This window comes from Oryzias latipes, chromosome 1 (genome assembly GCF_053564925.1).
Source record: "Oryzias latipes strain Hd-rR chromosome 1, Olatipes_Hd-rR_3.1".
Lineage (NCBI taxonomy): Eukaryota > Metazoa > Chordata > Actinopteri > Beloniformes > Adrianichthyidae > Oryzias > Oryzias latipes.
This window is the reverse complement of record NC_136237.1, coordinates 9,914,882-10,016,282: the sequence shown is the minus strand read 5'-3', so window position 1 is coordinate 10,016,282 and position 101,401 is coordinate 9,914,882. Positions and strand designations below refer to the sequence as shown.

Sequence of the window (101,401 nt, the reverse complement as noted above, 5' to 3'; positions counted from 1 at the left end):
GAAGAGTCAAAAATGTTTTTTTGTTTTTACAATAAAAAATGTTTTTGTGGAAATCCTCGTGTTTTGTAAATCATCTGAACTATAAACGTCTAAAACAGTTGAACTTTCAGATAAATCTTTAAACCAAACATAAACAGAACCAGAAACAAACCCAAGAACTGTAGCTGGAACTGCGGTCATGACCGGACCTTCTCCGGTCTGTGTGCAGAACCACAGTGGAGGTCCTGAACCTCCTTGGAGATCAGTGTCCCTCCATCGTCTCAGAAATGATCCAGAGTCTCTGCCGTGTTCGAGTCTGGAAGACTCCCAGGAGAACCACAAAGACGTCCATCATCCACACATGGAGGGCACCATGTAGAACCTCTCCAGGACGCAAAATGGGCCCATCCAAGAGTTCAAAGAGAGCAGGCGTCCCCTGACCACTTTAATTTATTTTAATTTAAAATCTGAGTTTGAGATCAACTTTGAGATATATTTATGTGTTTGATCTGAGATAGGATGAAATTGGAGTTCTGTGGCAGCTCCTGGATCTCCTGAAAAAGCTTTTTTTCCCCCTAAAAGTCTGACTGCTCTCTATAGCGAGCCGAGCCGGGCCGGGCTTACACATTCTATCAGTATCCGGGCCAGGGCAACATTCTGACCTCCTCCCAAACTCCCGCTTTTCTCCTCATCCACATCTGCATCAGGATTACCTGGACTTTGGCTCCACAGACCGCACGCTATGCGCGTGCGTCACATGCGCGCGCTCTCCTCTCTAAAGCGGGACGCAACCAGAGGATGACGCGCAGAGAAGCCGCCTCTCCGTGACGCGCAGAGCGAGCCGGTTCGGCGCGCCCAGGAGCTACGATGAAGTCCAGCAGCCAGGACCAGAGTCTGTCGGAGTCCAGGGAGCTAGACCGGTCCTACGACCCGCTCACAGGTACGAGTCTGACGGGCTTTGACCGGCTTCTGCGCGCGCGCTCGGTCCGGGCAGATGGATGGACCGTCCGTCCACTGGGTCTCCTGTGGCGCAGGCGCGTTCGACGTTGACGTGAAACTTGATCAATTTTCACTTCAACTTCATTGAAAGAAAACCGAGACGTGGGTGTGAAGAAGCGTCAGGACCCACGTAGTTTAGATCAGCGGCTTGTTTATAGAAACTTGAGATGGGAGTGGGTGGGTGGGGGGGTCAGTTTGGAGGGGGATCCAACATGTTTCCATATTTGAGTTTGGACACAGAGGTCTGTGGGAGACGTCAACCTCCGCACGCGTTGAAAAGCATGGTGGCAGGAGCATCATGGTCTTTTGTGTTGAAATAATGTAGGACAATGTTGTGTGTGTGTGTGTGTGAGTGTGCGGGGGGGGGGGGGGGCAGTCTGTTAAAAATTTTTGAACTCTAATGCTTCAAAATGTTCTGGATCAGCTTTAAACCTCCGACTTCCTCCCATCAGGAGCTCATTCCTGTTTTGTACCCTCCAGCCCCAGTTCTCCTCATTTTAATCTGTTGGAAGGTAAATTCTGAATACAGTAACTTCCACTCTGAAGTGTTATTTTTCATTGGTGCGAGACTTGATAAAGATTAGACCAGATTTGGTCTTCATGATCTTTTTGTTCTTGGTTAGCTGTAGATACAGTTGTTTTCTGAGCAGATCAGAGGATGTTTGATTTTCTCTGGGTGGGTTTGCTCTGCCGCTCTTCCAAAAGCTTCCAGAAATAGTTTTTTTCTTCTTAAAATAGCTCATGGCTGATGCTAAAAATAACCAGTTTCTCACGTCACGTTTTCTAGTCAAGCCCTGAGTTTCTGTGAAGGATGACGTTCGGCGACGGTCTCCATGCAGCAGCTGGGTAAAACCGAACGGCGCGTCCCAAGCTGGGGGAGGCAGCTGTTGGGATTCTGCTCTTTTCCAAGACCATCACCAGAGCTCACAGAAACCTCATCTTCGCCACCTACAAGCCTGAAGAAGACGTGGAAGAAATCACAAAGCTTCTCAGATCTTCCATCTGAGTGTTTTTTATCCTCGGATGACTGAATCAAGTTTCTGTCACCTTTTTTTTTTCCTCCTGAGTAAATTCTTTCAATGCAGTCAGGTTTGAATCAACGGTATAATTGTTGTGAGGGTTTTTCTGCAGGCTCTACCTGGATTTCTGTTCCTCTTCCTTCCACATACTCTGCCTTAGTTGAACTCTGCAATAACCTGCTGGCTAGAGGTGAGCAGTGACCTCCAGTAAATCTGCTTTTCATAGATTTACTCCAGTGGCGGATCATAATGCCTGCACTCACAGATTCAGTCATTGGGCTCGCTTTGTGTCTGCAGATGAGTTCTGTTTGGAGTCAAAAAGAAGCTGAAGCTTCAATCCAATCCTTCAATCATTTTGCATCTGCGTTGAAGAAAAGATTTGGCTGATTTCCTGAAAATTGATTAAACAAAGATGTTGACTGAAAAGATAAAAACAGGATGGAGGAGGTTGAAATGTGATTGTGTCCATGCCTTTTCCATAATCGGAGTCACGTCCTTCTCAGGGATTACAGTAAACATAGAGGCTGTTTCCATAGCAACATCTGCAGAATGACCCTGCTTAAGCCGTCATGACCTCTTCACTGAACACCAATTCAAGCAGGCTGAGCATGGGAGGGGGCTTTGCTCTTCCCAAACACTCCTCGGATTTTGTTGGATGGTCGGGAAACGTTCCCGTCAGGATCGCCTCTTTCTTTCTAAAAACTCAAAACGTCTCAAAAGAAGCAGCAAAGCAACATTTGGTCCAGATTATCATAAAGCTTCATTTTTAAATGAGGGTTTTCTTAAATTCTTTCAAAGAAGTCAGGGAAATCCTCCAAGTTTGATAGAACCCAGATGATTCAGAAGCTTTACAGAAGTAATAAAAAAAAAGCCATAAAAAACAGTCCCACAGAGAAAAGCTGCACAAACATTGGAGAATTTAAAGTATAGACTTCTGCTGAAGAACTTTGAATTCTGCTTTTAATGGCAGCAAAATCCAAACAGAGCAAATGAAGACACTGCATCTGTAGCTTTAGGTCTCATCGGCTGTGTTGGCTGTGCTCACAAACTAAAGTAGAACAGTTATTTACACAGTTCTGCTCATCAGAACTTTGCAGCGTTCAAGAGAAACCTTCAGAGAATCTCAGGAACAGCTGATAATCTGCACAAACCTGGCAACAAAAATCTTCCACAACCTCTGAAAGAAGCAGCTTTTTTGCCGGACGACCACTGAACGTCTGATCTACTTTTGGTCAAACCTCTTCAGGTGTGTCTTCAGTCTGTTCATGCTCTGCAGCTTCCTCCTGGGGGGTCTGAGGGTCTGCAGAGCCAGATCCGCTGGGGTTCAGCCAGGAATCGAGGAAATGTGCAGGAACACGAGGAGCTCATCACCTGCATTTGCTTGTTACGCAACAGAGAAAGCAGTCGAACAATCCCGAAAGAGTCAGAATTATTCCTACAGGGTTCATTTTTTAAAAATAGATTTTTTTCTGGAGCTCAAACTCTCCTCTTTTTTCCTCCTTCCTTCTCTGGTTTCCCTCTGTGTCCTCTCAGGATAGTACAGTTTAAATGTGTTAATAACGATGAGGGGGTGTTATTGATCGCTCTCAGAAAGCTCTTTAAATGGATGATCAAAGTCACCCTGAGAGCCTTCAGTAGTGAGAAATCCCAGCTCTGAAATGGGACTGTGGTAAAACCTCAGAGTCCATCAGAGATACACACGCACGCGCACACACACACACACACACACACACACACAGTACATCAGCTGCAGGCTGTGGTGGTTTCACTCTGTGAAGTGAGAGCTCTGGAAACTGGGGTTAGATCAGTTAAACAAAAGCTTCACATTTTATTCTGCATAAAACTATTAGTCAAAATCATCAAAAAGCTTTAGGTCTGTCGCACGACATGCACCGTGGAGATTCATGAAGGTTCATGAACATCCACATAAAATTCATAAAGATATAAGTGTCACAGGAACAGGCAGACGGCTGGTTCCAGGTGCAGCAGGTTTCTTATCTGAGCTGAAAGTCCACCACGCTAAATCAGGGTCAGGCAGGCAGGAGTCAATAACGAGCCTGAGAGCGTCAGAGAAGTAAATGGGGTAGTAAGGATCCAGGCAAGATTTGGGTGTGCAGCATCCAGGAAGTGTGCGCTGGGGTTGCTGGGAGATGTAGTGCGTCTAGAACTCTGGGGACGGCTCCCGCCGGTGACCAGAAGGGGAGACAGAGCTCTGACCTCTGACCCACTCCACTGAGAATCATGTTTTTGGTGTTTTTAACTTGTTATTGTAGCATCTTTCTCATGATGGGTGATTAAGATAACATTTATAGTTCTGAGTATTTCTCTATTCAAATAATTTTGAGTCAAAAGCAGATGAAAAAATTATGTTGGGAAAACTTGTACTTGTTTCGTACAAACTACAATGGGGGGGCCATAAGCTCCTTGTTTCGTTCCATGATGACGCCTCCAATTGCAGACAAATAGATCCGTGTTTGTCTTTGTTTTCCTCGTCTGGATTAATTCTGTAAGGCTGGATAGCTCCAGTATCGATCGCAGCTTTTGCTGCACCGCTACTGTTAGGTTGGGGAAGTCAGGGGCTGTAAGACAGCCGTAGACCATGTAAACAAAGGGATTATGGGAAATTGATACCTGCCAGCAGTCCCGCCTACAACTGAGAGGTGAATTTCTGATCAAGTCCTGCCGCTCTGCAGAAATGTTGTCTTTGAAAACGACACCGTATTTGTATGATATATATATATTTTATAATTTACTCTAAAAAATGACACAATCATAATTAAAAGACTACTGGAAGCACTTTGAAAATAGACCAAAAGATGACTGCAGTGGGTCTTTAAACAACCAAAAGGATTCCCAAAGATTCAAAAAGATCTCTAAATATCAACAAGATCCACAAATGTTCACAGATATTCATAGTGAGCCAGAAAACAATGATCAACAAAGTTTATTAAAAAGCCATAATCCAGAAAGATCCATAAAATAATTTTGTTAGAAACAAAAAAATTCCCCAAAGATCCATAATTAATTATAAAGATTCTTACAGATTCATGAAGGTCAAATAAAAAAACATCTATAAAGATCCATTAATGTCCAGAAATAATCATTAAAAAAAAAGAAAATCAAAAAGATACATAAAAATCAACAAAAACTTCCCCATACATCCACCGAGATTCACAAAGAGCCATACTGATCGGTAAAGATCTAAAAAGACTCATAATGATTCAAAAAGGTCCATAAAGATTAATAAAGATCCATCAATAGCCATAAATAAAGTAAATAAGTTAAGTAAAGTAAATTCACAAAGATCCAAAATGTTTTAAAATGATCAGACCCAAAATGTTCCCGATGATCCAAAAAAATCAATGAATATCCATGAGGAGATAAAGAAAAAAATCCACAAAGAGCCATAAGGATTCATTTAGAGCCACAGAAATGTATAACTCTTGTGCTATCCTAGGCACTCCATGTTGCCGCTTTCTGCAGGAATGTCCGAGCGGCATTGTGGATGAGGAGACCTTTAAAATAATCTACTCCCAGTTCTTCCCTCAGGGGGGTCAGTCTCTCTCTTTCTGTGATCCAAAAGCAGGAAAGTTCTTGTTCCAAAGCTGGCATACCTGAACTCACCACCAGAGGGCGCAGCTCCCATCTTCTGATGAACTCAAGTTTGCTCAGGATTTCTTTTTGTTGGTTTATTCTCCTTAACCCTTGTGCTATCCTAGGCACTTTAACATTGGGAGTTGGGTCATCTAGACCCACTAGACAGTGCTCTGAACCTTTTTTCTTCAATGATTTGTGATCTTCACTGATGTCCATGGATTACATGAAATCTTTCCACCTTTATCCACCTTTGTCATGGTAGGGAGAACACGTCAATGTAAGGGGGGGGGGGGGGGTCATCTAAGATAGCACAAGGGTTAAAGATCCTTGATGATCCTTGAAGGTCTTCAAATGCTTTCTGGATGTTATGATGCACACATGTAGAGGCTCCTCTGCCTCCTTCACGGATCTGGTATAAACTATGGGATCCAGAAATCACGACGGGTTCTCAAAGTATAAATGTGACGACTCTAGAAGAGTCTGAACTTTTTCACATTTGGATTTGTAGAAAAACTGGGAACTACTCAAAGCTGAATAGTAATTGACTGAAATACTGAAGAGCCGTGTTGGTTCAAAGCTGCTGCTGCTGAAAGAGATAAAACAAAAGAATCAAACAATGTTACGGCAGAAAGACTTAAAGATCAGAGAAAGATGGTCTGCTCTTCAGCCCCGTTGTCTTCGTCAGCGTCTGGCAGCACGGCTGCCATTTGTGAGGTCTGTCCGAGACCTGTCTCTGCGGTCGGTGTGTGTCCGACACACACATGCAGCCACCGCCGCACACAGGTGATGGGTCAGATCAGACGCAGTGGAAGCCACCATCCTTCACTGAGCTGAAGAAGAAGAGGGCGGGATCGTTGGATGTTCTGTGGGATGAACATGGAACAATGAATAAATGAGGAGGGAGATGCTGTAAAACCATGTTTCACTCTGGAGTCACATCACAGTAAGGCAGAGTGACGTCACAGCGAGCAGAGCATGAAGGAAGCCAAAAGACGTGATGGAGTTCTCTTCATGTCTTCAGGCTGATGATCTTCTATGAATGAGACGTTTCCCTCTTGTCCTGAATCGTTCTCATGAAGGTTTCCCTCTTCTTCTGGAAGAACCTCATTTCATGTTCCTGCAGCTTCGTTATCTCTGACGGCCATGAACGTTTGGGTTTCTTTTGGCCCCCTGTCATCTGGCTGTGACTCAGCGGCCCCCTCTACTGGTAACGGATCGACCCACACATGAAAATCATTCTGTTTTTTAAAAAAAATTCATTTGTTTTTTCAAAATAAAAGACTCAGACCAAGAAAGCGGTGCAGCCCAGCGCGACCCTTACTTTGAATAATGTGGTGAGTCTGTTGTCAAGGGAACCTTCTGGCAGCTGGAGTGTGAGTTCTCCTCCAACACGCTGCTCTGCCACAGACTGACAGTCATGAGTGGGAATCAGTCCTGTGATCAGTCCGTCCACCAGCTTCAAGAACATCTTTCCAGAAACACAGAAGCTTCAAAGCCTGTGTGCTCTTTGCCTGTTTGAACTCCAGCCAATGTTGAAGGATCCTGATGTTCAACAGATGAGCAGACTCAGCTCTTCCTTTTGAAAATGCTTATTGTTTCCAGACAAATGTAATACAGTTATTCGAATGGTTAAATATGGGGTGAGATTCCTGACCTGACAGCTGAAAATGGGGAGTTCCTCACAGGAAAAGATCTTGGAGGTGAAGACCTCAGGCAGGAAGTTGGACCCGCCAGAAATCCGTAATCTGCTTGGCAACAGAATCCTTTCTGTTTTTAGATTAAGGCCATTTCCGGCAGCACTGAATTCACCTGTTTCAGCTCCACACCTCTGCCTTGTTGAAGCTTTTCCAGAGTGTACAGGTGGAGGTTGTTCAGCTTGGTGGAGGTGGTGGAGTTCTCTTTCTCTGTGATCTGCGGGAGTTTTTCTTTGAATTAAAAGACTACTAAACTGTATTCAGCGAATCCAGCATTTCTGTGGTTCCTGTAGCCTTTGAGCTTCTGTTTAACATCGTTTTGTCCTTTTTAATCAGACAGTTAACTTGGCAGCTTCTTCGGAGAACGTCGGGTTCTGGCTGCCGTCATCTTCATGAGCTAATTTACCATTTATCAAATCACGTCCCAGTAATGATCTCAGACTTTTGAAAATGTCTTTTAAGTTTTAAAACATGTTCTTTAGCGCTAAAACCAATGGCAGCATCTTCAGTTCCGACTGCTTTTTGTGTGAAGCTCTGGTTTTCCTGCTCAACATCTGCTGGAGGTCCCACTGCTGTATGTCGTCTACGCAGGACGGCGGTGCTCCCAAACTCGCCGAGTTCTGGATCGTCACTCTTCAAAGACGCACCGGAGGTGTGTTCTTCTGAAGTTCAGCCAGAGCAGCAGGTGGTTGATGGTCTGAGATGAAGACTGTAGACCACATTTGCTCAGGAGTTGATGTTTTTGTTTTGAAAGAACAGCTCTGTTGTTTTTTGGGGTGGGTGTGCAGACATGAAGCAAAGATGTAGATAGAATTTCTGAGCTGCTCGCCTTTAAGCAAACAGACAGAACAAACTTCATCAGAGCTCCATCTGACCCTAAACTCTGCTGTTGTTTCCAGGTAACCCTCCATCCAAACCCCAGAAGAAGAGCTTTAAGCAGCGATTCCTCAAACTGCTTCCCTGCTGTCCCTCCGACTCCAGTACTTCAGTAAACCAAAGCAAGTTGGAGCAAAAACAGACAGTGGAATTCTTCTGTCCAGTTTTCAGTATTGTCCTTTCTGGGAAAGAGGTTCGCCTGACGCTTGAACGTTTTTGTCTGTTGCAGGAAGCATCAGCGACGAGGCGGAGCTGTCCGCCGTGTGCTTCAGGCCACAGGGCCTCGATCTCCTCGTTCAGCAGACCAGGTTCAGCAAGAAGGAGCTGCAGGTTCTCTACAGAGGATTCAAAAACGTCAGTCTCCCTCCTGCAGCTCAGCGGCTGATGGAATGACCTTATGCACCATGAAAAACCCCACACTAAGTTTTCCATGTTGCCGCTTTCTGCAGGAATGTCCGAGCGGCATTGTGGATGAGGACACCTTTAAACGAATCTACTCCCAGTTCTTCCCTCAGGGGGGTCAGTCTCTCTCTTTCTGTGATCCAAAAGCAGGAAAGTTCTTGTTCTAAAGCTGGCATACCTGAACTCACCACCAGAGGGCGCAGCTCCCATCTTCTGATGAACTCAAGTTTGCTCAGGATTTCTTTTTGTTGATTTATTCTCCTTAAAGAAGAAATAAGTTGTGTTCATGATAGACTGATGTATCTTTGGAGTCAAAGTGAGGCATAAAGTTTCTAAATGTAAATGTTGTTTTCATCTTTGAGGATGAGAAAAGGTCAAAGAAAAGCACCAAAGGCCCAAACATATGAGTTTGTGCAGAAATATTTGTGATGTACGATGAAAATGAGAGCGGCTCATAACTACGTTTCTATCGTTTTCAGATTCCAGCATGTACGCTCACTTCCTGTTTGAAGCTTTCGACACACACAACAACGGATCGGTCAGCTTTGAGGTGGGACTCAGACTTGTTCAGCTCCTCTTCTTCTGATGAATGTTTCTGAAATGCTCAAAGGAACTCCGACCTGGAGCAAGAGGCCTTGCTGTGATGAAGCTCGCTCTGTTACTTTTGCAGGACTTTGCTGTGAGTCTGTCCATCCTCCTGAGAGGCTCCATCACTGACAAACTCCATTGGGCCTTTAACCTGTATGACCTCAACAAGGACGGCTGCATCACCAAAGAGGTAACCCCCCCCCCCATCGATTGGAACTGCCACTTTGGATTCCTCTCATCGTTTGCTTCTGTCTTCCAGGAGATGACAGACATAATGTTCTCCATTTACGACATGATGGGGAGGTGCACGTACCCCAGCATGAAGGTCAACGCTCCCAAGGAGCACGTGGACAGCTTCTTCCAGGTGATCAGCATCTCCTCCTGTGCAGCCCGTGTTCCCTGGTATCTACTCTGAACGACCGTTTGTGTTGTTGTTAAAGTGCAAACATGTTTCATATCAAACCCATCATGATAGATGTTTATGTTTAGAATTCTGATTTCTCTTGAGGAAAACCAGGTTAACCCAGGAAGTAACACACCCGGTTTATTCTTAGTGCCCTTATTGTTAAAATCCACACAGGAAGTAGAATTTTTTTAAACTAAATTTACAGAAAAAGCAACAGGAAATTCTTTGCTTTTTTGAGACCTTATGTCGTTCCGTGTGGCTTCTCTTCCTCCAGAAAATGGACAGCAACAGCGATGGCGTGGTGACCATCGAGGAGTTCTTGGACACGTGTCAAAAGGTCCGGTCAAGAACATCATCGGAACTTCCTCACAGCTGCTGAGATAACAGGTTTGGTTGCTTTGCTCCCCATCCAGGATGAGAACATCATGCGCTCCATGCACATGTTTGACGATGTTATCTGAGCTCCGTCGGAGGACCACGCCCTTCCACCTGCAGCAGACCGGAACGTCTCGGAGGTGCAGGGACTCCCACGGCAACGACACCAGACGTCGACCCCGCTTCTCCAAAACCCCGTTTCTGCAAAGACTGAGCTGCTGGCGTGAAACGTGAAGGTTTTCCATCTGCTGATGCATGAAGATTCTAGGATCTGCTTTTGTGTTTGCATGACTGATACAGACGAGATGGTGCTGAAGACTCACTCACACCGGTTCCTACAGTTCTCCTCACGTCCCAAAGTTCACTTTTACTAGAATTAAATGTGCTGCTCAGTGAATGCCGGCTGATCTCTGAGCTGTTTTTGATCAACAAGATCCAGAATTTCTTAGACAGAAGTGTGAACTCAAACTGAACAGTTTCCACCAAGACGTTCAGCAGATGTTTCCACACTGAAATATCTGCTCATCCGCTTCCCGTTGAGTGTGAAATACTCCAACATAGAATAGAATACAAACAATTCCAGAAAGTGCCATCCAATCACATTTCCAGAAAAATAAACAACACAACATATTACAATCTACACTAGAAATGAAAAAACAAAGTAATTGGAATCAGTTACGGCAAATTAACCTAATTAAACTCATACTAGTCCACTTAGAACCGCTTCTCCTCCACATCGAGAGGAGCCAGTTGAGGTGGCTCGGGCATCTGGTCCGGATGCCTCCTGGACGCCCCCCCCAGAGAGGTGTTCCGGGCATCATGTCCCACTGGGCGGAGGCCCCAGGGAAGACCCAGGGCATCCAAACGTAGCTCCACTCCTGCTCCAGGTGGGATAGAGCAGCATGAAGGGCTGTGGCTACGGCGTCCACTGTGGATCCGTTTCCTCTCAAAGCGAACTGACAGGTCAAAGCTTTGGGTCAGGAGTGATGTGATAAGACTCCAAGTTATTTTAAATACATTTTTCCACTACTGGTGTGAGCGCCACTGGTCGGTAGTCACTTAAGGTGGAAATGCGTCTTCCTGGGCACGAGGACTGTGATGGAGGATTGGAGACATTGCAGGATCCAGAGCTGGAATGAAGAGAAGCTCGAGATCCTTTCCAACGTTTTCTGCAGCTTGAGGTGAAGAAGGATCTAAAACAAGTTTAGTCTTTGTAGGTTATAAGGAATAAAAATGTATTTGAAATGACGCAAAGTCAAGAATCAAAGAGACACCAAAGCAGTTTGATATAATCTTTATTTTATAAACAGATTTTCAGTAAAAACTCTGAAGTACAAAGACTAAGTTCCCTGTCAGTAGTTCGCTCCAGACTAACGTCTCATGAGTTCACGCATCCATCGGCTGCCCTTCTTCTGAAGCAGTGGCCACGCCCCCCAGAGCCACGCGAATGGCGGCGGCGTGGAGCATGCAGAGTTTTTAACTGTTATTTTTTTGTTTCTCATAAAAAAGGAAGCTACATGATTATCATAACAAAATAAAATCTCTTTGGCGTCGAACACCCACCCAGAAGCAGAAACACACACACAGCTGAAGCCTCAGCGCCTGAACTAGAATCAGTAAAATTAGTCTATAAAACACAAGTTCAGCCCTGTTAAGATTATGAGTCCCATATTCTGTAATAATTGCATATTTTACATCATGTGGGGGGGCACAGGGAACACTCCACTCCTTCCTGTTCTCCTCCTGGTCTCAGCTCCTCCTCCATCCTCTGAAACGACACAAAAACACTTGTTAGTTGGCTTCTTCTTCCTGGATGCCTCACGTCTCCATGGAAACAAGGATGCGGGTGGAGTCCGACTTTTTCTTTCCACAGCCTCATTTTTTTTCTGTTCAGTACCCTTTTATTTAATCTGTTGGTCACATTTCTGCACCCCTGAAGCTGGATTATTGAAATAATCTGGCTCGAGTTATTTTGCCCTTCCAGACGTCCTCAGCTGTGAGCTGGACTCACTCATCAGACTCCAGGACTCCACCTGCTGCTCTGTCCTCCTTTGTTGGGAGAAACGCTTTGGTTTCTTGGGTTCTGGGGGGGTGGGGGGTGGTTGGTCGCTTTATCTTGGATCACAAAGTGCTGCCGCTGAAAAAAAGAGAGCTGTGCAGCAACGGCTCGTCAACTCGCATCAGGTTCAACAGCCAGAGAGCCCCGTTACGTAACAGAAGGAAACGGAGCAGTGCTCCCCCTAGAGGACGGCAGTGGGATTACCGTCCACCACGGAGTGAAGAATGTTCTGCTCCTCTTCCTCCTGCATGCTGTGAAGCTTTTCTTTCTTGCATTTAGACTTTTTGAGTTTTCAGGATGGTTGATGTTCAGAGGAAAAGCTTTGAGGTGAAGAACGACGGCAAAAAACCAGCAGTGACTGTGAATCGATCACACTTTTTGAGCACTTTTAAAATGTTTTTCAGCTCATTTGTTTGTTTTTTTAAGCCCATCTTGAAATGAATTTGTCGGCTCTAGGGTTTTTCCACCATCTTTTGGAAAAGAGCTGCAGAAAAGGACACAGCCTCCGAGTGTCCTTAACCTTTCTCTGTCCTTCAGGTTCAGGATTAAAAATTCGTCTTTTTATGAATCTCAAAGCCAATAAACAGCTGTGGTGCAGAGGTAGAGCGGTCGACCTCTGATTAGAAGATCGCAGGTCTGGTTACTTCCCCGTGCACCCGTGTGTGGAAGTGTCCTTGAAAACAAGACGCTGAAGCCCTCCTGTCTCCTGGTGGACATAGCTTGGCGCCAGTGTTCAGCATCCGTGTGGGAAGAAGCACTTTGGGCCTTCTGAGCATGTTTGTATGTTACAAACGTGGACGAGGAGCCTGTGAGCACAGGGCTGTTACCATAGGAACACAAAGAGGGGCAAAGCAGTACAATGAGATTTGTTGGTGGGGCCCTCCAGCCCCCCCCCTTTTTTGTGCAGATGTGAAAGACTGAAGCGGATCTTCTGCTCAGAGTCGCTGCTGATGAAACAAATCAGGGAATGTAAAGTTTTATAGAACGTTAGAACCCCCCCCCCCCCGTTGGTCGGATCGTTTTAATTTACTGACTGCTGTGAGCGCTCAGGTCAAGAGAAAGCGCTCCATCAGCAGCAACAGGCTTTCACAGCTGCGACTGCATTCACCCGTCGCCATGGCGACCCCTTCTGCCACAGAGGCTTTTTTTTTTTTTTTTAGAGCCTCAGACCTCAAACCCAGGAAACTTTTTCTGTTCTAAAGAATCCATAAAACAACTGTTCGGGTCCTCTGAAGTGGGCGGAGCTTTACCAAAACCACCTTCAAGATTTAGATTCACCAGAAGAGAGACGCTCAGGATGCTCCTTTATTACGGGACAAATAAAGGGGAAGTCCTCCACCCCGACAGTCAAACATGGTGGTGGGAACATCCTGCTTTAGGGTTGTTGTTTTTTTCAGCCAAGAACCTCATCACAACATGATCAGGATTCTGTGGAGAAGCTAAGGATCAGGGTGAGGAGACCCTCCAACCCAAACCTACAGACGAGAGACAGCGAGCGGATCAGAGTTCAGGAAGACTTTGATCTCTGGACTTTTTTTTTTGTGGAGGGTTTTAATAACTCTGGACAATGATTCCTCTGGGGCTTCAAATTCTGACATTGCCAGTTGAGAAAACACTTGGTAGAAAAAACATAACCGAGGTGAAACCTAAATATCCATCTTTGTTGAACCTTCATGTTCCTCTTAGAGAGTCGATCCATCAACCACACTTCCTGTGGACGTCCATCTGTGAGGCTCACGGCTGGTTTTGGTTTCCACTGATAAGAAGAGGAAAACGTTTGACAGACCTGCCCGGTATAAACCAAACAGACCGTCACGGATGCTCTAAGCTACTGTTCTGTAGGCATGACAACGAGGAACTCAGGGGTTGTGCAGTGGTGGGAGTAGCTTAGTAAGGGATTACCATAATCAGCAAATCAGAATCATCTGTAAAGTATTACAGCTCAAACGAAGAACCTGAAGATCTGGAACCACAATGTTCTGCAAGAACAAACCCGTCTGAACGTTTCCAAAAGTCAGTGACTGTTAATAACCCCCCCAAAACAAGTGGAACAGCTCTGACCATTAATATTGATCTGGGTATTGTCCCTCGTAGTAGCCTGGTTGGTATTCGTCGGGCATCATGCCATTCATGATTTCCACGCCCATGCCCATGCCCATGTCGTCCATGCCGTCCTGGTCAGCCGGGTATCCAGCAAACCCCCCCTGGAAGCCGGCGTCGAGCTCTGGAACACAAACAGGGTAAAAGCACCGATGAGCAGAGCGTGATGAAGGTCGCTGCAAACGTTTCAGGAAAACGGACTTTTGTTTAGCGCCAGTGTTGGTGTTCCTGGATAGGGATGGGTACCAAACTCTGTACCGACCTGGTACAGATGTATACGGAACCACCAATACCATATAAAAGCGTACCGATCTTCACTTCAGTACTTTGTTTTGGACATAATCACTCCACTCAGTTGTGCTTTACAATTCCAGCCAATCCTTTCACCTTTCCAGCGATTGTAGTCAGGCTCCTATAAGATGGGTAAGCTGTGATGGTGGGCGGAGCTTCAAGCTTTAGCTGTACTTCACAATAAAAGATTCTAACTCAGCGACTTGATGAGGTAGAGAGCTGTGTACAATGTTCCCTGCCCCCCCCCCCCAAAAAAAAACAAAAAAAGACGTTGTCATGGCGATGAGCGGTAAAATACGTGTTTACCTATACATGCATGTGTAAAAACAGATTCATTAAGCATCTTAGGCCTTCAGCCTTCCATGCTGCTTCATCAAACTTTTTATTTTAAACTTTATTTTTGTTACATTAAAAAACAAACCACAATCAGAACAGAGGTCAATCCTAGATGCTTCCTTCTTGTGTGTATTTGTTGTAAAGTGTCCATTCTTCTGCTGCAGACGCTTTTTTTTCCCTTTGTAATAATTGAACTGAAACTGAACTTGATTGCTTTTGGACAAATGTGGGATTCAAAAATGAATGGTCATGCTTTTTTTTCTTTTTTTGCCCCCCCCTCCCTCCAGCTGTGTGGCAGCGGGCTGTTGACCCCCCCCCCCCTTGCTAAGGTATGTGCTGTGTGTGCACATTTGGCTGCTCACCATCTTGGTATGGAGGCTCCATGGAGATGTTGTTGCGGGCCTGCGGACAGTCACAGAGGAACATTAGTGCTTCAACGTTCATCTTCGCACTCCTCTGAGTGACACGTCTTCTTTCACATCATGGCTTCCTGACAGCAGGGGGCGCCGCACACTCACCATCTCCCAGGCGACTGGGTCGTGTTTGAACAGGGAGTGGGTGAGCTCCATGGACACGCGCTTCTTGTGTTCCAGGCTTTTGTCCTCGGAGATGCGGAAAAGCACGGCAGCGGCATACGTGGCTGCAGGGAGAAGATCAGAGAACAATCAGAGAAAGAAAAAAAGACAAACATCTCAAACATCCGCAGAGATCTGGAGCAGCCCCGACCACCGCAGGCTGACAGGGTCTCCTGTAAGACGTCCACGTGACTAACAGAAAGACTCCGCCTGACCTTGGGCCTCATTCCTGAAGCTGACGTGCTCATCCTGCATAGTTCTGACTCATCCGTCGTCTCTCACATCATTAGTCCAGATCCTGACCTCCACCTCCTTCTGGAGAATCAGCTGTGAGCACATCTGTGCGCGAGCTGTCTGCGGCTGTTAGTGCTTTTATGCTGCTCGGAAAGTACGCTCAGTTCCTGCAGCGCAGAGAGTTCATGCAGGAGGCACGGCTCCTTCATCCAGCAGGACAAGGCAGATGCACCAAAAAAACAGAAAGACAACTTCTTCCTCGAGACAGAAAGTGTCTCCGTGTTTTATGTGAGCGCCTGTGTCAAAATCACATCTTTGTCCTTTTTGACATCGGCAAGCGTAAACCGTCCTCTGACAGACGGAGGGAAGCATTTGAGTCCAGTTCATCCTGTTTACTCCTGATCCAAATCATGGATGCTGAATCTCACATAGATGAGATTCTCTGCAATGTCAGAGGAAGATGCCACTGCTGACATCAGCATCAGGAACATTGGGAACAAGACTCTGGACGAAGTACATCTTTAGGAATATTTCCTTGACTGAAGACAAACAATGATGTGATCAGTGGCTGGATGAGCTCAAGGTTAGCCTTTAGAGCAGGGGTCGGGAACCTATGGCTCGCGAGCCATATATGGCTCTTTTGATGGTCACGTGTGGCTCGCAGACAAATCTTTAATTATAGTTTTTTATTCATTAGACCATTCCTTCTCGGGCGCGATGCGATGCCAGAGGCGCGCAGTAGTATTGATGCTTGGAGAACAAAATCTCTGCCAGAACTATCACTTTACTATTATCTATTATTTCACAGAGTTTGTACCAGCCGGAAACCTGTGAATTGCCGTGCCTAAAACTGCGCGCTCCCGTCTCTGAGAAAGAGCGTGCAGTTGCGGAGACGGGATGTGTGAGGGAGAAAACAGAGGGTGGGGCTGAGGTGTTGTGGGGACAGGCAGCAGGTGAATCGCGCTGGGATTGTAAAAACGTAAAACCCGCTGCCCGTCACTCACTGCGGCGTGTGAGTGTGTGTTTGGCTCCCCGTCTGCATGTGAGCAGTCTTTCTCACATCTACAGAACATTCAGACCAACCTAAGATCACGTTTAAAGTCTCAACACCTGCATGAAGCAGAAACTCACCACGTATCAACCAGACTAGACCATCAGCAAAACTAATACGAGAAATACTCATCATTTATTAGCAACAGCATAACAATGTTATTAAAAAGAATCCACAGACTTATTGTACTTTAAAAATGTTGAAATTAAATCAAATGCACACATTCACTTGTATATTTAGTTTTAAACATATTGTTGCGGTCTGAGTTGGACTGGGTGGCTGTTGGGCCGCGTTAAAAGTTCTGGAGTTCATTGAACGCGTCAAGCAGAGATCTGATTGGCCCTCAGTTCTGTCGCTCAGCCTGTTGTTAGGTAGTTTGGACCAATGGGGTTCAGCTATGGGCCGAATAAGGGAAATGGGAGGGCTGGAGCGGGAGCAGGGGAATATAAAGTTGGGAGAAGCGCTCTCGTCTCGGCGGGAGAGATTCAGGAGTTGCTGAATTAATTGAACGGCGTTTGTTGCGGTCTGCAATAACAAGAACAAAGAACCTTAAATGAGGTTAAGTCTCCGTGCCTCAGTGTGGGAAAGAGACACTACATTATTGTATGGCTCTTTCAAAATTACATTTAAAAATATGTGGCGTTTATGGCTCTCTTGGCCAAAAAGGTTCCCGACCCCTGCTTTAGAGCTTCGGGGTCTGCTTTTATTTTGAAAATATCAAAGCACAGTAACAACCGTTGGTATGTTTCAAAGATTTTTTCGAAGTTCCACCAAATAAAAAGATACATTTGGATATTTTTCGGTCTCTTTCCTGTCATTTCAAGCTCATTAATGCTTTTGTTGAAGAGATTTGGGGAGAGTTTGAATAAGTGCTTTGGTTTTTACCTTCTTAAGCAGACCAGCTGTTCTCCCTGACCCCAGAGGAAACAAAGATTTCAGACACTAACTTTCCCCTTTTGCTAAATTCGAGAAGACGTTTAGGATTTCTTTGCAGATGAAAGACGCACAACGAGCTCTGGAAATGAAAGAAACATGGAGTTTCGGGGGAAGGCAGCAGGATCCAGCCTTCACACATCAGCAGAAACATGTGCTCTCTCATAATGGACCACAGAGGGAGAGCGTGAAAACGGCACTTAAACGACGCACAGCTGCACGTCCAACTGGCTTCCGTCTATGACTAAGTGCTGCATTAGTGCAGCCTTATCGCAGCAGTCCTACCGATGCCCTCGTTGTTGGAGTGCAGCAGCTCCATCAGAGGAGGCGAGGCGCCCTCGGCTTCAATCTTAATAGCTGACTGTTTGTCAATCGCCAGCTCGCAGAGAACGCCGGCGGCCACGCGCTTCACGTTGTCCACTGATGAGTAGAGAAGCTGCGGAGAAGAAGGGCGGTCAAAGAAATCGTGCAATGGTGTGATGTTACCAGCTGAGGTGGAATGAGTCCGTTTGGCTACAAATGACAGGAATACCGAGACTTTCAGCTTCCTGGTTGGTTACCTGGACAAAGAGAGGAATGATGTTCAGGAGGGCGATTTCCGCTCTGTTGGTGGGATCTCTGGCCAGGATGTGCAGCGCTCCGGTGCATCCCTCCACGATCTCCTCCATCCTCACTCCAGCCTGAGGTCACAGGGACAAGCGTTACTCTGCTACTTTCTGATGTCAACAAAGCCCTGCAGCTGCACCCCGAGACACGCACCTGGAACGTCTGCTGGTTGGACGAGTCGTGTTTCTGCGTGTCCTGGTGTGCTTTGATGAGCAGGTTGACCAGGCGGGGCAGGACTCCCGCCGCTCTCAGGGCGTCCTGGTTTTCCTGGCACAGGGCCAGGTTCCGGATCAGACCCACCGCAGCCTACAGGAGGGGAAGCCACAGGACGCTGTCATGCAACACTGCCCCACACTCCTTTTCCCTGCTAATGACCCCCCCTCCCCCTCCCCACTGTCTCCACTCCCCCCACCTTCACGACAGGCCAGTAGTAGGGCTGGTCCACCAGCTTGATGATGGCGGGAATGCCGTAGTGATTCCTCACTGCGTTTTGCGCCAGCTCGGCCTGCGGGTGGCGGGAGGTCAGATGCCGCAGAGCGCAGACCGCAGGCTCGATGATATCCTCCCTTTGCGCGGCGCGCAGAATGGCGTGGATCAGCGCCTCGATGCCGTTGTTCTGGGTGACCAGAGACTTGTTGTGGCCGTTGTTGCAGGTGAGGTTGGACAGGATGCCGGTGGCACAGGTGAGCATGTTGATGTCGTCGGAGCTGAGCAGACGCACCAGCATCTGCAGCAGGCTGTCCAATCCATCCTGGAGGAGAAGACATCTCTGAGCAGGCCGCAGCAGAACAACACATTTCTGACGTTTCACGGTGAGGACAAACCTCCTTGGTGGCAGCATCAGACAGGTTTCGAAGAGTCCACAGGCAGTTCTGCATCAGACGCTGGCTGGAGCTGTTCAGGTGTTTCCCCAGAGCCTGCATCCCACCTGCAGGGACAGAAGCAAACATGTCAGAGACCAGAGCCCGCCTTGCTGCAGCGCTTTAACGCGAGAGGCGGAGACGCCAGCAGGAAAGGCGTACCGGCTGCCACGATGGCCGGTTTGTTGCTGGGGCACACGGACAGCACTTTGAGCACGCGGCTCGTGGTCCACAGCAGCTTCTCGTAGGTGTAGTTTCTCATGATGTGAACCAGACCCTCGGGGCCGCCGTTGGCGAGGATGATCAGCTGGGAAACACACGGCAAGAATGTTTGAGCGGCTTTAACAATCACATCAAACATTTACATGAACTCAAGTAGTCAGATTACTGTAATAATCAGATGGACCTGGTTGAACCTGAGAGACGGGATTCTAAAAGCCTTCATCACATTTCGGCCTCTACATGTTGTGATTTAGGACTTTTAAGGATGATCAGGATTTATCTTGCAACTAAGTCATAAAAAAATGTCAGAGTCTGGTTGACGGGCCTGCTGTGGATGTCGGACAGGCGAGTTCTGATCGTGGTTCCACACACCTTGCTCTCCTGGTTTCCAAATGACAGCAGCTGCAGACAGTCTGTGGTGATGGCCAGGAACTTGGGGTTGCTCTTTTTCAGCAGAGGAACCATCCTCTGCAGGCCGTCGGCCAAACGCACGGCCATCTTGGCGCCGTCCTGGTGAAGCAGGAGGTTGTGGAGTGTGGTGATGGCGTAGAAGAGCACGGACTCCATGGGTGAGCTGAAGACAAAGCGCTTCGTTTAATGCCAGCTTCGATGATCACAGCTTCTGAAGATTGTGACTATTTCAGATGCGCATCAAAGGAAGCGTTGGACCCCTGACAGAAGATGAAGCTGCCGTTGTACCTGAGCATGCGCACAAGTGCAGGAATCCCGCTGGATTTGAAGATGGCGAGCAGCCCCTCCCTCTTGTGGGACAAGTTGTGCATGATGCTGGCGGTGGCTCTGGTCGTCTCCATGTCACTTGTGTTCTGCATGGCTCGCACCACCGCCGCCACCATCTGTGGCGACTGCATGAGCGCTTGCCGCGACGCCTCCTTCCGGCTCAGCTGGTTGACGATCTGTGCGGCCCTGCTGACCACGAACTGAGGAGGGGGGAGGGGGGGGGGGGTACATTTTAGGGTCTAACTGATGCAGAATCAGAGCCCCTCAGGCTGCTCCTGCTGCGTGCAGCAGCCAGAGCATCTTTCTCCTCATCACCTGGTCTTCGTCGTTGAGCAGCTTTGTGAGCTCGGGTACGGCTCGAGTGGCGAGCTCGGCGTCGTCCTGGTAGTTGATCAGGTGGACGATGGCCGCCTTGAGCATCTGAGACGGCTCGGCCAGCCGCTGGACGTTGGTCATCTGGGAGGCGTCCGTCTGAGTGGACAGGATGGCGGTGCCGGACTCCAAGGTCTCAGGGAACATAGCCGCACGCACACGCTGGGCTCTGGTCATGGAGTACTGAGCGTCCAGGTCTGGAAGGAGGAGACGGAGGTGAGGGGGACTGACGGCACACCCCCAGTTTGAGTCCTGGGTGAAGCTGCCTTACCAGGCTCCCCATGGGTGACGGTGGCGGTCATGGTGTGATGCCTGATGAACTCGCCGTCGTCTTCTCTGACCGTGGTGGCTCCAGACTGGATTCCTGAGTCCATGTGATACATCGTCTGCTGCCACTCTGTCACCTTCCTCGCGCCGCTTTCCATTTCCCCCACTGCCGGGCAGACAGACAGCAGTTAGCTCCAACAAAACCACAGACGGAGGCCTTTCTGGGACCGCTCTGCATGATAACCGGAGCTTCCTTTTTCACGTTCAGGAAGTGACATCAACATGGTAACAAAAGCAGGAAGTCAGAAAGCTCAGCATCGCTTTCAGAAGAGCAGATCCTTTCCCTGTAATCCCACATCTCCACAGATGTGGGATTACAGAAACACAACTGTTTTAGGCAGTACGCTCTGATCAATAGTTCTGTGAAAAGTCCCTTCTTACCAAACAGAATCATTTCTCACATGGAATTAGGAAAATGACTGACTTGAATCAAACAAAGACTCTGAATGTGAAGTAAGTGAGATGGACCGCGGCTGTAACACCAAATATGTTTCTGGAACATTGCTTTGGACCACTGAATGTTTAATGAGATCTCTGCAGAACCTAATGGCGTTTGAAGACGCCGACACTAAAACAACATTCAAATTGCTTCCTTCCATCTCCTCGACTTCCTTCCCTCTCCAGCGTGCGTCAGGATTTGCATACAGAATTGCACATGATAGAAATGTTTGGGGGGGGGGGGGGGGGGGGGGGACACTTGAATGCGAACCGTTTCAAGCAAGTTCATGCTTTTATACGTTTTTATTAAAGCCATCAAGCATCAAAAACGGGTTGAAAACTGAATTAATGACATCTGGAAATCCAGAGCAACGATCAGACGGGACTTACTCATCGCCATCTTTGACGTCTGCGGTCAAAGGAACGGCGCCGGAGCAAACCTGGAGCAGAAGAGAACATGTCAGCTTCACTGTCAAACATACGGCTTTCCATGAACTACTGAACTTATTAACCCCCCCCCCCACACACACACACACATAAAACCCTGCAGCCACTCCACCTCTGCCAACAGAGGCAGCAGAGGGGGTGGGGGTCAGACAGCTGCTAGGCCCATGGGAGCTGCCCGGTGCTGATAAACAGCCATCAGGAGCCAGCCTGTCAGTTTGGATTCCAGTGGGGGGTGGGGGGTCTCAGTCATGACGCAAGGCCTGAGCAGACGCCTGCTCCCACTGCACTCCGCTGGACTTTTGCTGAAGCAGCACCTCCTCTGAAACCTCCTCATGACATGACGGTGCATGTTTGCCGTCAAATCACCCGACCGGTTTAACACGCCGCCGCACAGAAAATTTGTTTTTACGCGCACGCAAAGATCAAGCACAAACCGTTCTCAGCTTTAAGGAGACCCCACAAACCCACAGAAAGCCCCCCCCCCCAAAAAAAAAAAAAAAAAAAAACAGAATCTGCAATGTTGACCAAAATCTGCCCCCTGAGGAATCTGAACGACAGAAGCTGAATCTCTGCTGAAACTGCAGAAACGCAGACGTCTATCAAAGTTCTGGCGGAATGAACCTAAAAGCACTTCTGCAACATATCACTGATAACCTCCACAACCGGCATGTAACCTGTTCCACCGTGAGAAAAAAGAACTTTAATCTGCCAACCGAACATCCAATTAATAAAAACACACCTGTTGTAACACAGTACTTTGTATGTGTGAAGGTGAAATAGACGTCTGCGGTTAATTTCATGCACATCATCAAATACACGCCTTCATGCACACACACACACACACACACACACGCATGTTTGGGTGCGCATGCACGAGCATTGTGTGTGGGCATGCGTGTAGACGTGCATAGGAGCATTTGCACGTGTGTGTGTGCGTTAAACAATTACACACTGGTGCCAACCTATAACCACCAGGATTTATAGGGGGGGGGGGGGTCGCCCACTCTACCTCTGCACCACGACTGAAGTTTTTTGTATTTATATATTTCTGTACTAAAGATTCTCTGCTTGATCCAGAATAAGGGAGAAAATGAATCAATGATGGATGTTTGGATTTTTTTACTTCATTATTGAGGGATCAGCTGATCCCTCAATAATGAATAATGACTTTAATGCATTCAGCTAACACTAGGATCCAGATGTTGCTCTGCAGCTATAAATATCAGCCGTTAAACCTTAGAGAAAATTTAAAAACCTCAAATATTCGTCGTTACGTTTTGTTTTTCTGCTGTGGTGGCTGCTTAAAGCACCGGGTCTGGTAGGAAGGAGTGACTGACTTTGTCCTTTTTTACCTTCGTCTGTACATGCCCACTTCTGTTCCTTTGTCAGATCAGTACCTTTTAAATCTCTCACCTTTCCTCGACATCCCATAATGTTTGAACACACCCCTTTGCCTCATCTCATGAATGTGAGCTGTGGAAAGCTTGCAGAGCGTTCCTGCGGGCCCCACAGGACTGTCTGTACCTGCAGCTGCATGTTTTCCTCACACCTGTACACCGTCAGGTCTGTGAAAAATGCAACCAGGTGAATCACGGCGCAAACACACGTTCTACAGCAGACAACCGTAAATCTGGTTTCTAGGGCGCGGCGGCCTCAGTTAACTGCTGCGTCACGCCCTACTCATCACCAGGCGGTGCTCAGCTTCTACCGATCAGAAGGTGAAACCACAAACATGAGCTTGTTGCCGTCACTGATGAGATCACGCAAAACCAGAGAATGGGGCAAAACTTGAAGCCATTTCTGGAGAACCTGAAGCCTCTTGAGCTTCAGAAGGTCCTGCTTGTTGTTCAGATGGGACTTTGCTCTCTTCCAGTTAATGAGTGACTCCTCTTCCTCCTCCTCCTCCTCTCGCTCTGTCACCACCACTCATCCTCCCACACACATTAACTGTAAAGCTGAGGCCACGGTTTGGAAAAACAGTTCACACCCCTCCCTCCCTCCCTCACACAGTCTTGTTAGGCAACAGTTTCTCTGGATGACTTCAGGAGGCGTCTTCAACAGAGCAGCCAGCGCAGTAAACGCAGGAATGCGTGTCAGTAGAAGCTGCCAGAGAGCAAGCTGCAACAAAAAGCAGCGGTGGAAGCGTTCCAGCTCCTCCTGAAGGTGGAGTTCAACCCGACCTGCTGCTGAAGGCGGCGCTGAGCTCCAAGCTCACGTTAACCGCAGCACCGATGGTCCAAACTAAGGTCAGAGGGGTCAGCGAGGAGAAGAGGAATGGCTCGGCCCCACCCCACACCACAGGCACGCCTGACGGCGAGCGCCTCCCCAGCAGTGAAGGGCTCTCAGGGAGGGAGCGGCAGAAGAGTCCTGGAGGAGATCCAGTTCAGAATTCTCCAATCATTAATAAGTTTGGCCGGAACAAACGGAGCTGCGGGCCTGAGCTGTTCTCGGTGTCACAGCAGGAATGAGTCCAGTCAGGGAGGGGCCCCTGGGGTCAAAGTATGGCCACAGACTCCTAACACGCAGAGCCCCCAGTGATGTTCGTTATGGAGGACGTTCCTGTTTGGCAGCTTGAAAGTAACAGATTTGCTCCTCGCCTTGTTAGACTTTAACACGCTTGTTGGAGGGTATTAAGCAAAATCTCAGCTGTTTTCAGGCTGGGGGGGGGGGGGGGGGGGGGGGGCAATTTATCATGGCTCCAAACCACCATGGTGAATGTCTGCAGATCCATAATGGGACAATAACACACAAATCCAGTAATCCAACGGTTTTCTTCTTTATGGACACAGTATCACACCTCTATTTCAGATGATGTGTTCATGGTCATCATGGAAAATGGGAATAATCTCCTCCAGTAATTAAGTGCCAGCAGCAGCACGGTGTGGAGGCGTTAGAAAACATCCAAACATCACGACCAGCCGAGCGTCACCAAAGCGAGAGCTCCCTCAGCAGGAAGCCCCCCAGGTCAGCCAGGACGCTGTCGCACATGCTCATGTGCGTCCTGGAGGAGACCTCTTCACATGCAGGGGGGGCTCCTCCGACTCCCAGCAGCCTCGCTGCTCTCATATGGAGGCTGACAAGCAAATAAAGCAGATTATGCTTGTCCACATCTGTAAAGCTTCTTGTACCATCTGGATGAGGAATCGTTTGACATTTAGGTCAGCCCCCCCCTCCCAGCACAACCGCTCTGGTGGGGAGACACTCTCTGTGAGCCCCCCCCGACTGAAGCTTGTCTGGCTGTGCGCTGGCGGGGGGGACAACTGGATTGCAGTTTGCTATAAATCAATAAGGGAGGATGTGAAGTGATGCACAGCTGATGAGTTTATGCTAACGGATGACGGGAAGTGCTGCTCACCGCCGCCGATCACCCAACAGCTGAGAGCGGCCCGCGGACCACGGCACCAACCCACGGGAGGCCCGGGTCCACCAGGAATCGCTTGAGAAATGCCAGATGACCAAAGTGACGTCACTACAAGGAGAGGCAGCTAACGAGAGCGCGTTACCAGAGTGCTTTTGTGCAACGCTGCACCTGTCTGGACCCGACGGGTCCAGGTCCTGGATCTGGATCCGGTCCAGACTCCAGTGAATAAAGCGAGCAGCAGAAAGGCCGGAAGCTCCTGTCCTGTCAGCTGAGTCACAGCCGTGACTTTCACGAGTGGAAGTAGGCCAGCGGCTGCAAACTGCAGCGCAGTGGAGATCCCCCTCTGGGCCCTCGCTGTGAATTAAAGGAAACGTGAGCCGTCTCAGAGGAGGCGCCCGGGAGCAGCCAGGGATCGCATTACACACAACTGATAAAAGAGGAGGAGGAGGAGGAGGAGGCGTGGAGCGGGGTGCAGCCAAGCAGCAATAACCGCTCATTTGCCAGGAGTACTGCACAAAGTTCACCAAACACGCCGGCATAAATATGACACAGCCGGAGGGGGGAGGAGTCACAGACTCCCTGATTCTAGCCGAGGTCATGCCCGCCTTCACGCTGACGAGCTCCTTTTTGGACTCTCCAGAAGACCGAGGAGCCCGTTGGGTAAATGTTGGGATCTCTGAACCCCAAAGAGGACGAAGCGCGGCTAGATGGGACGGCACGCCGATGAGCCTAAGTTGGTGTAAGAGGCTGAAAACGGCGTGGGGGGTGGGGGTGGCGAGCTGCTATGCATCAGTGTGCGCTGTGACACAAGATTAATTTTTTAAGGAGAGGGCACGGGGGGGGGGGCTGCTGACACCCCACAGGAAGGTTGAGCTGCTGTCTGCAGGCTGTGTAGGAACCGGTCCAGAGATGCTGCCAGAACCAGAACCGGGTCATGAGAATGTGTTGTTATCCACAGCAGCGCTCCTCTAAACAGCAGCGGAGACGGATCGAAATCTTTAAAAAAAAAACACCTCCTGCTTATTTGCTTTCTGTTTCAACCCCCCACCCCCCACCCCACTCCTCAGATCGCAACTCTGGCCGATCATCCAAGTGTGAAAAGTTTCTCTTTTGACTCAGACTCTGAATGCAGTGGTAACATGTGGTAATGAAGGACATTCTTCCCCAACAGGAATGGGGTGGGGGGGCTCAAACAGGTCTGACATGGTTTCTAAAGAGAGGGTGTCATCTGACCTCGTCTTAGTCTCGGGGGTCACTGATCAACCTTGGGGTAACTGTACTTCCCTAGCATAAAGGCCCGTACACACCGGGACGAATATTCGCCAGCGTTTTTCGCCACGTTTTTTGTGTTCACACCCAGGCGATTTTCGCTGACGATGAGCCGAGTGAACATGCAATTTCATTCCCTGACATTAGATGGCGCTTAATGTAAACAGAAATACTCCTGTACATAAGGTGGCGCTGCGCATCTTTACGATTCTTAAAGTCGCTTTTCACTCAGAAGAAGAGAGCAAGTATTTACGCGCTTGTCAGAATAATACAAAGAAAACATGAATATTTTAAGCATCAGTAGCTCCAACTGGTACTTGGTAAGGGGATATTTTAGAATGTCCGTCATTATTTCTTGGCGGCAGTGTAGACGCTACTTGGCGTCTATCTTCTTCGCTGGTATGTGTGCTCAGCAAGGCAGTTTTGTGTTTGAGCGCCCCCAAGTTGTGTTTTACTGTAACTTCAGAAGCTCCAGACACGTGAGCAAAAGCGCCATTCTCATTGGTCGAATAGATTGACGCGATGCGTCGAAAAAAAAAACGAACCCGAGGCGTTTTTTGACGCTTTGGCGCGTGGCGTTTTCTTCGCGTCGGTGTGCACACTCACATTGGTGCCCTTTGTTTAGTCACGAGGCGTTAAACGTCGGCGAAAATCGCCGGCGAAATTCGTCCCGGTGTGAACAGGCCTTGAGGCCCTGACAGCAGGAATGCGACCTGACGGTGGGATTTGTTTGCTGCTCTTGTAGTACATCAGTCCGACTCTTTGCATTCTAAACAGAAATGACAGCGTCGACTTCCTGCTGCTTTGATGTGATGAAAACAAACTTCAAGTGGAATAAATCGGATCTTGTCTGCTGGATCGGAGGCTGTCGCATAGCCTCAGCGAGGCGCAGATCCCAGAGAGGCTGATGGGAACTCTTATCTCTCTGCATTCCCTTCACATGAGAAAAAAGGAAAACAAAGACGAGCGCAGAGAAAACAAAGAGAACGGAGAGTTCCTCCTGGAGCCGCGGCGCCTCGAGGACCAGGAGAAAGATGAGGGCCGGAGTTTAATCCAGGGAGGAAAAGATGAGGCTGGGGTCTGTAATCCCTCGGAAGCAAGCAAACCTGTAAACCGAGGGGCCTCCTGGGTCCTGCTTCTGCTAATGTAGGCCAGTATCAGAGAATTTGGGGGTTGGATTAGTCATGTCACCACAGCTGTGGAATCAACTGTAATTCCTCCAACCCACCCGCCCTCCCCAGGAGCGGTTTCCAGTGTGTGCGTGAGTGGGAGGGGCCTCAACAACCACAGAAACCTTTTTGAACAGGTTTCCCTGTCATGTAAACAGGAACCTTTTGTTTTTGTTTTTTTTAATCTATGCTGGAGCTCTATCACACCTGCCAAAGAAAGTGAACTACCAGAGGTCTGACTTAACCCTGGTACGGATTAAACCAGACCAAAGTTGATCCGGGAAAAGGCTCTGGAGTCCATAAACTGACTTTAATATCAAGGATCGAAGCATTCTGTCAGTGGTGAGGCTTCAATGACACCACGGAATTTTCTTTCTGAGGCCTCTTTGATATTCGCGCCGCAGGGAAACACAGACCCACTTTCCTTTTTACCTGCCGCACGCGCGCGCGCACGGCGCCATGGAAACAGGGTCTTACGACAGAACCGGCCCGTGTCAACGTTCGGTACCAGGTCCAAGTTGCCATGTTAAAACTAAAAGCCAGGACGCGCGTTCACGCGGACAGAGACAACCTGTGGTAGTTCGAGCACGCGCTGAACTCCGGAGCAGAAGCGGGCAGAGTTTTGAGGCACGCGGAAATGAGGGCAGAATGAAAGGCGCCGGGCGGTCACAGCACACAAGCGAGCCACTATGCAGCCACAAATAGACCATTTCGAAAACACTTATTTTTTTTCTGTCACCAAAACGAGAGAAAAACATCGATGATCCAAACGGCAGAGGCCGCATTATTAGCGCGGAAAATGTATCGCGTCGTGACTCCTACCTGAGCTAAAGGCGGAAGGCTCTCCAGAAAATTCCGGCTGTGTGTGTTTTCTGCGGTGCGAGTCCTTCGGTTTCGTCGCTCCTCTCCCAGCCGTTGCTGCCGTCGCTGACGGTGAAACAAATGAGTCAAAGGAGCGTCACCTCCGCGCAGGCCCCGCCCACCTCCCAGCGCGGCCCCACCCGGCCCGGTTCCCCAGCCGCGAGCCGACCTCACCGTCCGGACCTGCTGCCCGTAAACATTCACTCCCTCCCGCTGCAGAGCGCCGAAACTTGCACAAAGATCCTCTATTCCGAAGAGCCCCACATCGGGGGTGAAACCCCAAACCACAGCCAAACACGGTTAAAGCACTCTTTCAGACAGCTGGTGGGGGAGGGGCTCTGCTGGGTAACAACAAGGCCGAGCGTTTGTTCTCAGCGCACCTGCGTGACGCTCGACCACACCTTGATTACAGCGAAACCAGGTGAGACACAGCCGCGGGGGTGGGGGGTACGGGGACATTTCATCATCACGTGGAAAGGAGGGAGAAAGACACGGATGACTGTGTGTTCTCACGATATGTGAAAACGAGAGAGAACTTATAAACCAAGAGAACAGTGAAGGATATTTACCTGTGCAGATACACAGATCTGCACGGTTAATGACGCGGTGAAGCTGTGACAGGACCTTCTCTGCAAAGGTCACGGGGGTCAGCTAGCCTCACCGGCAGGGGCAGGCGTGTCTGGACGACTATGCCTCCTATTCAGTGTCACAGCTTTGTTTGAGTCACCCTCAAAATCCAAACATCTCTGAATCATCCGAGTTTTCCACAACAGTTTATATTCTCCACCCAGATATAATCTCTCTGGATGAGCTGCAGCTCCTGTCACATCATCATTATTTAAAGATGAAAGATCTTTAAATGACATGATCAGACTTCTTTCTTCACAGAAACTTGACATTTTCCAGCATCCGTCTGTTCTACCCTGTGTCCATAAGTCAGGCTGTTTCCGGGAAACTTTTCCGCTGTTCCAGCTCAGAATTCTCCTCGTGGAGACTCTAAGGAGATAGAAACTCCTTACATTTTCTAAAGTGAGGAACTTCTGCAAACTTTTAAAGATTAAACTTTTGAAAAAGGATTTTGAAAAAATAAAAAATGGAAACCCACTTTGATCATCAAAAGATCTTTCAAGCCTGGATCTCAGCTCTCACACAGACATCTCTACAGGAAATGCAGTTTTAGGAAATAATGCCTCTGAATCTTGTATATTTTTTCCTGTATATTCTAAGTATTAATAAGAATGAGGACTGATGAAGCCACTTGGTAATGTTTTAAGAAAGACGATTTTAAGTCCACACGCCATGACTCAACTCAACATCACCTGCATGAATAAGAACCTTCACCGCCATAAATGAGGAGGGATCAGCTCCCTGTGTGTTAGGTCACGTTGTGTCTGGACAAAAGGCTGTCAGTTCTGCCAGAGCTTTTCTTTTTGCTATTTGATCAATCAGTAATAGTTTCTCATTGAAAAACAAGTAAAAAAAACAGAACAGTAAAAGTAATTATTTCTCCCAGATATCATGAATTCCTGTTGAACGCTCTGAGGTCATCTCATGTTGGGTGGGGGCAGATGAGGGCTGTGATGAACACTGACCCCCGTCCACCTCAGAAGGAGAACAACGCCTCAGATTGACAGGAATTGTTTTAATAGACTTGCAGAGGATGCCGGCGTGCAGAGCGGCCTGCATGACGGCGTGAGCTGGTGATGGAGGCGGATAGGTCGGGCTGCGCTCCCCGCCTCAGGCTGCATCCTCTCCCTCTTTTGTGACAGTCCTCATCTGCGGCTCTGCAAATGAAAGAGACAGTGGCGGAGAGGCACAAGGCATGCTGGGTCACTGCTGGTTATGTAGGCCATCATGTTTGTCACAGTGAATGTGCGCGCTCCTTAAAAATAGCTCCGGGCTTAATTGACACTCTGGAGTCTTCATGTGTTGCTTAGGGGGGGGGGTTTGATGTCCATTAGACTGTTCACTGAGTGGAACGGTGGTTCCTGGTGCTGAACAGCAGTGTCTGACGGGGCAGATCTTCTGCCAGAGCAGTCCGGCTGTGACTTTTGCTTCCTTGGATATGTCTGCGCAGTGGACAGCGGGGTTGCAGGGACATAAATGCTGCCATTGTTTCAGCACAGCAGCCTCTTTGTTTGGAAAATTGGCCAAGAATTAAAAGGGGAGGGGGACATTTTTAAGTGTGTGCAGTGAGGAAATGTCGAGCTTCTAATGTCTGTTTCTTGTCTGAAAGATGTGGCTGCATCTTGTCTGAATCGGGTGAAATATGGAGGAAAAGGTGAGTGGAGGGGAGTGCATCCACTCACCTGTTTCATAACCAGGCAGTGACTCTCCCTGCATAGCTCAGTCTGCCTTTCAGTTCAGAAACATGACATGGGGCTTCATGGTGACAGGCTCTGCTGCCCCACAGGAAATGGCCGCAGCGTTCCCAGGGAGAGGAAGTGGCCCGGAGCAGACGGCAGGCTCCCTGGATTGATGGAGACGGTGGTAAATTATTAAGCACCCCTGACAAAAGGACAGCACAGTGCTGGGCATCATCTCAGAGATGCTGTGGAACAATAGACAGAGGTCCAGCTGCAGCCGCCACCTGTGTCATCACAGAGGCAGGAAAACGAGAGAACCGGAACAGAATCTCTGTTTTAATGAGAATGTAGTTAATAATTCAGAACTGTCATGAGCCGTGTCCCTATTTTTATTTGACGATGAAAACAAACAAACAAACAAACAAACAAACAAAAAAAGATACCCATCGTCCTCACATTTCTGATGAAGAAGATGGCTTCTGATTGCTATTTGAGAAGCAAACGGCTCTGTGTGAAAACAAAACATTACAGTTACTTCCTCTTTATCTTTCTGCTTCCTTAACCGAGCGCCACAGGGAATCATCTGCTTCCTTTTAACCCTCTCTGCTCCAACCTCCCCGCTTACACCAATCACCTTCATGTCTCCCCCTTTTCTACATCCATGAACCTCCTTTGAACTTCCTCCCCCCTGGTAGCTCCAACCTCTGCATCCTTTTGCCAACATCATCACTGTTCCTCCTCTCAACGTGTCCACACATCTCGATCTGCTTCCCTGCGTTTATCCCCAAAATATCTACCATGATCTGTTCCCCTGAATTCGTTCCTGATCTGATCGCTCCTGGTCTCCCCCCCCCCCCCCCCCCCAACATCTTCATCTCTGCTACCTCCTGATCTGCCTCTTGTCTCTTTCTCACTCTCTAATGGCTGCTTCCCTCACAGTCTTCTACACATTTCCCTTCATTTAGCTGACATTTTTTTAGTCACACATTACACCTGAAACCTTCCTCCACCCGTTCCAACCGGTTGCGTACATCTCCACTTCTTTCCCACACTCTGTTGATCTGGACTTGTGACCCCCAGTGCTTAAAGTCCTCCACCTTCCTCACCTCCGCCCCCTGTAACCTCATTATTCCACTTGAGTTCCTCATTATGTTTCCCACATGACGTCCTTCGTGACACAACTGTCTGCGTTTACTCAGACTTGGGACTGGCACACATAATCACTGGATTGCGCCCCTTGTGGTTACATTTAACACAGCCGTAGTGTAAATGTTTTTTCTGTACCGTTTTACCTCGTCTGCAGACATTTTTTATTTTGGGGTTTTGATTAAATTCTGGGTTCTATGTGTCTGAGCTTGAATTTTCGCTTCTTCGATGATCTGATAAACATTAGAATTAAAACACTGAATCAGTTTATCATCGCCAAAAATAAAGAAAGTACAGATGAATCCTGGAAAAGTTGAGATGTTTCATAAGTTTGAATAATATGAAAAAAGAAACTTTTACTTCAGTTTAAACTGGAATATTTTCATTTTCTAAATGAGCTGCTTTCAAATGTTTTTTTGTGGTTTTTAAAGTAATTTATTTTTGATACCTGCCTATTGTTGGGGGTCATGGGGTCACTGGAGCCTACACAGCTGCTGATGGGTGAATAGAGGAGGAGGAGGGGGGGGGGGGGGGGGGGGTCACTCTACAGTTATCCAGTCGTCGCAGGACCACACAGAGACATGAAGCATCTGGTTGGACTGTGCAAGGAAGACGAAGAAAAAGCCACACATGAACCAGGAGAGCATGCAAACTCCACACAGAAAGGTCTCAACCGGGATTCCAACTCCATCACTGTGAGGAGAAAGTGCTGTCCACTGTTCCACTGTTCTACCCCAGTTGTAAATGATGATGACAAAGTATGATTTCTGCTGAATGTCCACTGATTAAAACTGTAACGGCTGCACTGAACGTGTGAGTGTGTTAGGGTTATGGCGGTGTTCTTCCTCAGAATGAAACGGGTGGGGTGTCGATGTTTTCATTCAGCTTAATTCCCCGCTCACGCGTTAAGCTGACACGGATCCTGATGAAAGCCATTGGGGTAAAGCCTGTACCCCCCTGCCGTGATCATTAATGGGTAGTTGGTATCACTTCCTTACTCGGTCAGGCCTGGTGCGCCCTCTAGAGGAAAAGGCTAGAAAAAAGGTTAAATAAAGTTTAGTGAGTTATTTGGAAAAATTAGATTTTTGTTTGTAAAAGTGGTTTAAGAAATGACTGTTCTCTGACCATTTCAGCCAAGCTCCCTTCAAGTAACCCGTATGTTTCTTTGTCAAGCCACCATCCTCTTCTTTAAGGTGGTATGGTAACAAATCAAAACACAAAGAAAAGCAGTTTCACTTAAATAACACAATTTAGAATCCAAAAAAATAAGATCAAAACAAAGAAATTAGACATTCACAAATCATTCGTTTCAGCCTCTAAATACGGTGGAGCAATAGAAATGTTTGAGCATAGATTCTGCTTTATGACTGACGGACCCGTCACGCCTGAAGCTGCTTTCGTCCTGTTTCTTGGCTCCCTGGTTAAAATAGCTGCCGACACGTGGGAGACCTTGAAGGTTGGAGGCCTGCAAGAGCAGCAGCTGCTGATTCACATCCACATAGAGGCTTCTATCACATTCCAAAGGCAGACGGAAACATTGAAATACTTAAAAAACGATCCGCACATCTACTTTTATTAGTTGATCCCGAGCAGCTGCTTGTAATGTTGATACTCTTTGGAGCAGAAAGTCTGTGACTTGTTGATCTCCTGCAGAGAAAAGTAGAGCAGCTATAAATATCCTCTTCTGAGGTTTGTCTGGTTTGGGGAACGCTACACAGGACTGGTTAGTCATCAAAAGCAACAGAAAAATGTCATATTTGGACAAAGAATTCTCTGATTGAACATTCCTGATGTGTTCTGTTCTGTCAGCACTAAAGCTGGAAACATTAAAGATTAATGTCTTATGAATCTGTTTCAGCTGTAAAGTCAATGTGAGTGTTTGAAAATGTTAACGGAACGCGGCAGCCTTCACTTTTTCATTTACTTGATCGTTTTCTGGACGCGTTTGGTTAAAGTTCAAAAGAACTTGTGGTTTTTTAATCTACAGTATTCTTCATTTCTGAAACAATTAAAGTTCTGAAGCAGCAGATCTTTGTTCCAATGGACCAGAGCCTCCTGCCAGAGTGGGAGTGGCTGTGCGTGGTGGGAGGGGCCAGCTGCGATCCCGGCGGCTTGTCTCTGGGCCCTGCAGATGTGCAGCTGCTGTGAGGAGAGGCTTGCAGAGCAGATGACACGATCCAGCCGGGCCCTGGTGAGTGTGCAGAGGTTCACCAGGATCCTCACAGGGCAGTGATCAATCTAACTTTTGCCTTTTAAAGCTCAACTTTAAACCAGGAAGCAAATCTATTATTTTCTTTATTTTTCATTTTTTTTACAACTTTTTTCAGGACAATCACATGACATACAGTAAAGAAACATTAAACTGTTCATCAAAAAAAAAAAAAAAACTGCCAGGAGGGGTTACAAAAGTAAAAAAAGTAACATTGTGTTATTCTGTAAAGCTGATACAGAGGATCGGTTTTAATTGCTTTTCTGTGGGTAAGAAACGGTCTCTAAATAATGTCTTATTTGAGCAATCAATTCAAAGATTTCTTTGGTTTTATAACTACATTTAGTTTTAAGAATATAAGATTTTGTTAATGAAATCAAGAGATTTATCAAATAGAATTGTGAAGATAGATTACATAAATATAATGTTCTTCCAAGTCAAAAAGAAATGAAGACAAAGTAGAGTCATGACGAGTTTACAATGGATTCCTAGTTTAGAGTGCTTACAGGTCGAAAACACATGTAATAATATTTCTTCATTTTGTTTACAGAATGAACGTTATTGAGATCGTTTTTCAGTTTTTGCATGAACTGATTCGTTGAATCATGTAAGATTTTAAATAATACTTCTTTGACCTTGTTATTTAAAATAAATCTGTTTAGCGGAAGCCGCATTTTTTCCAACAAATCTGTTCCATGAATTAAAATTCAAAAGGTTATTGCTGGAGATTCAGTTTGGAGCTCCTGTTGAAACAATCTTTTAATGGCTTTGTTTTGATTTTTTACTGTAGAAAAGCAGATTTGTCTACAGCTGTGTTCGTTACTTGAAGCTGCTGCTAGTGGTCGGATGCACATTGGTGAGAAGAAGAGGGCTATCATCAGAGACGACTGAAAAGCCCTTCACAGAGATGGGGATCTTATTGTGTTGGATGAATTCAGTACAGGTGCAGAGCTGACGCTGTTAGTTGATAAACTGGCTGAATAATCTGATATTGTTATTAAACCACTGATGCATGAAGACAGTTTTACTTTTTTAATTATTATTCCAGATGTAAAACATGTGAGGAGAAAATTTGGATCAACATCTGTTTATCAAAAGGTTGATGAGCACTTTGTCAGCCTTCTAGGTGCAGTTGAAGGTCGAGGCCACCCACCAGTTGGGGATAAAATTCCTAAATGAGTTTGTTTCTGATCCAAATAGTTTTAATATTCATATGTAAATACTGAAATCAGAAAATGTTCAGACCAGCATTACTGTAGTCATTCATTAGAACAGATTTCCTGATATGATGTGTGCGATTTCTCCAGATAAAGTCACATAGTATTTATCAATGAAGTCTCTAACATATAGAGACCGATCTGCACAAATTATTAAGGGCCCTTGCTAGAAGCAACTCTAGTTCATTTGTTTTCCCAGTAAGTTTTTTTTTAAACTACGTAAACATTTTTTAACGTATCCTATAGTTGTTTGTGTACCTAATTCTGTTACAAACGATTATATCTGACAATCTATCTGACAGAATTAGTCCTTCGGTTTTAAAAATTATATTTGAGCTATTTATAATTTATTTGTTTCTATTTTAGCTGTTTACTTTTTTCCCCCTTTACTGTTTCTGGGACTAAACGTGGTCGCCTGTAACTACACTTCCCATGATGCCCCGCTCTCACGTTGACCAATTCCAGCTCCGGACAGAGCAGCCGTTGTGACAGCTGAGCTCCAAGTTTGCTGAGCGAAACTTCTGAGGGGAGGACGACCTTGAAGAGCGGCGAATGTCGGGAACATGTAAGTCCTGAGCCGCTTCCCGGTGCTTCCGCTGCGGGACCCGCGCGCCGCCGCCGTCCCGCCGGAACCTCGGTGTTCGGGAGGTGGACGGGGAAATTTTCCACACCGCCGCGAGGGAGGAGGGACGAGGTGTTGATGGTGGATTGTCATGGTCCCCGATTTAGGCGGAATTATCTTAAACGAAGCGATTCGTTCAGGAAAATCACCACAACTGAAGCATCTGGACGAAGCGTTCAGAAGTTCTGGTAGAAATTAAAAATGCCTTAAGGAGACCTGTTCGCTGGCTCTGAAGTCAAGAACAGGAAAAACGGAACAAGTTAAGAATAACCCATCCTCGTTCATTCATAATAGTTCATAGAAACCGCTTTATGGAGGATGTTTTCACAGTTCTGTTCTGCCTGTCTGATCCTTTCTACCAATATGGCTCAAGCAGAACCCAGGACAAACAAGGTTAGATGAAAGCCTACAGTTCAGAGGAGAACTTTAGGACAACCCGTCCAACATCTGATCAGAGCCACCACCAACAAGCCCGATAAGTGGAATAAAGAAAACACTCTAACATCTCAAATGTACAACCTTCATCCATCACATATGGACCTATAGTCCACATGCATGCTGGTGTTCAGACAGACACAGCTTCTCAGCAGTTTACAGCTGATCTGGATGCAGAAAAAACAAACCTGGGTTCCTCAGCTGCAGTTCACTGCTGGTTTGTGAACATTTTTGTTTTGTTGGTACAAAAGGTGTTTTCCTTTGACTTAGTTCAAGGTGCTGCAGCTTCTCACAAAGCAGTGAGATGTGATCTCAAAGACACGAAACCAAAAGGAGAAAACCTTTCCATCACTGTTGCAGTTGTGTTTGTCTAGTCTGTCACACTCAAGGCAGATAAGAATAAACAAAAACAGAGTTTAAATGAGCTGCCCCCTCATTTACAGAAGAAAATCATTTAGACCAAAAGTTTAATGTAGACGAGTTCAGGAAGTCAAATAAGGACAGGTGGAACAGAAACCATGTCGATACATGTAAACATACTTCTACACAAACATACTAATACACATAAAAAAACACTTACACACTCAAAAAGACACCCGCGCACACAGACAAGCATACACGCTCAAGGTCTCGCAGAAACACACACACACACGCACACGCCTACAAACAAGCATATAAATATCTATACACACAAACATAAACATATACAAGATAACAAGCACAGACACGAAGAAACACACATACACAAACACATGCATACATGCAGACATACACAAATATAACCATACAAACAAATATGCACACAGGAAGACGCACAAACACATGCATACAAACAACTACACAAACACACACAAAGACATACAAACACACACACAAATACATGTATACAAACACAAAGGTGTTTGTCTGCATGGGGTTCAGCTCAGGGAACATTGTTAGTGGAGCAATATCAACCATGAACAGAAAGTTGGGGGTGTGCTGGTAGAATTGGGGGATGAGGATGGGTTCTATGATGTCTCTGAGGTAGGAACGTGCCGTGACTGGGCCATCTAAAATAACCTAATCAGTTTTGCACCAACTGGTGATGCCTGCCCAGACTAGTCCACCTCCTCCACCAAAGCAAACCCTGGGAACCACGTTGACCTCGGAATATTGCTTGCTTCACCTTCTCCAACAACGCAGACAACCGTCATTTCTGTGCAAAGTGACCCGACACCATGGTAGGATGGAAGACCATAGCTGCATTGTCCAGGTGAAATGGTCTTGTGCCCACTGCAGACATTCACAATAATGTATTGGTGTCAGTGGAGTCACCTGCAATGGTCAACTGTCATTCAAATCAAAGTGGTGGAGTCTGTTGCAAATGGTACGCTACTAGCATACCCCATATCAATTAGTCAATGAATCCATTTCTATGATCCAACCAGATCGATCTATCTGAGGCGAGTTGTTAATCCAATCAAATCGACTTGTGCAATTAAAAAGTTGGAAGATATTCTTTGGATTGAGACATGGTAGGTTCATTTTACTTTAAGTTAAAAACAGAAAAAAATCATTCCAGCCCAATGTGTGGAAACACATTGAATTTCGCAAAATCACATGATTATAGAGTGTGGTAGAATGTTCTAATAATGTTCCGTCTGTATTATTTTCCTGAGGAAAAACAACTATTTGAAACAAAAATGTGAATGAAATTTGTTTACCCGTTTGTACATGTATTTAATTAACACCGTGATTGTATGGAGTTGATTCAGTCTCAATAATCAGAAATGCACACAACCTGTTTCACAAATACACTCGCTCTGATTCACAACTGGAATTTTACGCAAAGGTGCAATATCAATTTTGGAAATGCACACGTCGTGTTTCACAAATGCACACTCTGTGTTTCACAAACACACACCTTGTGTTTCACAAATGCACACAAAATGTTTCACACATGCAAAATAAGTGTGTCTCACAAATGTGCACGCTGTGTTTCACAAAAACACAATACATTTTTCAGAAATTCACAATACATTTTTCAGAAATGCACAAAAGATGCTTCTGAAACATCATTTTTAGGTACACTTGTAATCAAATCAAATCAAATCAAATCAAACTTTATTTATAAAGCACTTTTCATATAAAAATATAACACAAAGTGCTTTACATTAAAACACAACAAATATAAAAACAAGCATTGATGATTTAAAAATAAATAAAAATAAATAAATAAAGTAAGATTCAGAATGTGCATTCACAAACCCGCTTTCATTTGTGAATCTCCTCACATTTGTGAGAGATTTCTCTGTGTTGAATATTGAGACTCCCTTCATGCTGCAGGTCAACTAATGTCACCATTGGCTAATGAATCTGTCAATCAAACTCATCAGCAAAGCAGGCGTGCTCGCTTTCAGCCGATCGAATGGCCCCTTAGACTCTCTCCAGCTTTCACACTGATGTCAGAACTGAAGGTGCACAGCACACAAGCATGGTGGAAAAGTTTTAAAGTCCAGGAGATGCAAAGCCCCCTAGTTAGGAGTAACAAAATCCTCCTTTTTCATTAAAGTCAGTGTTGCAACTCTGTTCTAACTTTTGGGGTAATTACATTTAACAGGACAGTTAAACGGGCCAGAACCTCTTATTTTTCAAAAATAATTTCAGAAAATAAAAACAACCTCCAAATGTATTTTTAAAACGGTTGATATTTTAATGAACAAAGACTTCAACAAGTCCTCCATGCCATCGTCTGATGCTGCATGTGAGGACTTCGCAGACCACTTTATGGGTAAAATCAATGCTATAAGATCAAACATTTCATCTGTGCAATACACTGATCTTAACAGACCACCAGCATTGTTTTTACCAGAAGAAACACTGGGGAGTTTTGTCCTGGTTGATGCGGAGATGCTTGGTCGAGTTCTATCTCAAGTAAACACCACAACCTGCCTTTTAGATCCCATTCCCACTTCACTTTTTAAAACATTTTATGGATTCTTTGAGTCAGAGCTTTTAAACATAGTTAACTGCTCTCTTCAGACGGGGGTCTTCCCCTCTGCCTGTAAGACGGCAGTGGTGAGGCCCTTTCTGAAGAAGAGTCAATTAGATCAAAAAAATCTGGATAACTATAGACCCGTATCCAGCTTACCATTTTTAAGTAAAATTATAATAGAAAAAAGTGTCGCTACTCAACTGCATGAGTTTTTAAATGCCCAAAACATTTTAGAAAAATATCAGTCTGGTTTTAGGACAAACCATAGTACAGAGACGGCTTTTTTAAAGATTGTTGATGATCTTAGATTAAAATATGACTCACAGAAACTTTCTGTTCTGGTGCTGCTGGATCTTAGTGCCGCTTTTGATACAATACATCACCAGATTTTATTAGACAGACTTGGGAGTCTGGTGGGCCTCTCTGGAAATGTTCTTAAGTGATTTTACTCTTACCTTACAGATCAACACTTTTATGTGAGTATGGATATGTGCTCTTCAGGAATCCATGAAATAAGTTGTGGGGTTCCCCAAGGGTCAATTTTAGGGCCAATACTGTTTAATTTTTATATGTTGCCTCTTGGGGAGGTCATCAGGAGACATGGCGTTGACTTTTACAGCTATGCTGATGATACACAGCTTTACATCGCCGTGTCTGCTGATGACCTTGAACCTGTTAACACTCCTTTAAACTGTATTTTAGATATAAAGTCATGGATGGCAGAAAACTTCTTACAGCTCAACCAGGACAAAACTGAAGTTCTAATCATCGGTTCTGAAGACAAGAGAGAGACGATTTTACCACATCTTCATAATTTTAAACCTTCTGAATGTGTGAGAAACCTGGGCGTACTTTTTGACTCTGAGCTAAATTTTATTCCACACATCAAAAATGTCGTTAAGACAGGATTTTATCATCTCAAAAACATTGCCACAGTCCGCCCTTTCCTCTCTCTTGCCAGCACAGAGGTGCTGATGCGTGCTTTTATTTTCAGTCGTTTAGATTATTGTAAAGCCCTGCTCTCTGGTTTACCCAAAAAGTCGATCTCAAATCTACAACTGTTTTCTGTTTATAATGTTAAAGCGCTTCGAGCTGCACAAAATGCATGAGAAGCGCTATTTTATAAATAAAGTTTGATTTGATTTGGAGGCTGACTCCACTCTCAGCCCAGATTTGAAGAATGGGGGGGGGGGGGGTATATTGATCTGTGATTGACAGGGATGTTGGCTTGAGGTAATGTAGCCACGCTGCGTCTTTAATATGGAGAGTGGTACAAAGTGATGCCAGTTTCTCCACAGAACTTTCTGTGGAAGTTGAAGATTTTTCTCCTCCACATTCTCATGATCCAGACCGAAGGGAACCGGTGTCTGAGTGCTAAAAGGACGCTAGCATCATAGCTAACAAGGATAAAGTATTAGCAAACTATCCCGAGTGATACATTCATTGCAAATCCCATCACCAGGACACAGTTCGCTGTATTCAAGTCGAAATGAACCAATATCGACAATGAATCACATCGTCAACCACAAATTTGCAAAAATCTCTCTGAGTGCATAGGTCCTTAGGTTCTGGTCATCATTTGGGTTCTGTCACTCACAGGGCTCCACTCCTGGGTCTGCCAGTAGTTCTGTGTCTTGATGCGAGTCTATTGATGACACTTTGAGACTCACCAAGTCCATGTGCAACATCTGAATGCCTACTACTAACCTGAAGACATGCTGTGACCTGGTGGCTGTGTTGAAATGATGAACTTGGAATGACTTACTGGCAAAATCAACTTTCTGTGGCCACAGAATAGTCAAATCGATGCCAGATTGAAAAGGTTTTTCTTTTAGAATTTTTGTTTTGTTTTCTTCCCATTTAGTAAGACACTGTAGAGTGTGACCATTATGTGGAAAACACAAAATGAGGTCTGTCTATCGCCCCAATACAATAACCTCCCTATCCTGAAAATCTGTGAAGTGAAACAAATATCATGTAAATGACATCCTCTGATTTTTTTCACAATCTCCCTAACTTCTTGTGAAAAATGTATTTTTAAGTATTGTTAACAATTTTTTGTACTCCAGCTGTTGAGTTGAGTACACAGAATCATAAATAGTATCTGTGATACTTTCAGTTTGAACTTGCCTAAGGGATAATGCCTGACAAAGTGCCAATTTTCAGAGATAATTGGATGACACAGAAGCCTGAACCATCCTGCACGAAGTGGGTTTTTCTGATAACGGACACTTCAAAGGGCATTATCCCGCTTATGACATGGTTACTTACAAAAGAAATAAATATTCAATCAAATTTTAGTACTTTATTCTTGTTATTTTCTTGGTTTGAATTGTTTTGTCAGAAAAAGCGGACTATTTAATATGTGGATCCGCGTGGTGTCATGGTATCGTCTGAGCCATCACCAACCTGGAATGCAGCAGCAAAAGAAAGCGCTACATATGCTGATGGGTTAAATAAAGCATCAGTTCAGAGAGAAAGTTCCCCTCTTACCGCTTGTTTGTGTCCAGATGATGAAGCAAAAGTTTGTTTCACAGAACGCTTGGGCTATGTGACCAAAACTTATTTTTTGTGGTATATAATCCCTGTCCATTATCACTTTTTAATACACCAAGCAGCCAATCAGAATCGAGTATTCAACCAGACCATGGCTTAAATTGAAATAAATCAGGTGTGAACTTTACTCACACCCTGATGTTTAGTTTAATCTTCTACAAGTAAAACCAGGACGGCCTTGTTTTCCACAGGTTTCAGTCTTAGTGTTTCATGACATCAGGCAGTGTTTTACTGGTTTATTCTGAGTGTTCTGGTCATTTTTTAGTCATCAGGCTTTTTATTTGTTCCTTGAACTGAAGGCCTCATTGGTGTTTTTCATCTTAACGAGACTTATTGCAGCTGCCTTTATTGACTTTTTTATGAACCACTAAAGTAATTCAGTTTTTTATTTATTTATTCTGTATTCAACAAACAGGGAGGGTGCTGTGACCTACAATAAATCCAAATTTTTATTGGAACTCCTGGTTTTGACTGTTAAATGTGGATTTTTTGCTTTTTTAGTTTTCCCCCTGACTCTTTTCTGCAGGATGAAAATTTACAAAGACGTTTGTTTTTGTTAACTTTGCAAGTTTGAGGGTTTTGATGTAGCAGTTGGGGCAGACATTTAAAGAAGGAAGCTGATGAAAGTAAGACATGTGACTGACGAGAATGTTCAAGAGAGTCACAGACGGATGTTGTGGAGAGTATCTAGTAGTTTTACAAAATAAAACTTTCTTCAGAATCAGATCATAAAAACGGAAATAATGTAAATGATACATTTTGGTGGCTGGGGTGCAGAGGTCGAGCGGTTGACCTCTAATCGAAAAGTTGCAGATTCGGTTCCTGCCTTGTCTGTGTTTTTGGGTGAGACATTGAACCCCACATGGTGGTTCAGCGCCTTGCAGTGGAGCGGCCGTCGTTGTTTGACTGGCACTATGAATGCAAAGCACTTTGGGCCCTGATCAAAGTGGAAAAGCACTGTACTACGTGGGGTTGGTAACCACTGTCTTAGTGTTTTTGGCATCATAGCAGCTGTTGTTGCTTAAAACACACAACTTGCCATATATGGTCTTCAATGTGGACGTGGTCAATGGATTCTTTTGGGACCTTTCTATGTGTATTCGAGTCTACTCGATGGGGATTGAACAGTAATGCCCATTTTGAAACCGTGAGGACCGAGGATGCGGCTGCGCTTTAGTCTTCTTCGCGCTTTAGTCTTCTTCGCACTTTAGTCTGTTCAGCTTGCTCTACCTCCTCTTTCCACTTTACAGTAAATCCGGGGTGTCAAACTCATTTTCACCGAGGGCCACATCAGCATAGCGGATGTCCTCAAAGGGCCAGATATAACTTATACATGTAACTAAATGTAATGAAAAATAAATGCAACTACTCCTTAATGTTAAATAACTCATTATTTATTTATTATGACTTTTTAAAGGGACAATTACAGTTGCAGAAAAAAAACGCATGTTTGCTTGTTACTCCAGCATAATTCATTTTACATTTGATTCTGACAGGTTAGGTTATATTGACAGTGTTTAAGTCCGGGGTGCGCTTGACCGCTACTCCTGTTGCTTCATCACCGCGGACCGGTGATCACAAATCTGACACCGTCAGAGCTCTAGTTTATATCTTGTGGGACACAAAAAAAGGCGACTTCTCCAGTACCGATAGCAGAACCGTTGAGGTCAGATCTTACGGATACTGCGGTCTTGAAGAATGTAGCCCCGGGGCTCGTTCAATACCGGGCTAGGTACCCATCCCTGGGAAAGGGGCACGGTGGAGAACAATCACCGAAGCGGTCGCTTTGCATATAGCCAAAGACATGGTACCCATATATACCGTGGAGAAGACAGGGTTTATTAATTTAATTAATATCGGAATTCGGAAAATCGGAAATCGAATTAAAAAAAATAAAATCTGAGATTTTATTTTTATAAAAAAATATCGCCCAGCACTACTTACAAAGCTTAAAAGTTCACATTTCAAAGTCTGAGTCAGACTGTCAGACATGACTTATGACTGTCTGTAAATCAATGGTCTGCAGTGTGGAAGACCGGCTTGGCTACAGAGACACATTTGAATATTTTGTTTGGGAAATCTCTGTGGGTTTGGGAGTGGAGCCACAGGCTTCAGCCCATTGTGTCTTCAGTAAGCACTGTGATAAAGCGGCACGCCTTTTCTCTGGACGCCCCTCCTCCCGCTCGGGCAGCCCCACCTCCACCCTGCTGGCTCACTGTGGCTTCGTCTCTTCCCGGCAGGACAGAAACCGACCGGTAAAACATTCTGGTTTTGGATGGGAGCAGTCACCTGCTATAGCTGCACCTTAGTGTTTGGATGTCTAATGCTAGAGTTCAGACCTCTAACTAGTCCCTTCAAGGATGCTTCGCAAGTCTTCTCAACCAAACTCTGGCTGAGGAGAACCAGACGGCGCTTTGGTGAGGATCTGTCCTGGCTGAGTGGTTCTGAACTGCATCTTCATGGTCTTTGAGTGTCTTTAGATGTCACGCTGACTTGTGCAGAAGTGGCGTTTTTGGACTTTTTGTCTTTAAAGGAGTGCATGCAGGTACAACAGAAACAGCTTCCCCTCTGCCGACTCCTACTGATGTTTTTTCTTCAGCGTTTGGCTCATTCAGTAATGTTCTGTGAAACCTGTGTGAAGAACTCATCAGAGCAAATGAAGAAAAAACCTAAAAATGTTTATACCAAAATTGAAGTTATACTGTGATGTGTTTTTAGATCTAGAGTTTTTTCTGGATCTGTTTCCCTCAGAGGATTTTACTCTTCTGCTCATCTGAATGTTGTCCTGCCCCCCCCGCTTGTTTCATACGCAGATGTTTAGCCTCAGCCGGGTGGGAGTCATTTTACAGCATTGTTGTTTGGATTGAAACTTAGACCTGGTGAAATCTGCCTCATGTGACCCCCCTGTGGGTTAAAAACGGCCTTCTTTTATGACTGATATCAGTAAGGCGATTAATTCCCGTGTCCTGCTGGGAAAGTCGGCGTGCAGGTGAATGATTAAACTGACGAGCTGTGCCAGAGATGTGCTGTGAGACCATGATGTCATTTCCTGAATGACACCTGACTGTCCGAGGAGGTTGCTTTCGCTTTGGATGGGTTTTGTGTCAGTGCGCCCCATGGGGATGGGGGTGGCTGAGGTAAAACCTGGGACTCTGTCTTTGACTCCCAAAGTTTAAAGGCTATTCAGAGTTTGCATCATTTCTGAGGCTTTTGTCTGATTTTTGGAAGGAAACGGAGGGAAATCTGTGAGACGAGAAGTTTCTCTAGTCAAACGTCATCCAGCAGTTTGGGTCATAAATGTCTTGTGATGTGCATGAATGTGTGCAGGCCACTTTGTGCGTGCGTGCACACTAGTCGTGAGCTGGTGCACGTCCACCCACCTCTGCTCTACAACCTGCCGCAGATAAACTGGGTCATTTTGTTCTGAGAGCTGATAACGTTTCAAATATTTACGGCTGATGTTTGGATCTCGGATCATTGAGACGGAGATGTATAACCTCTGCAGTGTTTTCCCTTTCGTTGATAGTTTATGTGTGAGCACAAACGTAGTTTTTAGAAAGATAATTGCATTTACATGTTGGAAAAATACGTAAAGAATGAGTGAATCAAAAAATTCCTTTTTCATTTCTACTGTGTTTTGAAAACATTTGTCAGATGATTGATATTTAAAGGGCCTATATCATGCTTGTTTATGTACTGATAATTCAAAAACTTCACAGTAAGAGTACACAAATCTATGTGAGGAGATACTTTAGTATTAACAGATTAGGTGTTTTATTACAAAAACAGAAAGCAGTGACTACTGCATTTCATGCTCTGCTGTAAACAGTGCTATGGGGGGAGCATGGCGTTTCTAAAGCACGGCTGGCTCCGTGGGTAGCGCTCGAGAAGCGCGTGCTACAGGAAATCACTGTTGGCTTAGTGGGCTACGATCCATCGGGCGGGAACTGCATAGGCACATGGGGTGATCCAGGTCACAATAAACACTCCAGTGGGCCAGAGTGGTCTTCTGCCGGGGACTTTACGTGCCGTGGGGCAGGTAGCGACTTTCTAATGATAGAGAGAATTTGCACTCAGTGTATTTAAGCACGCATGTGCAGTGACGTATGTATCAGCCGATGTTCGATTGGCCGTTCTGCATGTCAATCAAGTCCCCATACTTCTCGGTGAGGATTTTGATTCACTCTTGTATTTTTTAGAAATATATTTTTATTTTTTTGGTTATTTATCTTTGCCTGGAATCTACCCTCATGTTCGTGAAGATCGACCGGTCAATCGCGATCAACGTAATGAGCACCCCTGGAGTAAACTATATCTTTATATATGATCCTATATTACCTTTGGTACACTAAAGAACGATTTTTAAAATAAAATAGGAGTAATTCTTGCTGCTAATTTTCCTACCCAGAAGTAAGTAACATCCGAACCTTTGCAAAGATGGATGTGCGGATACGGCTAAACGCTTTCTACAAAAAGAAAGCGTTTAGCCGATCACCGCTAGCTCTGTTGAGAAAGTGGGTGTGTGTTAGCCTGGGGGCGGCGCTTTTAGCGCAGACTCTTCCTGGAAGGGGCTGTTCCTCCCTTTGTGATGTCACAATGCGAGAACCCACTTGTTTTCATTGGGAGGGGCTGGTGCTCAGAGCCCAGGTTTTCAGAGGAATGCTCAGATTGATTGATTGATTGATTGATTTATTTATTTAAGTGTCATGCACTAATGTGCCCAGCCCACACGGGCTTATATGACACTAAAAAACAAAACAAAATACACAATACATAAAGATACATCCCCATCCCAAAAAGAATCCCATAACCAGTAACCCCCCTACTCAGAGTCTAACAGAATACATAGAGTCCATTCTTATTATCCATGCTTTTGACACAAAATTTGCCAGAAATGAATGAATGGATCAAAAAAACGCTTTGGGTTGTTTTTTTGTGAAGAATGAACATTATAATACACTTAAAAGCTCAAAATTGATTTGATTGATTGATTTTGATATAAGCCCTTTGAGATCAAATGTGTCTCATGTTCCTGCTGTGTGGAACAGTTTTCCACAGACACCATCAAAGCAGGAGTTCATGGAAGCGGACCGTTAGGTCTTCACACCTAATAAACCTTTTTGTTGAACTTGATGTTTAATATTTAGCTGCTCCGTCATGTTTTACAGTTTTTCTTGCGTGGGTTTAATGGCCTTCTTTTGTTCTAGTCTTACTTGCTGCACTTCTGAAAACTTTTTTCTGGGTTTATGTTGTCATCCACTCTTCACCTGGAGGCCTGTGACTGTGAGTGAAAGACCATCCAGGCGGTCTAGAAGTCTAGCCTCATTGAAGCTTGTAAAAATTCCATATTTTCTCCATAAAGAGCAGTCTTCAAACAGAAATCCCTGCACTTGTTCTGCTTGCTGTCTCCTGCAGACTCTTGTGTCTGTGTGATCTCCTGTTGACCTTGCAGACGTTTTGTTGTCTGCTTCCGGGGTTGTTTACTTCATGAACCGGTCCTGGGGCAGCTCTTGTGCTCTTTGTGGACTGAACCTTAATGAATGCTGGTGTGTAAAGTGCTGCTTGGTGCTCTGTTAAAGATTAAACCAGTGAAGATCAACCTATTTGGCCCCTGGCCTCTGTGAACACGTGAAGTGTGCAGCCATTGTTCTTGAATACATCTGTGACCTTCAAGTGTCTCATTGGTTATAATGGCTACATGCTTTGAGGTCGAACACACAAACATTTTAAGAAGCTGTAAAAAGAAGGACGGTGCACTAAAACAAATAATTCACTTTTATTTGTTGAGCTGCAGTTTATATTTTCTCTTTTGGATTTCATCATGTGGTGATCAGAGTAGCTTCTGGTTAAATAGCTGAATTTATTTCAGCTCCTTTCCTGATCAAAAGCATTGATGATGGGTCCGTCAGTGACCAGGACTATCTGCAGAGTCGCAGCTCATAACTTTTTTAACAACCTGCAGACTCTGATGAAGACATCAGTGTTTTTCTGGTGATCCAGGAAAGCAGTATGAAGTTCTATTAGCCCAGTGCTTCTCAATTATTTTTTGCCAGGCCCCCCCTAGGAAAAAGGAAATGTTTTGGCATTATTAGCATGAGCTGAGGAATCTAAAGGCACCAAAGATCCTGGTGTTGCGCAATCCAGGCAGCACTTACAGCTCTTCGCGTGCCCCGTTCTACGTCGCAGCCTGAGCACACTACCCTCCCCCCCCTTCATAATCACACACGCGTGTGACAGGAGCAGGGAGGTTCTGGGGTTCTTCTGTTGTGCTTTGGCGTAAACGGAAGTGTTCTTGAGAACACCAGGCTGCACTTGTTGGACCATTTTTGGCTGATTATTGTTCCTCAAAAGTCATTTTCTTATTTATTGATTGAGGAGTCTTTTTAAGCGGCTGTTTCTTTTTAGTTTGTTCGAGGGAAATCTCTAACTCAGTGTTTTTCAACCGGTGTTGTGGGAGATGATCAGGTGTGCCGTGGGAAATTGCCCTCATTAACTGATCTAAAAACATTTACCGTCTCCAGGATATCAGCTCTGTGTTCATCCAAACAGACCCTGATAAAACACTGAGAAGTTAGGAATATGAAAGATCATAAAATATTTTTTTTTGTGTTTATTTGATGAAATTAAAGACATTTTGATAAGAATGACGGTACCGCGATTTAGCCGTACCGTCAGCTATTTTCAGAAAAGTCCTGCCCCTTTAACTGTCTCCACCAATCATTCTTGGAGGCTTAATCACATGTCATCAATCTGACCAATCAGAAGTGGTTAAAGTCTTCACTTCCTTGTTCCGATTCTGCTCATAAAGTCGCTCAGTTACAAAAAAAATACCAGCTAAAGGTCGTCTTTTGCGGTGTAGCTTTCCGCGGGATCCGGTATCAGACTGTGGAATAAGTTAACAAAACAATGAAACTCAGAGAAGCGGGTCTGTTTGCATTCGGCGGCTGTTTGGACTACGCCTCCCATGATGCATTGGATTAAAGTGACAGCGTTTCAGCGCACAATGAGTCTTCCTTGTTAAACGTCTTTAAACCACAATGAACATACATCAAACGGTTTTTAAAACTTCTAACTTAACTTTTATTACATCTTTTATTACAAAAACAGCTGCAGCTTCCAGTTTTTTCTGCCACAATTATCCCAAAAATGCATGAGAGATTGTGGAGGGGCTGTAGATCAATACAGACTATGAGTTTCTCCTTTTTTTTTTTATTTTTGGATGCTGGTGTGCCGCTGGATTTTTGTCAAGGTTAAAGTGTGCCGAGGCTCAAAAAAGGTTGAAAAACACTGATCTAACTGACCGAAACCTGACGGCAGAGACTCACTCCTCTGTCGTCTGTGATTGGCTGACATTCACTTTGCACAGTTGACAGTCACAGTTACTGGACTCTTTTATTTTGGACCCGATGAGGGTTCTTCATTATTTTGGTCTGAGGTTTGCTCCAAAAATAAATCAACTTTTAATTTCCAGATTACTGATCATTTTTAAAACAAAGTACAAGTTTTCTGTTTGGTGGGGGATTAAGAATTTTCTCAGTTTCCTCCTGCCCGCAGATGTATATGTCTTCACAGCCACCTGCCCCTCCCAGCAGCTGTCTGAATGTTGAGCCCAGGCTTCAAGGTCAAAGCAGAAATTTCAGTTATGATTCGACCTAAGCCTGGAACAGTGGCAGCCTCAGTTCTGCCTCTGATCCGCTTCTGCTCTGTCCCTGCGCCGCCTTTGCTCCGTCTCGATTTTGCCTCTGCTCCGCTTCTGTTTCGCCTCTGCGTGTTGGGTTACTGTATTGTGATGTTGCCTGCCGCTCCACCATGTCCTCAGAGGATGTTCAGGATGTTTTTTCCTTTCAGAAACAGGTGGGGAAAAGAGCAGCAGACCCCTCTGCTGCCACTGCTTTGATTGTTGTGAAGTAATGTTTGATTCCGTCAGTGCGGTGGAGGTGCTCACCTCCTGATCGGGGTGCAAAGGTCTGTGAGTGCACAGAGCTGTGAATCAGATTGGCAGGGGGGGTTCCTGGCCAGAAACCAAAAACACACTCAGCAGATTGGATAGACTGCATGGGTCGGGGGTGTCAGCTGGCGTAGGTGGAGACACCTGTAAAGATAGTTAGTCGCAGGTCTGTCAGGACGGCAAACACACAGGTATGATTGCTGCCCCCCACCACCCTGGGAGCTTTGCTCTGTTGCTTTATCAGGCCTGTGCCACCCCCACCTCACCCTCTCAGCATGCTTTATTCACTGCAATAACAGGAGCCTGGTATCAAGTATCCTTTTGTCAGGAGGGGGAGGCCAGGCCGAGCTCCTGGTGGCTCTTTCAGCCGTGACGCAGAGGTGAAGACACCTTTCAGGCTTCAGTCTGCAGATGTTTCAGCAGCGTTTATCTCCACTTTCAGGTGGGGTTACCTCAGAGCACATCATTTTAGCATTTTAATACGTGGCTTTAAATGACATAAAAAATGTATCCTCGTCCGAGGAACCTCATCTATGTGCAGCTCTGATAGAGGAGACTTTGATCCACTAGAAGGGCCAAAGAAAGCCAAAATGAGGCTCCGATCAGGAACACTACTTTACCAGCTCCAAATCTGAAGAGGATTCATTCTTCAGTATTTCTGGAATTCAGACAAGCTTTCAGATGACGAACACGTCTGACTAAAACGCAGTAATCCATCCAACAACAGAACTCTGAGTGACTCATCTCCTAAACTTTAGGATCTTCATCTGAATCCTTTTCTTCAAACAAAAGGGATTCATGGAGCTAACGTTCAGGGAGCCCCTGACTTTCAGCAGATTTGAAGCATTTCAGCTTTGGAAATGTTTAAATGCTTTTAATTAAATCTGGAGGTTTTTCAAATGACCTGGATTTAACTTTTATATTGATTGTTGAATTGATTACATTCTGATATTAATATTGTTGCTATATTTCACTGCTTGTTTTTTTAATTTAGTATCGTAATTTTTACATGATTAATTTATGAACAACTTGACTCTGTGTTTGCTGCTATGAGCTGCAGTTATTCATTATGTTTTATTTGAGATTTTTTGTTATCATAATTTTGTTTTTTCTGTTTGATCCACTTCAGGGTTTCTGCATCTTGTTGAATTTAAAAAAGTGCTTTGTTTTTGGAAGAAAGCTCCCTTAGAAATAGTCTTTATGAATTGTTGGTTACTGGATGCTGCTGGTTTGCTGCTGCTTCAGGCTCTGAGAAATGGCTTTAAAAGGAATCCCGGTTCGTGTCGGTTCTGGCTCATTTTCTCAGTTTCTATAGCGGATTACTGAGTGTTTCACTGAAGAAGTGAGCAAAAAGTAAAGTTTAGAAATGAATTTAACTGACTTATGTGCTGCTGAATTTTGGTGACCTTTGTGTGTTTTGCTCCAACCCCCCCTGCAGGAGCTGTGAGAGTCCAATGCCCCGCACACATTTGTTCCCCCTTGGAGCATTCGGAGGACACTCACATCTGAGTGGATCTTCGCCCTGAACCCTCCACTGCACCCTGCACTCTCTCCATCTTCTAGCCTGGTTTTCTGCTCCCTCCCTGCACAAACGGGCCCATCTGGACCCCCAGTCAGCCTCCTCCCTCGGTGAGGGGCAGCGGGAGTCACTGGCGGCCCTGGATGTGGACCTGCAGCCCCTTCAGCATGGCTCAGTGGGGGACCTGAGTGACGCGGGACAGCAGTCCCACCATGACGCGTCCACACTAACCGGTAAATGACTCTGTAGGAGCGTAAGGTAACCAGCAGAGGGCAGTGCTTTACAGCATTCTAACTGCAACTTTTACTGTGTCCCCCCCCCCTTTGTGCGTTGTGATTACCCCCCACCTTCCTAGACCTTTGCTCTGACCTGCCAGAGCTGGAGATCGTCAGCCTCTTATCAGAAGGTCAGCCCAACTACACTCTCCGAGCAGACAGTGTGTTTGGATATGACAGTGAGGACTGGCTGCACACCCCCCTGCTGCCGCCGCAGGTCGTCCTGGGACTCACCCACGAGCAGATCCAAGAGACGCTCAAGTACTTCTGTGAGTTCCCTCAAGCTGCTGAGTGTTAGTTCATGCTAACACTCAGGCTTTGCTGAAGAATCCAGAAACGTCTGGATGATTTCAGGAGAATAATAAACTCCATGGGAGCTCATTCAAATGGGACTCTGCTACAGGTCTTGGGGGGGATGGCATTGTTGAAAAAGCAGGTTATTTAGGAGAACTCCACTGTCAGGGGTCCATGAGTAGATCTGGGTCAAAGTCAGATGGAAGAGAAGGAATTCATGAGGAGCTACTGGATGTTTCTCCCAGTTCATTCATGGGGTCATGGGGTCATGCCGTTTCATGCGTAGGACGTAAATCTGTATTCAACCCAGAGGGTTAGAACCTCCACGTCGCCCAAACGTCCTCAGACTGTTCAGTGAACAAGGGGAAGTGCTGCACCATGGTAACCATGGTAACCGTGTCCAACTGTTCTTACACCTGCAGCAGCTTCACGTTCGAAATGAGCTCATTTATTGAAAAAAGTAATATGTTAATATGTTTCTGTTGACTTGTGGGATTTGAAAGACTCAAGAGAAACGTTTAATGGAGTCAAAGGACAGAATGTGGGGAAAAAAGCCTTCACGGTTACAGAAGGAGGGGCTGCAAATAAGCACAGAAGTGCAAAAACCCTGTTGGTTACAGGTAGAAGTTGTCTTGTGTTGCAGACTTGTGTTGGACTTTCATGTGCGTTTCCTGCAGCAGAAGATGCTCCTCGTGTGTCTTTTTTATCACAATGGAATGACTGAAGTGTTGGAGTTGATGATTAAACTGTGGAGACTCTGCTGTTCAGAAGATCATCTGAACCTGAACTTAAAAAAGAGAAAATTCCTGCAACTAAAACGATTTTGCTGGAGCTTTTTCGTCCTGTCCTCTATGCAGGGTTTTTCTTGGTGGTCTTCTTCATCTCTAAACAGGAAGGTCTTTATTTTTTCATCCCTCATGGTTTGTTGTTCCAACATGGTGCAGAACCCTGTGATAACACACGTTGACGTCTTTCAGATTAACAGAATTCATTTCTAGTGTTGTCAAAGGCAGACAGGAAGTTCCTCCTTTTATTTATAACTTTAATTTGGAGCCCCCCCCAACAGACAGCCACACAAAAGCCTCTTTTGTAAGACAATGATGTCAGATGTCATCAAGCCAATTAGCCTTTTGTGTGCTGGAGTCCTGAGCAGGTTAATCTGAAGGTCCGCGGGCTTCGCCGTGACGGCACAGCGGCTCCTTAGAACAAAGGTCGTCCGGATGTCATGAAGTGAAATCACCAAAGCCCTGAATAAACTGGAAGTTACTTCTTTAACATGGGAAAATGTGTGATCCATGTCGTTATCCTTTATTTCTCCACTTTTTAGAGTAAAATACATCAGGAATAAACAAATGTAACCAAACAAAGAATATCATTTCTGTTTCTTTTGGATCCAAACTTGTGGACCTCACATCTCAGGTTAAATCACAAACCAGAGCATTCGGACTTCATCCACGCCGCTCACCGACGAGCGGCTCTGTCCTTCAGGAGCAGAAAATGCGAAACGGTGAAAGGAGACCCTACAGATGGGAAAGTTGTGTCTGGCGTCTTTGGCCTGCCGAAAAATTCATGAGGATGTTAAATATTTGATAGGAAGACTCTCCTGCATCTGTATTCCTGCTGAAAGAGCAAACATTCAAACTGTTTGAACCTTTTAAAAAAATATCTTTTTTCCTCCAGACTGTGCTATTTAATAAAAAGACGGCTGTCAAATCAGTGAGTAGGGAGGACGGCTGGTTGCTTTGGTGTGAATCATTCAGGCTGCTGGAGGGTTCTGTGTGAACTGGAAGCCTCCATCAGCTCTGTCTGCAGTGTTGGAACCTCCTGCGTCTGTTGCTTGTGGAGCAGCCCAACACATTAGTGGAGCATACCATCTTTTAGCCTTCGCAGGGGGGTGGAGGGGGCTTTCTGCAGCCTCCTGTTCAGCTGCATCCCACTCTGACTGATGTCTGCACTTACAGGGACATTTCCATCATCTCCCAGCGACCAGAAAATCAAACTGGCTTTTGGATCTCTGGGTTAACACGTGGCTTCCTTCTTCACCTTCCTCCTCCTCCTCCTCCTGCTTTTCTTACCCGGTAGTCCAGCGTGGCCAGGTGAAGGGAGGCGGGCGTGACGACAGATGGAGGGATTATATGTCAGACAGTGACGCACACACGCAGACCAGCACAGGCTGCTTCAGCAGAAACATGCTGCATTCCTGCAGCGCCGGCTCTCCGTAGCATCCGCAGACCGCCTCCCACCCCCCCAATTCAAACGGGGTGCCTTTCTCTGGAGTCAGGATGGAGGTGTGGAGCTCCTCGGCGTCTGAGGAGGACGAGGATGAGAGGAGCATCTCCAGTTTTGCTGAAGAAACTGTGGACGAGGCGAAATGTCTCAATAACAAAAACAGCAATAATAACAACAACAACAAGGACAACCTTTGCAGGGAGGTGACCCAAGGTGAGATGCAGCGGTATGTGTGATGGGGGGCGTGCAGCGGGCATTCTGAAGACTCACTGAGAGGGGGGTGCACCTGTGTACGTTAAGGCTTCTGTCTGTCTTCCAGTTTCAAGGTGTTCAGGTTGATTGTGGTTGAAGGTCACAGAGTCTAACCACCTGCGCAGCTCCACGCAGCTCTGCGCAGTTCCTACCGTCTCTGCTTCGTCTTCAGGCTTCATCAGAAATATTTAAAATCAGGAAAACAACATTTTTGACTTTTTTCATAAACTGTTGTGATTCTGATGTATTTCAAGTGGAATTTAAAGTCCATGTGAGAAACCATCATTTGCTTCAGGTCAGTTAGAATCCAGAACAATCGTCACATCTGCATCCAGATGATGAAGGAGATCACAGCTCCAGCTTTCAGGAGTCTTCCTGTGGGAATGTGACTGCTGTGTAGAGAAACTCAGCTGAAAAGTCTCTTTTCAGAATGTTTTTCTAAATATCTTAGACGACACCCCCACCTAACAGCTTGTCATGCTCCAGGTGGGGCCACCAAAAACAGACGTCATAAGTCTGAGAGGTTAATCCACAGAGGAGCTGTAGGTTAAGAGTTCACAGTTCCTGCCAAGATTTATCTTCAGCCAGACCCTGAAACTTCCTGATCTCTGCAGAGCAGGCTTCTCCTATGGGGGGGGGGGGGGGGGGGGGGGGGGGGGGGCCTTCACTTTGGTGGTGGAGGTGCTCAGGTGTTTTTCCCTCACTACCTGAACTGCCTCTCGGTGTGTGTGACTCTGCCAACAGACCTTCTGGTTTTAGCTCCGTAAACCTGCAGACACTCTGAGGACTGATGAGCAGCATCTGATTACTGTCGTGTAATTTATAGAACTGGTGTGGCTGGACCGTTGAGCAGATCAGCAAACTGCATCATTTAGGAGGAACTCCTCTGGTTCATCCCTATTGATTATGCATATGCCATCTTTGGGTAGTTTTTTGTTGTAGTACCACGTGACTTTCAGTGGTAAACAGAGCTTCTTCCGGTTGTACAGTGTACAGAGCTTTTTAAAATTTTGCCTGACTTTAAGTGGATGATCTTATCCGAGAGTCCCAGACTATTTCAGATCTTTTTGGTCTCAGACAATTTTAGACTTTTTCAAACTCTTTCAGGATCTTTCAGACCATTTCACACACTTTCAAACTCTTTCAGACCACTTCAGACTGTCTCAGACAGTTTTAAATCATTTCAGACCCTTTCTGGCTCTTTCATGCATTTTATACCATCTCAGACTGTTTCAGACCCGTTCAGGGTCTTTCAGAACATCTCAGACCATCTCAGACTGTTTTGGATCATTTCAGACCCGTTCAGGCTCTTTCAGACCTTTCATGCCTTTCAGATCAGTTATCTTGTTAAACTCTAAACACCGTCTGTCAGGGCTTCTTGATTTAGACATTAATGATGTGAGCTCTTGGAACCAATTTTTAAGCAGGCAGAGTTGATCCCTACAGATCTGATCTGATCTGAAGGATCTCCGTCCAGGAAATAACAGAAAGTAAAGAGCAGGAAGTTCTTCAGTTCAGATGCCTGCAGCTGGCATTAAAAATGTCTTTCATTCTGAGCCTCAACCAACAAGAAAATAAACGTTATCCAAGTTTGTATAAATAAAAATATGATAAAAGGAGGCGATATTGTCTCTCAGACCAGTTTTTCTGCCACTCATCCTGAAATCTTTACTGAAATTTTCAGTTTTTTTAGATCTGCTAAAAACTGTGGAGGTGGTTTTCTGGATGAGCTCCTTCATGTGACTTTGGGTTTATGAGTGAGGAGAGGGTCCAAAGCAGTCTGACATGTCATTATCTTTAGCAACTGACTGAACGGAAATACTCTGACCCTTTTCACCACGGAAACCTTTAGGCAGACACAAACAAAGCATATGGAAACAAAGTCTGGCCCCCCTCTGAGCCATTCTGGTGTCCAGAAGAACGAGGTCTTGGCTAGTGTCTTATCTGGGCTAAAAGGGATCAGGCTAAGAGGATCAGGATCCTTTTGGTCCCTCAGCAGAAAGAGGAGGGACTTCTCTACGACAGAAGCAGGACTTCCGAGGTGCAGCAGGTGGACTTTGAGAAGATGCTGGAGATGTGGGACGCTGACAAAGACTCTTCTGCTTCTGAACAGCATATTAAAGCACATCTCTTTACCATTTTTAAATGTCTTTTAAGACCATCTTTAGTTGTTTTTGAGATATTTTTTGCAAAACATTCACTTTATTATCTCTCTTAACCCTTTATTGATTTTAAAAAAATCTAACAGAGAAGTTTCAGCAGCTTCTCCTGCTGTTTTTTAAATTTTTTTAACCAACAAATGAGCTCAATTCATTTACCGTCATTTAGGTTTTGCAGCTCATGCTGTTGTTATTAGTAGGCTTTTCTCATAACTTTTTAGCTGGTACTCATTCTCTTCAAAAAATGGAGCTTCAAACAAAAACCTTGAAAGTTTTAGGAACAGCATCAGCTCTGGTTCTTGTAGTTCCTGGTCTTCAGAGACCAGCTTCAGCAGTCTGAGCTCTCAGGTATGATTAGACTGTCAATAGCGACTCTGCTGTGTTTACATCCGAGCTGTGGGCGCTGGTTCAGCAGCTGTTTGGGATGAAAAGGATTAGAAGAAGAGATCTGTCAAAAATATCCAAGCCAATTAGCAGCCTGCTTATCGTTTCCTTCCCCGTCACTTCATTCATCCTTTCTGCCCTGTCTATCCCCCCCTCCCCCAGTGCTGTGCTCCGATAGAGTGGGGCAGGTCACCAAGACGTACCATGACATCAAAGCGGTCACCCACCTGCTGGAGGAGGTGAGAGGTCACACACACACCCCCAGCTTGCTGTAGAAGACAACAGTCTCACGTCTCTTTTCCTGATGATGCAGAAAGAGCGAGATCTGGAGCTTGCTGCTCGGATCGGTCAGTCACTCCTGAAGCAGAATCAAGAGCTGACGGCACGAAATGAAATGCTGGACGAGCAGCTGGAGGTGGCGAAAGAAGAGGTAAGAGAGATGAAAAAGCAGAATGACCGTCGGCCAAAGCCCGCTTTTCTGATCCGCGTCTGTTTTGCAGATCGCACAACTTCGCCACGAGCTCTCCATGCGGGACGACCTCCTGCAGTTCTACGCCAGCACGGAGGAGCTGGAGAGCGCTCAGGCACACTCACCGTGAGCACACGCAGCACCACATGCGTTTCTGTAGCTCAAACTGCTTCATTAAGTAGAGGACCCCTCCCCAAACCAGGGAAAGAAACAGATTTTCACCCCCAAAAGACCCCCAAGGGACCAAAACACACAGATAAAGAAAACTAGTGCCATTCACACTGAAATTAAGTTGCACATAAACCACATTTTCAGGTCAACTAAATGACTAAATCAAGAAATGTAAAGAAAAAAAAGTACTAGAATGTAGAAAGGCTCATGAAGCTTTAGTGATCCTGAAGGTCAGGAGCTCCTTTGAGTACGAGCTCCGCCCCTGAGCTTTTGCTCCAATGTCCTCGAAGATTCTGCTGCAGAGTTTAGGAAATCCATGTACCGGCAGTTCCAGACGTTCCTGCTCTGATTCTTCAGCTTGTTTTAACCGTTCTGATGTTCTTGTAGGAGATTCCTGCCCGTTTTTGAATTTTCCTTAAACTTCTCAGTTTTTAAAAACTGTTCTTTTTTTGTTGTTTTGCCCAGAAAATTAATGAAACAATTGAACATTATTCAAACATTTTGTGCTCTATTACATCTAAGAATTCATCATTCAGATTATTTTAGCAGTCAATTCATCGTTAAAACAACTTTTAGCTATTTTTTAATAAACTTTTTAAGACATTTGATATATTTTGAGCCTTGTCAGAAATGTCTTTTTTGCTTTTTGAGTTATTTTATTCTTTTTCAAATATTTATTCAGAAAATTCTCCATTTTTCAGGCGTAGTTATCATGTCTTGTGGCATCTTTTTAGCATTTTAATATATTTTCCAACAACCCGGGGCTACTTTTAGATTCTATTATTTGACTTGGCAGCTTTAATTTCCTCCAGTCTGTTTGGCTGTGTCGCTTCTGAAGTTTATTCTTCATTTTGTTAGAAACTTACTGTTTTTTTGTATTTATTTCAGCTGCTAAGTTTCTTTTGCTGTTTAATCAAACTGGAGCAGATTCAGCTGTCTGTGGTATCACAGATGATGATTTATTTCCATTCCCTTTAACTTAAACCCCTAAGCCAAGTATACTCTACATGTATCAATTAAAAAGTTTAATCAGTGCTATTAAATGTAAGAATTCTGTTCATTTACTGTTTGATTTGTGTCTTTGATGCAGAATCAAAAGGAACGAATCGAGTGGATCTCTCAGCAGTTTCATCCACTACGACTTCCTGCAGAAGAAACTCAAGACTCTGGAGGAGGAGAACCACAAGCTCAGAGAGGAGGTGCTTTCTTTGTAGAAGCCTTTTTCATTGCAGTGTTGGAGTTTTTGTTTGAGGGCTGACCTTGATGTTCCTGCAGGCCAACGAGCTCTGCACTGAAACCACGAGCTACGAGGAGCAGGAGCAGGAGCTGATGATGGTTTGCGTGGAGGAGCTCTGTAAGTGCAGACATTTTTGTGTGAGACTGAACCTGAACGCAGCGCGACGTATTTATGGGACTTGTGCATTCCAGCGTCTGCCAACAAGCAGGTGGTGGATCTCTCAGAGGAGCTGGCTCGAAAGGTGGAGGACTCTCTGCGGCAGCAGGAGGAGATCAGCTCTCTGCTCGCTCAGATGGTTGACCTGCAGGCCCGCTGCAAAGGGGTGAGGGGGTAGGGGGGCTCTGACACTCTTACATCATCATCCTTTTGTTGAAATTCTCAGATCATCCCCAAAAGTCACTTTATGTAGAAAGAGGGAGGAATAGACGCGAGCTGCTACCTAGTTTTTAATCGTAGCTGGTTCAGCTTCTCCGTTCCTGAGCAGATGAACATGTCAGAAGATTCAGATTAGAGAGCACAGAGAGAACATTTCACGAGGGCTGAAATTTAAAACCGAGTCATCTGTAAAAGCTGCAGGGATGCTGAGAAATGATCTTCTTTGAAAAGATCAGTGAAGATGTGGTTCACAGTGACAGAAGGTCATTTTGAGCAGCCGAGGGGGGAGGAGTCTGATCAGCTGTGCAGCCTGGAGACGAGGTTCAGTGAAGACAATCCGCTGAGAAACGTCATATCACGTCAGAAACGTTTATCTGAAGTGATCCATCAGGATTAGAAGACAGGCGTTGCCCCCATCATGCCGAGTTTTTTCCATACAACCCTGTTTGGGGGCCAGAGCTACGATCTGCAGGCGCTGCAGCTGGTGAGGTATCAGTTCAGCAACGTTGTGATCCCAAAGAAGGAGGTGGTACCAGGAGATCGGGACCGCTGAGAGTCTTCAAGATGCTCCGATGAAGGAATGCAGCTGTGGACTAAACATGATGTTGCAACCTTTTTAGAGACAATGCAATAATGAACGTATGCTGTCATCAAAGGTCCAACAGCATATCAGAGAGACGGGGTATTTGCTTTGGGATGGACAGAGTGTGAACGTCTGTGGTCGCATCTCCCACACATTCATTTAAAGCTTCTGCTCTTATGCTTTTCATTTTTTTAAGGGTTGCGTGAGGTAAATTCCTGAAACAATGGATTCTTGCGTTTTCCCTGCAGCTTTCCCATGAGAATGAAGATCTGAGCCAACAGCTGAGCATCTGCAGAGAGGGCCAGGCCAAACTGCGGTCAGAGGTGAGGGTTCTGTTTGGTTCTAAACAGCAACATTTATGTAAACGCTCTCAGACAAAGAATGAACGAAAAACATCCTAATCTTGTAAAAATGAATTCAATTTCAATTGTTGTAATCCAACTATTTTCAAATTATTCTAATGAAGCTGAATGATTGCACTGGAGACACAAAGATGGTTGAATTTTAGTTAAAAAAAACTCTTAAGAACAGCAGGAATCCTGCAGACTGATAGAGGATATCTCTGTTTGGAGACATGGAACAAATCAGAGTTTTAAACTGTGTTTCTTTCATTTTGTCTGGTCATTAGACTTTGCTCTGAACTCAAGTGTTTGTCTCCCCCTGCCTGCAGCTCAAGGACTTGCAGGACAAATACTCAGAGTGTGAGGACATGCTCCACGAGGCACGAGAGGACATTAAGAACCTGCGAAACAAGAGTCTGCCCAACAGCACGGTGCAGCGGTACACGGCGCTGGCCTCTGTCCTCCCCATGGACTCTTTGGCAGCAGAGATAGAGGGCACCTTCCGCAAAGGCCTGGACACCCCCGTCCCTTCAGAGTACAGGTGAGGCTAAATCTGACAAGCTTTGGTGCAAACAAGCCCCCCCCCCAAAAAAAAAAAAAAAAAAGACAGGGGGAAAGCAACAACAGCAACTCTGAGGCAGAAGAGCTGTAAGGTTTGCTTCTCTTTAAGGTCACTCTTTGGATGACGATGGAAGACGACGCTTCACCTGTGATAAAAACAAGCTTCAGTTTGTGGGGGGGGGACTAAGAAGACAAACAGCTTTCCAAAACCGTCCAGGTTTCACATTCCTTCCACAAATGATGTAAAATCAAAGAGGAAACAAATGTCTCATGAGAGAAGTTACATGTGGAAATTGTCAATAAAAATAGTAAACAATTAAATTGAAGAAAAGCCAAACACAGAAATGCTTTTAGAAGGTTTCTTAGGAAGTGCCTCCAGAACACTGATGAGTTCCTCTGTCCCCTGAGGAAGAAGAGCCAGAACCACCAGCTTCAGACCCTTTAACCTGATGAAGAACCCAGACGTTACACCTCACCTAAAGCATCTACCCTGATTCTGGACGTTTTCTTTTGGTCTTCAGACCAAAAGCCAATCAGTCATTGGGCTAGCCCCCTCCTCCCTCTTCACCTCCCATCAAAAAAAAAGAAAGAAAACGGTAATGCAGAAAAACGATCTCTTAGGAAAAAATGATCATGCGATTGAGGGACCTTTGCTTTACTTGCAATAATGAAAAGATGCAACAAATCTGCTGTGGGAACCAAAGAAAAGTTTATGCAGAATTTGGATTCTTAAAATATCGATTCTCATCGAGGAAACCTTAAATCCATTTTACTACCAGTAATCTAAGAAACAGTTTCATTATAATTTAGGGAATTACTTTTGAAGTCATTAGTAATCTGGATTGTGTTGGTGTAAAAGGGATTCTGTGGAGGTTTGGCTCTCATCTGTGGTCTCACTGAAGACAAAGGGAAGATAAATGTCCAGATGTTCTGACAGGAGGAGACGACACAGATACCTTCCTTTGTGCTGAAGCTCCTGGAATGTAAATAACACACCTGATACCTTCCTTTCAGCCTTGTCCTCTCTGAGCTCCAGCTCCTGGGCTTCATATTCTTGCTTCCACTGTCTCTCGCTGTCTAGATTCCCCCTGGTTTTACTCATCTGCTGATGATCCTTTCTGAGAGCAAACAGCTTCTTCTTGAGGCTGTGAATCCTCTTTTCCCTTCTCCTTAACGCCTCCTCCTGCAGCTTAAATTTTTTCTGCAGTTCTTGTTGGAGATTTTCTTCTTTCCTTCCCTGGTTTGTGACTTTGACTCTAGGATGATGAATCCCATCTTAAAGCCTGTTCTTCTTCTCTGTCCTGAAGTGTTTTTCCCTTTGAACGGCTGCCACATCTCTCTCCAAACTCTGGATCTTTGTCAAAAAGAATCTGAGTCTCTCAGTTTGGAGCTCTCCCTGCAGCACCTCCGCCAACCCCCCCCCAGCCTGGTGTTGACATAGTACGGTGTTAGCATGTTCCCTGTGACTGAATGAAGAGCTTTTCTCAGTGCAGCCACCTCCGGTCTGCAGCCGGACAGCATCCAGGTACAGGAGCGCCTCCTTGTGGCTTCCTCTGGAAAAGCAAAATTAGAAAAAACGTTCAACCTTTGAAGTTTATGGAATCTGCTCGTTTATAGTGAAATAAAGCATGATAATGGAACAGATTTCCTCCAGATCTACCAGATTTAGGCTTTTTATTTATGTTTTTATTTTTAAGTCCCAGGTTTTAACCCATAACTGCCATTCCCAGAGGAGAACTTGGCTAGGAGGCGCTTTAAGGTCCTAACTGACTTGCTTCTCTGCTTCTGCTCTTCATGCTGGCTCTGTGAAGATGCGGTTGTTGGATCAGCAGCAGTTGGATCACAGTTGAAAACTTCAGGCGTTTTTGTCCAAAGGGTTGATTCCTTGGAGCAGAAAGAACCTGAACCTGTTCTTCCTCTGGCAGGAACCACCCGTGGCGTGTCTTTGAAACGGTAAAGATGGCCAACAAGGCCGGGAGGCCTCGGTCTCGGTGCCACTCGCCGTTTCTGCCGGGCTCCAGCCCCCCGTCTGCCTCCTGCAGCCGCACCAGCACCCCCAGAACCAGCTACTACGGCTCAGACAACGTCAGCCCCACACTGGAGGACAAGGCCGGCTCTGCTCAGGCTGCTAAGGAGGACAGCAGGTGAGCCCACGGTCACTTCTTCCTGGAGGTTTGTCTGAGGCCTTATCGTGGATCTGAAACCAGCATCCTCTCTGCCTTAGTGCTAGTGGGCCAAAGCGTTTGGGTCAGCCAGGCACCCCGGGAGGTCAGGACCTGGAGGCGGCGCTGCGCAGCCTTTCCGCCCGCCAGCAGAACCACGCGTCCGACCGGCCTTTTTTCGACGTGGAGCGGGAGCGGAAGCTGCACGCCCTAGCGACAGACTGTGGGGGAGGGGACGGCTCCAGCGGCTTCCTTACCCCCAACGACAGCCTGGCCTCAAGTCCAGCAGCCTCCACAGGCACCAACTACTCCAACGGCAGCTCTCAGCACTCCTGCGGCTCCTCTGGAGGATCCAGGTCCTACTTGCCCGACCGACTGCAGATTGTTAAACCACTGGAAGGTAAGGGGTGTGTATGTGTGTGTTTGTGTGTGTGTGCGTGTGTGCAGATGAAAGGTCGTGCCCTCTCTCCGTGAACCTTCAGCAGCAGTGAACACACAGTCCTCTCCTCCATCATCAGGCTCGGTGACTCTACACCACTGGCAGCAGCTGGCTAAACCAAACCTGGGGGGCATCCTGCACCCGCGGCCGGGTGTCCTGACTAAAGACTTCAAGGAGCTTGAGGTGGACGTCCAGCACGTGTACAGCCTGAATGACCTGGAGGAGGACGAACCGGAGCTGGACGGAGCGCGTGCTGCGGGTGGGTCAGCTGTCCGTGCATGCAGATGCCCCCCCTTCAGGGGCTTCATGTTCTGCAGATCAACCATGACTTTGACCTTTTTAGAGCCCATCCTCATCCTTCTGTCTCTCCCTTCATCATCCTCACAGTCTCTCCATTGGGTCTTCCTCATAACCTCCCCCCTCATGCCATAGCTGCCCACAAACGCTCCCCCCTCATTCCCTCCTTCTCCACCCGGTAAGAGCTGCATGTCTCCTTGAAGGATTTTATTCGTGTCTTTCTTCACTTTATATCAAGATTTCTAAGAAAATCTGCTGCTGCAATGTGAAGCGGGGGGCGGGGATTGAAGTGGGGGGCGGGGACAGTTTATTCCCAGGACAGGCGGGGCAGGCCGATGTATCTCAGCTTAGCCCAACAGTAGCTGGGACAGGCTTTGGCAGTACCATAACCCCAAAAAGAATATCGTGGGTTATGAAAATATGAGAAAAAAAAACAAAATCAGAAAGCTAATTAGCTAAAGTAGGCTCGTCCACCGACAAGAAAGAAAGAAAAGAAAGAATTTGGTTATTCTGATCCTATACGGATTCTTACTGCCGAAACAGTCGGCTGCCAGTAAGCCTACTTTAGCTCCGAGTGTTTAGCTCAGCTCTTTTTGTTTCGTTACCCTCTTTAATATCAACCAATTTTGACAGACATGCAGCAGTTTTTTAAACGCCTAATAAACAGAGTGGTAGATCCGCTAGTCCTTTATCAACTGTTTTCCACCTCATCTTGGTGGAAAGTCGTATTAAATACAGACATGCCAAACGTAAATACTTTCCTTCTTGACAGATTCCTTACCCCATTAACATCTAAACTGGCTCAGTGGCCTTGTGGTAGAGTGTCCGCTCTGTGACTGGCAGGTTCAAATCCAGGCCGTGTCATACCAAAGACTCTAAAAATAGGACCCAGTGGCTCCCTGCTTGACACTCAGCACACACCTAGGTGTGTGATAGGTGTGTGACAGAGTGGGACTTTAACTTTAATCTTCCACAAAGATTCCATGTTGATGGGAACGTTGTGAAACTCTGTTGCATGCATCTCAAACATCTCAAAGCGATGCTGCACGAGAGGCAGAGAGTTTTCAGTCCCAACCTGTACCTGAAGAACGGGTGATGTTTCTCTGCCATAGACTGACGGGTTCTCAAACGGGTCACCAGGAGGCTTCCTGCAGAACCCTTCATCCTGCTCACTTTGGATCTGGATGTTGCTTCATGTTCATCAGTTTCCTCCCTGATCTCCTGTGTTTTGATGGACTTCTTTACTATTTATTTGTATTCATTTTTTTTCCAAAGTTTTAAGGAAGCGACTCTCTTTTTAATAAATGTAAAATATTTGTACTCATGAAGGAATCCAATTTTTTTATTCTTTTAGTAAAATATGTATTATTTCTGTTGCTGTATTTTGTTTTTTTACTTTGTCACGTATTTTTTATTTTTGCGATGTATTTTTTATACTGAAACAATGATGCATGTTTTTTTTTGATCTTTAGTGTTTCTCACTAAGTTTCCATGTTTGTTGTTTTTTTTTGTCCACTTTTTCATCACTGGTTTGTGTTTCAGGCTTCGCTCTCTCAGCCTGCCGTCTCTTTGGAACCGTGAACACGTGAGCCCCTCCTACCCGCCGGCTGCCCCCCCCCTGGGACTCCTGCAGCTTTTGAAGCAGCGTGGCATCTCAGCCTCCCCGCATCCACTCAGCGACTGGCGCCACGAACCGCGGGCCGCACGGCCCACCGTGGAGGACAAGGGGGGAGGGAACTCTTTTAGCCTGAACTTGGTGGAGAAGCTCCAGAACCTTGGGCTGCACAGAGTGGCAGCGTGGGGGATGATGAATCGATGGGGAGGAGGGAGGGAGCAGCATCCTCCCAAAGTGTAAACCCCCCCCCCCCCCCCCCCCCCCCCCCCTGCAGGACCCCCACAGTCAGTCTGTGTCAGAGCCCCACAGGAGTGCTGATGATGGTGCTTCTCTGGACATACCCCCCCGATCATCCTTTAATACTTTGTGTTGTGGACGTGCTTTTACCGTTTTCACATTGCTGCTTTTAAAAAAAGTCGAGACTCTTGTTGCTTTTAGTTTTCAGAGCCATATGACCATCCTTTTGGTTTCTGGGACCCCAAAACTTGGGTGAGTCCCCTCCACCTGCACTTAAACTGGCTTGGGTCACAGGGAAATGACCCCCACCCCTACCAAAAAAAACCCAAAGCAGTCCTCTGCCCTGCGGCCGGCAGAAGACTGCGCGCAAACCTGCGTCTGTGTTTGAAATCGCATGTCATTTGTCTGCGGTGTTCTGTTTGAAAACAGTTTTTAGACGTCATGCCGTCTTTCCGAACACTCGGCTGTAGGAAAAAGGCATAGGATACTGTGGATTTAAAGGGAAACCGACTCCAGCCCCCACCCCCCCACACACACCTCTGCTGTAGTCTGAGAGCTGTGAGTGTAAACTGTAGCACCTGTGAATAAAGCTCTTCAGTGCAGCTCAGAGTGTGAGTCTTCTCTCAGTCAGCACACAGAGTCCAGACTGCTGTCAAACTTTTATTCTGAAAGGCTGCAAGCATTCAGTTTCTGTACAGTCCGATCAAAAATGGACCCACAAGGTCGTCGCCGGTGGCCTCATTCTGCGTCCCTCCTCCCAAAGTCCAGCCAGCCCCGGTAGTCCCGATCCGACATGCAGTCAGAGTTCATCACCTCTGCGAACAGACCAGTCCTACATGAACCACACAGACAACAGCGCTCCAGAACTCAGCAGATGGGTTCCCAAACACTCCTTCCCCCTTATGTCTACCTCTGCTCAAGGTTCAGTTTTGAAAGAATGACCCATGAAGGTCCATTTTTCTCTCTTTTGAGACACCAGTTCTGCTAGATTTTTTCAACCATCAGAACTGGTTTGTGAAGGAAACTGTGATGAATCTGACGGAGAAGCTCAGACCTGCTGCACGTACCTGACAGGGCCTGCACGATCTGCTTGGTCATCATTTCCCGTTCATCCTCTGTCAGGTGCGCCCGCCTCCGCTCTCGGGTGGCTACCCTCATCCTGCCGGTTGGCTCCGCCCCTTTGTGAGCCAGGGCCCCGGTCCCCCCGTCTGCCTTAGCCGGGGAGGCCGAGCTGGAGACCAGCAGAACCACCAGGAGGGCAAAGAGAAGAGCAGTTTTCCCTGACATGGCTGCCTAACCGCAGAGAGAAGATGATGGTCTGCTGCTCCAGAGCGGACGGCTTTTAAAGCTCTGCCTGACTGATAACAGAGTATCGGATTGATCTGGAGATGCATGCTGGGAAAGGAAGTGTGCAAAGTAAACACTACAGTTGTAAGTGCAGAAAAGCCTATAAATCTACTTTTTGCTGCAGCAACCGTAAAACTACTCGATGTGTTTACAAAAGAAATCCAATTTTCCAACACAAAGGAGGTGATGAGAGCTGGAGGGTAAAGAGAAACACCTTCAATAAAATATCCTTCAGGTCAGGTTTATGAAAACATCTGCTTAAGAAGAAAACAAGACAATTCTCTGAGAAGTGTTGTGTCTGTTGTGTTCTGTCTGTGGTTCAACCGTCAGATCTGCTTGTTTTTGGCATTGATGTTCATTGGAAAGATCTGGATTGACTTGGACTTTAACAATCAGGTGTGATGTTCCTGTGTGAGTCTGTGTGAGCTGAAGCGGTTCACCTCCTCCTCCTCCTCCTCCTCCTCTCACAGCGTGAATGGTACTTTCCAGATGACGCCTTTCACCCCTTTTAGTTCAATATTGGACAGTAATTTACACGCAGTACTGATTTTCTTGAGCTTCCGCTGACGGGCTCGGATGTTTCTCATGCAACAGAAAAAAACAGAACATGAAGTTCTTCAGAACTTTAGCACACACAACTGTTACATTAAACATAAGCAGTTTGCAGGATTTCAGTAACCAGCATTAAATCAGAAGAAACATTTCTACTGAGATTTTGATTGTTGACTGATTCATTACTTCATTCTTACATATGAAAAAGTTCAAACATCACCTGCATGACTGAATACATGAATGAAATACAGGCTCGCTCAGTGGCCTTGTGGTAGAGTGTCCGGCCTGAGACTAGAAGGTTGTGAGCTCAAAACCACGCTCGAGTCGTACCAAAGACTAAAAATGGGATTCAATGCCTCCCTTCTTGACACTCAGCATTAAGGTTTGGAATGGGGTGTGGGGGGCTTTGAACTACCAAATGGGTCCCAATATGTCTGCAGCTCACCGCTTCCTCAGGGGATGGGTCAAATGTGTGTGACAGCTAATAGGACTGTAACCCTTGTGCTATCTTAGATGACCCCACCCTTACATTGACGTGTTCTCCCTACCATGACAAAGGTGGATAAAGGTGGAAAGATTTCATGTAATCCATGGACACCAGTGAAGATCACAAATCATTGAAGAAAAAAGGTTCAGAGCACTGTATAGTGGGTCTAGATGACCCAACTCCCAATGTTAACGTGCCTAGGATAGCACAAGGGTTAAATTGAAACTTAATAATAGCTAAATCAGACTTTTCTACTTCATTCTTATGAAGATTATTTTTTGTACTTTACAAGGCAACAATTTTTCATTTTTTAAATGTAACATTTTTTTTGAAACGCCACCCTTCTTTTTGCTATTTTTCTTTTTTTTTGTTAATTTTATGGATTCAGATTTTGAATTTTCGTGATCTTATAGTGTGGTTGGCTTCGTGTAGATTTGTTCTCGCATATGAAAACCTGCTTTTGTTTTTGTTGCTTTCTCCTTGTTTTTTCCTTGCTTCACCCTCTTCATCACAGATCTCCTCTTCCTTCTCCTTTTTCTGTTTTTTCCCCTTAACTTTCAGCAGCTCTTGAAATGAAACTGCCTCATTCTTACTTCTGTTCTGATTTGTTTGCTCTTTTTAAAAAAAAGCTTGAAATGAACAGGGATGACATGTTGCTGTAAAAACCATGAAGCCTGCAGGTCTTTGACAGCAGAAGAGTCTTGGTGTCTGCAGATGGACAGAAGCTCAAACCTGTGAAGATTTCCCGTCTAATCGTAGGACGTCAAAGAGATAAAAGCAAATGTTTGACAAGCGTGCAATTTGGAGACACGCCCACACTCTAGTCTGAAAGCAGTGCATATAATGGAGGGAGTGTTCCTGTTCTACCTGTTACCCCCCCCAGACACACACATATGCTTTCTGAGGGCGGCTGCAGAGCATTTCTCACAGGTGAATGCTCAGATTAGATCTCAGACTGTTTGTCTGAATCACATTCTGTTCTCACAGGAACCTGACCAATGGGCGAGCAGCATTGAGTTACTATCACTGTCACATTTACTTAGATCAATATCGCTAAAAAACTCTTCTAAAAGTAGTTGTATTGCAGTCGATTGTTTTTGGAGAAGATCTATGATCAAAGACCCATATTTAGCTAAAGGTTTTTTTTGTTTCTGATATTTTTTGTGTGCAACATTTGTGACTTTTTCTGAGGGATGCTTATCAGAAGTGTGGCGGGGGGGGTCGCTTTTGTTTATCTCTAAAATAAAAGATGGAGTTCTATCTTCTAAAAGAGATTAAATGTAGTCTATTGTATCTGTAAACAAGCGTCTTCTACCTTAATGAAAAATCTGTTGTGTTTTAACAAGTTTATGAGTTTATGAATTATTTTTCTGCATTTGTCTTAATCTATGTTTTACACTTTACAAATGCTTTACAGGTCCATGATAGTTTTTCAACACAGTTTACTTGTTTTTGATTAATTATTTGGATGGACACTTTTTCTTTGTACTTGAGTAATATTACTTTGAAGTATGTCTTCAATGCTAGGATTTTTAGAAGTGTTTAAAAGCTAACTCAAATTCAAAACTAAAGAAATATTTGATTTAATCTTTTAAAGATCATAAGTGGAGTAGTTTTTACAGAGAAAAGGTTTCATTTTCACACAGAAGTGACTGTGTCATTGATTCTTTGTTCTCTCTGGACTGTTTCATGCGGTTTCCCTGCAGCAGCCTTTCGTGTGCACCAGATTTGAAGTGATACACAGCTTATCCTTTTACATTTCCGCACAAATGTCAGCTGTGAACCAAAGACCAACTTCATCATTGTGCGCTTTTGCATTTGTTTATCCACAGATGTTAGAGACCACACATTGGGACAGACATGCAGCTCAAACCAACAGCCTGCTACTTAGGATTACATGAAACAATTAAAAACAACAAATGAACATCACATTAAAATACCAACACAAAAATCTGTGACGGATTTGTAAAATTGACACTCCTTCATCCATTCAGCCTTTATTAACGCGTTTATACACTAACCCTTACCAAAATACTGCACAAAGTAAAGTTACTAAGAACTAACCCATTATAAACTGTCAAAACACCCTGTGGGTCCATCTCCTGCAGGATAGCTCCTTGGATGGCTTTTGAAGGCAGGTGCCTCAGCAGCCCAACCTCAGCTTATGGAATCTACCTTTTGTGACTTGGAGCTTGTGAAGGACGTCAAGAGGTACCAGCTAGATATAGTCGGGCTCACCTCCATGCACTTCCTGGGCTCTGAAACTCAGTTCCGCAAGAAGAGTTGGACTTTCCTCCGTTTTGGAACTGCACATAGTGAGAGGCAGCGGGCTGGTGTGGGCAGAGCCATGAGACTCCAGCTTAGCCCCCCAAGTGTTGGAGTTCATGCCAGTGGATGAAAGGGTCAAATCCCTGCACCTTCGGTGGGGGACAGGTCCCTTACTGTGGTTTCAGCCTACAGCCCAAACAGCAGTTAAGTTACCTGGCCTTCTGATGTCTCTTAGAGGGGGTGTTGGAAAGTGCCCCAATGGGGGGTTCATTGTCCTCCTGGGAGACTTCAGTTTCCACAGTGGTACCAGGAGGGGCATGATTGTAAGGAGTGGTGTCACTGATCTGAACCTGAGCAATGTTTTGTTGTTGGACTCCTATGCTCATTTTGGTTTGTCCATAAAAAAAAATCATGTTTGAACACAAAGGTGTCCATCAGTGCACGTGACACTAGCACACCCTACGCAACAGGTCGATGATTCACCTTGTGGTCGTTTCAGGTAACCTTCAATCGTGTGTCTTGGACACTCCCGTAAAGAGAGAGGCAGACCCGTTCACAGATGACTACCTGGTGGTGAGTTGGATCTACTGCTGCGGGAGTAGGCCAGAAAGACTTAACAAACCCAAAAGTACTGTGAGGGTTTAGTGAGAATGTCTGGCTGAGCCTCCCTCATCCGGGAGACCTTCAAACAGGTACTGTGGGAGGCTGGGGACATTGAGGCAGAGTTGACCATGTTCTCCACCTCTATTCTCTCTTCTGCTGGTTGGACTGTGGTTGTATAAGGTCTCTGGTGCCTGTCGTGGTGGCAATTCCCAAACCTGGTGTGGACACTGGAGATAAGGGAGACAGTCAAGCTGAAGAGCTCATCAACATGCTTCCTGTTGAAGAAGCAGAGCATGGAGACTGTGGAGTGGGACTGTGCATCACCTGTGCTAAAGTCAACGCGGAAAATGAAGAGCTCCTCTGTGGAAAGATACCAGGGATGGATCAAGTCCACCTCAAGTACCTCAAGTGTCTGGATGCTGTTGGACTGTCTTGGCTGACAATTTCTGCAACGTTGGGTGGCAGTCAGGGACAGAACCTCTGGATTGGCAGACTGGGGAGGTGGGTCCTCTTTTTAAGGTGGAACAAAGTGGGTGTTATAACTACTGGGAAAGCACACTCTCCATACACACATGGTTGTGAACAACCAAACCCACAGACCCAATTTTCCCACGTTAAGATATAGACTTGTTGTTCAGAAGCTGTTCAGACACCATGATTTTATGAAGCGTAAAATCATTCAGCTCATTGTCCATGCTTTAGCCTTTGGGTGGTCCTGCTGTTTATAGTCTGATCAACCAACCAAAGAGCAGACAGGGCTGTGCCTCAGGTGCTGTTCAGTGTTGCTCTTTCCTGTTGAATTTGATCATTTCTTTCATCTTTCAGGTTGTAAATGCTACCATCTTTAAAAGAGTATCTGGTTCAAAGGGCAGCATGGACCAAAGCAGCTGAGAGTCTGCATGGTGTTACAGCAGGAACATGCAAAAGTTCTCTTTACTCTGACTTGCAGGTTATGGTTACCCAGAGCCTGATGTGTTCAACCGGGATGAAAGATGTTGCCCTTTTAAAAAAGGCAAAAAAGTAGCAAACACAGCTACTGCTTTTTACAAGGGAAGGGGCTCCTTTATGCATGACTTTACTGAAAACACAGAGAGCATCAGAGATGATTTCCCTTTTGTGAAATCAGTGAAAACTTTCACACCAGCGAGTCTGATCCACTCTGGTCCTGGTCTGGTCCAGAGTTGGTTTCCTCTGATAGTCCTCTTGGTTCTACAGGTGTGAAAGCTCACCTGAAATCTGGTTTGGACCAAACAAAAAAAAATCTGATCTTCTGCAGAATGAGGGTCTCTGTTCTCTTGCGGATGAACTTTGGTGCGGTTCACCTCAGTGTAAACACAGACAGACCTTCCATGAACCAAAGAGAGGAAGAGAACCAAAGGAAGGAGATGATGTAATTCCAGATTTCACAGCATTCCCAGAATGAATTAGTTTGTAGATCATTTTGAGGTCAGAAACAAGAAATCCAAGTTATTTCAAGTAATTTAACAGGTTTGTAATGTTCTGGTTCAGCGTGTCAAACTGCTGACTAAACACCAAGTTAAACCATGTTGAATGAAGACAGAGTCGTCGTAAGAATCACAGTTTACCTCCACAATTCTTCAATAATGTTCAGTGAAAACTGCAACAAACATTACGAGGTACATTCAGTCCATAACTTCGCAACATGTTTCAGTGTGCAGTTATCAAAGCTTTATCTTATTGTATGCATGTCTTTAAAGATCAAAATAAATGTTACCAAACTATAACAATCTAACAATAAAATCATATTTTATAATTCCTTGACATTCTTACATGTAACTGGAAAAACTTACAGCATTGCTTCTGTGATGATGATAGTGAATGACCATGGATTAGGCCCAGAACTCTTACAAAGGGTCTAACATGCCTGCATTTTTTAAACTTTCTTGTTCAAAACCCACAGAACAAATCTGTATACTAACACGCCTGCAGGAAGAGCCAAGAAGAGGCCAGATGATTTTTAACAGGAAACTAATGGCTCTGTCAAAATAAACTTCTTATTTGGCAAAATTCAACTTCAGTTAAAATAAACTCTTTTTAACTAAGATTCTTAATAATAAAACATTCATCAAAATGAGATTTTCTGAACGAATATAAGGAGAATGCTTTAAAACTGCACAAGGTCTGTCAGACAGAAAACTGAGTGATTTAAGGTTCTGTGTCTCCACATTAACCTCATGAGTCAGGATCTGAGGCGGGTCTGCTCAGTACCGCCTTTCTTTCAGATCCAGTTTTATTTGCTCAACAAAAGCTCAAAAACAAAAGCTCGACATTTGCTTGAGACAAAGCAGCTTGTTGTTCTTGGACCTTCAGTATCTCACTGGCATTGGTTCTCCAGTCCTTTTCTCACTGGAGTCATTTTTTGAAGACTTCTGACCCTCACATACATCAACTTTCTGCCTCCTTTCAGTACATGGTGACTTTTTACCATTATATCAGACAGCGTCTGTGTCAGAGTTCACGCATTTCCTCCAGATTGTTCTGCTGTTCCTGAACTTCTGAGAGAGGAAAAATGTTTTAGTCCCTGCAGCCAGAGGTCTCCTCCTTGTTTGCTGCTAAAACACATTTCAAAGTTATTTCTTAACATATGAAGCTGCATCCTATCATGAGGATCAGCAGGTCCATGATTTCCAAACAAACGTTCTCTCAGTCTGCAGGAGTCCTACTTGTTTCCAGGAAAACATAAAGTTCCTAGGTTCTTTTGGCCTTGTGGCTAGTCGTTCCTCCTCACGGTCTCCTTGTATCTAGTCACAGAAAAATGTTGGTTCCTTTGACTGTGTTTTAAAGGACTAATAATAGCACTGTGAGCTGATTCAATGGGATTGTAGTAGAAACACACATCTTAGAATTTCAACATTTAAAGTGATCTTCAATGTATATTGCTGATTGATACCTATAGTGAGTTGAAGTGTTGCAGCTGTTGGTTTTAGTGTAAGAATCCTGCAGCTTGAACTGCAAAGAGCTTAGATGTGAGATTGTTGTGGGGAAAAAAAGTTATCTTTCTGAGATAAAATAAAGAATTTTAAGAACCATGACCTTTGTCAGACAATGACCAGGGGCGTCAATCTCAGTGCAACAAAGAAGAAAAATGATTTGGGTTCAGCCTGAACAGGTTAAAGCTGTTTTTCAGGGGGCAAAAATGCACCAATCTGAGTTGTGAGAGCAGCTGACGCCTTCAATGAGACCCCGCTGTCATCTGCATGAGGTTCCATGGAAAGGAGGAGCTGCTGGAATGCTGGACGCTCCAGCTGGACTGACCTGCTGCAGCGTCCAGCTGCCAAACTGGAAGGTCCAACCTTCTGAAAGGTCCTCTCATCTCCCCCACAGGGGGTTTGGATTCTTTTGTCCTCCCAGTTCACACCCACCTGTCGTCCCACTATAAAGCAGCCGGGCATCCCCCCCAAGCAGGTCAGTCCACAGACTCCTGACCCCCCACCACAGAGCAGCATGTTCCACGCCAGCCCCTTACGCGGATGGATGCGCGCTCCAAGCGTGCACGGCGGAGCGGGAGGCTGTGGCACGCGCGTCTCCCTGTCCACCTGCGCCGGCTCTTGGGGGTCAGGACACGCGGACACGCCCGCGCACTGCAGCGAGAAGCTCACCATGCAGAACCTCAACATGCGCCTGTCCAACTATCTGGAGAAGGTGAGATGCGTTCAGGCCACTCGCCCATCTTGACCAGGTGTCTGCTGAGGTGCGAGCACAGGTGTGTTTGTGCGCAGGTGCGCTCTCTGGAGGAGGAAAACAGGAAGCTGGAGCTGAACATCCGGGAGCTCTGCCTGAAGAAAACAGTCGCTCCTCACAACTTCAGCAGATACTTTGAGACGATCAACGACCTGCGTGTGGAGGTAAAGTCAGGTGGCCGCGCACGAGCGGGAGCGCGCACAGTAAAGCCGCTAGATGATGGATCCATCGACTCTTTTATAGGCAAAACTCAAAATCCTGTCATGTTTTAACCAGTTTGATTATCCCAATAAAATGGGACCCAAGAACCAACAAGTAACATATTATAGAGAAAAAATTGGTTTAGAGAATATATTTGAAATTTATACATGATTTCCTAAAATAGTAAAATAATCTTTCATTAATTTATTATAAGTGAAGTCCATAAACTGATAATATTTCTTCATTCGACATTTCCTTTCGCTGTTAAATGAAGCATGAAAAGCTTTTGAATGTTTTCTGATCCTTCCAGGTGCAGATGTTGAAGCCACACCTGCACACTCAACACCTCTGATTTTTCCTTTCTATGCAGATCTCAAGGAGATGCTCAGTAAACCAAAGCCTCACCCTCCAGGTGGACAATCACAGACTGGCTGCAGAAGACTTCAGAATGAAGTAAGTTTCCTCTCCAGCTCTTCTCCGCATCATTTGATGTATTGAACTAACGTGTGTCAACAGCGAACTTGAAAGTTCATCGCATTGATGGCAGAAACTTTTGTGCAGGTATGAAATGGAGCTCAGCCTGAAGAAAGCTGTGGACGCTGACATGTTCCGCCTCAGGAAGGTCAGGGACGGCCTGACCCTCGGAATCAGTGACCTGGAGATATTCGTAGAAAACCTACAGGAGGAATTAGTGACTCTGAAAAAGAACCACTCGGAGGTGAGAGCAGCCATTCCCTTCAAAGCCGAAAAGATTCTGACGTTGGGATGGAAATCAGCAGCTTGTCCTGATTTTGTATTCAGGAGATGCATCAGCTGCAGGCGGGGCAAACCAGCACAGTGAATGTGGAGGTGGATGCTGCAAACTCAGTGGATCTGACCGAGGTCCTGGAGAAGGTCAGGGTGAGTTATGAAGCTGTGCTGAAGAAGAACAAGCTGGAGCTGGAGGCGTGGTACCATTGCAAGGTGAGGTTCTCCAGAACAACAGCTCAGAAGTTTGAAAACAGATGAGAAAGCAAACGCTGACAGTTTTACTTGTTTCTGTTCTGGGAAAGATGGAAAGTCTCCAGAAGGAGATTGTTTCATGCACAACAGAAGTGAAGACATTTGAAACCGAACTGACAGAACTGAAGAGGACCTACCAGAGTCTGGAGATAAAGTGGGAGTCCGTCTGTGCTGAGGTGAGCAACTTCAGTAACTTCTCCGCTTCTCGCCGTGCTGTGAGCTGAACTGGTTGACTGCTCAGCTGCGACAGGACGACTGTCATTTTCTTCCCACCTGTCCTGCAGGTTCAGCTCCTGCGTGAGAACCTGGAGGAAGCAAATTCTTTTTGCAGCATTACGCTGAGTCAGCAGCAGGAGACCATCTACTCACTGGAGATGCAGCTGCAGGAGCTGAAGGTCTCGCTTCAGCAGATGCAGGTGAAGTACAGCATGCTGCTGCAGCTCAGGATGAAGCTGGAGGCGGAGATCGCTGAGTACCGGAGGCTGCTGGAGGGAGAACACCAAGAGAAAAAGAGGTGGGACAACAAGCTGACATCCGCTTTCTTTAATGGGGCCTTAGTTGAATCTGCAGCAGGAACACATTTTTAACATGGCGCCCACTGTTCCACAGAGATGTGATCATTTGCAGAGTGACGGAGGAGGTGGAAGGTAAGAATACAGTTGAGTCATCGCACTCTGAAGGTTTTTGCTGCTCTGCTCATGGCCTCTGTCCTCCCCAGAGCCAAAGCACCACATTGAGAAGAGGGTGAGGACCATTGTGGAGGAGATCATCGATGGGCAGGTGGTGTCCTCCTCTCAGAAAACCCAAGTGCAGACCATTCAGTGACCTGCCTCCAGTGTCTGACAGCAGGAGAACTGTAGGCTTCTCTGGTCTGTTTCACTGGGATGGCTGCAGAAATCCGAATCGTTAAATCCCTTGTGACTTGGTGACTGTGAAACAAAAATGTAATAAAAGTTGAAAACATATGAAGGTGTGTGTTTCTGCATGGGTGCTATATAGCTTCATAGCGGGCTTTGTCCTGACAAACAAACAAAGAAAAACGCTTTTCCAAATAAAAGTCCCTGAGTTTAGACATCAGTAATTCACATACAAAGTTGTCACAGAAATGAAAAAATAAAGCAAAAGTAAGGAATGTCATCAAATGGTTCAAATTAACATATTGGATGAAGTTGACCAACAGATGGCATGGAAGGGGTTTTGTTGTTATCCTGAGGGCAAAAGTGTCTGTGGAGAGGAGAACATCCTGTAACGGGAAGAAACCTCCAGCAGAACCAGGAGGGACTGGATGGGGGGGCAGATCCCCATTATGGGAACAAGCAGGAACCTTGCAGGGAAAAGACTGAGAGAAGATGGCGCTCAAACATTTAAAGATGTATTAAACGGCCAGTTGTCATTATAACTGAGGCACAAATCCTCACAATCTGTGAGAGTTTGAACAATTAATGGAAAAAAGAAAACCTGCAATCTACTTCATGACCAGCAGGTGTCCCTGTGTGTTCCTAGTTTAGCCATGACCCAAGTGGACTGTCAAAACTGAATCTTAAGGAAGTAAAAAGAACCCTTACTTCTAGAAAAAAATTCTTATTTTCTGTCTTGCAAAATATAATCTTATGAACATTTTTAATAGCAATATAGTCTTAGTTTAAGAAAACCTCAGTCACTGAAAGTTTTTTCTTAAAATTAGAATTCTTAGTAAGATCAATTTCTCTTTCGCAGATTCGTTAAAGTTCATTTCAAGAAATTGTAAGAAATTTTTATTTATTACTCGGGGCTTGTTTTGGCAGCGTGGAAGCAGATTTTTGCTGCGCAGCAGACTTTCACGGAGATGATCCGTTTCATTAGCTCTGCAGCTGCAGCATTGACTTGACTTCAGCAGATATAAGGAGATGCTTTCATTGTACTTGTGACAAATAAAGTTCTATGTATCTGAGCGCTCACAAAAGCTCAGGTGAGAAGGTTCTACACCCTTCATCCCGTCCAGATCTGCTGAACACCAGTGAATCTCAGTAATACAAGATTGTATACCTTAAAGCATTGTCTAAAAGCAAACAAAAGCAAGCGAAAAACCCCGCAAAAAATACTAAAAGTAATATGATGCTGTAAAAGCTTTGAAAGACATTTTTTTTTTAAAATTAACCCCTTGAGGTCTAAATTTTTTCCAGCTAAGAAACAAAAACTTCATATTTGTTTGTGTGCTGAAGTCGTTTGATCAATAGGTGTCCGGGGGATAACTGTAACAATCATGTTAAAAGTGAACCAGTCGCTCATGTCTTTGAGGATCAGATCTGACGACCAGCAGTCTCCATTCACTTCAATCTGAAACAGCCCAGCAAACAGAGTCTTTGAGTCTGGCTCTGCAGACCTTCTCTGTGGTTTAGTTTAACTTCAAGCTGTTCATTGTAACAAAACCTTGTGGCTTTGTTTGATAAAAAAAAAAAGTTCTACAGCCAGGGCGTTGTCTCTAGAGTGACAGGTGTCTGTAGGACACCTTGGTATTTGAACTTGCACAGACTGTCCCACATTTGTACATTTGTACATCACAAAGGGTGGGGTCGTAGGAAAACAGAGCCTGGTGCTGAGGTGACCCACTGGGTCGTGTTCGACCCATTTGAAGCAGCTTTGCCACTCTGTGCAAAGACTCAGCAGGTTCGCCAAGAGCACTGGATGTTAGGCAAACTCCTATTAGTCAGAAACATGCAAATGAGGTTGGGCTGGCATGAACATGTACAGCCTGAGGTTCTCCTGCAGGAACCTCTGAAGGCGCCAACAGCTGATGCCTCTGACAGCACCTTTAGAGGCAGAAGACACTGAAACAAACTCCAACCTAAAGTACCTGGTCTGCAGGGTTAAAATGCAGCTGCACTAAACCAAAAGCTGCAAATAAACTGGTCAAGTGGCTCAGAAATGGTAGTGTTGCCATTCTGTCTGGTTTTAAGGCCCAGAATGTTCAACGTGAGAACAGAATTTTAACACAAGAAAATAGTTTTCACTCCAGATGTTATTTCTGTTTTAAGAGTATTTGTTTGGACAGGTTCACAAAGAAGCACTGCCAAGAAACACCTGATCCAGCCTCCAGTCATATGACACAGAGATCTTATCTGATAAAAGCACACACACCTGTAGACACACCCAGGTGAGCACTTTCAGAGAAAGGATCCTCTTGCTTCACACATCAAACATCCTGCGTGTGTCCTACAGCACATTATTACATAAGATTTGGAGTAAAACCGTTGTTTCCCTGTCAGGATTATTTATAAAGGCCCTTTTTTCTGGGTCAACTGTAAAGCAGTGAAGGAGAACATTCTGGTTATTCCGTCTCCTCATTGGGACTGAGCCAGGACGGCGTTTGCTCCCTCTGACCCGTATGGTTGCCCCTGGTCTTGGTTTGGCCCCTGACCTCAACTAGTCTCTCTGAAACCTGGGTGTGAGAGGATTTGAACATTCCTCAGATGAACTTTGTTTCTCAGGCATTTCACCCTCCAGCAGCAGTGAAGCCTCTACTGCAAAAACTCAACCTTATGAAAGTCAAAGACCCTCGTGTCAAGAGAAATGGTCTTTCTTCCTGTTTTGCAAAAAAGATAATCTTATTAAGAAAGTTTCTATTTATTTTTAGCACATAGGTTAGGAAACTGGACGTTGTTTAAAAAAAAAAAAAGAATTCTTGGTATGAGCATTTTTCTTAACAGATTTTTTTTTGTTTTTGCTAATTTAATGAAAATGTGTCAAATTCAAGAATGTTTTACTTCTTTCTCTGGGGCTGTATTTGCAGAGAGCTTGAGTTGGAGAAACACTTTCTCTTCTTGTCATCTGACAACTTTTTGAACAAAAATCATGGCCTCAAACGTTGTGCTTAAGGAAACACCAGAGCTCTCCATTCTGAGGCTCCATCTGATCCCCGGATCATCTGAACGGAGGGCTGATCCTTCTCTGGTCTGACACATACCATTGCTGCCAAGGAGAACATCTTAAATCCTTTTTTCCTAATTGGGGTTTTGCTTTTGATGGAAGAGTGTTTTGATGATTGTATTGTTGGTTCTTCATCGTGTGAGGAACATGTGAGGAACGGCGGTTTGTCCATGTTCTGATTCATAAATCTACTTCAGTTGATTGACAGTATCTACCTCTTCAGGCAGGACCCTGGAATTTTGCCCCGTCCAAAACCTCCTCAGAACAACAGTTGGAGAGCATGGGCAGCAGCAGACTCTGGAGACTGAACCCCATCCTGCTGGTTTGGGGGAAAGAACCCCACCTCTGGGTTCAGAAACTTTTTGTTTTTATTTTTTAGAAAGACTGAAATAGTTCATTTTGGATTTCTAAATTCATTCTGTCATGTTTTTTCTCATACCGACGTTTCAGACTTCAATGTGATGATGTTTCATTTTCAAATTGTGTTAGAATGAGAGTTTTCCAGAGGGCAAACATTGAGCTCTGGTGATTTTACACTGACAGTTTGAGAGTTTTCAGAGAACAGCCTCAAACAAATGACTGCCACATTTCAGCTCACAGGAATTCCGAGATCAAGACAGACACTCTGGAAAACTGGAAAAACAGGGTTTCCAGAAACTTGCACCTTATTTTCTGCAAAATGATTTTAAATAGAAAAAATGGTTTAAAGACCCACTTCAATGAAAATTGTGTTTTTAACACGTTCTTATGCCATCTTTCTGATAAAGGAGAACACATATAAATAAAAAAAGTCTCAAAACGGCATTGCTAAGTATTTATTTATTCAAATTGGTGTCAATCAGGAGCAGATGAAAAAAGCTAGAAAAAGCCTGTGACAAGCTCCAGTAGGAGACCATTGAGCTCCCTGCTCCACTTCATTCCAAATCATCCAGACAAATACATCTGTGATCTTCAGTTTCCTTGTCTAAGATGGCATCTGGCTCAAAACTGTACAGCTGGATAGCTCAGATACTGCTGACTATTTTTGTTGCACCAGTAATGTTAGGTTGGGATTGTGAGGGGCTGTAAGCTAGCGGGAGATGTGAAAACAAAGGGCTGATGGGAAATGAAGATAGGCTTACTTTGCGCCAACAGTCCCACCCACAATTCAGAGGCGAATTTCTGATTAACTCCTGTCACTGTCATGATCTGTGGGGAGTTTTGTTGGGCATGCTCTCCACTCTTCCAGTCTCCATCTGGTGCTCCTGATCACTGTCATACTGTATTTAGCACTGACAGTTCCTCACACTCTCTGCCAGTTCGTTGTGCTTTAGCTCACATTCCGGCCTTTCCCAGTTTTTCCTTGACTGTGCTTTGGCCCTTTTTCTGTCTGTGGTTAAGATAAGGTCTGTCCTCTTGGTGTATCAATCTGCCGTTTCTGCGTTTGGATCACAGATGTTGGACTTGTTTGCCTCCCCTGACTTGATTCCTCCTTGTTTCATGACGTCTCCAGTGGGATCTCCACCTTTGTTACTGAGAAGTTTGAGTATAAGAAGAGACTGGATTATATTTTGCTTGGAGCAGGACATATATTGACTCTGCTTTCTTCTGGTTTCAGGCTCCTCTGTGCAACTGGCAGTGTATTTAACTATTGGAGATCTCAAAATAAATGGATATACTTATTCCTGTGTGTGCTTCTAGTTTGGGTTTCCTACTTGGAACACTAAAGGACGAACTGGCCAATATGGACCCCAAAAGCACTCGGAAATGGAGATCGAGTATGGAAAAAAATTAAAAAAGCAAGAGTAGTTTTGATGGTCGCTTTGCTGGGCTTTGTATTATTATGAGTGACCTTCTTCAGCAGTTTAACAAGCTCCCTTTGAACCAGAGACAAACACCGGCTTTGTCAAGGTGAGCGAGCCAGTCCAGTGTGTTACACTAGAACCTTGCAGTGCTGAACTTTTATTACTTATTGTGAAATATATTTTGCTTCACAGCCATATATTTCAGTCTGAGCTCTCTAAGGTGGCGTTTGCAGGAAGAGGCAGACAGTGGGGAACCCCAGAGTGGGAGCATCAGTCCCGTATATGTCCGTCCTTTCAGCGGTTGTCAACCGCCCTCAGAGTCTTCAGTCCACTCATCCCTGCTCATGAGGCCGGTCCCGGATTACCCTGTCCAGGCAAACGTTTTTTTGACGTCCACTCCTTCCAATTTCCCACACTTTCTGCAGATTGTGCAACCAGACACTTCACCCTTGTGCTATCTTAGATGATCCCACCCTTGCATTGACCTGTTCTCCCTACCATGACAAAGGTGGATAAAGGTGGAAAGATTTCATGTAATCCATGGACACCAGTGAAGATCACAAATCATTGAAGAAAAAAGGTTCAGCGCACTGTCTAGTTGGTCTAGTTGACCCAACTCCCAACGCTGAAGTGCCTAGGATAGCACAAGGGTTAAATAGACTGAGGGTAAATGACTAAAATGAAGACAGCAGTGAATCATGACAAACTTAAAACAGGTGTGACTGTCAAGTCACAGGTGTGTCAAACAGGTGAAAGTCAAACCGCTGTGAAAACAGAACATGACCAAAACCAGTTGCTCTGCAAAAACTCTATGAAAAAGACACAGGTTCTTTGATTCAAGTTAAGAAATTGCATAATCCTAATTAAAGAACCACTGTGATTGCTTTTATTAATCAAAGGATGGTTGGGGTGTGACTTTAAGTAGAAAAAAGTTTGTTTGTTTTTTCATTATGACATAAAATTTTAGTAAAAACAGAGTTTGATTTATCTGGGATCAAACTTCAGCAAAGTTTCAGTTATAACCCTCCAACAAAACTCTGCTTTTATAATTCTTTACAAAAGAGTAAAAATATTTCCTGATTTATGTTCAAGCAAAAATGAAACGGCTAAAAGAGTTTAATGAAATGAGGTCCAGCAGGGACTGGATTTTACTCCTAAAATAATGAAACCTTATCTCAACTGAAGGATCTTATTTGCTTGATTAACTCCAGTTTTTCTGTGAATAAAAGCTTGTCTAAAACGACTTACATTATTTGAATATGCTGAGTAAGCTAAATGGATTGTGCAAATGTGCCAAAATGCAGAGCTGGATGCTGTTGCTTCACCTCGCAGCCTACGCAGTAATTACAGTTTTTCTGAATTGTTTACAGTCAAATGTTGGTACCTGAGACACAATGACCACGACATGTAACTCATTCACCAACCTCCTGAACCAAGTCCGCTAAACTCTAAGCACAGTTTCTGCTTTACACTCAAATTCCATTTCTAAAACATACTTACTTCAAAACACTAAACACAATTCTTATGAAAATATCTTTTCATAAGGAACACACTGCCATTCAAATATGCACAGTCACTCAACACAAGGGCAAACATGCGTCACACAAGTTTACAACTAGCAATCAGAACATTAGCATGAAAGGGCAACAGGTGTTCTCCTGTTTTGGAGCAACAGTTGTCAACATTGGGAACAGAGGCAGAACCAGACGGGTGAGAGTAAGAGGAGGTGGACGAGGAAGGCCAAAGACCGGAGTCTCTGAAATCCAAGCCCCTTTGGTTGATCATGGGGTCAACCATGGTCTAACGATGAGGAGGCTGGGCAAAGAGTACAACTAAATTTGAGCAGGTACACTTTCCGAAATGAGAATAGGTAAAAAAAATCTACTCTCACTTGAAAATGGCAGTACTGGACATCCCTACAGTATTCAGTGAGTACAGAATTACCGTTTTGCCTGTTGACTGTTCTGCAGAACTGTACAAATAATGTGAAGTATATTTCACGTATTTAGGAAATATATATCTACTTTAATTTACAGTATTTTACTATTTGTTTGGCAGAACTGATTGATTACTAACACAAGGTGATCAGGAACGTGTTCTCTCTCCTGAACAGGAAACTGAAATCATGAACATGGTCCTAGAAAACAACGCCATAAGATTGTGGCATATACAAAGAACAATGGTAAAAAATGGTGACATATTTCAAAATATTAATGGAGAAGCCTATCAACAGTGTATCATCAAGACCGTGTCTTGTGCAGAAATCATCTCAGGATGAAGCAGGTCTATAGGGTGCCATTTGAACGCAATTCAGAAAGAGTCAAAGAATTACGATATAACTATGTGTAAGTGAGTTACCCAACTGATGCATTCACTCAATACTGTTTACAGTAAATTATACATATGTGAATATTGCAATCATAATGACTGTACTTAACTATAGTGATCACTCCGTGTCTATTTCTGATATCGTCATGTGTGTTTCAGAGAGTCCTGGAGCTAGAGGTGGCTGCATAGGAGCACCAGTTCATCTTCATTGATGAGGTTGGGTTTAGCGTCACAAAAAGACGAAAGAGGGGAAGGAATATCATCGGACAGGTTGCCATTGTTGAAGTCCCTGGCTAGCACAGAGGGAGCATCACAATGTGTGCAGCGCTTACCCACCACGGCGTCATCCATCACCATGCTACCTTTGACCCCTATCACCGTCCATCTGATGGCATTCCTGGACACCCAACACAACACACTCATTCCACCAGATCAGGTAGATGGCCCAGTGCAGCTCAAGTACGTTGTCATATGGGACAACTTAAGTTTCCACGGGGCTGCTCTCGTACATAACTGGCTCACAGCCTACCAATGCTTTTAAGTTGTTTATTTCCCTCCATATTCTCTATTCCTCAATCCTATTGAGGATTTTTTTTTCTGAATGTAGATGGAAAGTGTATAACTGGAATCCACAAATGAGTCTACCTCTTCTCCAAGCTATGGAGGGCGCATGTGGAGATAGAGCAGCTCATGCTTTTCATAGCAGGGTTGGTCATACTAGGCGGTGTTTTCCCTGCTGCTTGGCCAGTGAAACCATTGCTTGTGATGTGGATGAAGTGCTGTGGACAGCGCACAACAGTTGTTGTTGTTTTGTATGTAGTGTATGTTGTGTTGTTTAGGAATGGAATGTACACCGTGTACATTGTTTTTGTGGGGATAATAAAATAAGCTTCTACCATGTATTTGTGTGTGCAGAGTATAAAAATATTATCAAATATCTTACAACACACTTATGAACTGTCTGTAGTACATGAACCAAGAAAAAGCCCAAGTCATTCTGATGAATGAAGACGTGTTTTCTATTCATCATGGTGTTCAGCTGTTTCCTATAAATGTCTATTCATGTAGGTTTGTGTGTCAAATAAAAGTGCAATCATATTTTGAGAGGAAATAACATAGTTTTGAATGTCATTTTGCAGGAGTTTTTTTTGCCCATTTCTATATTATTTTATTTGTGTATAGAGTTATGAGAATACGGGGCATGCTTTCAGAAGATGTGTTTAAACAACTGAGAAAAACTGTAAACAGGAAATACAAATAAATACTGAGATTTTTAGTATTAAAAGGATTGGAGTAATACATATAAAATGCATTTATAGTACACAAAGTCTGCTTCTCCCTTTTTCGTCTTCTTTGTCCGGGTTCTATCAACTCTTCAAGTGCTCTTTTACTCTCTCATGTCCTCTCATTCCCACTCTTCTTCTTTGTTTTCTAGCATCTGCCATTTTTGTTGAAGACAGGTGAAATCACTTGTTCCCTTTTATAACCTACCTGAGTGATGCATTTTCAAAGTAGCATGTGTGCTTCCACACCTTGTAAACGTGGTTTTCCAGTTCTTTCACTAGTGTGGTCGTTGGTAATCTGGGGTTTTGTAATAACAAGAATGTAACGTCACAACCCGTGTCTTTGTCTAAGGTGTGAAAATGGGTACAGAAATGTACAAATGTGCAATGTTTTGCAAAAAGGGTGAAGCAAACTTTATGTGTAATGTTGTGCAAATCTGCTGAGGTGTTTTGCTCATTGGAGTATGATTTTGCAAATTTTTATTTTTATTTTAGTGCGTAAACAACTGTAAAAACTGTAACAACATTGGACCTTGATTTTTTTAAAAATCCGAATTGCTTTTAGTTTGTGACCGTCCAGAACCCTCAGGTCCTCAGGGACAGATCCGCTGGTGGTCCCAAAGGTCAGAACAAAGACCCACAGTGAGGCCACATTCCAGCACTGTGGGTCTCACCTGTGGAAAAACCTCCTGAAGATGTCAGGCCTTCATCCGCTGTAGAAGTTTATAAGGAGAAGCTCAAAACTAATCTTTTTGGCTTTGCTTTAATTCATTTTTCCATTTCCCTAATGTTTTACAGTGCTTTGATGTTATGGACTGTTTCTCCCAGTCTGCATGTGTGTATGGAGGCTATTATTGTGATTTCTGTTTTTGCAATTATTTTTATTGTCATCTGTTTATTTATTTCATTTGAAGTACTTTTAGGTGGTCTGTGACAGGAGAAGCGCTCTATAACTAAAATCTGACTGTGTGTCTATGTGTGTGTAGTAATGTATGTGAGTGGATGGGGGTGTGTGTTTGTGAATGTGTATGTATGTGTGTGCTTGTTTTTTTTTTTTTGCATTTATCTGTGTATATGTGTGTGTGTGTGCATTAATTTTTGTGTGTGTTATAAAACTGCAGAACAGTCTTCCTTCAGGACTCCTTCTTTGTTTTCTAGCTCCTTCCATTTTGCTGATCTGCTGGCCTCAGTCATGGAAAAGTAGCTCCACAGCCACACCCATGTGAGTTTCTCTCCAAATTCCTGTTTCTTCACGCCTTAAGAAGCGCAGATATCATCTCCTCTTTGACATCTTCTGCATTCTTGTGTCAGCACTCGCTAATGTCGCAGAGCGCCATGCCTGGACCTGTTTCCCCTGACAGGCCTGGACCCTTCTGCTGGGGGACAGCCTCCAGCCCCGCCCGGACCGGACTGAAACATCCGCGCGTTGTCAGACTTAAGACTGAAAAAGGTCCGGTAACGAGAAGAGGGAAGTTCTTAGCTTAACGTCAAATGAATGTGCAGACATTTGTCAGTGCTAAAGAACCCCAGACTCGTTTTAGAAAGGAGGTTCCTGCAACGAGATTGTTTGGTGTTGTGCTGAAACTGATCCTGGCCAGTGAAAAGAGAACAAAGGGTTCTGTGAAAACTGAAGGAAGCCTCAGTGAAAGTCTTCTTTTGTGGAAGAAGTTTCTTAGCAGACAGCTTTTGTGCTGGATTTTTTGTAATGCATCCCAGCAAACACACTCACGCCTCTCAGAATGAGCAAAAAATGCTCCAATAATTTAAAAAAAGGTCAAGTTTTGCAAAAAAGAGGTACTTGGAAAGTTCTGATGTGTCAGAAAACCTACTCAAATGGAAATGGTGTCTTTGGCGTTTTCTTTAACAAGTTATTGTGGCATTTCTCTGATGATGAAAGATGTGTAAGAAGATCATTTTACCTAAGATTGAATTTCCAAGTATTTTATCATTGTAATTGTTATGACTCAAGAGCAGACGAAAAAATGCTGTTTGAAAAAGATCGTGTTTGCGACACTGAAAAAACGCTGGGCGGGTCAGGAGCTTCCTGCTATGTTCCATTCTGATGCGTCCACTTGTGAACGACGAGGTCCATGTACGTCTTTGTTTTCCTCGTCTGAGCTGGCAGCTGGCCCAAAACTGTACAGCTGGATAACTCTGATATTACTCACCATTTTTGTTGCACCCGTCATGCTAGATTAGGGGTGTGAGGGGCTGTAAGCTGCCAGGAGGGCGTATAAACAGAGAACTCTCAGCAATAGGGAGAGGTGAATTTCTATGAACTACTGCAGAAATTCTGCAGAAACTATGTCCTTTTTATTATTTATTTTGGCTAAAAAAATAAAATCATAATTGGAAGACTACTGGGAAGACTTTGAAAGTGTCTCAAAAGAGGATCGGAGTGGGATTTCAATCACCACAATCTCAGAGGTTTTGCTCCAATGGCTCCTGAAGGTGACGCAACTGTTACCTTCACTGCCAAAGGGAAAATTCCTCATTAATGACTTCTGACAAGCCAGTTAGCTTGAAGCAAAACAGTCCACTTTTTTAATGATTTCACAACCTGCCCAACCATGAGAACTGTTGAAGTGTTGAGTTTAGTCCATTAAAAAAAAATACCGCAGATGTGATCCAGCAGAACTCAAAACAGCACAATTGACCATTTTGCAGGTATGACCTCCTCTTATTATGCTTTTAATTCTCACAAAAGGTTTTGTTGAAAGATGAATCACAACACAAGTTCATGCTGCTTTTCTGCAGTGTTACTGATTTTTCACCAAACCAGGTTGTTTTATTACTGCTTTCTTTCATGTTCAAAAAAATGAATGTCAGATTAGCATTATGAGCACGCCCCCCCCCCCCCCCCCCCCCCACCACCACCACCACACACGCACACATGCCAGTGGCGGGACGTGCATTTCACACCTGGGCCTTCAGTAGTTCTATGTCTGAATCACTCAACCCTTCATGAACCATTTTACGATGCAGAAATGAACTTTGCATTGCAGATTGGAAATTCCTGTAGCCACAATAAATGCCTCTAAATGAACTGAATAAATGAAACAATAAATAACCATGTCGGGCAACTAAAGCCAGCAAAAAACATTGTAATTAATCACATTAATTTGGAATATAATTTATTATGATACTTATCACTAAAGCCTCTTTGGACAGGCTTATCATCAGACTAGTTAGTATTCAGAGATTATTTAACTTATTGTTAATGTGTTTAAATTAAACTTAATAACAATAACAATTAGTTGTTAGTAGGCTGCTAGAAGTTAAAAGCTGGGGAAACTATGGTGCACTGGGGTTCTGTCCTCTTTTCTCATCTACTTCTACCCTTCCTCTCTTCTCTATTCTTGATCATTATTCAACATTTAGTTCTCCATGCCTCTGTTTTATGCAGTGCGATTCACGTACTCTCCCTCTTTCCCTCTCCCCTCTGGGGAGTGGGAGTGCTTCCAGATTCCAGTTGGCTCATCCGTGCTCCTGTACCTGACCGTGTACCTCGTCTCTGGCTCGTCTCTGCTCCTGCTCCTACACCTGGCTGTGGATCCTGTCTCCGGCTCAACTCGCGTCCCCAACTGTCCCCCTGACTCCGTCTGGATGAAGCTCCTCTGCTGGACTTTATATATGTAGTTGTAGAGTTAGATAAGTTAATTCTTCTCTATGAGTTCTGGTAAATCACCTGTCCGTCCTGGGGGAGGATCCCTCCTTCATGTGGGGACCCCTGAGGTTTCTTCGTTTTTTCCGGAATCCGTTTTTTTTTTTTTAGGAGTTTTTCCTTACTGCAAAGAGGGGTCTGAGGGCAGGGATGCCCAGTTTAGCTTAGTCAGTTTCTTAGTTCAGTTTAGTATTTTTCTATTGAATTCTATGTAATTATGATCCTTTTGATTTTATTTTTAACTTTTCAGACGACTGTTGTTGTGAATTTGGGCTATGAAAATAAAATTGAATTGAATTGAATTTCACTCATCAAAAAATCTGATTATTTAAAGACAAAATCCATTCTCCTCTCTTTCCACAAAAACATCTCCATCACCCTGTCGTGTAGATTATTGTGCTTCAGTTCTGTTCTTTTCCATTTCATCAAAGCCGAGTCTGTCATGTTGTGTTGGTATAGGTTTTAATTCACTTTAGAGCTGAAAATGTCCGCTCGACAGACGCAGTGGATACAGGGATGGTCAGCGGCAAACACATTAATCTGTGCGGCTACTTCATGATTGACTCAGAATATTTCTGATGAAGGAAAATTTTTTATGGCGTACATTACAGTCAGTCAGCTCTGTTTTTAACTGAGATGGATCAAAAAGTCGTCCATGGCTCTGTGTCAAACTGGACATGGCTGCATGCGTCTTCCTGAAACTTCTGTCCAACCAGAAGGTCTGGCTAGTAACTGCCATAAGTCATAATAGTGTCTCCATCATGACGGAGGGCCTCATTCTGCATGTCTGCCACGTCTCCATCTGCATTGTCTTACAAAGTGTCCTTGTTTTCCATGATTGCAACATCTAACATTTTTTTGCATCTTAGCCTAATGTTGATCCCAGGCATGCGTCCCATGGGCATTAAGCTCACGCAAACCACAGGTTATTGGGGCGCTACAGGAAGTTACTACAGCGCCACACACTGATTTGGGCTAGCAGTCAAGAAAACGCAACTTAAACAATGGAGCATAATGTTTATGAGTGGCAGCTAATCCAGCACTGAATTCAAACACTCGAACAAATCAAGCTTTAAATTCCAGCACGTTTTCATTTTCTCTTGCCTGCAGGCAGAAATCGCACTATAATCTGGGGTTTACTGCATCTAATCACCATGTTGTCCAAACAGTGATTCACACTAGTCCGGCACTGCTGATCTTCTGCTGACCCTAACTCGATGCATAACTTGTCTTCTGTCATTCAATTCCTTTAAAGAATCTGGCTTTCCTATGAATGGGTGTAGTTCAGGTGGTTGGGTCTGTTCCACTGACTGTGTTATCTGCTTTTGAACTGTTCAATTTTCCACGGTAAAAACCCCTTCCATAGGTGTAGTCTGAAGAATGCTGACTTCCATGGGCATTAACCTTTGTGCTATCCCAGACACTTAAACATTGGGAGTTGGGTCATCTAGACCCCACTAGACAGTGCTCTGAACCTTTCTTCTTCAATGATTTATGATCTTCACTGCTGTCCATGGATTACATGAAATCTTTCCACCTTTATCCACCTGTGTCATGATAGGGAGAACATGACAATGTATGGGTGGGGTCATAGGATAGCACAAGGGTTAAATAATTATTTCCAGCCACAGGGTTAAAGGGTGAAACTACCATTCTTGATGTTAAGGGGAAGAAGAAAACATACCTATCCATCTTGTAACTGTATCCGTCTTTGATTTTCAGTCAAAACACTGAAAGCAGCATAATAAAAGGAGATCAGGTGAAGTTAAACCTATAGGCCACAGTCTGCCCCTGACACCAAAGGAAAGCAGATGAAAGCAAACAAAACCATTTAAAGAAGTTGATCAACCCTATCATTCCCTGCCTCCAGAAACAGAAGCACCTAAGACAAACTTTCAGCCATCCAGCAGCTCTAAAAACACCATCTACTCTGCACATTTACACTTAATGTGTCCCAAACACTGCTAATTCTCTGCAGATCCAACTATCAATTTTTTACTTTGCACTTGTAGCTGAGGAACACCACACAGGAACACACTCTATTTCAAGGCGATCATAAAGGATTAAGTGTAGTTCTAAGTTTTCTTTTATGTAACGATGGTTACATTCAATCTGTACACTGAAGGTCCCTGTGCAAAACCCTTCATCCTGGAGTCTGGGTTCCCCTGTGCTTGTGAGGCCCGAATAAAATACGGGGTTGTGTCAGGAAGGGCATCCAGCATAAAAATCTTTGCCAAATCAAACGTGCTGGTTAGTGAAAACTGATTTGCTCCGTCCAGCGACCGCCAACAGGAAGTGCTGAGAAGTGAGAAACATCAGTGATGTGAGGCCCAAGTGGGAAATCAGGAAGTCCTCTGATCAACAAATATTCGAAAGGATTTTATAAGGAAAAAGGATAAAAATCTTGATGTTGGTGGGGGTTAAGAGTATCAACATACTCAAAGATCTGATTATATAGAAGGTTTTACAAGCAGAAAGGGCAGGTGCCCATTAGTATTGGAGCCATAAAATGACTAACAGAGAAAAAGGATGAAAGTATTTCTTTTTCCAGGAATGTATTTTACCAGTCTGGGTATTTTGCTGCATTTTGAGAAGAAATAAAACCCTCCACATTTCCAATTTGTTTTGATTATTAGTTCTTCCAAATTAGTTTATACAGAATTTCTTGAACCTTTTTCAATCCTTTTTTGATCTTTCGTGCAAGTTGGAAAAAAATTACTTTTTTGCTGGAAAGAAGGCCTTTTTTACTTTTTTCGGATTTAGTTTTGCCATACTAGTAACATCTTTTCCTGTTAAGTGCATGCCTGACATGAGTCTACTGCCTCAAAATGATTATCTGCAGCAAAAAGGAGCATCTGGTTTGTATTCTCCGGAGGTGTGGTGTCAGCACACATGGCCACAGGCATCTTTTGGTTAAAAGTAATCAGCTTGAAAATCACCACAAATACAGAACATACATGGCTGCCTGGATTTCAGAGACTGAAAATGGATCCAGAACCCTCTGCGTTTCAAAATAGGGTGTCAGTGTTTTAAAGGTTTTGCGTGATGCAGGGTGGGGTGAAAAATCCTTTGGGGGCATTTTAAAAGAATGAGGTGAAAAAAAACAGCAAACAGGCAAGGGCTTGTTCCTATTTTGAGTGATGGATGTGCCAAAGTACAGTTGTAAAATAATAACCCACAGACAAATGCTTGGCCGGGAATCCAACTTTTCTGAGCCAAGCCTTGAGTAAGACTCAACCAGAATGTCTGCAACAACACCCCCCGTAACCCTGCAGGCTGTAACGGCTCCGTTTGAGGCTAGAGTTTCAGATGTGAAGATCGTGTGCACGCATGGGAAAGGTGACTTCTTATGTAAAGGTGGACTTCTTATGTTATGTATGATAACGGGACAAACAGGTATGCCGGAGAGCCCCTAATTAAAAAGCACTCAATACTCCAGATTTATGGACCCCCCCCCCCCCCCCCCCCCCTTGTTTCTTTAAACAAACTGGCTTGGGGAGCGCAGACTTCAGGCCCAAAGAAAAGTGGTAGGAGGGATTTCACATTTCACTTCACTTTTTACAGTGTAAAACAGTACAAACATGGAACAGAGAAATAAGTCAAAAACATTTGTTACCGCTAAATTCCACCAAAAAAAAAAAAAAAGCTGTCAGAGAACAAAGACAATTTTGAAAACGTGTCAAAGACATGTTAAATAAATTCTAAAACCATGAGTGGCACAATTTTTTCCTTCACAGCCATACAGTCCTGGTTAGACTCCCAGCTGGGTCCTTTCAGTGTGGAGTTTCCATGTTCTTCTGGTAGATGCATGGGTTTTCTTTAGCTTCTTCCCACAGTCCAAAATCATGATGCACAGGTGATCCAGAATTGTGCATTAGGTGTGAATATGGTTGTGTGGTCCTTGAATGGACTGGAAAGGCTGGGATAGGCTCCAGCAACCACAAATGGCAATTACCAGAAAATAAGTGTTACATTTTAGAAGAAACTTAAATGCCAAACACTTAATGCAAAAATGATAAAGTTTACATTTCATGTTTGAATAGTTTGAAAGGAATCTGTTAATTGAAACAGGAATGAAGCAGTGACAGAAGATGGACAGGTGTGACAGGTGTTTCCGCTTCACATTAGACTAAAAACTGGTGAAAGAGCACATGGGGGTTGTTTGGTTTTACACGAGGTCTGGAGGTAAAGGTCCAATGGAGAGAGAGGTCCATTGAGGTGTGACCTGGTTTTAAACACAATCGAGTTTGCCATTTCTTCTGTCATGCAAAAAGAATTCAGGGGCTGGGTGAATGAGGGAGGTGCGGCCCAGCTCGTCCTGTCAGAAGGGCCTGCATGGCTCCTCCCCCGTAGGAGCAGAATAAAAAACAAAGCCGCAGAGGAGCACAACATCTCAGCCAGCTCCACCTCTCCAAGCAGGCCGATCTCCGACCACACTGCACAATGAGTAACTATTCTAGCATGCACTTGTCCTCACGCTCCTCTGGAGCAGGAGGCTCAAGTATGGGCTTGAATCAAAGATATGCTTCCAGCGTCTATGCTGGCTCAGGCGGCAGAGGGACCAGAGTCTCTGTTTCCTCTGGTTCTTTTGGGGCCGGAGGTGGTCTTGGTTCTGGTGGTTTTGCTTTTGGCTCAGGAGGTAGTGCAGGCTTTGCTGGCGGTGCAGGCGGTGCAGGCGGTGCAGGCAGTGGAGACTTCCAACTTGGAGCCAATGACAAGGCCACCATGCAGAACCTCAATGACCGGCTTGCCAGCTACCTGGAGAAGGTGCGCACCCTGGAGAAGGCGAACAGTGAGCTCGAGCTCAAGATCCGAAATTTCCTGGACAGCAAAGCTGCCCCCGCCGGCCGTGACTATTCAAAGTTCTATGCCACCATCGTAGAACTGCAGGGAAAGGTACGGTTCCTGAATGTTATTGCGACTCTTATGATGCAGACTTGAGATGTCAGTTCAGCAGATTGTTTTTACAGAGTTACATTGATGAGGAAGAAAAATGTGTCTTTATCTCACAGATCCAGGACGGGTACCGTACCAAAGGAAGCATTCAAATTTCTTTGGATAACGCCAGGCTGGCCGCTGATGACTTCAGAAGCAAGTACGTATCACAGCGGGAGAACAGAGAAGCATGAATGCACGTGGAAGACCTGCATGAAGGATGTTCAAGTCTAACCGCACACGTCTCGGTCCATTACAGGTTTGAGACCGAGCTCTGCATGCGCCAGTCAGTGGAGGCAGACATTGCTGAGCTGAGGAGAGTGCTTGACCAGCTGACCCTTGCCAGGTCAGACTTGGAGCTCCAGATTGAAGGCCTCAGGGAGGAGCTGGTCTTCCTCAAGAAGAACCACGAGGAGGTGTGTAGTAAATGTGAGGAAAATATCTTAAAGGGAACACAGAACATGAATAACAAGCAAATTCCATGTGTTTAACAGGAAATGGCGTCAATGAGGACTCAGGTCACTGGTCAGGTCAACGTTGAGGTGGACGCAAAACCACAGGAGGACTTGAGTGCCATCATGGCTGAGATCCGTGAGCAGTACGAGGCCATGGCTAATAAAAACAAGAAAGAACTTCAAGAGTGGTACGATAAAAAGGTGAGAGAATAGTTTCAACTGGACTGCATGAACTTCTTTGAAACCATGTGCTAAGTGAAAACCCAATGTTCCTTCTCATCTTCCACAGGCAGAGGGGCTGAAGTCAGAGATGTCTGTGAAACAAGAAACTTTAATCTCGTCAAAGTCCGAAATCTCAGATCTCAATCGGACACTTCAAAACCTGCAAATAGAGCTGCAGTCTCAACTCAGTTTGGTAAATGATCACTGTGTGCTCTGCTCCTGTCTCCTCTGAGTCTTCCCTGGTCTTCAGCGCCCTCACACTCTCTCTGCTCCACAGAAAGCTGCTCTGGAGGGCCAATTACACGAAACAGAGGCACGCTTTTCTTCTCAGATCTCTGCCTTCCAGCAAAAGGTATCAGTTCTGGAGGAGCAGTTAGTCATGATGCGCAACGACATGGAACACCAAAGTCGAGAATACCAGATCTTGTTTGACATCAAGACCAGACTGGAGATGGAGATTGCAGAATACAGAAGGCTGTTGGATGGAGAGGCCACGTGAGTAGAAACGACACAAACCAGCTTTGAAACTGAAGCTTTGTTGTGGCTTTGATGGAAACTGATTTTTTTCTCTCTGTCCTTGCAGGCAAACCTCCTCCACCTCCTCTTCCAAATCCTCCAGCACTTCCTCCACCACGACCAAAAAGATCATTGTGGTCACTGAGGAGATCAAGGACGGAGTGGTTGTGACATCCTCCTCACAGGTTTCCTCTTAAGGAAAAGATGAAGGGCGACATGATGAGGTCTGAAGTCATCACCTGAACCGTTGTTGCTTCTCTGAAGTTGCAAAAAAAATAAAGCCTCTCAGTTTCTCTCCATCATCTTGTGTCATTTGTGTCTTCATAATTCCGGACAAAAAACAATGCCGCCCTTTCACACCTTAAATCATCCATTTGATGTGACGTTCCTCAGGTGATTATGTCCTTAAATAGACTCTGAATTTAAACAGAGCACTTTGATTTGAAGTTCAGTCACCTCATAACATCATCTGGATGAATGGGCATCTTGACTGACAACAGAGCACCTGGAGGCAGAGTGTCGCAAGGACAGGCCGACGGCTTGTTCCAAATGATATTATATTATGATAATAACTTTTTTATTAGTTCAATTGAAGATTTAACACGGCAACTAAAATGTTCAGATTAAAGTCCACAAAGCTAAATCGGGGTCAGGCAGGCAGGGGTCGATAACGAGCATAGGAGCATCAGAGCGCAAACTGGAGTAATCAGGATCCAGGCGAGATTTGGGGCAGGCGGCAGGCAAACAGAGACTAAACAGGGTCGGGATATCAGGCTTAGCTATAACGCTCGGTAATGCAGGCAGAGTGGCACAAACAATACTTCACACTGAGTGAAGCTCAGCGCAGTGCTTAACTGTACTGTGAGTGACTGCAAATGAGAGTCAGGTGTGTGGCATCCACAAACTGTGCACTGGGGTTGCTGGGAGATGAAGTACATCCAGAAGTCTGGAGACGGTCCCCGCCGGTGACCAGAGGGAGAGACAGAGCTTTAACTTCTGACACTGAGCTACAGTGACTCAACAGAAGCTTCAAGAACGCGCCCTCATCCAGGTTTTCCAGGAACCTGTCTCCTTCCTGAAGGCCCAGGTGCATGTGTGCTCCACCTTTGACTCCAAAGGAAAGAACACAGCAAGTGGTGAAAGAAAACAGGAAAAAAAAACATTAAGTGTTGTGATGTCAAATAAAAAACAGCCATAAAGGAAAAATGTCAAACTGAAAATTGTAGTAAAGAACCAAAAAACAATATGAAACTCTGATCGTCCTGTTCTCTTCAGGACTTCTCTGTGTTCCTCCCTGAAGACAGGATGAGCTATGAAGCAGTTCTGGCCTGGCGTGGCCTTTAAAAACCAAACAAAAAAGAGTTTAGAAGAGTATCGCCATCAAATAATAAAGATGTCAACAAAAGAATCCCATTTGAGCATTATTAATGTGTTCTCAGTCCAAATTAAAGTCTGGTTTGTTCATGTAAATGACTGACAGAGTCTGTGCTCCAATCATCAAGCAGCACAGAACACATTTCCATCATCCTGCTGATAATACTCAGATGTCCGTCAAAAGCAGCAGATGTCCCTGGTTTACTGGACTTCCATCAGATATACAGACCAGGATGGTTGTTGATCTTCTTTTCCTAAAGTCAGATTAAACAGAGCTGGTTGTTCAGCATAACAAGAGAATCTTACTGGAGGACATTTGCTTAGGGTCTAGTCCTGCTGGGAGAATCTTGCTGTGATTCATACATTAAGTGTCCAAAAGCTCATCGTTTTCATCCTGTCCAGCAGCTGAGCAAACAGAAGTTTAGAGCCTCTCGATTTGGAAAGATTTTATTTTTACAACTGGGGTTACTTTCAATTCCCCTTTGGTAAATTTGAATAATCCCCTTTTGTATTTGAAACTAAACTTTCTTTTTATGAATTCTTTTTATTTTAATTTTTTAAGCTCTACATGAAAAAAAGAGATTACAGAGATTGAAGAGAAAAAAGAGGGTAAAGAGTTGACAAAGAGAGAAAAAAGTTCAACACAAACAGTAAATGTTTTTTGAGGCTTAACAGTATCAATGTGAGTAGTTGCTGTTTACACAAATACTGCCTTTTTGTGCACAACCAAACACACCTACAGACTCAAACGCACACAATGGTGCAACCACTATCTGCAAAACCAAACAAAACACACACACACACACACACTTCATTCATCTGGAATGCCTGACGCACCCAAATGCCTGTGTGTCACCAAACAGGTGGAAGAAGCTGCAGAAACGATGAGGCCAGAGCAGCTCGATGGAAAGTTTGCATTTCCTAGATGAACATACTACTACTACTTCCAGTCTACTGTCTCAGGTTGTGAGAGTTTCACGTCTTTCATGAGCTACAGTTACTGCATTTCATATTGTTTACCTGTTAACTTTGTATGAAAATGAGTACAGTTGTTTACAAAATCATCTGGCGGAGATTGCACACTGCAAAAACAGATACTTAGGAAGGTAAAAAGACTTGTTTTAAGAGAATGTCTTTTTTTCTGCATTGCAAGAAAAAATGTTCTATCAGGAAATGTTCATAACACCAAAATAATCGTAATGTATTATGTTTTAGTGACTAGATTTTTTTCTTAAAATAATATTCTTTTGCAAGACCATTTTTCCTCCCTCATTTGCAAAAAATTTCTGCTTATTTAAAGAAAATATTTAAAATTTCAGGAATTTTTGACTCATTTCTGGTATGGCTGTTTTTACAGTGTAAATTTGAATGTATTTAACTTGGACTCTAAAGTTAAACACAAGCAGTTTATGTTATTACAATGTATACTTTTGGTGTGAACAAAATACGGTTTCTCACCAACATGAGTTTTTTGTATGTGTTTATTAAACACAGCATGTCAAACGTCTTAGTGCAGGTGGAAACACTAAATGAACCCTTAACCTAATAAATAGTTGATCCTTCTTTGGCTGCAGTAACCAAACGCTCCCTGTAGTTACAAATATGCACTGCAGTCAGGAGGATTTTTGGACCATTCCTCTTTCCAAACCTCTCCTAGTTCCAGAACAATCTGGAACTAGGAGAGGTTTGGTGTGAATCCCTCTCCTGAGGTCAAACCACAGCAGTAAGGACACAGAGGTATTGGGAGTGTTTACTTCTGCTGAAGCTGGTCTTCTACCGCCCCCTGGTGGTGATTCACAAGATCTTCCCACTGTGGATGTTTGAATATCCTGATTGGAGAGACCACCAGATAATACACTTTAATACACTTTAAGCTTTGGCTGGGCAATATTGAATTTTTTAGATCACGATAGTTTTTTCAAATCAGACGATAACAATATATATCACGATATAATTACTGTATTTGTTGAATTTGAACACTCTGCTCATAAGAGATATGTGTAATCATCAGCAGGATGTTAAGATTTAAATATTTATTTCCTATCATACTTTAAACAAAACAGATGCACTGAAGGAACACGATTGAAGCAAAAGCTTTCAAGTTTAAAAAGAGAACATAAATAAAACAGAACACTAAACTGTTTGGTCAGTTCCATTTAAAACCAAAACATTAATTCTACAAATAAATTCTAAAGTCTTCAAGTTGTACAGGACAAACCCAAAATTGACAAACATTTTTGGCAACTTCCAGGAAATAATCTAGGAACTAAAAGCTAATTCTTAGAATTTCTTCTGGTAGTTCAGAGTGTTGCTGCTGTGCAGGTCTCACCATCAGTGTTCATTTCCGTCTGAGATTAAACATGCTGGTAGTTCTGCCTCCTGTGATAAAAAAAGGTTGATGGTGTTTCCTGTTTTAGAAGGAATTTGCCTTCTGCACAGTTCACAGTGTTCTTTACTCTGTTTTTTGTCAGATTTTAAATAACTCTAAAATCGAAATTTAATGAAGTCGGCTGGTTGATAATAAAAAATCTACAAGCCAAACATATTTTTACCGGTCAAAGTATAAAATGATTTCACAAAGAAATACCTTCAGCCTTATGAATTTTTTTTAATAAATGAAGGAATAGAGGTTTGCACAAACTTCCATTTTTCTAACAAGAAAAAGTTATATCGCAGCATATTTAATTATCTATTATCCCTGTTGGAATAATGTATATAGGTTATCACATATTTGCTTATTTTATGCATCACCTTGCTATATATGTATAGGTGATTTAATCATGTTTGCAGAAGTGTCTGTGTGTGTCCAAATCTGTTTCACAGGAAGGTGGAGGTGACACCCTTGGGAGAAAATGTTTATCTTTGCGTCTTTTCAGCATTCTCCTGAGAACCTGTGTTAGCTATGTCTAAAATGAATCGAAGGACGCTCTGTGTTAGTTTATCTGTGAGAAACGGCTTTGCAGGTCCAGAGATGATTTGAGAAGACTGTGGAAGGATAGACATGTTGTAATAAATGCTTTCTGATAGCGCTGCAGCTGTGTTTTTATCTGTTTCCCCTCCTTAGAGCTCAGCGCATGTGTAACTTAGGGACAACCCAAATCAACTTATTAAAAGAGGAGGCAGCAGAATTTGCGCCAGAGTGGAGAGAGATTGTTTACTGGGTAGATCTCTGTCTGCTCTCCTCGTAAAGGTACCTTTGTCCGTTGGTCTTTCTTTCCTTTTTGAATTGTTATGATGTTGCAGGTTGTTTGAACCCAACATTAATTTGGTCCTTCGAGCCGGATACCAACATACCTGAGGATTTCAGCAAGCGTGGTGGGCCCCAGGAGACTGTGGCCACAGCTGACTCCTAGGTGAGTCAACCCTTTGTTGGAACTGGTGCCCATCCCGTTGGCTGGAGTCCAAAAGGTTGACGGTATACCGAAGGAGAAAGACAACGGAAAGGACGACGGAGTCCTGTGAAATTCCGTAAGTACGGACGGCGGGGTCCTTGAAATCCCGTACTATTTGGTTGGACGGCGGAGTCCGTGAAATTCCGCGTTTAAAAAGAAGTAAAGCCCTGAGAATTCTAGACACTATCAGGCAAGGACGGCGGGGTCCTGGAAATCCCGTACCATTTGGTTGGACGGCGGAGTCCGTGAAATTCCGTGTTAAATAAAACAATGAAAAGAATACATATATGTATGAATAGATATGATATACAAAATCCCAGTACCATAACTTTCAGATGTAGGAATTAAAGATAATTAAAAAGCCGGCATTTATAAATTAGTAAAGTAAAGAGTGTGTGAATGTTTATGTGATTTTGTGTGCAAATCGCCGTATTTGCTGTTTGTTTCTTGTTGCTGTGTTTTGTTGTTGTTGTGTTTAGCAAATCGCTGAATTTGCAGATTGTGTTTTTTGAACTGCTAAACAAGTGTTTTTTGTTTAGTTTTGTTTTTAAAAATGAGAAAGGCACAGAGTAAGGAAAGTCCAAAAGAAAGTTTGCAGAGCAAGGATTAGAAGTATGTGGGAAGTCTGGATCCTGCAAAAAACGAGCATTTGGATAAATGGGTAAAAGACTATGGATTTATTGGAAGGTTAAACACTCGGAGAATAATTGCATTACAGGATGCGATTAAAAAAAAAGACAGGAAAAGAACAGAAGAAAATGCAGAAAGCAGGATTTGAGTCTACGGAATTTTGGTTGAGAGAGGCGGAAAGAAGGAAAAAAAAAAGGGCAATGCGGCTTCAGAGAACAGGAGAGAGCAGAGGGAGGGGGCGCGTGCACGAGCCTGCAGGAAGGAGTACGAGAACGTGCAGGAAGGAGGAGCGCCTGTTCCATACGGAGCAGATGTTAACAGCTCTCTTTACCCCCAGTTAGTAAAGGATCCCCCACCTAATGATGGGGAATCCTCTCAAAAAGGAATGTTGACTAGATCACAGAAAGGGCAGAAATTACAGTGGTCAAAAACGATGGGAGAGGGACTTTCTCCTCTCCCGTCTGAACCTGAAGAAACTTCAGCAATGACAGAATCATTTCCAATGATCCAGGTTGCAAATCCCCAGGCAGGAGATGATCAACTCCGACTATTTTAGTGTATAGGACATGGACAATGGAAGATGTTAAGAAAGCTATAGAAGGTGTGATTTCTTACAAAGCAGAAGTGAATCAGTTTGTGCAGGACATGGAAAACTTGAGTGGAAGTGTTTTATCATGGTGGAGGCAGCCAAAGAAGGAGAGGTTCCAGAGGACATGACAGAAGAGGTTTGAGATGTAGTGAGGATGTCAGAGAGGAGCTTATGGTTACCCCTTTTCAGGGTGTTGGACCTGTGGAAAAGAAGGAAAAAGCATGACGAGGCCAGGGGACAGGGAGCTTTGCATTTTTTAATGCAGGACTCCCTGAAAAGCAGAATGATGAGTCAGATGGAGATGACGAGGTGTTGATGAAGTTCTAGGATTTATTGGCTTATGCAGATGTGAAATCAGAAATTAAATCAAGGATAAATGGGAATGTGATGATTTTTTTGTATGACGATGGTGCATGTAGGACAGCTATCAAAGAACAAATTCCAGGAGCAAAACCTGCAGCCACGCGAGTTTCAGTGAAAGCTCAAATGGTGAAATCGTGTGTATTTCTCAGTTAGAGTTAGTGCAACTAAAATTACTTTTACATAATTGTATGCAGTGCAGCTGTAGCTGCAAAAATGGGGGAAAACATGTTGAATTTTAAATCACCTTTGGCATGTCTTCATGCTGAATGGGCACAATCAGCAGTGGCAGGATCTGGGGAATATGGTTAGGATGGGGGAAAGTGCTGATGACTGATTCCAACACTATCACCCCACATCCAGGGAAGTCCCTCAACTGGACTGACTCGAGTGGCTTTGTTTGGACAACTTCTGTTAAAATGGGTGTGCATTTGGAAGAAAAACTAAAGGACTGGGCCAGATGATTATTAGTGTTAACTGAGGAGGAGGAAGATCTGTTAAAGGATCTCCCTGACACTCTGTGGTCTAAAGGACCCACAGATGTAGGGTTAATTAAAGGCGCTTTACCAGTTCAGATTAGACCAAAAACAGAATATAGACCATGT

At 44.6% G+C, this 101,401-nt stretch overlaps 5 protein-coding genes and 2 long non-coding RNA genes across 13 annotated transcripts; 4 read left to right on the top strand and 3 right to left on the bottom strand.

The window, feature by feature from the left end:
• The first annotated feature begins 753 nt into the window (after window positions 1-753).
• LOC144984481 (A-type potassium channel modulatory protein KCNIP2-like) lies at window positions 754-10,171 on the top strand. 2 transcript variants are annotated; one of them, XM_078933086.1, is made up of 9 exons: window positions 754-919; window positions 8,188-8,286; window positions 8,394-8,518; window positions 8,614-8,683; window positions 9,046-9,116; window positions 9,237-9,344; window positions 9,414-9,518; window positions 9,835-9,897; window positions 9,974-10,171. In XM_078933086.1, the coding sequence occupies exons 1-9, from the start codon at window positions 847-849 to the stop codon at window positions 10,019-10,021; spliced, it is 762 nt and encodes a 253-aa protein (XP_078789212.1). In that variant the 5' UTR covers window positions 754-846; the 3' UTR covers window positions 10,022-10,171. The 2 variants fall into 2 exon arrangements, with proteins under 2 accessions (XP_078789212.1, XP_078789158.1); XM_078933032.1 differs by lacking the exon at window positions 754-919 and adding an exon at window positions 7,528-7,940.
• A 1,042-nt stretch (window positions 10,172-11,213) lies between these two features.
• jupa (junction plakoglobin a) lies at window positions 11,214-28,522 on the bottom strand. Of its 2 annotated transcripts, XM_023959977.2 has the most exons (17): window positions 28,359-28,522; window positions 28,146-28,250; window positions 21,468-21,517; window positions 20,584-20,745; window positions 20,256-20,509; window positions 19,902-20,140; window positions 19,575-19,776; window positions 19,143-19,287; window positions 18,945-19,048; window positions 18,533-18,871; window positions 18,274-18,426; window positions 18,075-18,194; window positions 17,800-17,950; window positions 15,240-15,361; window positions 15,084-15,123; window positions 14,056-14,218; window positions 11,214-11,703 (listed from the first exon to the last, which is right to left on the bottom strand). In XM_023959977.2, exons 3-16 carry the CDS (start codon window positions 21,475-21,477, stop codon window positions 14,058-14,060), a joined length of 2,202 nt encoding a protein of 733 aa, XP_023815745.1. In that variant the 5' UTR covers window positions 21,478-21,517; window positions 28,146-28,250; window positions 28,359-28,522; the 3' UTR covers window positions 11,214-11,703; window positions 14,056-14,057. The 2 variants fall into 2 exon arrangements, with proteins under 2 accessions (XP_023815745.1, XP_078788616.1); XM_078932490.1 differs by lacking the exon at window positions 28,359-28,522 and having other exon boundaries at window positions 28,146-28,311.
• Window positions 28,492-65,798, top strand: LOC144981298 (trafficking kinesin-binding protein 1-like). 5 transcript variants are annotated; one of them, XM_078932515.1, is made up of 17 exons: window positions 35,495-35,627; window positions 51,036-51,349; window positions 51,472-51,660; window positions 53,647-54,127; window positions 56,872-56,948; window positions 57,023-57,139; window positions 57,210-57,304; window positions 58,440-58,548; window positions 58,625-58,703; window positions 58,778-58,908; window positions 59,793-59,867; window positions 60,215-60,426; window positions 62,372-62,590; window positions 62,671-63,008; window positions 63,127-63,306; window positions 63,435-63,522; window positions 64,887-65,798. In XM_078932515.1, the coding sequence occupies exons 4-17, from the start codon at window positions 53,968-53,970 to the stop codon at window positions 65,197-65,199; spliced, it is 2,193 nt and encodes a 730-aa protein (XP_078788641.1). In that variant the 5' UTR covers window positions 35,495-35,627; window positions 51,036-51,349; window positions 51,472-51,660; window positions 53,647-53,967; the 3' UTR covers window positions 65,200-65,798. The 5 variants fall into 5 exon arrangements, with proteins under 5 accessions (XP_078788711.1, XP_078788641.1, XP_078788647.1 ...); XM_078932585.1 differs by lacking the exons at window positions 35,495-35,627; window positions 53,647-54,127 and adding an exon at window positions 28,492-28,605; XM_078932521.1 differs by lacking the exon at window positions 53,647-54,127.
• On the bottom strand, window positions 32,539-33,149 carry LOC144984526 (uncharacterized). Its single transcript, XR_013648290.1, has 3 exons — window positions 33,013-33,149; window positions 32,762-32,822; window positions 32,539-32,669 (listed from the first exon to the last, which is right to left on the bottom strand). It is a non-coding gene; the product is annotated as an uncharacterized LOC144984526 (long non-coding RNA).
• A 45-nt stretch (window positions 65,799-65,843) lies between the features above and the next one.
• LOC144984514 (uncharacterized) lies at window positions 65,844-66,523 on the bottom strand. Its single transcript, XR_013648267.1, has 2 exons — window positions 66,264-66,523; window positions 65,844-66,011 (listed from the first exon to the last, which is right to left on the bottom strand). It is a non-coding gene; the product is annotated as an uncharacterized LOC144984514 (long non-coding RNA).
• A 7,157-nt stretch (window positions 66,524-73,680) lies between these two features.
• On the top strand, window positions 73,681-76,323 carry LOC101159418 (keratin, type I cytoskeletal 19). Its single transcript, XM_004066179.5, has 9 exons — window positions 73,681-74,116; window positions 74,194-74,319; window positions 74,727-74,809; window positions 74,918-75,074; window positions 75,158-75,319; window positions 75,409-75,534; window positions 75,643-75,872; window positions 75,968-76,005; window positions 76,077-76,323. The coding sequence occupies exons 1-9, from the start codon at window positions 73,919-73,921 to the stop codon at window positions 76,181-76,183; spliced, it is 1,227 nt and encodes a 408-aa protein (XP_004066227.3). The 5' UTR covers window positions 73,681-73,918; the 3' UTR covers window positions 76,184-76,323.
• Window positions 76,324-92,583: 16,260 nt separating this feature from the next.
• On the top strand, window positions 92,584-94,750 carry LOC101159648 (keratin, type I cytoskeletal 50 kDa). The gene is made up of 7 exons (XM_004066180.5): window positions 92,584-93,219; window positions 93,336-93,418; window positions 93,518-93,674; window positions 93,753-93,914; window positions 94,003-94,128; window positions 94,213-94,430; window positions 94,519-94,750. The coding sequence occupies exons 1-7, from the start codon at window positions 92,767-92,769 to the stop codon at window positions 94,646-94,648; spliced, it is 1,329 nt and encodes a 442-aa protein (XP_004066228.3). The 5' UTR covers window positions 92,584-92,766; the 3' UTR covers window positions 94,649-94,750.
• Window positions 94,751-101,401: the final 6,651 nt, after the last annotated feature.

What these genes read in the sequence shown, in the direction of transcription:
- LOC144984481 (XM_078933032.1), top strand. Translation starts at nt 7,760, where the DNA reads ATGTTCTTTAGCGCTAAAACCAATGGCAGCATCTTCAGTTCCGACTGC. An exon ending in TCTACAGAGGATTCAAAAAC is followed by an intron (nt 8,519 to 8,613) that starts GTCAGTCTCCCT and finishes CGCTTTCTGCAG; the next exon opens with GAATGTCCGAGCGGCATTGT. An exon ending in ACGGCTGCATCACCAAAGAG is followed by an intron (nt 9,345 to 9,413) that starts GTAACCCCCCCC and finishes TCTGTCTTCCAG; the next exon opens with GAGATGACAGACATAATGTT.
- jupa (XM_023959977.2), bottom strand. An exon ending in ACTACTGGCCTGTCGTGAAG is followed by an intron (nt 18,427 to 18,532) that starts GTGGGGGGAGTG and finishes CCCCTCCTGTAG; the next exon opens with GCTGCGGTGGGTCTGATCCG. An exon ending in CTCCAACAACGAGGGCATCG is followed by an intron (nt 15,362 to 17,799) that starts GTAGGACTGCTG and finishes TTCTCCCTGCAG; the next exon opens with CCACGTATGCCGCTGCCGTG.
- LOC144981298 (XM_078932515.1), top strand. Translation starts at nt 53,968, where the DNA reads ATGGAGGTGTGGAGCTCCTCGGCGTCTGAGGAGGACGAGGATGAGAGG. An exon ending in TCACCCACCTGCTGGAGGAG is followed by an intron (nt 56,949 to 57,022) that starts GTGAGAGGTCAC and finishes CTGATGATGCAG; the next exon opens with AAAGAGCGAGATCTGGAGCT. An exon ending in GCTGCTAAGGAGGACAGCAG is followed by an intron (nt 62,591 to 62,670) that starts GTGAGCCCACGG and finishes TCTCTGCCTTAG; the next exon opens with TGCTAGTGGGCCAAAGCGTT.
- LOC101159418 (XM_004066179.5), top strand. Translation starts at nt 73,919, where the DNA reads ATGTTCCACGCCAGCCCCTTACGCGGATGGATGCGCGCTCCAAGCGTG. An exon ending in AGGCGTGGTACCATTGCAAG is followed by an intron (nt 75,320 to 75,408) that starts GTGAGGTTCTCC and finishes GTTCTGGGAAAG; the next exon opens with ATGGAAAGTCTCCAGAAGGA. An exon ending in AGTGACGGAGGAGGTGGAAG is followed by an intron (nt 76,006 to 76,076) that starts GTAAGAATACAG and finishes TGTCCTCCCCAG; the next exon opens with AGCCAAAGCACCACATTGAG.
- LOC101159648 (XM_004066180.5), top strand. Translation starts at nt 92,767, where the DNA reads ATGAGTAACTATTCTAGCATGCACTTGTCCTCACGCTCCTCTGGAGCA. An exon ending in TCGTAGAACTGCAGGGAAAG is followed by an intron (nt 93,220 to 93,335) that starts GTACGGTTCCTG and finishes TTTATCTCACAG; the next exon opens with ATCCAGGACGGGTACCGTAC. An exon ending in CTGTTGGATGGAGAGGCCAC is followed by an intron (nt 94,431 to 94,518) that starts GTGAGTAGAAAC and finishes CTGTCCTTGCAG; the next exon opens with GCAAACCTCCTCCACCTCCT.